Here is a 144179-nt window from a genome sequence, read left to right on the forward strand (position 1 = left end):
GCCGACCTCTATTGGCCGTTCACCGGAGATCAAAAAGTTTCAAATTTCGTCAGAAAGTTGCTCGTTGTTTCTTTTCTCACGTGGTACTAGCAGTTTCTCGCGATAACATCTCTATCTCTAGGAATCAGGATTGGAAAGTTGTGGGCTTAACCTTCTCGGATCTCCACTACTTGGAGGTGTACTGCCTTCTTTGTTCTCTGAGTTCTTCTTTTTGTTTCTGATTTTCTCTCTATTTTTTTCCCTCCAAAAAAAAACCTATAATTGAATTAAAAAAAAACTCAAAAGCACAGCTGCCGAATCTTTATATTTTCCAAAAAAACTTGTTCACCTTCACGCCTTCCATCATTGTCAGCTACTGTGACGTCGTCGTTAGCCATCTATTGATGATCAGAAAACTCCTAAATTTCACCATGAACCCTCTTTCAACCTCCACGTCACAAATTTGGAGCTAGATTCTCAAAAATTGTCCCTTAATGTCCCAAATCTGAAGCCAAAGCTATGACTTTTCGAGCGCCATCTTAGCCTCTTCCACTGTCAAATTGCTTTAAATTTTTAGTATGTTGTTGGAAGTTGCATGAAAATCATCCACTTGGCTATTTCCCACACTATTCGACCTTCTTCTTGAGGCTGGATCATTTGGTTCTGGCTTTTCCTCATTCTTCGAGTTCAAAGAATTAAGATATCTGCGAAGAACAACTACTTCAACTGACAAATCACCAGAAACCCTTGTTTCCAATTTCTAGAAGAATTTCAGATTCAACTCTTTGTTTGTTAATGCAGGAGCTTTCTTCTTTAAAATTACCACTGCTTTGTCAGAAATGCTTCCACCTTTCCCTTTGAAAACAGAATCCGAATTAGGGGACAGATTATTAGATGAATCCTTTGCTGATGGATCTGTATTTTTGTCATCAACATTTCGAATTTTAAAGACATTCTTTTCAGATGATTCAACTGATTGAGCATTTTCACCATCATGAGACGAGGCTTTCTGGTCATCTGCAGTTTCATCTTCCCCTTTTCCTGCAATCTTCTTCCATAATTGCAATGTTTCTGTCATACTATCTCTAACTATTTTCATCCTGTCAGAGCGGTAACCCTCCAATACTATTATCATTGAAGCTGCTCTATCTGCAATCAAGTTGCTTGAATGTAGTACCAAAGCACTCAAAGCATCAACAGCTACCTTCTGCGTCACCCAATCTGTGCTCCCAATTTGGAGTTTCACAACTGGCTCGTAGGTACAAGCTAATACAGCCCAGTAGGAGTGAAGGTCAGGGTTAAGGAAGGGAAGGTTTCCCACCAAAGAGAGGCCTTGAGGGCCTAGTGGCGATGGAGGCTTCCCCTTTTGTTTTTCTTTTGTTTTTTTTTTTTTTTCTGTATATTCAGTGTTGATACATAGATTCATGCTGATAAAGTTTCAATTCAATTCTAATTAGCATCCAAAGCTAAAAATTAGCATCTAATTATGTTTTTTTATCATCATCAAGCCTAATCTCAATCTTTTTTTTTAAATAATCAGATAATGAAAATAAAAAAAAATAAACAATAAATAAACCATAAGATAAAAATAAAAAAATGATAATATATGAAATAAAAATGAATAAAAATTTTTACAATTAAGCTTGGACTGATTTTAATTGACAAAGGATCATGGACAAAATGTGATTCTACAATTTGCTATATAATAACTATTTTTATTTAAATATAATTATTTAAAATATAAATAAAATTAATATAAAAATTAATTTTATTCATCAATAATTAAATCTTTCAATCAAATGTGAGATGCATTATATTTTAAATTATTAACATTGTTAACACTCATAGATTAAATATATATATATATATTAGTTATTAGACATGATTAATGTTGTATATATTATCATTAATATTTGTTTTCTAAAGTGTTTTAAATGTTTTTATAAAATTCAAAATTTAGAATTCATCTAGTATGTAGTAGTGTCGAAGAATGAGGTCTGAAAATTTAGAATTTAAATTGATTAATAGCCTCACTATTACTTAATTTCCAAAGTGCTAATTCTTCAGGTATATTCATGAAGAGGTGTGTCAGATACTTTTTTGTGAATTATAAATACTTCGATAACCATTCCTTTCAAAATACTTTTATATTCAACCTCTCAAGTGTTAAATCATTCTTTCACTCTCTTTTTTTTTATGATTTATTTGTGTTTATAAAATTCTTAAATTACAATTTAATTCTCTTCATTTAAATATTTTATCGCTTATAACGTTTTGAACAATTAATTTGCATAGAGATCTGTTCGTCGATAAATTTGATAATCATTCCGTACGAATTATCGATTATATGGGTTAATCAGGTTGCAGCAGCAAGCAGGTGTGATATCCTGGTTGGCAACTACCACCATTGAAGCCATAATTGAAAGAGTAGTCATGAACCAACTTAAAACCCTAGGCAACCCCCCCCCCAAAAAAAAATGTAAGAGAATAAATAATTTCAGTCAAATCTATCCGATTAGATTAATCAAATTTCAAGCTCTTCGAGCCCATTACCCTTGTATCATAAAAATCTTTACCCGTATTTAATTAATAAAAAAACCCAGTCAAGCGGCAGTCATCACTTTCATACTTTGTCTAGACAAATTGCAAACGAAAAATTAAAATTAAAAAACAAAAGAATAATATTGAGCTCTAGAATGCATTTGTTGGACTCCATTATTTGCACTTGAAAAAAGTAATTATTCTAAATTGGAGGTGAGTGATCATTAGTTGAATGTGAGCTCAAGGAAGGGGAAAACAACTGTCAACATTGAAGAAAAATCGAAAGAACTCAACTTTAGTATTAAATTATTGCATTTATAAACTATGCTTAAAATCGTTTTCTTTGACAGACGGAGTCTTATTCTTAAATTATTAGGATAGAAACCCATGTTATAAATATAATTATGTTAGGAGTTAGAACCGTGACAAACACTTCCAACTCCAATATTTGTCAAAAGATCAGTGAAAAGAGTGTAGATTATTGGGGGTTAATACTTTATTTAATTATTAAGGTGGGATTAAAAATTAATTAATGTAATTAATGAATAACTTATGATGAATAATGAAGTTGTTACTAACTTTGTTTTTTAATTTAAAGATGGAGAGAGATTTGAACCATAACTTTTTAAAAATAAATCATATACCACTTTTTTAATGAATGTTGTAAAAAAAATATTAAAATTTTAATTTTTGTTATGCACATGACATGACAAAGACATGGGACTGTTGATGACGTGTTTGGTTTAAGCTATGAATAAACAAACACGAATTATTGTCTTGTTTGGGGATTAAACAATTCGAAAGAAAACGAAGGAAAACAGAAGGTTGAAAGAAACTAAACATAAGAAAAAGCATGAAGGGATTGGATTATACAACTTACACGCCTTCTTTGCTTTTGAATTTTTATTTTAACCCAAATTTTGCCTATTGATTTTGCAACGCACTTGTGTGTAATCCCAACCGTTGATAGTGGGGTCCAGTAATAGATCATATCATATGGACGGTTTCATCTTTACAAAGGAGCTTCCAATTTTTTTTCTGTTTATTTTTCATATAATATAATAGACTTTTTTTTTTTCTTTCTACATATACTTTATGTTGTGAAAAATAAATTTTTTTATTTTTTTTGTTATAAGGTGAAATACACATTAAATTTAAAATCATTTCCCCCATCTCTTCAATTCTCATAGTGATGGTCATTGAACAAAGAAAAAAAAATGATAAAAAAAAAAAAATTGATTTATTAATGAATTTATGGCTTGAAATTAATAAAAATAATAATAATAATAACATAGAGAAGATGTCAAACATTTTGTTATTAGTTACAACAAGATAATTTATTAGTGACTTTGATGAGTTGCCAAAGGGAGCCATATTCCAATGGGCCGCACTTAGCTTATTATCATAATTTAATTGGGCCGCTTTTAGGAGAACAAAAGGGAAAACCCCAAAAGCAATATGGAAATCAATTATGTTTCTTTCTACAAATTTGCGGACGAAAGTGCAAATATTTGGGAATGTAATTCTTGCGTTTGGGGAGATTCAATTCTTAAATTTCATTACTAATTCTATTTTTTATTTTATTTTATTTTTGGATATAATTGAGGTTTAATGAAAAGTTGGTATAATACAATATTTTATGTTTCCTATCACACCATTTTATGTTGATCTTATTAATTCTAGCAAATAAAACAGAAAGAGTAAAATATTGGCGGTGAAAACATATGGTTTCTTTGCAAATTTGAATACATACATGTGGCAAGGATCGAGAGAGTTGAGTCTTAGAGCTTAACCTTGTAATAGAAGGGTAACAATTATTAAGCCTGGGTCCCTGCAAAATGGTCCTTAATTCAACAACATAAATTTATAAGTGAATGATATGTCTAAGACCATTATTAAAGAAGAAAAATGGATATGCAGATCTCACCTTTATATGTAAATGACATCAGGATGTTAATGAACATTGAATTTTATCAATCAAAATCTATACAAAAAAATTATCTAGTCTTGTGCTTTCCGGGGGGGGTATGTCCTATTAATTTGACCAACCAAAAAAAAAAACAAGGAAATATATAAAAACAAAAGGATTTAGGGTATCCGTTTAGGGTTTATCTAGCAAAGAAAAGAACAAGTTAGGTCTACTTTTCATTCAAGATTTGCATTATTAATTTCAATAGCATTAAAATACTACTAGCTCATCATACATATCATCATAATCCAAATTTTGTTGAACATAAGACTTGCAATGACTGACAATATCTCTTATCTTGTCCAAATGCTTTGCTTAATTGATTTTGTAATAATGAAACATAAGGACTTTACAGCTAGCTCATTTAGGTAGAGGACTTCAAAATGATTTGGCAACAGAAATTTGTCTTGGTATATATCTCGTCAAACCCCTCAAGTCACACTTTTGTACAAGCAAATGTTACTAGTTTCTTCCATTCTCCCCAACAAGGGAATTCTACTCACCAAAAATGTCAATATGCATGGCAAACCTGCAAGTTTAAGTAATTACATGAAGTAATAAGCTTAGAGATTTTCACAGTTCTACCTTCTTTCTTGATCATGCTGCTATATATACATATATATATATATATATATAATAGAAATTAAAGAAGTTTCAAGTAAAATATATCCTTAGTGGAAGAAGAATAAAAAAAAATTGATCATTGCTTAATTTATTCCACATGACAAGTCAAAGAAATCTGCTTTGCACTGAAAAATGCTTATGCAAACAATATTAATATTGCAAATCGTCACTAAAACATTAAGATAGTAAACAACATCACATATAACAAATTAGCCGGTATTATTAACACACAAGAACACTACAACAAGGTAAATTTCAGCATTCATTTTTTGGGGGTAGGGGGTGCAGTGTGTGTTCAGAATATTTTGAATTGTTTCATAAGAATTACCAAACTTTGGGAGAAGCAGGGAAATGAAGAAGTAAAAAGTGAAACAAGTACCTGAGGTGGATCTAGACCAAAGTTAGGTTCCATAAATAATATAAATATCCCTTGGGATCATAATCTTGTGTATTTTAATGAAAATGAGGTACTTTTCCTCATGTTTATTGTCCAAACACAATACATAATTTCAGATCTTTAAATCATTAATAAAAATTGACTGTCTCTGGAGCTATATACTATATATTCTTGAAAAGAAAAAGGGAGTGTAATTTCCTTGTTGGATATATACTATTAGTGCCAAACTGCAAAAATTCAATGTTTCATGACAGAATGCACTATAGTCAAACAAGCCAGTTGCACCGTTTAAATCTAGCTTGAACAAAAGAAATACACATATCTGCACCTCAGATATTTTCTTGCAAATAAACAGAGTAAATAATTAACCTTCAGCTAAATCATAACCATTTTACTGAGTAGGTCTTATGAATTACTTAGATTAATGCTTTATTAATCTTGAATAGAATTCATTATTTAGAGCAATATTTGATAAATTATTTCGAATCAGATAATAACAAGGTTTTTAAAGGGAAAGCGTGTGTAGAAAAGGAACTGGGTAAGTAGTGTATTTTATTAGGTCAAAACGAGGTTAATAGGTCCATAGACAAATTAAGTAAATTTGCTCAACCAAAACCAGATCAATTTCTCCAGTTTTGTCAGAGATGAAATAGACTATTATTCTATCAATAATTCCAAGGTTACACTAGATTATAGAAAACAATAGTAGGGTAGATTTTAGGGTTTCCGATTTTATGAACATTAATTTAATTTCTAGGGTTCCTAACTTTTATTTGTAGCAACAAAAGTGCATATATATATATATATATATATATATATATATATTCAAAAGATGCAGCATTCAATACAAAAATGGGAAGTCGATCGTGTCTTCACCGGTTTTATATAAATCTCTTGTGCTGAAGACCATTGATCCGGCCTCGTCATGAATGTTGAGAATAGCCAAAGGCCATGGATTGGAGGTCATCAGCATCTTGGAAAGTCCATTGTCTGTTGTTCGTTTGCATGTCAAAGGAAGGATGAGGAGCCTCCCCAAAAGTAGTATATGAGACTCGATCTTCTCCTGATGATGAGATGACTGAATTTTCATAATTCCCTAAAGAGGTTGGATCCAAAAACCCATTCTCACAGTATGAACTTGTGCTGGGATGATTGGAGAAGTTTGGATTAAAATTTGGTGCCATGCTTGAATTATCTGGGTGAAACCAACTTGGCACATCCTGGAGCTCAGAAGGAAGCTTTCCAAGGTATTTGTCATTAGGGTTTGCAGTAACAGAGGCATGAAGAACGCTCTGAGCTGCTTGTTCCTTAAGAGAAGAAAGTTGTGCCTGTAGATTCACAACCTGTAGAAATTTGAAACAAGAAATCAATGGTAAAGTGAATAATTAGATCTCTATTTAAAACTCAAATTAGGGTTTCAAATCATCAATTTACATCAAACAAGGTCAAGGGTCGTGAAAAAACCTGCTGTTGGAGAGCAAAGATATGAGAAACACAGCCATAAATGGGGTCCTGCAGCCTAGCTTGAGCTTCATATGAGATTGTGACAGCAGCTTCACAGCGCTCACTGACAGGGAGATGAGTAAGCAGCTTTGAGACATTGCTTGCACCAAAAACCTTGTGGATGGCTGCAAAATGGGTTGCACCTTGTTCATGGCAGAAATAAGGTGCAAAAACACAGCCTCTAACACATTTTCTTCTCAAGAACTTGCAGGCACCACAAGGGGAACTAGAACCTGCCATCTTTATCTTCTCTTTTTTTTTGGGGGTATTTTTAGTGGTTGAGCTAAGCATTATCACCAAAGGGGCTTATAAACACCAGAGAAAGAGGGAGGTGGATCATTTAATAATCAATTCTTAATTACATCTGGTCCCCTTATTGGGCTACATATTTCATTTTTTTTCCTTTTAAAAACCCTCTTGCACCCCTCTCATTCTAATTTTTTATACTCTCAAATGAGATTCCATTTCGCATCCTTACGCGACAAAAGAACTGGCATAAAACCAAAGCCATTTCTATTTTGCTTGATGGTTGGCTTTATTACTACTTCTTTTATATGCTTTTCTTGGTTCTTTTATATATGTGATATATAACTACAGCTACTGTTATTTTCTTAGATTGGATATACCCTGATCTAACTAAGAATGATTAATGAAGATTTGTTCCAGGGTATACCCAGCTAAATATTGCACATTATACAATAATTTTAAGGGGCCTTTGCCACTTTTTCCCTTAGTGATTTCAATTTTACATTTCTAACAACATGAGAATTAGACACAATTGATGTATGGTGCTTTGCGTTTAACTGAGAGATACATGTTGTACGAGAGCAGCAGCTCGGATAAATAATTGTCGTGTATTTAAAGGTAGAGCTAGCAATGGCTCAGATATATGCGATTAAATTCCGCGTTGAAGATAGACATTCCACCCATCACTTGACTAATTGTTATTTCATTGCGTGTACAGTTTCATCTTCTCTTCCCTTTCCCTTGAATTTTTTTATTACTTTAAGCTATCAAATAGGTTGAAAACTGGACAATAAATAATTAGGTTCTGTTTATTTCGTGAAAAATGATTTATACATTTTTAGTTATTTGTTTAATAAAAAATTATTTGGTTAACGAAAAATAACTTATTGATCAATAAAAAATAAGATTGTTTTTTTAAAAATTATCTTATAAATTTGAAAATGGGAAGACATTTTTTGGGAAAAGAACTATATATGAGTATAATTATTTATAAATACTTTTTAATGTAATTTTACTTATAAATAATATTATATTAATAAAGAAATAATACTATATGAATAAATAATATACTATTAATATAATATATTAATAAATAATATTATAATATATTAATAAATAATATAAAGAATAATAAATAGTTTCGTTTTAAGTATTTTTATATTAACATAATATTTTAATATTAAATATTATTATTAAAATATAATTAATTTTGAATATTAATAGTTTTAATAATAAATAATTTCAATATATTTTAATAATAATTTTTTTTTAATATTTTAATAGTTATATTAATATTATTTGAAAAAAATAAATTTTCTAAAAAATAACCAAACAATGAAAAATATTTTTTATTAATTCATCTAAATAATTAAAAAAAATTAATCCAAAAAATATAAATATTTTTAAAAATTATTTTTTACAAAACAAACTGAGTTTAATATTATCCCAAATACAAATAATACTACAACGTAAAAATACTTGGGTTTCGAATTTCAAGAGTCTTTTTTATTTTTCTCTCATTTCATTCATAATTCGTGGGGATAAGATTCTTTTTTAGTTTTTAGGGGCCTTCAGGAGGGTTATCTTCTGAGCCGACAACATAAATTATAGTATATATAGGTGTGAAAATCTAAGTGATTGAGAACAATTCAATTCCAGCAACTTCTGATAGTCAGTCTCTCACAGATATATAGGGTCTTGAATCTGATCTAAGCTTGGGTTGGGATTTAATGAGGATCTAATTATTAGTTAATTGCAACATATGGTGGCTCATTGTTAGTTAAATGTGCAAATCACAGGTAGTTGATCAGGTAGCTGAAGCCTGAAGCTGATGATAGTGGCGCATGCATATCAACAAATTGTCAAATTGATTGGAGATCAAACAGTCACACTCCCTTCATCTACCCCAAAAAACAAAAAGAAATTAATTCTTAGGATGAAATTGTCTCGGTTTGGTGACTTGTAGGACTCTAAAAGAGGTCCCCGCCCTAGTGCTACTCCAGATATGATTGCAATCTATAGGGTTGAAATAGTGGTCCAGCCTCTCTCTTAGCTATAATCTATAGTACTAATAGTATCTGTTCCGTTCAATCTTTGTTGGCAAAAATAAAAAATTAATAATGGTGATTAAGGAAAAATATATTGTAAATGTTAGACATTAAATGGTGAATTACTTGTTAATACCTGGTGAAGTACAGATAGTCAGAGTGCAAAAAGGAACAAATTTAAAGGGATATATGCAGAGAAAAGAAGCATATATTCTAAAAATGAATGAAACAAAAGATAGTGACAGTGTAATAGAACACTTGAGGAAGAGGAAGGAGAGAGGTGTAATTAATTTGATTAGTTTAAGTATAGCAGGACAGAGCTTGTGCAGCAATACACTATTTATAATCATTAACTAATCTTATATATATAGTCATTAATCAAAACTTTCAATCACACTTTCTTCTGTCACACTAGCAGCTAGGCAAGCATCAACATGTAGACCTTGCCCCATTGTGAACCTTGGGCCCCACAATTGCATTCCTAATAATAATGGCATCCACAGCTTGGCATCTTCGATCAATCCCTTCTCTTCCTTGTGTCCTAAACTCGGAGCTAATCCTCCTTTAAAACAAAGTTCAATTATGAAGTTAATCTCTATATTAAAAAAAAAATCAAAATTTAGTTTATGTATAATAATTTAAATAAATTTAATTTCAATATTTTTATGTAAAACATCAATTTAAAATATAACAGAATTATCATTAAATTATTGAAGAATCAATTTATGAAAATATTTTAAAGATCATATCTACTAATTTCCTATTATTTCATTACAACAAATATCGCTTTTATTCCAATTCCAACTAGTAATTAATTATATATATATATTAGCAAAATCACCTATTTTACACATCACTAATTAATAGAGATAGCTTATAAAAGTATTTTATCATTGTCCCACCACACCAACGTCTCAATTGGAGGCAAAATCTCCACTGACCTTCAAAGATCATGTAGATTTGGTTCCCAACTGAAACTTCGGTGTAGTGAAAAGTGTTTTCCATTCTATCGCAGTGGAATGTTTCACCAAACATGGTCTTAATGGTTTAGCTATGAAATAATGAACTTATGCAAAAAATATATATATATATTAAAAAAAAACACACACACACACAATGTTTGACAAATTTTTATTACTACCAGCTGCATCTATAAAATACTGGTAAGTATAATTTTTAAGTTTGAACCAGTCGCCTTATCCCATTCTTCTTTGTACTTTTAGGGTGACAGGCATGCAAGATAAAGATTCCATTAATCTCATAGGTGGTAACAAATAATTGGTTGCAGCAACAGTATTCAAGAAATTAATCGTTTTCTTTTATCTGATTGATGCAGAGCTCTTGTCAGTGAAAGCTGGCTTTTCCGCATCTTTCGATTTTGTTTCTTTCTTTTCATTTTTCACACCGATAATTAATTTATTTTCAGCTTCTTTGACGGTGAAATCTTTGGTTAAAATATAATCAAACTTAAAAAAAAAAAAATGCATTGTCAAATGCCACCATTTTCTGCCAGCCTATTGTGCATAAAAATATTAAGACTAATTAATTGCTCTTTTTTTTTTCTTTTGCTTTTAAAAAAAAGGTGACTGCCCTTTATCAAACCTTTGGTTGAATTCTTTTTTTTTTTTTTTACATTATTGATGAATATAGGTAAATGTTGAATTAAATGTATAAAAAATAATTAATTATGTATCTGATCATGAATTTAAAAATAATTTTGGATGTAAAAAATGGGAGTTTAATGACATCCTACAAGAATCTTGGAACAAGATATATATATATATATATAAGTTTAAAAAGACAAGTTGGTGAAGGTTACGGATTAATGTATGAAACATGGGTCGCACGTTGGAAGTTGCACGATGGGGTATGTATGTGCGTGTACGCCGTGGACATACATTCTCCACGCAGCATCTCTTTAAATCCTCGTGATTTTGTTTAATATTCGCATTCCCTTTTTCCCAAGGAGAATATACATTTTCTTTATGTCATAACTTTTTCTTTTTTACGAAAAAAAGTTTTAGTTTAAGAATAGAAATTATCTACTTCAAAAAAAAAAAATTACTGAGTATTGAAATTTGAATTTTAAATTTATTGAGTGAATATGTTAATTTATACAAAAAAAAATTAATATTTTTTATGAAAAATTAGAGGTTTTGAATGATTTAAGCTGATTATGGTAATGCTAATTAATAATAATTTACATTATTTAAAGGCTTAATGACAGTTTGATCCCAGTTGAGATCATGTGGGTACATGCTGAAAATGATAAAAGAAGAAATGCAGAAAGACACTTCAAAGTCGAGTAGATTATTGGATATTCTTGATCTCATTGTCTTCAAAGAAATAAGATGTCATTTGTGAACTTGTTCAACTTTAATAATGAACTGATTTTGTTAACCTATAAAAATTCACTAAATTAACTTTCAATGTTATTGATTAAAGTGCTACACATGGCATGGCGTGGCCCTTTAAATCATGTGATAGCACATTTAGGATGGAGAAAAGAAGGGAAAACAATTAAGAAACACTTCACTAAATGTATATTGATATATCGTTGAATTTTTTTTTTTTTTGAATAGTCCAGTACATACATCTTTGAATGTGGTAGTTTATATGCTTTCCGACATCCAAACATAGTTTCAATGTTAAATGTCCCCAAATTAAAAACATGATGATCTGCAAAGTGGTAGACAAAAATAAGTTGGTAAGTAACTAACATTTTAATGTTAAAGGAAAATTATTATTATAGGAAATGTTTTTGCATTTAATGTATTATTTTCACTAAATTGAAGAAAAGAAATATATTAATAACATTTTTTCTTTAAATATTATCGTAATCAGTACCATCAAATATTGGTTAATATTCCTTAATTTATATAGGGAAGAAAAGATACGGTATATGACTTAAGGAATAGCCCTTGATTTTATTAGCCAATTAAACAATTCATGGTTTTCCAACAAAGTAAATTAATGTATCTAAGTATTTGATTTAATGATAAGTGTATGTTCAAAGAACAGGTACAAATTTCCCTTCTCAAAATTAACAAAAAATATTTAATAAAATAAAATCATGTTAAAAGTTTTGACATCATTAATTAAATCCAATGTGATATTCAGGTTTACTTGGAAAAATTCCATGATAATTCTCGTGTGTGATACCATTATTCTTCTGATGAAATGAAAGTTAGATAAAGATTTGAAACAATATTCCTTTTTTTTTTTTTTTAAGTAATGAGACATTTTCTTTTCAAGTATTTTATCGAGAGTGATGCCTATAAAAGAGTACAGGCGGCAATGAAAGATGATGTATTTCCGGTAGGCCTAATTTTTCTAGAAAGAATTAAAAAAAAAAAAAAAGTCTGTTTTCTTTGGATCATTTGCTATTTTTAAATACTAAAAAATTTGAAGCCGTAACAATAGTTGAACCTCTCCTACATTGTTGTCTAAAGGTGATTAATATTTTGATAATCCCCATAAAATCAATCAAAACAATGCCTTCATGTCCTTCCTTTTTCATTGGTTAAGTGGCCAACAAGTACACATGACTTAAAAGGCCATTTTCCCAATGACCGCCAATCAGGTCGATGCCATGCACAAACCCCTGTCTATACGCCCACCTGTGTTCTCCAATTTTGCTTATTAGATCAGCATTGTCATCATCCTCTGCCATTTTCATGTCTCGTTTTTTGGTTTGCTGATTAATTGGGAACTTAAATTTGTTTTATTGTAACCTACCTTAATTTTTCAATCATATATATTTTTCTTTGATAATAATTTATAAGTGATAGAGTTTAAGTTTCACATTTGTCCAGATATAACCGTCAAATCAATTATTTTAAGTATTGTTTGATCAAATAAAAGACTATATACATGTTAATAAATATTTCGGGTTAAATATTTAATTATTCAATTTGATGTTGAGTTTATATATTCGTGATTCAAAAATTTAAATTTGAGTACTTAATTCTTTAAATAAAAAACTATAGTTTTTACCACTTTTTGGTTTTGCTTAAATAGAAATTTTAGATGAATTAATCTAGTTGATAAGGTAAGATCATTTTCTTGTCAGTTAATTTTTTATTTTTTGGATCTTGAATGCATCAAACTTCTTAAGAATTTAATATTAAATCAATTAATAAAAGGTGAAATGATCTAATTTAAATATTAAATTATATGAAACACATAATTTAATAAATTTAAAATAACATCACTTTTAAAAACTCAAATCACAAATAGACGGAAACAAAAACATATCACGTGATAACTTTGACGTTGGTACTGTGTAGGAGTATGAAAATAAAAAAAAAAAAAATAGAATAAGGGTTATAATAACTTATTAAGTATCCGAACTAAAACTATTTAGTAACAAGTGAAAAAATTCAATTTTAATATAAGATCACACAAAATCTAAAATTGAAAAAATATAAAGTAATATCACTTTAATAAGACTAATGAGAAAGAGTATTTTTTAAATCATTCAAAAAAATTAAACTAAAATAAAACTTAAAAAATACCTTTATTTCTTTATTAAAAAAAAAGCGGTTCTTTCATGCTTCTTCGCTTATTTTAACCTTTCATTTTCTATTTTAAAAAATCTAATACTAATTAAGTTAAAATATTAAAAAAAAAAACTCTTAAATTGTTTTATTTTCCTTAAATAAACTTTTATATTTTTATTATACTTAAAATTTTTTATTTATAAATAAAAAACCCTTATTTCAAACATGAAATTTAACCTAAATGATTCAAATGAATTATTGCAAAGCTGAGGTTTGATCTCAAGAATTTGCAAATTTTTCTTCCCTAACTCCCTTTAGGCATTGACTTTTTTTTATATGAAAAATCTTTATTTTAAACAAAGATTAATTTATATTAAATTTTTATTTAAATAAAAATTAAAAATTAATTTGAATGTAATAAAATTATAAAATTTATTTAATAAAATGATAAGATTCATTATTTTTTTCTATTTTAGCCTATTGATAAACTAAGAACATTAGTATAGTTAAAAAAAAAAAAATTAAGAAGAAACTCCCTGGCATGAAAATGCTATTATTGTTTAAATCCAAATTGCTTTTATCTATACATTTCCCGTCATCTCAAATCATCCTACTGCAATTAATTGGACTAAGATAAGAATATAAAATTTTCTTTTGATAATTGGTTTATAGATAGAATTTATAAAAACAAACAAATCAACAGCTAGACATAGGTGGCAAGGCCTAGGAGAGACCTATTCCATAAACAAATAAAAAATTATAAAGAATAAACAATTGAAAAGGAATTAATAAAAGCTAACAATTAAAAAAAAGAAAAGAAAGGCAAAGCCGTTACAATTTACAACTCCTCGGGATTGCGGTGCAGGTGCACATTTAACAAAAAGATGTTGACACGCCACACGAGTGAAAGTGGGGCACTGTTTCGTGTGGGTCCTACTCTCCACGTCATCACCAATTACAAACGATAAATAAAATAATGTTGTCAAATAAGCCAATATTAATAATGTTACCAAGGCTATGTTCAAATTAATTCAATAAATTAATCGTGAGTATTATTATTTTTTATGTTATTTTCTATTAATAAGTTTGAATTTAATTTTTTTTCTTTATTCTATAGTTGCAATGAATTGATGCATAGTAAAATCCGTGTTCCACAATTTGATTAAAAATGACTTAGAAGCTACTTCCCTTTCAAAGAATATTAGAATAATAAGAAAAAACGGTGAAAAGATTATAATTTGTAATACTAAATTATATAAGACAAAGTATAAGTCGGTGTAATATCAAAATCACTTTTGCATCGAGTCTTTAAATATATATATATATATATTTGTATAGCCTTTAATTTTAATTTTAATTTGAGAATATTTAAAAAATAATAATTAAAAAGAGAATAGGCAATAAACAAGTGCTCATTATCAATTTATTTAGATCAGGTAGGAAAAGAGATGTAGTGAACGAAATTAACCTAAAATTTTTTACTGATAAAAAAAGTGTTCATTATTATTTGTTAAAATCGTCTACATTTAATTAATCTTTGCAAACAATATAGCCCAACTCTTTGCATTTTAAACTTATTGAATAAAGCTTAAAACTCCAAATAAATGAATATATATTACAAAAAGACATATATATATATATATAGCTAACTTTTTATCCATCCTTTCAGAAACCTCAATTCATAGTTAAAACTGGAAACAAGCTTTTCATACTTTATGAAGCAATCACTAGATATTAGGGCTACTATTTACTATTCACAGCTTTTTAACCTTTTGATGGAAGCAAAAAAGGTGTCTATGTAATCTTTTTAGTTATGGAGTTTCTGGTGCATTAATCATTTTCCTGTGGGAGGCCAAGACTCGAGACTAAACCCTATTTTTGCCTCATCAAACATCAAACATTAACACAAGACTCGTAGAAAACAAAGACCAATTAAGCTACTTTGAAATGTTGTTGGAATGATATTCCAACAACTAGCAAGATCCATGTATTGTTATGTCTCAGCTGTTTCAAGAAATTTTCCATGATTTTCGAGCGGCGCTTTGCTCCTTGAATTTTGTTCTATCTCTCAACTTTTCAAATCAGAATTGAAACGATCCGTCTTTTCTTGTCTTCCTCGAATGGCAAGTAGTTCAAATGACAAATAGGAACATGAACATGAACAAAAAAGAAAAAAAAAACCCTAGAAATTTAAGCTAGCTGACCTTTAGAAAAACTAGTGTGCTTTGTTTTGTGGGGCATGAAGAAGGGCAAGTTTTAGTTGATGGACAAAGACCATGTTGGAGAATGATGCTAACGTTTGTATCCATACAAAGACCAGTCAAGCCGACACCCACGTTACATATGGGGCCATTTTTACGTGTATATCATTGGAATATATCGCAAGAAATCTAGGCTTAACACTTAATTCAAATTATTTAAATGTCTATAATATATACTTAATTCTCTCAAAATTTAAATGAAAACTTTTCTTTCATAATTTAATCACCAAAATACCCTAAATTATATCTAACACATATTTAATGTCTCAGTTTGGCCTATGATCTCTTATTAAAATGGTAAGAATCAGGACAAAAAACCATGGTTAAATATAATTTGATCAAAAGTACTAAACTATATGAATTAATCAAGTACCAAACTACCTATCAAAGCTTCATTTATATATTTTTAATATGGGTTTTTAAGGTGTTAACTTTCATGTGAGTTATGACTTACTCTAGACGTTTAAACATCAATTTCGATCCTAAACATTTCAAGTAGCGACGAAAATGTTGTTACATGATGATTGAGAAACACAAGCGGAAAGCTTAATTTTTAGAAGTATATATAAATTTTTTTTTTAAGTGCAATTATGATAGGTTATGTCATTCAAGTTTTTATAAAAAAATTTTGGGTGCACTTTGAATAGGGAGCAAGATTTCAAAGTTCAAACCATAAAATAGGGGCCAATAATCTCTAAGTTAGCTTAACAGTTAGGGCCATGATCAGTCGTCATTTCAAGAGGGTTAGCAATAAGGAAAATAAAATGAAAAAAGTGAAAGAGATGGTTTTGTTTTTGTCTATTGAAGGAAAGATGCAGAGAGTATGGAGTATAGATTGGTTAAAACTTTATAAACAAGAAAGTTAATCACAGATGGAGACAACCTGGAGAAGCTAATTACTTTTAGTCTAAGACAAACCCTATTTCTTCTTTGACCAAAAAAAAGTAACATGTAAGAATGGGGAAATCTGGCCCTAAAGCTTTGTCTGGTTGTGTATAATAGTAAAGTAATTTTAATTTAGAATTTTTTAATTTCAATATTTAAAGTTTCGGTTTGCTTCAAAGCTGAGAAATTTTTTCTTGGTATTGACTATTGAAGAATGAAATAGCCCCAGTCCCCACCGAAGCTCTTCTCTGCACTGTTTTCTTATATGAAATTTTCCAGCATTAACTTTCTGGGGATCTTCGACTTTTTGAAGTACACAACTTTCGTCCGACCAGAAAACACAATTTTTTTTCATTGCTTTCTTAATGAGCTTAAGATAATACATGCTTTCCTGATGATTCTGAAATGGGTTGGCAATGTGTCCAAAAGTGTAGTCCTTGACAAACCTGTTGCTCAATGTAACATAATAAAATATCGATATTATGTTAATCAAGTCTGATTCCCCCTAATTTTTCCTCCCCGTAACAGTTCTTCACTCTTTCTCTAGCTTTTGATAGAAAAGTTGATCCAGCATTTGCTCTAAAATATAACAGAGAGAAAAGCACTTCCAAACACAACTTATTAAGAAACCCTCGAGAAAAAAATACTTGCAACTTTCCAGCAGTTTCCTAGCAATATTATTATTAATTTTTGGATACAAACAAGTGGTCGAATTTAAACGTTACGTTTAGATGAAATGATAACACCTTTATTTCTTTGATTCACTGTAAGTGTCAGTATGTATAGAACGTAAAATAAATATTTAAATATTTATAAATTTTTAATATATTTAAAAGATCATATTTTTCGAATATGTGTAACACACATATTTTTTTAAAAAATAAATAATCGGAACCACGGATTTATGTTGTCCAAATATACATCAAGCACGGATATTTTAAGAATGGAAACTCTTTTAACTGAAGACTATTCACAAATCCCCAAGTAGAATTATAGTAAAAAATATATATATATATATATATATATATAATTTTCAATGAAAAAAAATGTCTTTTCTTTTGAGAATGAAGGCAAGTGAAAAACGCGGAAGGGTCAGTTTAGAGTTGAACGTTTCTTTTCTGACAATAATATGAACAGATAGGACACTTCCAAAACTGTGGTCAATAGCATTTAAATTCTGAGTTTATTAATTTTGTGAAGTTGCTTTTTAAATTATTGTTTGGTACAAAGTTTATGCCAATGTAGATTGAGGAAAATGTGTCCTTAACGCAACAATTTTTTTTTTTTACACTGCACCAAGGCTTTCTTTATCTGGATATTAATGCGTATCAGGCGTGGCTTTCTACTTGACCTTGGATGCTATGACCACCCTAGGCTTAGCCTATGGGGCAGTAGAGTACCGCCAATTCTTGCTCAGCCATACCTTTTCTAAGGTTGGTAATGGTGGGGAAGCTTGTGATCATTGTTTATGGGATATACCTTATGTTTCCTTATAAAAAGATAAAAAAAATGTAAGAAATTTCCATGCTAAATTGGAAATCTTGTTTTTTTTTTTTTTTTTTTTTTTTAGGCTAGGCAAGCACAGTAGGATATTTCTGGAAGAATTTCTGAGCTTCTCTGCAGCTGAAAGGGCAGGCCTTTTTTTGCTAAAGCAGGGGATAGAATAGGGTTAGACCCTTGGAGGCTGCCCGAACAAATATTGGCGAGGTACATCATGGGTGTATTCAGTGGACTCGTGCGTTTAACAGTGCCTACAAATTGAAGTTGGGGCTTAATATTATAAACCAGCTCTCAAGTATCAAGCACACATTGCAACGTTCTTACTATATCTATAGAACCAGTTGTCGAAGAACCAGCATCAACTGAAGCCTGAAGCCAATAGAGAGAGAGGACCAGGCTTTTGCAAGCAAGGGAAATTTTCATCCGCAGAAGCCATACCTTAACAGATAACATAATAGTATGGCAAGGGCATACCAGTTGAGGAAAATATAAGTACTATGGCAACAGGCCCTCACATAAGCGAATATGACTTGAATAATTTTCGCACAAGACAGGATAGGAAGGAGACTATTGTTCTTTATTTTTCCTCAGAAAAACGTTTTACAATGCTATGCCACTACTAAAGATCAATCAGATAATGATCTCAGTATTTCGGAACGAACACATTAAAAACTGTATAATTGCTCATGAACTATATATATTTTTCTGCAAAAATGCTCAAAACAGCTTCAATATGAACATCTGGATCCGAGCATACATTTATTTGACAGTTTACAGGATGTAAAAGACGTTCAGACTTTTGGGGGTCCTATCTGAAAATGCCTTCATCATGGGACCTAGGAAAACCTTTTAGTACATCTCGTAAAGCATAATAGTGGTTATCGCATCTGTGATCTGATATTATGTTGCTTGAGAGCACTATCCTCTGGAAATGTTCACCTGGATGTCTCCTCCAAAGACTGAAAGATTCCCTGCCCCTGTTGTCGCTGCTTTCAGCTTGATTATCTACGTTCCTCTTCAAATAGTAAACAGTCCCGGGAACAAATAACTCCTCTGGCACGGCGTAGGCATCTTCTTCTTTTTGAAGTAAAGCGTTTGTTTCTAATTTAGAGGCCAAAGGAACCGAAGTTGATTCCTTTTTTGTGGAACTATCTGTTCACAAAGATCGAAACAGCATTTGTTAAAGAAAGACAAATATCGCAAATTAGTAAAGCAAGAACAGGCGTAAATGAATAATAGAAGCAAATGATGCAAACTCAATCCAAACGCCCTTTGGCCTAAAAGTTGCATGGTATGCCATGACACCGTTTAATGCATATTCTAAAAGCAGCAGTTTGGCTTCATTAATGAACATGACCTAACACTAAAATCTGCTCTTAAAAACCATTAGAGCATGTTTTAAAACATGCCTTCTCCAAGATGACAACAGAGGTTACCAGTAGCTATTAAGTATAAATTAGGAAATATGGGCAAAAGAATAGAAGTCAATTACGATAAAGACATCAAAGACATATATAGCAGGTTAGAAAACAAAATCAGATAGACAACAGTCATCAAAAAGAAGGAAGATTTCCAAGTAATGAGATAATCCAATTTATACTTGGGTGCTACAACAACTAGATTATAGGTGCAACACTTACCAGAAGATTCTTTTTTGCTTTTGAACTGTGCATAATCAGCAAGTTTCCGAGCTACATCTTGTACTGAAGACACAACCAGTTTTGCATTTGTGATCAAATCTACTGCACTTTTCCAGTCTGCCTTCTCCACCACACTCATCCTGTTAAGACAGAGGAAAGCAATTAAATTCTCATTGTTACTACATTTCAATCTTCATGTAGATCTCAGCTTGAAAAATCAGAATACCTTTACGTGACAATGAATAGCCACTCCTATACAAGATAGGTAAAAAAAATCAAAATATATAAGAAAAAGTTCATTTACTTGATACAGGTTATTGTACCCATCTCCTCTAGTTACAGTGTTAGATTCATGCACACAAGAAACCAACAATTTCTTAAACAACTGAAAAACACTTCAAAGAACAAACAGGATAAGTTCACCCCAATAACCTAACACTACCCCATGGGTATAAGCGCTTTGAGAAAATGAAAGTTCCGTGGCCTTACAGGCATAGGAAACTCCTCACTCCAAACACTGATGTTAACAGTGTTTTTGGTTGAGGATATTGAAATGGATAAAATTCAAGAATTCCTCTTGTTTATATAACATAGGGAAGAGAGCTTTCCACAACTGGAAATGAAAGAAATGAGAATATCATTCAAATTTTTGCAGAAGTTTACAAATTTAGATTGGATAAATACTTTTATACCATTGAATTACCTCATCGCTCTCCATATCACTTCTCTTAACTCCTAATAGCTAGAAAGAAATTTAATTCACATAAAACTTAGTTCTCTTCATTTCTTCCATACTCTTCACTTCTTTAACAAATTATATTGCCAAACAAGCTGTTCAACAGTCCCACTAATCCATCAAGAAAAGGGACGTAGAGGTTTTATATGTAAAAGAAACTGGTTTAGATATTTGCGATTAAAAGTTCTTTTATGGTTGGTTTGAACAGTTTGTTTAGCAATATAATTTGTTAATGGGACTATTGAACAGTTTGAATTAAAGCCAATATGTAAATGCGAGCACTTTTCTTGTGGAAATTTTCCTTGACACCAATGCTAAATTGGGTTTGTAGCATTTCTGCTACTCAAATCACATTCTTATTTCACATGTTAATTAGACCAGATTTGCATGCTTACCAGTCTGTTTGAAGAATTTCATTCCTCAGCCTTGCTAGAGATGCTGCACTTAGTCTAGGCACAATGTCATCCTGTATGCAAAGAAAAACAAAAAGCATTGGGAAAAAGAAGTCAAAGATATACAACAAGGAAAACTACTAAACTGGGAAACCCCAATTTAATAGAGAGGAAATATTCCAATAAAAGAAGCTTGTACATTGTACAAGTAGATGTGCTTACCTGCATTACAATGCTTGTAACGAAATCAGAGCAAGTTTCAGCAAGTTCTTTGGAAACACAAGGAGGAGTTGCATATCCAACAGCAGAAACAATGTCAGGGTTAAACCCCAGCTCCATTTTTGACTTTTTACGAAGCATTATTGCCAGTAAAGAAGCTGTCGCAGCTCCAAGAGAATGCCCCACCAGCCTTAACCTAAATCCCTGTAAATGAATTAGGCTCACTACAACTATGAAAATAAAACTTCAGGTTTAAAATTAGCAAGTATACAATACAAGAAGGGGAAGCGAAGGGACGGGAGAATATGGGGCAGGGGTGTTAAGAGAAGCCTAAAACAGAATTGAAATATCCAAAAACAGACACAGTAAATTTAACCACCTCATATTTCTCCAAGCACTTTCTTATTGTTCCTATTTCATGGTGAAGAAACCATCGAGCAGCTTGGGCTGTGCCAAAGTGAGTTGAATAGCCTTCAAATGTAACCTCTCCATCACTTGATGAAATAATATCAGTAATAAGATCATAGACAGTGTGAGTTCCACGAATTCCAAATATTAAAAGTTTCTTTCGAGGATCAATTCCTATATAATATCCAGGCCTCATCACACTAGAGTTCTTTACAAATTTCAAAACATTGCTTTCTCTAAGCATGCTGGTCCTAGCAAGGATGGCAGCATTATCCTTATAACATCCTTTTGCTAATTCAATATGGTATATCAGATCTTGGACCTACATCACAAAACCATCTTAATAAGACTCTTTGTCATAGCTATCTAAAAATATTAAAAATTCTTTGCCGAGGCACTTAATACAAGGGTTCAGCAATTACAATTGAATCTGACGTGATCTTCACACCCTTAACATCCTCAAACAGATTCAAAGACGTCTGACGAAGGTAAATAAGATATAGGCCTATGGTAAGATCACTCAAGCTCCAACCTTCAATTCCGGTTTTACTCCTCTGGATGTTAGATATGATTTCTGAGACTGATCGAGTGCTGGGAGGGGGTTTATCCCCTACTTCATTTCCTGCACTATTCAAATTAAATTAAACAGACCTTTTAACTACAAAGCCGAAATTTGGGAAGGAAAAAAACTAGTGTGACTAATTGCAAATCAAAATGCAATGAAACTTCATTACCAGCTAATAAATGTTTATATTCTTGATCTTGAGTTTCAAAACAACAATAATAACGAAGAAATCAATTTAGCTAACAAGATTATGGGGCATGAATTGACATAAAACAGACCTATTGGCAGAGCCCACCTACACAATTGCAGAGCTGGCTCAAGAGCCTTTGTGAGCCAAGCAAGCTCTAATTTCCACTTGGTATCACCAACATAATCTTCATCACCAGAACTATATTTGAATAATCTGGTACTGGTATCATAACCAGCCTTCTTATCAACTTCAGGCTTCAAAGAAACTTGAGCCACATCTTTTGCCTCTTGTTCTTTATTTAGTTCTTTTATTCCGTCTAGTTTTGACCATTGTGACTGACAACGGTTAAGAATACCATTAAAAAATCTACCATAAAGTTTCTGTCTTCTAATCAAAATGTTGGTATAGTCTGAACCTAAGCAACAAAAACAAGAAACCCAATATTAAAAAAAAGAAAGAAACAAAGGTTGGATTTGGCTTTGTAAAGCTTCAAGAAATTTTACTCTGTTGCCATCAAAACTACACAGAAAGTTAAGATTTTTTCTAACAGATTCGCTTTTAATTAAAAACCCAGACAGAAATTGCTCTAAAAATGAAAAAGGCTGAAAAAAGAAGACCAGAAGACCTGAAGCAAAATACTTACAAAGATTGAGTAAGAAGCGTTTGCCAGATTGATTAGCCATTACCAAAGATTCAGATAAGGAAAGAAAATAGTAGTAGTAGTAGCAGCAGCAGCAGTAGACGACTAGAAGTAGTAGATATCAACGGTGGTTCTGAACGAGCTTGACAGGTGGGCGCTGGCGATACTCCGGCTGCGAACAATCTAGCAGATGCAGATGAAGGTTGTTTGGAAGTGGATATTATTTTTAAAAGTTGTGGGTATTACGCTCAAAAGCCCAATAACAAAAAGTGGGTCACACCTAAAAAGGTCAAATAATGCTATTGGGCCAAAAACTAAGTTCAACAGAATTTTCTCACAGTATTAGGGTTTTAAGTTTTAACTCACTTCCTATAAATTCCTCCTTGTTCCAAGGGTTTTTTGACTCGAATATCTAATGAAGTTCCAACAAGCCGTTCGGCTTCGAGCAGAGCTGTTCTTAGTTACACTTTGATTGTCTTGTTTCCTTTAATTTCTGTTTTTAGCTTTGAAAATTGTATTTGGTTTAACACTGTATGATTTTGGTGTGTTTTTATAAGGTGTTTGGAGAATGAAATGATGAACTGAATGTTTCCCTATTGGTTTGATTGCCATGATGATGGCAACTATAATGTATTAGCTCTATCTGATCATTCTCTTTACCTTTGCAAATTGGTAGTATTTGTTCGTGTTTTTGACAAAATTTGAAACTTTACTATTTGACTTTCTGCTTGCAAGATTTTTTAGCTTGCTTTTTGGATCCAAAAAAATACTTCTTTTATCTACTCTGCTACTCATTGCTTTGATTTGCATTTTTTAAAGTATTTTTGGGTGTTGAGGGAGTGAAATGATGATTGTGATATTTTTGCCTATTGGTTTGATTGCCGTGATGATGGCATCTTAGTATTAGCTCTATCTGATCATTAGTATTAGCTCTATCTGATCATTCTCTTGGAAAAGAAAATTGCTCTTTTTGGATAACTGGTGATCAGAAATTCTTTTGTTTACATATGATAATCAGAGATGGTTTCCAAGTATTTATAAGCAGTTTTGCACTGACAGAAGTGAAATGAAAGGATCCAGTTGGATTAGTCGTAGGATTTACAATTAGTTGTACCTTTTTATTTCTCCACAGTTTTGTTCTAAGTATCTTTCTTATTTTCAATTTGTAAAAAATATATATATATATTTATATATATTTGTGGTCCCTGAAACATATGGATAAACACGAACAATAAATTTAAAATATAATATCTTCAATGCCATCACTTCTATCCGTTTAATCAAAATCTTTTCCAAAAATTCTCGATAGTAAGTCAGGCCCGGATTCCGGAGTATTCTATTCTGCTTTTTATTTGTTTATTTATTTATTTATTCTTTTGTTTTTGAGATGCTCATGTACTTAGGCATATATCAAATATTTGTAAACAAAAAAAGAAAAGTTGTATAATCAGGTCCAACAATTATTTCTGGCTGGATTTTGAAGAATATTTCCCTGTCAATATAAAAATATCAATTTCTTTTTCCTTGCAGAATTTATAAAGCTACACCAATGAAGGGGGTAGTGTTTCTGTTTTGAAAAAATGGCGGCTAATCTTAGGAAAAACATTATATTTAATCTGCCTATGAATGAAAGATCTGCGTAATAACGTATCGAGATTGTAATTTCCAAGGAAACGACAAATGCGGGTATCTCGCTTCGTTTGGCCTTTTTCCATTACTCATTTCCTTTTCAACATTTGTATAATACTATTGTTACTACTAATATCAAAGCTTAAAGGTATTTGTTCTTACCGATTTCTTTCATTCATTCATGCATCCAAGATATTTGTACCCTTCTCATGCATGAAGGGTCACTACCCAGTGCTCCGTTTAAAGGCCATTCTTTTCATTCAGTCCAACCATCATTGCCCTCTCCTTTTTTCACCTTAAATGGTCACAATCAACAGCTAAAATTAGCCCCTCCCAATCTCCTTCAGTTAGTTCCAGCTATCATCTGTTGACATGGAAGTCTTTTCTGAAGAGGGTTCAAATTATGAAAGAGCAAAGGAAGTGAAGGACTTCGATGAAACTAAAGCAGGGGTTAGAGGATTTCTTGACCCTGGTGCTGTCAAGATTCCCAAGCTCTTCATCCATCCGCTGGAAAAGCTGCAAAGCTCTAGTGCTAATAGTTCTAGAACAGTTTGTTTCCAAGTTCCAGTAATAGATCTGGAAGGCTTTGAAGCTAGTCGAAGGAAGGAGATATTGAATGGAATCCTTCAAGTAGTTAACCATGAAGTTCCTTTTTGCATCATGGATGGCATGCTAGCAGGCGTACGCTCATTCCATGAACAACCAAAGGATGTGAAGATGAAATGGTACTCGCGGGATTGTTAGCATCCTGCTAGGTATTTCAGCAATGGAGATCTCCTTGTAAGCAGGAGCGGCGAACTGGAGGGGTTCGATAGCATTTGATTTCCATAATAGCCAACTAGACCCCCAAAATTTTCCTCCAATATGCAGGTACTATAAGAAATGCAATTTAAGCATCAAGTGTGTAACAAGAGATACAAACTCAGAAATTTTGAATTACTTTCGCAGGGAAGCTGTAAGGGAATACGTAAAACACATGATCGAGCTAACAAAGGACACTATCTGAACTTCTATCAGAGGCCTTGGGGTTTCATAGTGACTACCTTCCCAGCATGGGATGCACGGAAACCGTCATTAGCGTGCCACTACTACCCTGCTTGCCCCGAGCCAGACTTGACATTGGTTGCAACCAAGCATTAAGACCCATCTTTCCAGACCATTCTGCTTCAAGACAATATCTGAGGCCTCCAAGTTCATCAAAGTAACTGGGTTGATGTTCCTTTTCTTCCAGGCGCTTTTGTGATTAACATTTGGCGACTTCATTCAGGTATAGTCTTATAATTATCACTATATTGTAATTCTTCTACATAAAAGATGCAAAAGCACATATGTACACGTGCAAGCTCTCTTTTTTCCCTAGTCTAGAATGACAAATTAGGGTTATCTTTTCTCCTTTATTAGCTCATCACGAATGACAAATTCAAAAGCGTGCAGCATAGACTGCTAGCAGGATAAGTACCAAGGGCATCGATGGTACTACCTCAGGAAAGATGGGCACATTTAAACCATAGAGTGCTAGCAGGTCAAGTACCAAGCACGTTAAATAATTTAAACCATATGCACCAATAAATGAGCTTCTGACAGAAAGTAATCCACGTCTATACTGGGAAACTCATGTCACCTATATACTGAAACCCATATGTCCTATTTCAGGGCCAAAGGTCTGGATGAAAACTCAAGCCTTCCTCATTTTAAATTGCAATAACCTCATGATGCATGATACCACAAGTTCATCATTTTGAGAAGCACTAATATAAAGTAGTCTGTAATTTAGCTAATGACGTTCTATGATATCAATTTTTCTTTCTCATGTGCAATGGCTCCTTTGATGGTTAATGTTAAAGCTACATGTTCACAATTAAGAGCCAAAGTTTAAAGCAGATGCGGATGGAAAATATCGAGCTAAGCACCCCAGATTGGAGTATCATCGAAACTTGCAAATAACTGATGATGTGTAGTGTAAATTGGGAAAGACGGAAGAAAATGATAGATGGCATTTCCACAAACTATGAAAAGCAGAAGCAAAAATTTCTTCGCAAATTGTTTCTTAGGCATACTTGCTCTCCTTTTCCCCTACTTTAAATATTTTTTAGGGAATGGGAGACCAAGGCATGAGGCAAAAACCATAGAGCCAACCAAAAATCACAAACCACTCACAATATTTTACAGTAGGAGCCAATGTTAGTGCCTCCAAGAGGTGAAAAGCCATTGCAGCTAGCTTGCACCCTTGGATTGCAAAATTTGCACAAGTGACCATAAGATATCCATTCTATGCATAACTCTGTTGTTCTGCCCCTGCAACGTGTTCATAATTGGAAATTAGTTTATAAAATGGAAACAAAGTTAAAAGAGGATTAAAAAAAACTGAATTATTTGGCACTTACAAATGTAGTTCATACATGCATGGAGTTTAGGAGGTATAGCTTATAATAGATTCAATGTATAAATTTCATACATATCAAAAGGAAGTCATTGACATGTTTCATTAGCATCCCATCAGCATGTTTTGTGCAGGCAAATAACCAATGGAACACACAGATCACAGCCACAAATGCAAAGACAAAATGATTCAACACAAGATGTTGAACATGTCCCCTTGATTTCTATTTTTTTCATTAACACAAATTGCTTCCATTAGTGCATGCAATTTATGCATCAATGTTCAGCATCCAGCATGTAGGAGATGGAACTTTGAAAACTTACAAATTTACAAGAAATGCTTGGATGTTGTGGCTGGCAAATACTAAACTATTAAAGGTGGTAATTGAGATGCCCAAATGGTCCCATAGAAGGGCAATCAAATTCATGTGTAAGCCTTAATATGCCAGATAATTAATCCGGGAGAATAAATCCTACCTCAACCACAAAACATATCCAAGTCTCCTCCCCATGTGCTTCTGTAACCCCTTTTAAAATTGTCAGGCCCAAGCTTCTGATGGCCTCCGCTATCTCAAGAAAATGACTACATTCCTTGCACATCATCTGCATGGATCAACTAGAACACTTTAACACTAATAATAAACCAAAAAAAAAGAGTAAAAAGTAAAGTCTCATCTTTTCTTTTTTTAAAAAAAAAATTGGGTACAAATTCTCATCTTTGACTGTATGAAAACTACCATGGTGTCATATTTTCAGATTATCACTCTTTGTTATTCACTTAATTCTTTTAGTTTTCTGACATCTTTCTGAATTATGATACCAGTGAAATAATGAACAAATTCCCTAATTGAACATATACTAAGGGGTGAATCCGCCAATGAAATCATAAACTTAGCAAACAATGACCTTAACCAGTGAAATAATGAACACAATTTCGTAAACTAACATACACTAATAAGTGAACTTACCAATGAAATCATAAACTTAGCAAACAATAACTATAACGATACCAACAGGAACAGTTCTCATGAACCTGCACAGACTCTATACATACCTCTACAAGCATCTGCCCATTTTTGTTTATATTCTCCACTACTATTGAGCAAACTTTTAGATGGCTTCCCACTTCCACTGCCCAGCTTGAACCATGTTCATAATTGGATGATCCTAGCATGCCAGCTCCCTTGTGATGCATCTACAAAATCAGTAATATAATATGTCAACCAATAGAAGAAAAAAAAGTAGGCTCTTTCCAATGGTGAGTGTTTCCACTACATCTAATTTATTATATATCAACAAGTTCAAACAAATTTTGCAGTAAGAGGGGCTTGAAAATTTTACTGTAAAATTTGTGACAACACTTGATTTCAACAAGTGTTCAGTAATTATGTTGCCATTTCATGACAAACGAAAAGAATCTATACAAATATGTCTACAAGCCTCACAGGTGAAAGCCCCTCAAAAAATTCCAATAGAACTCAAATGACATCATTTAGTTCCTATACCCCAAGACTCAAACAGATGATGGAGATCTATTCAGTTTCTAATTTACTAAGCCAAAAGATCATTAACCAGTAAACTGCCTGGGCCTTTACCTTTGGTTCAGCACATTTACCGAGCTTGTCAGCATGCTTAGTGATGCCTTGCAGAAAGACCATGTGCTTGATTGTGCGCTCCAGCAATGAATCAATACTGCACTGCAGATTTTTCATGAAATTTTAGCAGACTGACATTTGTAAGGGTGGAAACAGCAATCATCAGAATCAAACACTCATCTGAATAGCAAGAAAGTTTACCTTTGCTCCATTGGGCACAAGATCCCTTAGCTCCTTAATACGATCTTGAATGAGTTGCCTGTCCCTTGGTCTAGGCCTGGGATTTTCACCAGGTCTAGCCCTCTTTCTGTTGGTCTTAGCTGGCTCTAAAGACCTCTCATGCTGCTCACTGCAATTGCTAGGGCAAGCAGAAGAAAATCCTTTTGAAGGCATTGCACCACATAACTCTGATGAATTCAGGCACTGCTGTGTGTTGTCTTCCGCAAGAGAGGACTCATTAATTGAATAACCAGCTGAATTAATAGTAAGTTTAGTTTGGCTTGAAGGCTCTGGTGTATTTCCAGTTGTCAACAGTGATGCTGCTGATCTGCAAAATGATCTCTCACTTTTGATATCACTGCCACTATTGCAAACATTTGCCACTACAGCTTCTAGGAGATTCTCTGAACCATATTCAAAATTTAACTGGCTGCTTCTCATCCCCTCTACCATTTCGATATTAGCTCCAGCTTCGGTATTCTCTGCCAGCCGATCAGCATAGATACCCTTTCTCAGAAAAGCTGGTCCAAGTGCTTCATAAAGTTCACAGCCAGCAGAAAACTTTAAGGAAGTGTTTATTGAGTCCAAGTCACTTAAATCATTTTGATTCCCCAACTTCTTCATGTCCTTTCGAAATTTCATGTCAGAAAATTTGGGTATCTCCAACACCTTATTTCGATAAGAACTCAAACCATCCGACTTAACCGTATCCCTAAGTGTAGTGTGAAGGAAGTTTGAGTAGCATGAATGATCAACTCCATACTTTTCAGCTTGAAGTGCAGCATTAAATGAATTTAAACTACCAACAAATGGATTGTTCACATAGACATTTTCTGGTCCCAAACTTGAATTTTTCCACCCACTGGTCTCTCCTTTGCATACCCCATTGTTTATAAAGTTCCCCCCCAACTGATTTTGATGCTCCAAATTGGAAACATTTGATCTTCTTGTCAGTAATTTAGCACTCTCATCACTTCCTGCTGAGGGTAGCCCAAGCCCTTCATGCTTATTTTCCACTTCGCCTGCCCCTTTGAGATGATTACTAGACAGTGGAAGAACAAAAGAATTATCACTGTACTTTTGGTGATCTGAAAACTCAGGCAACAAAACATCTGGCACTTCTTTGTCTACAGCTTTATCTAAAGGGATAATTTCTGAATCTAATAGTTTTGAAGGTAAATCTGGCTGCAAAATGAAGATCCATAAATATTATTACCATAAACATATGCACATGTAATTTTGTGCAAGGTTGCTTTCATATACACACACGCTGAAATGCAGAAAGAGGGAGAAAGAGAGAGAGAATTATACCTCAAATAATGAACCCTTCATGCTACATTCTATTGGACTGGCAATATGCCCTACAGAAGAATCTTGAAGAGGAAAAAAAACATCTCTAATGTGATTCACCAGCTTCACATCCTCAAATACCTGCTCCATTCAAATAAATAATACCTAGATATAAACGCAGCCTAGGATTTGGCCATATTAAGACATACTTTAATAACTCTTAATCATGTTAAAAATGCCTTTAACAAATTAAGGCATGAGTGTTTCTTAACCATAATTTTCAGTGTACTCCATCCAAAATAAACATAAAGCATAGAGTTGATAATTCTGAGAAGCAAAAGAATTCAACAACTAATAGAAATGCTGAAGAAATGCATCAAAATTACAAGGACAAAGCCACACAAAATATTACATTTTCAGAAGCCAACTACTTTATTGACACAGCTTCAAAAGTGGATAATATCTTTCATTTGAGCAAGATATATTCGTATAAAACAAAAATCTTAGAAGGTTAAAGATATCCACCCCAGAACCCCTAAAAAAGTTGCACAAACTTCAGCTTAAAGTAAATAAATTGATAACCATTCGTAAAGTACAAATGCACCAAAATAAATGGAACTCATCTTACTTTATTTAAGGAGCCAAGCTGCACAACTCCATGGGGAACAACAGCAACAACAACAATGGTCTACAAGGCAAAATGAAAATTACTTCTATTAACAGGGTAACCAAATATATAGGGAAGGAAAATAAAATTTAGGTAAAAGACAATTCTAGACAACATTATGAAAGTGCATTTACTTCCAAACTCTCCAGAAGACAAATTAAGAGAGTTAAGACTTACATTCACTTTATGCTAAGGCTAAATAAACTAACACAAGAAATTGTAAATGTGAAGTGGAATAAAATGCCTTCATTCAAAATGCAGGCTCTACCAAAAAAGTTTTGACCTTTGACCAAACATAATCAGTTATTGACTTCCATGTGTTGAACCATGGTAATCATCACAACTAAAATACATTGCACTCGAAATATTCTTCAGAGGGGGGAAAATGCATGCATACCCTGATCCCTGCCGCAAACTGACTTTGCCAACCATCATAGAACTGAAATTCAAACCCAATTAAGGAAGAAAAAAGTGTATGAGAGAAATGGAAACAAAATCAACTCTGAAACAGTATGTTTGCTACCATTACTTGGTAAAGTTCCTTACCTCAAACAATGAGCAGGAGCTATTAACATGCTTATCTGCAAATATCCACTGATGTTTTCCAGAAACTGCCACTTTTCCAACAATCCTGTAAAACAAGGGAAGAATACTAATTGGAGTTTGTTGCATAGGCTACATGTACTTGTTAATTACCCACTTCTATTACAATTCAGAAATTTGATTCTTATCATAATCATAACCAAAATCAAAACAGATTTTTGTAAAACTGAGATTGTTTCATCAGTGCATACTTAAGCAAAAAAAAATGCAAGAGGATTGAAGGGGTAACAAGACCCTATCTTCGACCCATTGCATCCTGGTATCATATTTCTTTAACTATTGCATGAAAAATGCCAAAAAATACCAAACACTGAACAACATATTTATCAGTGGATTGAGCCATACCCTTCCCCTAGAGAATGTACATGATAAGACATCTTTGCCACAGCTAAACCAAGGGGGTCATGTGAATAATATCCACTGTGCAAGCGTTCTAATGTGTTAGGGAAACAATTATTCTCCGAAGGATCATGTTGGTCATGATTGTCATAGTATGCATCCTCCCAAGTCAGCACCCTGCAAGAAGTTCAATACTGAGAATGGTACTCAAGCAAACACATCAATGTATTATCACCAAAGGCCAGCTTATTATCCCACAGAATTAAAGGTAAAACAAAGCAACTATTAATTTACTCTCTTACTCTTCTGATAATCTCAGTATGATACTCCAAGAGCTAACAAACATAGAAAAAATAATTGATCCCTGAACTAATCAACTGGTATTGGCCTATTTTTTGTCTTTTTCATTATAAAAAAGGGAATTAAAAGAAAACTAAAAAGTAAGTATGTTCATTTCAGGAACTTCTGCGAAGTTGGCAGCTTGTAATTAAATACTACTCATAAAGGGTAAATGAGAAGGAAAAAAACAGGTGTGAATTATATCCTATGCCAATTCCAGGGGTCAAAGCCATTCCAAACTAACTTAAAACATCTCAATTATACCACAAATTCAAAAATTAACCAAAACCTTAATTCATCTTAGATAATAAACTCCAAATAATTAGATGCAGATGCACACAGACTCGGAAATAGCTGACCTCAAGGAACATAACAATATGTTCATAACCTTTTTTGTAATCTACGCTAAAAACAAGCACACTGCAAATTAATGAATTAAACAAATATAATGATCAAATTAAAAGAAACAAAAAAAAGTTACGAAAGAGGAAGTTTACTGACATTCGAGCTCGATGCTTAAGCTTCCAAAAAACAGCATATTTCCACTCAGTATTGAGACAGAGACTTCTCAGTATCCGGCGCAACCCACTGCTACTTGAACTGCTACCCATCTCAATCCCTCCTCAAAAGGAAACCAACTTTTTATTCTGTTCAAAAAGGTCCCCACTCCACCTACAAACAACAAAATCACCCCCAACCTAAGTTTTTCTTTGTTTGCAGTAAAGCCCCTAGCTTCCTCTGTAAGAGCCTCTTCCAGCCTGTTTTCTCCTCAACCCCGCTCGCGGTTTAATCGGCGGTCCAACCGTTGCCAGTAACAAACTATTCGTTCCCATTCCCTCTCCGGCCAAGGGAAAGAAAAACAGAAAAAGAAGCGATATTTTAAAAGGTTTCGTCGCAGATGCCGATTACAAGATCAAACTCGCGAGATCAATCATGAAACTCTCGTCGCAATAAACACCGCTACAGATGCTGCATTTAGCCATCGTTCTTTTTTTTTTTTTGCTACAAAAAGATGAAAACTTTTTTAAATCGTTGAAGAGACAAAGAGAAACTATATAGCGCGACAAAGATTTTGCAGAAACACCTAGCTTATATCCGACGACATGGATCGTTGAACTCGTTTAAGATCAATTTTTTCTCAACAAATTAGCGACGAAATTTTTTTATTTTCAACAAGAATTGAACTACAAACTAAGTAGAAGAAGAAAAATAGAAGATCAAAGCTTAACGGACTCTTCGAAGGAGTAGCTTTCAACAAAGTCGAATTCAAATCTCGGCTACATTTGTTGCCATTTTTATTTTGCTTTCCACCGCTTTTTCCTCTTTTTTTTTTTTTTTTGTGGTAACCAAAAGAGAAAATAGCGACGGTTTTTTTCGTTTCGATGCTTTTTTTTTTTTTTTGTTAATAAATCAGCAGCGTTTTTGACGAAACTGGACGCGGCGTAACTTTATAACCTGCGCATCGTTGAGGCTTCTTTGTTAATCCACGCACGCGGCGCATTCTAGGGCTCTCCACGAGATTAATGCAATTATTTGAGAGATTTTTTTAAATAACAAAAGTTTTCTCAATTTTATTACTTTATTTATATAAAATTCTATACTTTTATTTTTTATTTATATTCAAATTTTTAAATTTTTAATTTATATATAAATAAATCATTAACAAAAATATTTTTTAAAATAAATATTTTATTTAAATATAAATAAAAAATAATTTTTTAAATATAATAAAATTACAAAAATTATTTAAATAAATAAAATAATTAAAAGCCAAAAAAATAAAGTAGAGTAATTTAAAATTTTTTTAATATTATAATTTTTTTGGCGTGAAAGGAGAAAGGGGAGGAGATTTTGAGGGGGGAAGACGTGCATGTATTTATGAAAATGGGGAAATTGAGTACACTTTCTAACAAGTGTGTGATTTTATGGCCAACAAAATGATTTCCCAAAGAATTGAATATGCATCTTATCTTTCCATAGTCCATCCATGCCAAATTTTTCTTTTTCATCTTTCTTTTCATTTATGCTCCAACCATTAACCCCTGTCTTCAATGCCTCCCTAACTTTTTTTTTCCTTCAATATGTCTAATTAAAAGAGTCTTTTTTTTTAGGGTTCATGTTATATATATGCTTTTTTCAATATGTATGACATGTTCATCAGTTTTTTTAGCTTCTTGCACCGCACCAACTCAACATCAGTTTTCCAATCCCATTACATGTCTTTGCAGTCTGATCATTGCCATTCATTTCTAATCATTTTCTTCCTCTTTTTTAAGCTCATTATTTTTCCCATTTCTGTCATTAAATAAGAGGGAGTCTGGCCAAAATTTACTCACCATCAAAAACAAGAATACAAGTAAACCATTTTTTCTTAAAAAAAAAAAAAAGTTAAAGTGCCTTTTTAATTTTAAAAATTGTTTTCATTTTGCAGTTTTATTCACACTTTAAAATATACTAATAAGTGTAAATAACTAAAATTGCAAATGATTCATTATTTCAGGTTCTAGCTATAACTGAGCTAATAGATAAAAAATATATATGTCTAGATTTCCTCAATTATTTTTGGAACCCTGTTTCCTCAATTATTGGCCATGAATAACTTGTTTTGTATTTGACAGAAGAAAGAGGTGAAAGCAAACTTGCTGTCCATTGTGACTTGTTGCTATCATCCAAAAGTTTTCTTGGTCAAAAGATCAACTTATCAAGATCATCATGCAAAAATTTGACCATTAGTTATCTTTGCTTTTGCTATTTAATGCCAATCAAACCATTGAAAATGCTTTAGCTATTGGTTTTTTAGATGGAAATTGAATTGATTTCCATGATGAATTAATTTCAGCCAAGGATTTTTAATGTTGAACGTATAGAAATAGAATCAACTAGCTTATGCATGAATAATTAGCTGAGAATATACAGTGACTTAAATGATAAAGTCATTTTCTCTTGTAGGCAAGAATAGTGAAAGAAAATGAGTAGGCTCATGAATGCATAGAGACAAAGGAGAATGATGTCTTCTCCATCTTTATTATCCTCATTTTCTCTCAAATACTTGATTATTTCTAATCTCTTATTGAATAAGCCCATTACACCTTTTCTCTCTTTCTCTCTCTCATTCTTTTCTCCCCATATGAGGTGGTAAGCGTCATGTAATGGTGCAAAATGTAAAGAAAAAAAAATTGGTGTGTCAACAAAAGAGTTCATTGGCAAAGAGAAGAGTTTTTTTAATCAAAATTTAATATTTTGAAAAATATTTCAAAAATAAAATTTTAAATGTACTAAATCAACATAATAGAATGTCTTTAGATCATCCAAAAATATATTAAGTTGAGAGAAAATATGGAGATATTTAATTATATTATATTTAAAAAATTAGAGTAACAATTAATTAATTGATTAATATTTTAAATTTTTTTCAATTTGCATGTATGGCTAGATTCCAAGGCTGCCTTTTATCATTTCTATCAGCTCTAATTTATTCTTGCTCTTTGTTTTTAGCTTTCTTGGAAGAGGGTTGGGAAACCATAATCATCTCAAGCAGATCTTGTAGCTTAGCTTTTTACTAACATGTAATCTAGGACGATGACTTGTTAGTCTCCAGAGTCATGAGTGACCTCTCTTCTGTCTCTCAGGTCAATATAGATGGGCGTGAAAATGGAACACCCATTCGAAATCCAATGTTTACAGATGATTTCTGTGTGACCCTAGTGGCCATCACCCTGAATAAAATTATCCTTTCTTAGAGATTTAGAGGATGCTGCCTTTAACCCTTTCTTCAACAAAACTTCAAAGCTTGCTTTAACATGGACAAGAGTCAACTCGGCTGAGCAAGCCACCCCCCCCCCCCCCCCCCCACACACACACACACCAAAAAAAAAGTTTCATTGCTCAGTTGGTGCCAAAATGGCAGCAATCTTTCTCGAGTTCATCAGCTCAGTTACTCAACTCAAACTCAGTTTATGTCTCGTGATGGCCCAATAAATCTATGGATGGGGAATCTAATGATGATTAGCATTTGCGATTAAGATCTGTTTTGGTTTTATTATAATATAGTTTATGCAGAATAGTTCATCTGTCAATTAAAATGCATTTCTTAACGTAAGAGGAACTATAATCAAAGTTAAGAGTAGCAGTAAACTTCCATTATGTTAATTTGGACAAGGTTTTTACTACAATGATTGAAAGATAAAAAGTATAATTACTTTAGGTTAAACTTTCAGGGAAGGAAAAATCGGGCAAAGGGGAAGGAAAGTAGGAAACCCTTTTGATCGGATATCAGTATAGTAAATCATGTGATACAGAATGATAGGATTGGTCTGAAAAAGTATTGATTTCCTACCCACCATGGAAGGTGCAAGATGCTTGGAACCCACTTGTAATTCTGGTAAGATTAGGTGCTTAATCCCATTTGAACGTACACTTGGTGGATAAGGTACTCTTAGTGACATTTGTCATTCATTTTAAATACTTTATCAGTTTAAAAATCTCAGACTTAATATCACGGAAAACCTCTAAAATAATGAAATATTTAATGTGATATTTAAATTTTAAAATTTTTTAATAAGATACTTGAATAATAATTTTATTAATAAATATGATAATTAAAAGATTATTTATTTTTCATATGTGATTATTTAGAGTTAATCAAATTAAAAGTGAGTATCATATTAATTAAAAAATGCATAATTTATATCTCATACTAAAATTTTTTAAAATTTAATAAAATATTAAATATTTTATTATAATTCAACATTACTGGTGACATTAACCTAAGGACGGATAACCTGAATAAAATCTGATAATTTCTCCTATGTAGGTTATTTTTTACACTTCTCTCACATTGTTCTCTGCATTTCTTTATCAGAATGAATTCTGTTCATCCTTTGGTACGAAACTTTCCACATCAACCAAACTGCAAGTTGTTGGGAGCCTCAAGAATTTGTATGCTTGCAGAATCAACAAATGCCATTTCAGAAGAGCCGGCAATTCTCCTTTAATCTTATACCAGTAACCATAATGTCTTTTTCGTTGACTATTAAGACATTCTTTTTTAACCATCTCTTTTCCTCCAAATGACATGACAGCATAATTACTCAGTTATGCTTTATATTTGTGCAAACAGCAAACAGCAATAATAATACAAGGGGAATAATAATAATAATAAAAGAAGTCCGACTGTGATCAGCTTATTCCATGGCAACAATAAAATTAAAGAGATTAATGAGCGAATGTTCCCCCTTGGAGACAAGGACATTTCCAAATTATCCCAAAAAAATTTTTTTTTGACCAAATACATTTACTCAACTGTTTTATCAATACGCATAGCTAAAACACTTGCAGATATGTGCCCAACAGACAGATCATTAGACCAAGCTATTGCACTGTGACTAACCACCAAGCAACTCTTGTCCTTGCCAAGATTGTTTGTCCCAACTCAGTGGTTGGCATTCTCAGCTTTGCCATACCTGATAATCTGCAAGCAATGTGACAATACACGCTTTTGAAATTGCAGCAGTGACATTAAAAAGTTGTTTGGAATTCGAGGCTGCTTTGGCAGGAAAGTCTTACATAAGCAGTGACCTAATAAACTAGTGAGAGGGAAAGCGACCTGTGCCCATTTTAAAAGGTGACATGGTCCAACCAAACACACTATGTACAAGCCGTTTCCAGTTCACATTTGCATCTTTAGCAAACCAGACATCCAAAGTCTAAACTGCAAAAGTTCACTATCAATTCCCTTTAGATAATCTTTCATTACAAATCATTGGCTTCTTTGACTTTTTTCTCATGGAACATAAAAGGGTTAGGCTTTCACATGCAGTTATAAGGCCCTAATGTTTGGTGAAAATGGGATTCGATCTCAAGTTGTTGCATAACTGGCACCTTTCAAATGGAGTATAAACCATCATCATTGATGTTAGGGCTTTAGAGAACCCAAGGGTTACACTGGGCCTGGTCATGGCAGGCAATGGTTTATGTTCATGAATTGAACTGGGCTGAGTTCATCATCAATGAACAGTTTCAAGTCCTAATCCAGAACAGTTGACTTGAGACTGCAGAATTAAAAAAAAAGTATTTATTCTTAAATTTTCAATACTTTGTAGCTAAACGGAAAAACCAATATTGAAGGTCATACTTTTTTCAAGAAAAATAGCATAATTTGTTCAGTTAGAGATTAATTTCATAAAGCTTCAGATTCGACTCCTTCATTGTATTTGGAATCAATATAACCTCCCTCAACACAATGATATATGCATCAGCAGACAGCAACAGATTTGCAGGCTGTCAATTGCATCATATCCTATGAGATTGAAATATTGCTTCTTGATTCAATCAACAATTGTAATACTTTAACATGGGGGAAAAAGCAAATGCGACAAACCAATCAAAATGTGTTTAAGTACTCCAACAGAACAGATATTAACATCTAGTTGAATGCATGTGTGTTTAAGTCCCGCTGATCTATTGTGCCATTGCCAAGGCCATTTTCAACTAGCCTCCACCCGGACCACCCCAATCAAAGCTTATATCAACCCTATATAAAAACAATGGTGTCCATGATAACTGGCTTCTTGTCCTCGTCAAACTGAATTAGCACCAGCCTTGAGGCCACCTATTTTTCGGATCCCATCTCGGGAACCATCTCTTTCTATTTGAATTTTTACCTAAGGTAGTTGTCTCTTTCCGTGGAAACATTAACTTTGATAGGAATCCTCTGCTTCTGCGGCTTGGTCTGGGGGCTTGTTCATTTTTGGCTGCATGAGTTTGATCAGAAATGTAGTTGAAATGATCATCATTTGTGGGAAAGATCTCATCACGAATACGAACTGAATTTAGCCTTGTGTACCTTTGTTCAAGTGACTCCTTTGGTATGTCTCTTGCTAACAATGGAGAAGCACCACCCCAGTTGTTGGTTCCCAAAGAAGGGTGTTGGGGAGTTCTAAATTCCAAAATTTCCCTTTGCCTCATTCCTGATCTTTTTCCTCTTAAAAGTCTGTACATCTTCCAGCCTTTTGTACCAGTATCTTCGATATCTTCTATGTATGGGAGAAAATTTTGAGAACACATTGGATTCTCTCCAATATTTAACAATGATACTATTTATTATCGTCTTAGACTGATAGGGCTAAAATCACTATACTACCCTTTTAAGCACATGTTAGTCAACTTTTATTCTCTTCAACATTAGGATTATTACTAATTTTCAAAGCACTCCTTAAACTTGTGTATGTGCAAGATCCATGCATGATTATGGATTTCGCCCGCATATAGAAAATCCTTGATGATATTTATTAATTGGTGATCATTGGAAGGAGCGCTGGTGCCCTTGCATAGCTAGGAAAATTAAAGCAGTAGCTGTGTATTGGCACCAAAGTTTGGCCGCAGCAGCATTTAGCTAACGGGATGTACAGTCTGCAATGGAAAGTTGACATTTGATGGCTAACATTTTACTTAAATAAACCATTGCACTAATTAATGTCTTAAATCTTCAGTAAGACATTAACAGATTAAAAAGCTTTTATTTTATTTCGGTTTTTTGGTAGATAAAACACATGAAGTATCGATGGAGACAAAAGGAAGGAGATTCTTTCAAGAACTGGAGCATGTAGACATCCAACCAATCTGAAGAAACAAAGTTATGGCCTAGTTGATTGGTCCTTAATTAATGGATTCTATAATCTGAAAGCTTCTGTTTGTCTCATAAACCATGCATATTTTGTTTTATTAAATAGTTTAAAATATTTTTATAATTACAAAAAAAAAAAAAAAATGGTCCTCTTTCTAAAACAGTTGCTAGTTCAGCATGGAAATTTTTACTTTAACAAGAGAACTTACATTGAGGTAGGCTATATATGAATGCCACACTCTTTTTGATTACCTGAAAGGCAAACACTTGGGATGGCGAATGCATCCAAGAGGCTAGAGAGAGCTTTCCTTTGGCCCTTGGTCTGAACCCGGAGGAAACCGACATGGAGATGAGTGATGACTACAAGAGAGGTTTGTGAAGAACATAAGCCTGTAATGAATTGGCAGAAGTCTTAAGTGCTTATCATATGATTACTGCAATGCTAATTCTTCATTTTGATGCATAAAACATGTGAACAACAGGATTATAGGGTTTAGGTTATATTACCCATTTTTCTATCACAAGCTGAATCTGATGCATAATTGCGTAATTTTTTAATGCAGATCTCCCCGTCTGTCTTTAATAAAAAAAAAAAAAAAAAGAGAAACAATTATTCATCTATCGAAAATAAGTATTTTAAATTGCTCTCAGTCCCATTTTTCCGGAGCAGAAAAGGATGCAACAAGAAGAATATAATTTTCAAGTTTCCATTAATTACTTAAGTGGTGCTCCAACTTGGAATTATTCATTTCTTTTTCTTTAAATATCTGAAGAGAATATGTAATCGGAACCCACAAAAGCAATTCCTTAAGAAAACCACATTCCATATTATTTATCAGTCTGAAAAAAGAAAAAGAGTTGCATATGCTCTATCTATATATCTCACAATTGTTTAATTTGCATGAATCATCTAAACTACCCCTAGATTTTACAAATTTTTGTATTATTACAAAGTTCAGTATAATTTTTGCATTTTTACTTTTGTTTGGTATAATTTTGGTTATCAAATTCAAGGAGAAGTCATGTTCTGTCACGGTTGTGATCGGTTTTCCTCTGTACTGTACGAATCGGAAGAAAATAAAAAAAAACAAAAAAAAAAAACTTTCCACTTTGGCCACAGCCCTTTTCTAAAATTAATTAGCGGCGTTTGTTTCGAGAATTTTAGATTTTAAAATAGAAAATGGTTTTGAAAAAAAAATGATAAATGAAGAAAATGAATGATTTCATAAATTTGTTTAACAATGTAAGATTTTTATATTTGATTAAAAAATATATAATTATTTAATAAAATCTTTTATTATATTATTTTTAATTATATTTATATAACAAGTGATCCTCACAAAAATATAAAAATAATATATAATATATAGTCATATTTAAATTACATAGAATTTATTTAATATGTTAATTAATTTATTTATTTATTTATTTGGGATGTAAATGATTTATCTAATATTTTCATAAAATTAATAAAAAATAAAAATTACTAAAATTATTTATATAAATATATCAAATAATACTTTTATAAATAAATATTTTCAAAATATTTATATGTTTATTTTGTTTAATTGCATGGAACCTAATATATTTTCAACAAATATTATGATTTTAATCTTAAAAGCATTATTTTTATTAAAACTTATAACTCTGAAAAAAAAAATTTTTTTGGTAATATAATATCTATTGTCATAACGTCTAAATTCGTGAACCTATCGTCAGATATTGATTTAAAAGTCACCACCAATTTTTTTTATTTATGTGCGATTGATCATCTGACTAAATCTGTCCCTTTTTAAAGAGAAATCTTAAGTTTGACTTAGGTATTTTTACAAGGTAGATTCAATGTTTCCGAAACTAAAACCAGGTCCGAGAGTACAGTTATGTGTGAGGAAGGTTATAGTACCCCCACAACGTCCATTGAAAGATGGTACTAGCTTGATTTCGTGTTATCCATTAGCCTTAAAAATTTTATTAAATAATTAATTATTAGAAATTATTCTTAATTGATTCCGATACTTTTGGCAGAAAATTAAAAAAATTTTCTCACTTCAAGAGTATACAAAAAAATTACTGTTTTTCTCATAGAGGCTCCATCGTTGGATTATTTGACATTTTAAAAAAAAGAAAAGGAAAAAAAAGGAATAATGCTTCAAGTTTTTGATAAAAGTCTCTTTTTATTTTGTTGTTTTATATAAAAAAAACGTATGCTTTTATACAAGAAAAATTGATACTTTCAATTTTTCTTTAAAGCATTTTGACATTCCTATTTATTAGGAAAATTGATACTTTCAATTTTTCATTAAAAATATTTTTCTTGAAAATTTCATTCCCAAGAAAAATTGATATTTTCAACTTTTTCTTAAAATGTTTTTTTCAAAAATTTTATTTTCGAGGAAAATTGATACTTTCAACTTTTCCTTAAAATTTTTTTTTTTAATCTTTCAACTTTTTCTTAAAAGTGCTTTTTGAAAAATTTTATTTTCAAAGGAAATTGATACTTTTAACTTTCTCTCGAAAAATATATATATTTGAAAATTTTATTATTATTTTTTTGAAATTTTTATTTTCAAGGAAAATTGATATTTTCAACTTTTCCTCAAAAATACTTTTTGAAAAATTTTATTTTCAAGAGAATTGATATTTTTAACTTTTTTTCAAAAACATATATTTAATTTTTATGCTCAAAGAAAATTGATACATTTAACTTTCTTTTAAAAATATATTTTTTTAAAATTTTATTTTAAAGAGATCATTGAAAATTAAAGAATGTTTAATTAAATAAATAAATTATTTCAATTTAATCAATAAATAAATAAAATTAAATAATAAAATTAAAAGAATAAACAAACCTTTGGGGCGGCTCAGCTCAACTGAACGGCTCAACAGGGACGTGGCTCTAGAGACGAATGCGACTAGAAAGTCTTGGAAGTAACTCGGCTTGATGGCTTAACAGCGATTGAATAACATGGGTTAACGGGTCAGCATGCTGTGGGTTGGATTGGATTTTGATAAAACAAGCGAATCCTGCCTACGATGTCGTTTAGCTTGTGTATAAAAGGCAAAAATTTCTCATTTCCTCAAATGCTTCCCCACGCTCTCTCTCTTTCTCTTTTCTTTCTTTTCTTTGTGTCTTTCTCTAAGATGCAGAGAACTCCAGGGAAACTTGTCAGTTTTTGGATTTTTATCATCAAAAATTAGGTTTTTGGCTGAAATATCGTTGGAAAACTTGAATTATCGTCGAAAAATTCAATTTGATTCTAGAATTTCCAAAACTTTTCAGAAAAATGACAAAAAAACTCCAAAAAACTAATCTTCCAAACAAAACAATAAAAACACCAGAAACTACTTCAGAAAGCTAATCCTCCTCAAAAAAATTTTATTGCCTTTGATTCCTTCCACTTTTTTCTATTTTTTTTTCTATCTCCCTGTTCTTGTGATTGCTGGGGCTTATATAGGGCTAGGTACCGGGTTAGACGAGGGTTTTGAAAATCAAATTCCCTCTCATCCAATCTGTTTATCCCAATTCAAAAGCCAAATCCTTGATCTTGTTTTTAAAATTTAAAGTTTTAATCCTAGCATTTTACTAGGATTAAATTATGCTTTTATTTATTTATTTATTTATTTATTTTCTTATTAGCTTATCCGTAAAATAACTTGAAAAAAATAATAAAATAAAATAAGATAAATAAAAATAAAAAATAAAAATGGGTGTCTACAGTTGCTCCTCTTTGCATATTTTCTGTGAAATAGAAATTATACAAAGACGTAGAAACCAATCAGGACCCAATACAAAAAAAAACAAGCCGAGCTAATGTGATATGAAGACAAGACCATTCAAATTAAACCAGAACTTGAGATGAACGACTTGGACTAAGTAAAAAAGGACTAAACACAAACCTGTATCGAATCGAAGTCTGAAATAAATAACTTGGACTAAGCTAAAGAAGGTTCTGGCATAAGCGAAAATCCAAAAACAAAATGACTTGATCTGAGTCGAAGTCTGGCATAAGTCAAAATTAAATAAAATGACCTTGGACTAAGCCAGAGAAGGTTCTGGCATAGGTCGAAATTCAAAAATAGAATGACTTAGATTGAACTGAAGTTTGAAATGAATGATTTGGACTGAGCCGAAGAAAGATTTGGCATAGGTCAAAATTTAAAAATAGAATGACCTGAATTGAACCGAAATCTGAAATGAATGACTTGGATTGAGCCGAAGAAGGATTTGACATAGGTCGAAATCTTAAAATAGGATGACTTGGATTGAATCGAAGTCTGAAATGAATGACTTGGACTAAATCGAAGAAAAATCTAGCATATGCCGAAATAAGATGACCTAGATTGAATCGAAGTCTAAAATGAATGACTTGGACTAAGTCGAAGAAAGATTTGGTACATGTCAAAATTCAAAAATAAAATGACTTGGATGAACCGAAGCCTAAAATGTATAATCTAGATCTATTAGTGCAGGTTGTATTCGAAACAACTGTCACTTTATTCTTGACAACTTTAATCATCTGTGGGTTCTGAACACCTTCTTGTAAAAGCAAATAACATGCGTACGTGAAGTGTTATAAAATGCCAATTTTACTGGAATGCCTATATGAAATGTTATGAGACATTAGGCTTATTTAATTATGGTAAAAAGATTCTCAAGCTTTTTGTCATTTCATTTTTGCTTCAGCGATGGATCTTTTAACTTCTAAACATATTTGGTTAAGGAATCAAACTATCATTGTCTTTTAGCTTCGACCAAACCGAGATCACCATTTCACTAAGTTTCCATTGCTTTCATTTCGCTTACCTGTGCCACTCTTGACTTTCCAAAGTAATGAAGAGAATCTTTATTTGTTCATTCATTATCATTTCAATATAATGATAGATGTAAAGCAAATGCACATTTCTTTTGACCTGGGCAAAAGGGTAAAAAAAAAAAAATAAAAGAGATTAATGTTGATGGTAAGAAAGAAATGGATTTTATTGATTGAATGGGACTGAGTTACAAAGATGGGCTAAAATGGGCTATCAAATAATCATGATCAAAGTAACTTGGAGTTCTCTTCCCAAAACCATCCACCTAGAATTCTTGATCTTGTCGAGTTCATCAAACCACACTTGTCTTTTTTGTCATGAAAGTAATATCTTGAACCTTTATGTTATCTTTTCGGGCCTTCAACTTAGATATCCTTAAATTGCTTTTTGTGGGATTTTTAATTTGAGCCTTCCTTTTTTGAAACTCAAACCGTCCTTTATGGGTTTTCAATTTAAGCTCTTTTTTTTTTTTGTAATTGTTGTTTTTTTTTTTTTTGAACTCAAACCGCCCTTTATGGGTTTTCAATTTGAGCCATTTTTTTTTTTTTTGAACTCAAATCGCTCTTTAGGGGTTTTCAATTTGAGCTCTTTTTTTTTTTTTTTTTAAGAAAAGTACTTCATAACATATGAATTTATTGGATTGGACAAATCTTCTCTATCTATTTCTGTCAGGATTAAAGCTCCTCTTGAGAATGCTTTTTTAACAATATTCGTACATTCCTAATTTAGAGTCTATTTTTCTCTATTGTCATGTTGACTTGGGAGAATCCTTTTCAAAACCAACTCCCTTTCATGAAAACATCGAGGTTGAATTTTTTGATCATACGCCTGTATCATTCTCTTTTGGTATAATTGTCCATGACATAGCACTGTCAATTTTTTCTCTTCAATAAAATTAAATTGCTCGTAATGCTCTCGGATCCATTCGGCTTCTTTCAAATCAACTTTTTTTAAGATTCTCAAAGAGGGAATTCTTACTCTACAGGTAGCACTGTTTTCATCCCATAGATAAAAGAAAATGGGGTTACCCCAGTAGAAGTACGTATTGATGTTCGATAAGCATGTAAAGCAAAAAGCTATTTCTCATGCCAATTTTTATAGGTCTCAGTCATTTTTTCAAGAATCTTTTTAATATTCATGTTTACTGCTTCTACTGCTTCATTCATTTTCAGACAATAAGGTACCGAGTTATTATGCTTGATATTAAACTGGGCACATATCTTTTTCATCATCTTGCTATTAAGGTTCTTGGCATTATCTGAGATAATTCTTTTCAGGAGCCCATATTTACATATTATCTCTCTCTTAATGAACTTACATACCACCAATCAGGTCACACTAGCACACGATGTCACTTCAACCCATTTTTTGAAATAGTCAATCATTACAAAAATGAATTTATATCCATTTGAAGCCTTCGGTGCAATGGGTCTGATAACATCTATGCCCCACATTGAAAATGGTCATGGAGGTGCTATGACATATAGAGCATTTAGAAGGGCATGTATTTTATCTACGTAGATTTGACACTTGTGATATTTTTTAGCATAATCTATACAGTCACTTTTCATGGTCGACTAGTAATACCCTGCCCTTATAATTTGTCTTGCCATCATGTGGCCACTTGCATAAGCTCCACAGCTCCCATCATGAACTTTTTCCATGATCTTTTTGTGCCTCTGTTACATTCACACATTTCAAGAAAACTAGATCTTGATTCTTCTTATACAAGATATTTTCATCAAGAAAGAAACCTATGGCTAATCTCCTAATAATCTACTTATCATTTTTAGTAGCATGTTCTAGGTATTGTTGATTCTTCAGATACTGTAAAATATAACGATACCAAGGTTTTCGATCAACCTTATATTCGATATTTGAACAATATGATAAAAATTCTCTCACATCATGCTTTATGGGCTAAATTTCAATATCTATCTTCATTTTGATCATAGCTGCCAATGTGGCTAGGGCATCAGTAATTTAATTATCTTCTCTAGGTAGATGTTCAAATTGAATCTTCTCAAATTGTTTAACCAAGACAGTGACATACTTGTGATATTTTATTAGTTTTGCATCACTTGTCTCCCATTCTCCTCTTAATTGGTAAATGACCAAGGCTGAGTCTATATAGACTTTTGATACTTTGATTTTTCTTTTAATTGCAACTTGTAAGCTCATAACACAAGCTTCATATTCAGCTACATTATTAGTACAATTAAAGTTCAGCCTTGTTGTGATAAGGATATAATTCCCTTCTGAAGATATCAAGATTGCCTCAATTCTATGTCTTAAAATGTTTATAGCTCCATCAAAGTACATCTTCCAAGACTGATTAGTAGACTCTTTCTCATCAACTTGGAAAATGACCATCAGGTCTTCATCCAAAAACTCAAGCTTTATTGGCTCATAATCATTAGCTACCCATTCTGTAAAAAATTTAGCTATGACATTTCCTTTAATTACTTTTGAGTTACGTAGATGATGTTGTATTCGGAACGTATTACTTGTCATCGAGCAATTCTTCCAAATAGTGAAGATTTTTTGAAAACATATTTGAAAGGATCTAGTTTTACTATGAGACATGTGGTATGGTATAGCATATATTGCCTAAGCCTATGAGTCATCCAAGCTAAGATGCGACACATCTTTTCCAATGAGAAATACTTTGACTTATAAGCAGTAAATTTTTTACTTAAATAGTAGATGGCTCGCTCTTTCCTACTTGTTTCATCATGTTGTCCCAATACGCATCCCATTGAGCCTTTGTTCACAGTCAAATATAAAATAAATGATTTTTCTGGAATAGGTGGTACTAGTACATGTGGATTTGACAGATACTCTTTGATTTTATTGAAAGCTTTTTTACATTCATCATCTCATTTTTTGGAGCTATGTTTACGAAAGAGTTTAAAAATAGGATCACATTTAAGAGTGAGCTGAGAAATGAATCAAGATATATAATTTAATCTCCCCAAAAAACCTCGTACCTCTTTTGGTGTGCATGGAGGTGACAAGTCTTGGATGGCCCATATCTTATAATGATCTACCTCAATTCCTTTTTTATTGACTATAAAACCCAACAGTTTTTTTGACTTAGCCCCGAATGTGCATTTTGATGGGTTCAATTTCAGCTAAAATTTTTTTAACCTCTCAAATAATTTTTTGAAGTTAGCAATATGGTCTTCTCATTCTCTAGATTTTATGATCATGTCATCCACGTACATTTCTATTTCTTTATGCATCATGTCGTAGAAGAGAGTTACCATGGCTCTTTGGCAAGTGGCCCCAGCATTTTCAACCCAAAAGGCATTACTTTGTAACAAAAAGTTCCTCACATAGTGATGAATATAGTTTTCTTCATGTCATCCTTAAGCATCTTAATTTGATTATACCCTAAAAATCCATCAATAAAAGAAAATATAGAATGTTTGGTTGTATTATCTACTAGGGTATCAATGTAAGGTAAAGGAAAGTTATCTTTTGGGCTTGCCCTATTCAAATCCTAATAGTTGACACATATCCAGACTTTTTCATCTTTCTTCAATACTAGGACTATGTTCGCTGCCCGATCTGGATACTTAGCCATTTCTAAGAAACCTGTATCAAACTGTTTTTTCATTTTTTTTTAATCTTCAATAATATTTCAAGCTTCATTTGTCTCAATTTCTACTACACCGGTTTACACTTTGGCTTTAAAGGTAGCTTATGATCCACTATTTTAGTACTAAGTCCAAGCATGTCTTGGTAGGATTATGTAAAGACGTCCATATATTCACAAAGTAATTCTTTTAATCTTTACCTATCATTTAGGGGTAATGATGTGCCCATTTTAACTTCTTTTTTATTATTATCATCTCTCAAATTTATTAATTCAGTACTTTCCTGGTGAGGCTCAATTGGTTTCTTCTTTTGTTCTACCAATTTCATTAGGTCATGAGGTAAAGTGTCATCATCTGAGTTCTCTTCATGATCAAGTTCACCAGTGTAGATTGTATTTTTAAAATCAAACCCTATGTTACTATTATGATTATCTTTATATTTATTATTTGGGTACCTGAGAGTAAGTAAGAAATGAGAAATATCGACTAGATGTATGAAATGAAAATTAAAGAATAGACAGAAGAAATACAAATGCATCACATCGATATTTTATTGAAATGAGTGAATGGCCCATACAAAAGAAAATAATCCTAGTACTTTTGGGTAAAAGTATATTCGCTACATTATTTTTTGAAAGACTTAAGAACAATAGGTAGCTCAATGATCTCTCAATTCTTCAATTTTGAACTTTGTGAGGTTGGATACACCGATAACTTTTTATCTTAACTTTTAATTACCTCATCTTTCACTATTTGAATGGTAAGTTTAGAAAAGGGTTCTTCCAACCCTATATCTTGGCTATCATCTCTAGGATAAATACATCATTCTGATCGAAAGGTATCATAAAGATAGGAAATAATCATCTTTTTTGACTCTAGCTTCTGTTCTTTAAATTTGGCCATCCTCTTCTCTTTTCTAATTTCATTCAGCCTCTCTTTATCCACCTTAGTTGGTTTATATCCTATGCCAAATCTCTCATGGTTGTTAATCACAGCTAGTAATTTTTGAATCCCCTATTGTTTCTTTCTTAGTCTTTTTTTAGGATGTCATCCTTTTCCAATCGTCTGCTTAACAACCATCTTGGTAGTGGTTGACAATTATGGTGTATACAGCCTAGATCCTTCACCGACATAAGTTGTATCAACTAGTTCAAAAGATCTATAAGAACACTCTACAACCTTATTTGCAGCTTCCACATATGGGGTATTTATTGGTTGGGTCACTAGTAGATCTTTTTCTTTTGATACACTCACTAGTTTTTCCTTGATAATGAACTTTATCTTTTGATACAACGAGGATAAAATGGCGTCTGTAATATGGATTCATGGCCTCTCTAACGAACAACTATACGATAGTGAAATATCCATCACTTGAAATTTGATGTTGAAATTACATGGCCCGATCTGTAGTTGTAGTTCAATGTCACCTACCATTTCTCGTCTAGTTCTATCAAAAGCTCTGATGACTATATGGCTAGCTCTCATGTACGATATGTCAATGGGCAACCTAGTCAGGGTGGACATAGGCATCGTAGAGCTATTGTCAATAAGAACTTTCGTCATATGTGGCTTTTACATCTAACTGTAATATGCAGAGCTTTAGTACTCTCTCTCTTCTAAAAAAATCTCATTATCATTAAAAGTTATATAGTTTGAGGCCACCAGATTCCCTATAAGGTTGTCTACGTATTCCATAGATACATTATGAGATATATATGCTTGATTTAAAACCTTCAATAAGCCATTACGGTGAGGTTCTAAATTCAACAACAATGATAAAAGTGAGATCTTAGTTTGTATTTTGTTTAGTTATTTTACCATACTATACTCGTTATGTTTGATTAACCTCAAGAACTCATAAGCCTCATTTTTAAAAGTACGCTTTTGGTACTCTTGACTTGGTACTACCATAAGATCATTCTTATTTTTTTATTTCTCTCTAACTTTTATTTTTTTTCTTTTTAGCATTCTCTAACGTTTCTGGAGAGTAACACCTTTCACTTCTAGTCATGTCACCCACCCTAGTTATATTTGTCGTATCAGAATTGCTTGACATATCTCTTTCATTAGATCTTGTCGCCATAACATCATAGTTGTATTTTTATGGTACCGTCTTATTAGTCTGGTATAAAAAAAGACTGGGAATTTTAAAAGTTAATATCGACTTAGAGGTGGGTTGATTCTCTACTGGCTTTGATTTCTTGTAATATATTGTCACTGGTTTCAGGGTAGGCTTTAAAGCCTACTCAGTGGTGGATATCTCTATATTTCTTGAGCTTCTTTCATCTTCGTAAAACTCAATTTTGAATGAATCCATTAATTGTTACAGAATTTGGTAAAACTGATCATAATTTTCAATCGAATGCCCTACAGTCCCCTTATGGTATTTACACTTTTGGATCAAATTGTACTCTCCACAGTAAGTATATGGGTCTACTGGATACAATATCTTTACTCCCAACAAGGCATCGAACACCTTATATAAAGGGTCTCTAATCTCATCTACCCTTTTTTTGATCCTGCCGGTTTGATCCTTATGTATGACATTAATTGTTGCCCCAGTATGGGTTGGCAAAGGATTACCATTGACATTAGGTGCCCTTTTTTCTTCAAAGCTTATCAAACCCTTTTTTATCAAGTTTTGCACCTTATGCTTCAAAGAGATGCAGTTTTTTATGAAATGGCCTACAACCTCATAGTGATAATCACAATAAGCATTTGGGTTATACCATTTGGGAAAAGATGATTTCACAAGATTTATAGGGACATGAGCTATTAAATTTTTCTCTACGAGCTGTAGGAGTGGGTCTACATAAGGCATAGGAATTGGGTTAAATGTAACCTTCTCTTGGTTGTTTTGCATCCCTCTTGAATTATTTGGTTGGGTATTCTGTTTAGGCGTAAATCTTACTTAAGGTATGGTGAATGAATTGTATATATATATATATTTATATATATATATATGAGTGGTTGTGGTTGAAGGGTTGGTCGGTAGACTTACTGATATGATGGTTGATATGGATAATAGGTGGTGGCTGGTTGGGCTGGATACATATGCGGGTTATAAAAAAGAATATAACCTCTAAACTGTTGGCTCTTATGACTCACAACATGAGTCTCTTTTTTTTTTCTTAAATGGGCCACTCTTCTTTGCACTGGTTGTCTCTCTTTAATCTAATTTGTCATTCTTAATGGTATTTTTAATCATCTCACCTGATATAACCATGTCGGTAAAATTTTTTGTAGCATTCTTATTAATATTTCATAATAGGGAAACTTAAGAGAACTAACAAAAGCACCATTACCTCTTTTAATGTGAGAAGTGGTTGGATTTGAGAAATAACATCTCTTCATCTTTGAGCATATTGCTTGAAACTTTTTGTGGTTTTTTTCTTCATACTTTGTAAGGGGAGCCGATCAGGTGTTAAGTTCATAATGTGTCTATATTGGGTTACAAATGCTTTTGCCAAGTCATTCTAAAATCGAATACGGGCTCGATCCAATTGCACGTACTACCTTGCCATGAAGCCTGTAAGGCTATCTTGAAAGACACACATAAATAATTTTTCGTTATGAGCATGGGCGACCATTTTATGGTAATACATGGCAACCTGGGTTAACAGACATTTAGTCCCATCAAACTTTTTAAATTTAGGGACTTTAAACTTCGGTAGGATGAGCACATCTGGGACTAAACATAATTGGGCTGCATTCATAAAGCCAAAATAATCTATACCTTCAATGGCTCAAACTCTTTCCTCTAAAATATTTATTTTTTATTAGGAGCTTGACTCTTTTATTACCTTAAAGGTTTTTACTTTCAACCTCTCTTTCTCTTTAAGGTCATCAAAATCAGGGACTTCAACTGGGTCTGCTATTTTTACCCTAAATATGGGGTTAGTGTAATTACGATATGGTATTTCAGGATATGTGTAAGCATAAACCCCAGAATATGGTATGTGTGGGGCCTGTGTCTCTTGAGAAGATTGACCTTGGTTTGGATCGAACCCATGAGGGTATAAAAGATTCACAATATCTTATCTCTCATTTGGATTAGGGGTTTCTTCTATTGTTTTACCCTTATCCAGTTTTTTTAACATTTTCATCAACTTCATCAACTCTTCCTTTATCTCCTCTTAAGCCTTTTTTATCTTATCTATATAGGTATTTTGTTCTTGTTCCATTTGCCTTGCTCGTGAACGAGTATTATATGGGTGACATACAGGTTGGCTTAAATTTATCGACGGTCAAGCTATTCTTAAACCTTTAATACCATATCTTAGAATTAGCAAGTTTATATGACTATTTCATGAAAACTTAAGATGATGAGAATGCAATGAATGAAAATGCATGTATGCAAAGAATATTTACCTTAAGACAGTGTTCAATTAAAAATTTCATTTATTCCAAAGAACTTTGTTTACATAAAAGTTATTATCTTAGAGTTATAACCATAGAATTGTTTGATCTGCTCATATCGGTCTCTTACTTCCTCAATGAAATTTGGTAAACGCTATCCATGTTTTCCTACTAGGGCTACCATTTGCTTTAATACTACTGCCTCTTCAATCATTTTTCTTGCCTTACATACACCTTTGTAAATTTGGGTTGTTAAGTGCTCAATATACCTTTGTCTCTTCAAGTTTTCTCTTTTACCACACCATAGTTGGTATGATAATTCTCTATGTTCTCTGGCTAATACAGCGATGTACTCTTCTTGTTCATTCAACTTTTGTCGTAACCTGCTTATGTAACTGTTCAGCATATTATTTTTTGTTTGCACTTGGGTACTTTCTTTCTCTAATTCAGCATATTTTTACTTCAATCGCTCATTCTCATTAGTCAGCTCAACGATAGTTATCTCCTTGGCTTTGACCTTTACATATAACCTTTTATGTTTTTGGTGTAGCTCTGTTAGGTCTTTAACAGCTATATCACTCTCCCTAGCAATCTTGTAAACTTTGACCTCATGTTTTTTAGCTTTATCTTTCCATTGATCATTTTTCTCTTGAAGCTTCTGGATTTCTTGCTTTAGCCTATCTTTTTTAGTCTCGAATACTTTCTTCGTGAGCCCCACTTCTGATGGCATTTTTTCAAGCTTTTCTCTTGTTTGTTGTTGAAAACCTTCATGAGTGAATACCACTTCCTATCTTTGTCTTACTCTCTAGCCCAAGTACCCATATGTGACCTTATCAGTGAATAGTCCAAGACTCATCCTGTGGGGGTTTTTTCATGCTTTAATCATATCGTTATCCTTTGAAATGCTTTTGGCTCATTGTAAGAAAAATCTGACTGGTAAGCTTATGTGTCATAGGAATGAACTGTTTTGCCACAAACTGTCTTCTCACTAAAAGTAGTGCATAACTTGTTGCTCCCAATAGACCCAAAAGTGAGACCACAGTGTTATCTCTATACTGATATAGCATAGGTTCACGATTCATCCATAAGATCAACCATCTCACCTCGGTACTTGTTAGTTTTTGTAAAAAAGCTATCCATTTTTTTTAGACTTTTGTTTTGACCACTCACTTTCACAGAATTCTTTGATTAGAGCTTGATTACGAAAATAAAGCTTTGAGAATGCACTTCTTTTACACTCAAAATGGCTTTTCATCCATAAATACAATAGTTGTATACAGCTCATGAAACATCCTTCATTATGACGACGGTAACTCAAAGATCTAATAGTCTCTGCCAATATCACCGTTGAAGAGTTGCAACCATTGATCATGCTTTCAAAGAAGTCAACTACTGCTATTTCAATATACCCCAAAACCTTTGGAAAGATCACCATTCCATATATAGCCAATGGCAAACGCATCTAATCCCTGCTCTTCGTCGATATGCTATACTAAAAAATTATGAAAAAAATTTCAAGGTAAGTAAACCTATTCTTGTTTCTTCTTTGTATAAGAATCTACAATCTTCTTGTTTATCCCCATTAAATAGGCCAGATTCTTACGAAATCCTGATTTGTGTTTCTTGACATATATCTTGTCAGGGGCCTTAAGGTGTAGACCTAACCGAGTTAAATATTCTTCGATGGTTGGTGCTATATCAACTTTATTAAAGATGAAACACTTGTATGAATGATGCCAAAATTGCACTGTAGCTTTAATTAGTTGATTCTCGACATTTATTATAAGAAGGTGTGCTATATGTCCATGTCTCTGGCAAAACTCCTCTTATCTTGATGGACTTATCTTCTTTCATATATCAACTAAATACTCTAAACTGTTTTGTTTGAGGAGGATAGATGTTTTTTGAGACAAAGTAGAAGCATAGTTGATTAGTAGACAATCCCTTTCCTTTTGTTGGATCTTTTTTAACTAAACTTTTACTTCATTGGGTAACTCACACGGAGCTAATACGGATGAAAAGTAAACTAGTCGTTTTGTGGAATCTATGAAAAACTCATTGTTGAAGAATGTCTTTCAAGTAAATATTCTTTATGTGATTTTATGATATGAGTATGAATCATGCCAACATGAATAAGAAAGGAGGTTAGTACATCGAATAAAGAAAAATAAATAAATAAATAACTATTTAAATTAAAGCATCACACAAAAGAAGAGGAATGAATTATATGTTTTTGGTCAATTCTAAAGGGAATGAGATGGCTCTAGTTATAGGTTAGGCACTTCTAAGGTCCACTATATATGATTCAAGGTTAAAGTCTAAAGGTTTCCAAATTGCTCCTTAAATCATTATCCATCACAAACTAGTAAGGTATCCCAATCCTCAGCCATTATAGGCTGCAAGCAAAAAATGTTCAATTTGAGTAAGAGTATTTTGCTAGCCACTACGGAGGCATTAAAACCTCACGAAAGCATATGTATTTTACTCCCTCCTAGAGGGACAAAGCTCGGGTATAGAGCTCATGTTATGAACATGCATATGAATGATAGAGTTAACAAAGTAAATAAATAGAATGAATGAATAAAAATCTATACAACAAGTTCAATTTTATTAGGCTTTTAGATAACACGAATTTATTTGCTGGTCTGACTCTCGGCTTATCCCCAGCAGAGTCATCAAATTATCATAACATCTAGATCCGTGGACTTATCGTCAAACATTGATTTAGGAGTTACCATAAATCTTTTTATTTAGGTGCGATTGGCCACCTAATTAAATCTGTCCCTTTTTAAAGAGAAATCTTAAGTTTGACTTAGGTATCTTTACAAGGTAGTTCAATGTCTGTGAAACCAAAACTAGGTCCGAAAATGCGGTTGTGTGTGAAGAAGGTTATAGTACCCTCACAACGCCTATCAAAAGATGGTACTAGCTTGATTTCGTGTTATCCATTAGCCTTAAAAACTTTATCAAGTAATTAATTATTAAAAATTATTTTTAATTGACATCAATACTTTTGGTAGAAAATTAAAAAAATCTCTTCACCTCAAGAGTATGCAAGAAAACTACTATTTCTCTCATAGATACTCCGTCGTTGGATTATTTGACATTTAAAAAAAAGAAAAAAAAAAGAATAATGCTTCAAGCTTTTGATAGAAATCTCTTTTTATTTTGTTGTTTTATATAAAAAAAACTCATGCTTTTATACAAGGAAAATTGAAACTTTCAACTTTTTCTCAAAAATATTTTTCTTGAAAACTTTATTTCTAAGAAAAATTGATACATTCAACTTTTCCTTAAAATGTTTTTTTGGAGGTTTTATTTTCAAGAAAAATTGATACTTTCAATTTTTCCTCAAAAAAATATTTTTTGAATTTTTGTTTCAAGGAAAATTGATACTTTCAATTTTTTCTTAAAAATGTTTTTCTTGAAAATTTCATTCCTAATGAAAATTGATATTTTCAACTTTTTCTTAAAATGTTTTTCTGAAAAATTTTATTTTCGAAAAAAATTGATACTTTCAACTTTTTCTTAAAATGTTTTTTTTTTAATCTTTCAACTTTTCCTCAAAAATGCTTTTTGAAAAATTTTATTTTTAAGAGAAATTGATACTTTCAACTTTCCCTCGAAAAATATATATTTTTGAAAATTTTATTGTTATTATTTTTAAAATTTTTATTTTCAAAGAAAATTGATACTTTTAACTTTTTCTCAAAAATATTTTTTGAAAAATTTTATTTTCAAGAAAAATTGATACTTTTAACTTTCCTTTAAAAATATATATATTTAAAATTTTATTTTAAAAGAGATCATTGAAAATTAAAGAATGTTTAATTAAATAAATAAATTATTTCAATTTAATAAATAAATAAATAACTAATAAAATTAAAGGAATAAACAAACCTTTGGTGCGGCTCGGCTGAACGGCTCAACAAGGATGGGGCTCTAGAGATGAACACGACTGGAATAGCTTAGAAGTGGCTAGGCTTGATGGCTCAACAGTGGCTGAATAACACAAGTTGATGGGTCAATGCGCTGTGGGTTGGGTCGGATTGGATCTTGAAAAACAAGCGGATCCTACCTAATTGCTGACTTAAAACAACGTCGTTTAGCTTGCGTATAAAAGGCAAAAATTTCTCCTTTCCTCAAATGCTTCCCCGCGCTCTCTCTCTCTCTCTTCTCTTTCTTTTCTCTACATCTCTTTCTAAGACGCAAAGAACTCCGGTGAAACTTGTTGGTTTCTGACTTTTTATTGTCGAAAAATTGGGTTTTTGATCAGAATATCACTGAAAAACTTGAATTATCGTCGAAAAATTCAATCTAATTCTGAAATTTCCAGAAAATTTTTTGAAAATGACAAAAAAATCTCCAAAAAAACTAATCTTCCAACCAAAACAATAAAAACACTAGAAACTACTTCAGAAAGCTAATCCTCATCCAAAAAATTTTATTACCTCTGATTCTTGCCACTTCTCTCCATTTTCTTTTTTGTCTCCCTGTTCTTGTGATTGCTGGGGCTTATATAAGGCTAGGTACGAGGTTAGACAAGTGTTTTGAAACTTAAATTCCCTCTCATCCAATCTGTTTATCCCCATTCAAAAGCCAAATCCTTGATCTTGTTTTTAAAATTTAAAGTTTTAATCCTATCATTTTTATCGAGATTCAAATTCTGCTTTTATCTATTTATTTATTTATTTATTTTCTTATTAGCTTATTCATAAAATAGCTTGAAAATAAAATAAAATAAAATAAAATAAGATAAATAAAAATAAAAAATAAAAACAGGTGTCTATATCTACAACAATACCAACGTTTTTATTAAAAATATACAACAAAAATAATGTTTTTCATCTTAAAACATTGTCTATCTTGAAACTATAAATGTTTGAAAAGATTATATATACATTTGTCTTTAACCATTAACCGTAGTCTTTGCCTCCCCTCTTTTAGTCTTTCACCAATTTTTTCTCATATTAATTTTCTTTTCTTTGAATTTGTCACTGCTTTGCTTCTTAGAGAAAATCTATATAAAAAAAAAAACCCCAAAAACAAATAAAATAATCCCTTACCAATTGAGATTTGCTCTATCCAAATGCAATGACCATTCAAATCCATATAAATGCCATTCTAGCCATATCCCTTTGCTCATAATACTTACAAGCTTCCACTTTTTTCCATAACAACTAAACAATAGAACACACTTTTAATCTTGTCTTTTTTTTTATTTAACCAAAATCGTGTTTTTTTTGTTGAATTCTAAAGGATAATTTTTTATATTTTCAATAAAAATCACATTTTTATCTTAAAATTATCATTTTTATTTATAAAAAATAATTTTTTTTTATATTTTCAACATAAATTACGTTTTTATTTTAATAACATTGTTTTTTGTTGAATTCTTAAGATTAAATTAAAAAAAGCAACATATAAATTATTACATTTTAAAAGTAAATAACATTGTTTATATATTCTGAAAATGCAATTCAATGAAGACAAATAGTACAAAATTTTTACTTTTTTTCCTTAATCTAAAAAAATGTTGATTTCTCTACTTTTCCTTTTTTATATTAGTAAAAATCTTAAAAAAGCTCAGCAACAACATTCTATGAAACAAATTATGTAAATCAAATTAAAGAATTAAATTTTAGTCAAACTAAAAGTTCAAATTAAAAAAAAAAAGATTTTGATAAAAAATCTTACTTTTTCCCCCTAGTCATTTTCTGCATAGAATCTCTGGGTGAACAGGATGCTTAAAGGATGAAGCATTTTTTTTTTTTTTGGGTACAGAACACTTATAACTCCATTATTATAGATGCATTTCCTGCTCCATCCACAAGCAAACAGAAAGAGGAAAAAGTACTGTCATTGCACAAAGCAAAGGAATGGCATGTGCGTTCAAGGCAACCTTCGCAAGATACAAGCCCCATCTAAGCATGCTTCTATCACAAATTTGTTATTCAATTGTGTATTTCTTTACTGAGGCTTCCTTCAGTCAAGGGCTGAATCCACATATCTATGTCGCTTATCGATATAGCCTAGCTGGGTGGCTGATGTTTCCTTTTGCCTATTTTCTTGAAAGGTCGATTACACAAACACTTGTCAATTTCCACCTTGTTGAACCTTTAAGTACAAAGAACACACTATTTAAACTGTGGTTGAAGACTGTATACTGTAAAATCAGAAACTCACCCTTTTTATTATTATTAGAAGTGTTTCTGTCTACTTGATATAGTTTCTTTCCATGCAGAAAATCAAGGCCAAAGCTTACATTACCACTGTTACTGGAGTTATTTTTGCTTTCTCTCATAGGGTAGAGTAAATATTATAAATACTCCTCTACTTCTATTTTACGCCAATTATATTCAATGATTTTGAATCATAACCGTAAAAGTACTCATAATTTTTCTCCTTATTTTACCCCCTTGATGAAAAAACAGAATGTTAACCCTGAACATGTACTTCGCAAGTTTGAAAATCACTTCTCCAACATTCGTAGCATCTCTTTTAAACGCTGTTCCTTCATGGACTTTTGTACTTGCCATCATACTCAGGTGGATATCAAGACTCTGTACATGCACTGTTTCTTTTCTTTACATCTTATCATCAGTTAAAGGAGATTTCCTAAAGAATCTTCTCCATGTTCTTGGTGCAGGATGGAGGCTGTTGACGTAAAGAACCCTCGTGGGATTGCTAAAATCCTTGGAACCGTAATATCCTTGGCAGGGGTGATGACCATCACTTTGTATAAAGGACCTGCATTGCAAAGCTTGTGGGGTGCTCCAATTCACATAAAAAGACTATAAAAAGACTTTCTGTTCATGAGAACTGGGTGAAAGGATCGATTCTTGCTGTTGCTAGTTGCATAACATGGGTTATATGGTACATTATGCAGGTAATCTGTTAACTTGCTTTTATTTGTTGTAATTTTTTAGTGCTTAGCAAAAAGAATGGATCACTAGGGACATACTCTCTAAGAACTAAGCGATGAATGTGAAAGTTTCCTCTGAGAAGTTTAAGGCATTACTTTAAAAGCTTTAAACCTTTTAGGCAAGTACTTTGAAGAAATATCCTGCACAAGTGTCACTAGCAGCACGGATAAACTGTATTGGGGGAGCACAAACGGCTGTCTTTGCAGTTTTCTTACAGCACAAGCCATCGGCATGGTCAATCAAAATGTTCACTGTTAATTTCTGGTCCATCACGTATTCTGTAAGTAATTTCATGGCTCTTAAAACAGTTTAGAAATATTTGTTCAGACAAATGTCATAAGCTTGGTAGGATGAAATTGAATGTCAGGGAATATGCTCTGCTATTTTTGTCTTCCTTCAATTTTGGTGCATGAAAGAGAAAGGACCAGTCTTTGTGACGATGTTTAATTCTCTTCAAACAGTTATGGTGGTGGTTCTAGCATACTTTGTTCTTGGTGAAAGACTATACACAGGCAGGTAAAATGTAAAACTCTAGGTTCATTTTAAAGTTCCAAACGAACTATAGTCTGTAAACACTCTGCTATGGATCCTCTTTAACTTTTACTTGACCATTCAGCATATTAGGTGGAGTGTCCTCGTTGTCATTGGTCTACACTTGCTACTGTGGGGCAAGGAAAGGGATCAGTCTTACATCAAGAGCCAAGAGCAATCTTCTTCACATTGTGATGAGATAAGGGTAGCCAACAAGGAGGTCGCTTCAGCCGAAAAAGAGGAACCATGAAGGAAATAAAAGAACTTGGGATAAAAGAGGAAGAGATGCCACAGCAAACAATCTTGATTTACTTTCAACAGTTTCCAAGAGCAGCCAAGGGGAAGTAAATAAGCTCAGACATCAATATCAAGAAGTCAAAAGATAATAGCTATGTTTGTCTATACTTGTTAATGTGGAAGTTGCATGCTATAATCAAACATCTGAAGTAATCTGCACAAATGACGAATTCACATGTCTAACTGTAAACACAACTAGTGAAGAATGAGCAAGTCAGGGAAAGTTCTACTGACATGATGGCTCAAACACTTCAACCACACATCGACTCATCGAAAGCCAGTCTTTTATTTTATTTTATTTTATTTTTTTGGACCCATAACTAAATAAAGAGTCTATTAACGATTGCATCCAAATGGCCAAAGCTGTCCTTTGTGCTTTGCTGAATCCTTAAGAAACCAACATGTAAACGGCTTCAAGGGAGGTTTCTGCAGAACCAAGGCCTGTACTAGATTGGCATTAAGACATAAGAGAATATCCTATTATTTGGAACTTGCTTTTCCTAGACTATCTCACTTCTAATTATGCAAATTACAATCTCTGGTGTGGTGTATGAAACATGTGAAACCGTAAGATTATACTACCACAGAAGTTGAATTTGCTGCATCATAGCATAAGTTTTACACGCAGATTTCCTTGTCTTTCTCTAATAAAAAAATGGCAAACTTAGCTTTTCAAAAGATCATCCTTCAAATTGCTAATACAGTAAAAAGCAATAATTGAGATTCGAGAGCACCAAGATGTTCTCAATCACATATTCCACTCCAAAAAGATGGTGGGGAAGAAAAGAATAAGCAATTCAAGAAGAATATTAATAGTGAAATTATCATTATCTAAGTAGTGCTCCAACTTGCAAAATCATTTCATTCAATTCTGTAAATATTTGACGATAATAGGTTGTCAAAAACCCACAAAAGGGTTGCTGTAGGAAACAACAAACTCGGTACTATTCTTTACATTACAGAATTCACTTTGCAAGATGACATTTTGTGCCTTTAACTATGAATGATGGTAACATGTTCTGTGTCCCTCTTATTTGAGACTAATCCAGATGTAACAGTTTTTTATTTTGTTGGGTATAATAGATTAATTCAGGTGCGCAGCAATTCAACGATATGCCATATTCTCTGATGTTTATGATAGGCTTTTCACTGTACTGTTATAGGAAAGAAAAAGAATATTATGGTGATATTTATTCCTTGAGACCAGATTCCACACCCTGGAAAGTAGAATGAAAAAGGTTTGACAATACTCAGAAAGCTACTTCTACAGGACAAAGAGTCATAAGAAGGGTAGCTAAAATAATATAAAATCTCAGTTGTTTTAACAAGGATACTCTATTAATTTTCACTGTTGTACATTTGTGCAACCATTAACCAAAATCTGCTTATGATATTCTGTACCACAATTTTCATAGAGAAAATGATACTTACAGCGTGAAGGCATATTTATCACTACTGTAACAGAATCTAATATCATTTCAACAATAGTATATAGACGCTTGCGGATTTTTTTTCCTGCAATTGTGTATTTCATTACAGAAGGTGACTTCAATCAAGGGCTAATTCCATATTTCTACGTCACTTATCTTTATAGCCTAGCTGGCTGCTGATGTTTCCTTTTGCCTATTTTCTTAAAGGGTAGGTTATACAAACACTTATCTACTTCCACCTAGTTGTACCCTTTAAGTACAAGAACACAGCTTCTTTTAAACTATTCGGTTAATGACTAACATAGCATGAAATCGGGAACTCTTAGCTTAGTCTTTTTAATTTGCATGGAAAGGTTCACTGTCTAATGGATTTTACCTTTTTTGTGCAGAAAATCGAGACCAAAACTGACCTTAGCACTGTTTTTGGGGTAGACAATAGCTACTCTTTGCAACAGGGAAAGAACTTGATTTGTTTTTATGTTTGTCTAATATGATGATCTCGAGCTTATTAAATCATCTCAAATAGTTTGCAGATTGTGAAGTTATATGTTGGCGCATAATTCTTTTTTTTTTTTTTGGCAACTTTAAGCAACTCAAAAAGCATGAGATAGTCAAGAAAAGCACTTGTATTGACATGGTGGATCAAACTCAATAGTAGCTATCATCTTACATTCCTACATCTTCTATCTAAATATGGTTATACATGCATCATACTTCAAACTCAATAGTAGCTATCATCTTACATTCCTACATCTTCTACCTAAATATGGTTATACATGCATCAAACTTGTACAAAAACTTTACAAAAGCTGAATGTGGTCAGAAACTTGAACTCCATCTGTCAATATAACTTCATATATAATTTAATGAAACTGGGCACTGATTCTCCACTCATTTTGCTTCTTGAAGCCGCATTCGAATTGACTCAGGGCTTGACACTTTATTGATGCTGAAAATAATTGGATAAGGAAGTCCATCACTTAAAAGCATTTTCTTAAAAAGTACCAACATATTTTGTCATGATTAGTTCTAATAAACTTTTTACATGCTAAATGTCTTAGAAAATATAAACATTTTTTAGATTTTGCAATGAAATATGTGAACAATCATCCACAACCATTACCATAGCAAATGAGCTGAAAAAAGTACCAATATTAAGTATAAAATTAATTACTCACCAAACAAGTAAATCCCCAGCAGAGGCCATCTTTTCAGATATCCATTCTGGAGCTAGCTCTTGCAACAGTTTTAGCTGCTCCTCAACTTCTCCTATGAAAGCAAAGCAAGACATGTTCAGCTAATGTTTTCATAAACCAAACAAATACCATGAGCTGCTAACATTTTAGCATAAAGGCTTACCTCTATCAGCAATATCACAATGGCCAGCAATTATTTTGTGCATAAGCTCTTCTTTGGTAATAACAGAGCGCTTTATGGACTGGAATAGATAGTGAATGATGTTGAAGAGCTTAGGTAGGCAGGCAATCATCCTTTGTCGCCTCTTTGCTTGTGAGATTGCTGGGTCTTGCTCCTCCATTGCTTTCCTCTCTTTCTCCCTTATCTGCAAAGATAATAAATGGTTACTTATGCACTGCACTATGCAATCAAAGCCCAACCTTTACTGTTCCATGTACTATTCAATGTTCACTTTCAACTAGATATTATGCTAAATGATGCCAAGATATCTTAAAGTAAGACTGCTGGATCACATTAGTTGCCAAGCTCATTAAGTACTATGTAGAAGTGTATTTGTTCATTCTCCTTATGATAGGATAAGAATAGGATAAGAATAGTGGATGTCTCATCTACAGATTGATTTACTATCCCTAATCTCATATCTAGTAGAAACTGGAAAAGAGCCCAATGATATTTTTGTGGGTAAGTCATCGGTAGGTGGCTAATTATTTGGAGTTGTTAGTAGAGTATGCAGATGGAATTCATGCTGTAAAAAGGATGATAGCCAAGAGAATTCATAGTGGCTCACTGAATGCAGAAGGCTCGCGGGCAGAATGGAGAGAACATCGTCATTGTCATTATTGGCTGGATTGCATGCCATCTCATGCACTTCATCAACATCCTTCTCTTCCTTCACAGGACTGTCAAATTTCAAGGACCTGGTACGTGGTGGCCTCCGAACTAACTTGTTTGATAAACTGGAAGAAACTTCATTTGGGCTCATATAACATCTCTTTTCCGGCTGTAAAGTAGGTGTGGCAGTCATCAGCCTAGCGGGAGTTGAAGCTAGTTTTGCAGGAGTGGACTGAATACTGCCAGCTTTTGTAGGAGAGTCATCTTCAGTTTTCAAATGATTTATTTCTTTGACAGGAGTTGCAAGGTGGCAACTTCTGGAACTCGTCTCACAGATAGTTGGTTTAGATAAAAGTTTAGTTGGGGATCGAGTTGGAGCAGAGCTAGTTTTGTCACTGTAGGCAGATCTGTCAGCACATGGCTCTGGAACATGAAAATTTGTAGATTGAAGGGAAACCTTTGAACATTTTTGGACAACCTCCTGAGCTCTGCTTGTGGCTTTTTGGGAAAAGCGCTTTCGAAATGAACAAGATACATGAGATGCTACAACAGGTTGCTGGTCATTAACTGCATCAACTAATGTCTCCACAGCCAGTCTTGAAATGGAATTTGAATGATTGGATGGTTGCGGTCGTGTTTCCTCTTGAATTACTTCATCTTGTGCTGTCAAGGATTGCTGCTCTGACGGTGTATCAGTTGATGACTCATCAGATGACAATGAAATAGGTCCTTTGATCATGTTCAATCGCTTATTCTGCTTTGAACGATTGAATGGCTCTGGGAGATCTTCTTCTGGAATTTCACCACCCTGAAAGCACAATAATCGGAGTCAACACAACATGATGCATGAAAATAGTTAGAATGACATTAGGTTAGTTTTAGCTTCCAAAGTACTGAAATATTTAGCAATGTTTTTCGGTTCCTAACCAACCATTAGACTTTATTGGTTAAGGGAATTTAGATTTTCAATTTAATTTTTTAAAATTATTTTAATAAAAAATTTTACAAACCAACTATAATTTGAATCAATTGACATATTATTAAAATTGACATTTAAAGATTACAAATTCAAAAGAATTTATGCACATATTAATAAGATAAAAAAAAAAAAAAAACTTAAAAAAATACTTTACAAACTTACCTAAAAATTTTATATAAAATTTTCTCACGAGCTTTTGCGGAGACAATAAAGTTCCAGAAATGCTTTCACATAGAGGAAACTAAAGTTCATAACTTGATTTTATGTCTATCAAACTTCAAGCTTAAAGGTTAAAACTTAAAACACGATTACAAAATTCAAAACTAAAACCAAATCTAATGCTCCAAATGTTTCAACATAGCTAATTGGTATGTAAACATGCATAAAGGAAAAAAAAAAATTGATAGCAAGAAATGCACAAACAAAGATTACTAAACTGAAAAGAATACCTCAGGATGAGCCTTGACATAATCTGCAAGCCGAGCTCGAAAAACCCTCCTCAAGCTCAGATTCTTGGTCTCAGATTCTGAATCATGCCCACAGTCAATTGCATCGGCAATGATGCTAATGCGGAGATCTGGTTTCATACAACTAGTCCCCTCATCAAAGATCAGAATCCTCTTTATCTCAATCGCCGCGGGTAGAATATGCTTCAATTGGGCCAAGTGGCCGTATGAAAACCTCCTATAAATCAGCATCAAACTCCAAAAGATAAATAATCAAATAAAGCAAATCAGCCATTGTAATAGTAATTATAGAAAATTCACTTAACCTATCAGTTAAGCACTCTATTTTGGGACTGATATTAGTAAAAGTTGGCATCGCGCCCTTCAGTTTTAGCAGCCGGATTGCAGAATCCAAACTATCGAAGAACCCACACAATATCTCGTACCTGTTCACAAATATTCAATCAATAACTATTTAAAAAAAAACTTGGGTTAGAAGAGGTGGGACTTACTTTTCAGGAAGCTTATCGGGACCGTCACCGGAGGTTTTGGGTGGAGGAGATTCGGTGGCCCAGGATAAGATCTGTTTTCGGGCCGATTTATTATGGTCATTCGGAGGTTTGGGCTGGGTCTGGGCAACTGAACGGATCTCCTTGATGGAGAGAGCAACGCCACGGTTACGAGCCCGGTTGGGGAGCTGGGAGGCGTGCTTTTCTGGGGTTTTGGAAACGGGCGATTTAGAGGTTAGGTTCAGAGATTTTTTGGATTTGAGAGGGGTGGATTTTAGAGAATGTGAGGAGCTCATGGTTGGAAAATTACAGAGAAAATACGAGGGAAGAGATAATTGGCGGCTGAGAGGAACTGGGGTGGGTCGAGTGGGGCTTTATGGCAGAGGATGTAAAGGGTGGGAGTATAAAAGACGGTTTTCTGGCGGGAAATATTAGCTGGGACTACCACGGATGTTTGACACGTGTATTCCCGCCAAATTGATCCGTTACGTCCCGCGGATTCCTCTAAGATTTGTTTGGAGAGTAGACTAAACGGTTATTATTAAGTGGGGATATCCCACACCGGTTTTCTATGTACATGGACTTGTTAAAATTGGGCCCAAAAAAGACATTACCCTAGCCCAAGAAATAGTTAGGAACTAAAGCCCAATAAATGAAGAGAGTTCCGAATTTCTTGGAATGGGCCCGTTAGGCTTGTGAATCATCTCACGTCCAGGTCTTTACTGGTCGGTTAAATGACAACTCAATAATCAAAATAATATTATAATAATTAAAATAAAAATATTTTAGGTGATGATTTTCATTAGAAAAAATGGGTTTTGCCATTGCCAAAACCAAAGACCTTCGTTCTGCAGCTCAAGCAAAGGCTTTGGCACTTAATCTAGAAACCCAAAAAAAAAAAAAAAAAAGAAGAGGTATTACTCACCTTCACGTTTCCTTCATTCAATTTTTTTTCTTGCAGAGAACAAGAATAACCCCGAAGGCCCTCTTTCTTTATGTTCTTGAATTGATTAACTTCTTCATAGTAATTTTAAAACGATTCACTCATAAATAAATTTTTTTTTATTTTCTTCAACGCAACCGACCCTCTCCTCTCTCCCTTCCCTGTCTTTCTTTCTTTCTTTGAATTCTCCAAGTAACGGTCAATCTTTGGTCTTTGTTGATTTTTTTGGAATAATCCTTAGTATGTATAGGCCAAATTCGCCATTTTGATTATTTCTTTATTCTTTCGGGGTATTATTGGAGCTGCTCGTTTGTGGATCGGAGGTAAATTCGAAAACTTTTTTTATTTATTGTAATAAATTGATAATCTTGGCATGTTATTTTATTTCAGCTACTTTTCTTTTGAAGAATTTATGTGGATACAATTTGGGTTAATTTTTGGTTTTTAAATAGTTTATTTTAAATTTAATGGATATTGGAGTCTTTGGTGACTTAAATTCGCCAAGAATTACCTTCCCTCGTAGCATGTTTTGCTGCTAAGCTTTTGATAGAGTAAAGCTTTTTTTTTTTTTTTTTGGATATTCAAGAGTACTTTAGTTGAACTGAGAATGGACAGCAATATAAGTGCTGAAATTTTTATCTCGGTTTGATTTTTTCTTCCTTATATTATTCGCTTACTTATTTTTTATGGTTTATGTATTATGGTTTTGCATACAGTTGTTACTATCTGTGTTCAAGAATCTGCAAATTAAGTTTCTAGGTTCCAATTGTTGCATCTTTTAGCTTCTTATCCGCGGAAAAGATTGTGGCTTTGTTCCAACTTATGATTTGCAGGTATTTGAACTTAATTAATTAGTGTAAGGATTTAGGGCAACTATTTTGTAATGATGTGTTCATTCATGTCTTGTTTTATTGGCTGTTTCAGTGTTTGGATTTTATATTAAAATGATACCAATGTTAGGTTTTGTGCAGTCCATAATTTTGCTTAGTCTCTTTGTTGTTCAGATGCACATTATGATGGAATAGTTTTCTGTTTTGCTTGTATTCACCCTCTTTCTATGAATGTGAGCATGTGCATACATACATCATAAAAAGGAAATTTGTCTGATTTTCTTTTTATTGGCAGAACCTTGCCATAAACATTTTCGTATTTTGGGGAATGGACTGGCTGTTTTTCCCTGCCATCAAGATTTATGAATGATGTTCAGGGCTCAAAAGGCTGCAAATGCTCTTGGCATATTTAAGTGGAGATGGGGTGGTGAATCCTCTTTGACAACAGGTTTACTAGGTGATGTGCCTCCTGAGATTGAGTTGTCTGACTATGGAAGAGTACCACCAAGTCCTGGTAGTGAGAGCCCTTCAGGGCTTCTTAATGGTGAGACTCCGAATGTGGAACCAATAGCTGACTTAGACTTGTTCTTTGAACAGCTCTATAGCTACTATTGTGAGAAGGGGCTTTGGTGCATAATTACAAAATGGATAGTTGAACTTCTGAGCCTGGGCTTTACCATATGTTTCTCAGGGTTTTTCTTATTGTTTGTTGATTGGAATGGTCTCCGCAACGCAAAGTGTGGGATGGATGCATTTGAATCTGGAATTAAGCCCTGTGATCTTGCTAAGGAAGCTCTACACCAGCACCCTTTAACCCCTTTAACACTTTCAAAAGCTATTATTGTTGGATATTTGGGGCTATTTTCCAGCTATTGGATATTCTGTTTTTTAAGGTTTTTTGCGCAATTAAAGGATACTCTTGGAATACGTCATTTCTATCATAACAGGTAAGTTTATATTTGATAGGTTAGAAGATGCGGATTTGGATAGAGCATTTACAGTTGCAGTACCATATAAATGTTTAATGATTTTATTTTATTTTATTTTTAAATTTTATTTTGCAGTCTCCATGTTTCTGACAATGAAATTCAGACCATGCCATGGGCAACAATACTTGAAAGGGTTGTCCAGTTACAAAGTTCAGAACAACTCTGTGTGGTCAAGGATCTTTCTGCTCATGATGTGGTTATGCGATTGATGCGGAAGGAGAACTACTTGATTGGAATGCTTAATAAAGGAGTGCTTGCTTTTCCTATCTCACCCTGGGTGCCAGGTGCTGGTCCAACTGTCAAATTTGGCCCTGATGGAATGAGACATCGTCTGATGCTAACAAAGACACTTGAATGGACCTTAAATTGGTGTATACTGCAGAGCATGTTTGATCAGTATGTTTAACTTTATATGAACATTTGCCTTTCTGCTTTGTGTATGTTGTGTCCTCTGTTAATTACTGTTATGGATATGGTTCCAACATGTATACTTAGCTAAACAATCTATAGAAGCAAATGCTGTGACTTTCTACTTTCAGACTATTGATACAATTACTTATTTCTTCAATTTTTAATGCATAATATTTCGATTTCAAGAATATTATATACTCCTTCTTGTGTGAAGAGTTATAACAAGATGCATTTTGGTGTTCAAATCTGCCATTTAATTGTTTTTGTGTTTTTCTAAATATGTTGAGAGGGGCTTTTGTAGATAACACTGGGAAAAATGGTTGGGCTCTTTGAGACTCTACAGTTTTGTAGTAAAGAGACTATGCATTTTTTCTTTGCATGATCCCTTCCACGGTTTTGGTACCAAACCACTGACTTTGCAGCTGCAGCTTTAGGAAATTCTTAATTTTTTCAATTTTCTTACAGAGTCTTAACTTTTGGTAATCCTGCTTAGGTTGGTCTTTAATGGTTGATTTTATGAAGTAGCTAGAGATAATTTGGTTAAAATAATGTTTCATTGCTTTTTTTTTTTTTTCTACTGCTGCTTTTTTTGCCTTCTTGACTTGCACCTATTTGAAATATGTCAAAATTCTGAAAAGGTTTTACTGACCCATTTTCTTTCTATGTTTAGTGAGGAAATATTTTATGAAGTACTTCAAGTTTCAAATGTAACCCTGAAATAGACCTTGACAATTTTTATGAGGTTTTGTTGATTTTAGTAGCCAAAAGCACTTGCTATTAGTTTTTCTATTTCTTTTCTTAAGAAAACAAGAAAACCAACTAAATTCTAGGGGTTTATGACCAAATTCTTTTTGGAATGCATGTTTTTGCAGAAACTTTTATGTTAGAAGGGACTTCATAACTAATCCTAGAACATTGAAGAAGAGGCTCATGGTTGTCGGGCTTGCTATGCTTCTTCTATCTCCATTTCTTGTTATATTCATGCTAGTTTATCTCTTCTTAAGGCATGCTGAACAATTCTATAATCATCCAAGCACGGCTTCATCCCGAAGATGGTCCAATTTGTCAAAGTGGATGTTCAGGGAATTCGACGAGGTATCGTCATCTTCCCTTTTCTATGCTTCATTTGTAAGCTAAATCATTTGTGCTGGTGAAATCAAGAAGGATTTATCCACTGCCTATCCTCACAAGGTTGTGTTATTACTTTTATTTAGTAATTTTGAGTGTTAGTCATTTGTTTGAAGTTACATACTTGTGTTGTTTGTGAAAATTTAATTTTTTTAAATAAAAAAAGAAAATTTAAATTATCATAAAGAAGAAAAGTTGTTTAGAACCTACTGTGAAAATAAGATGGCAACAATTGTTTCTTGAGATGGATATTTTACACTTCCAGATTCTCTTCATTTTTACATACTGTAATGCTGTATTTTTACGTATAATGTTATCTGTCTTACAGGTTGACCATTTATTCAAGCATCGGATAAATAGCAGCGTAATGCATGCTTCTGAGTACATAAAGCAATTTCCCTCACCTATTATTTCTATCACCGCAAAGTTTATCTCATTTGTATCCGGTGGCTTTGCTGCTATCTTGATTATCATTGCCTTTTTGGAGGAATCTTTACTAGAGGGCCATGTAACTTTTTTGAACTTTCACCGTTTCAGATTCTTCTATTTTCTGTTCAACTTATCTATATTTCATTTTAGTTATTTACATATTTATTTCAAATTTGTAGATATTTGGTCGGAACTTGTTTTGGTATGCAGCTGTTTTTGGAACCATAACAGCTATAAGTCGGGCTGCTGTTAGGGATGAACTTCTGGTCCTTGATCCAGAAGGAGCAATGTCTATGGTGGTCCAACATACACATTATATGCCAAAGGGATGGCGTGGTAAAGAAAACACTGAAATAGTCCGGATAGAGTTTGAAACTCTATTTCAGGTAATCCCTTCTAATTCTATTTTTGTTTTACCTGTAATCTCAGACATGCATGCTTGTTGAATTGTAAAAATCTGGGAAGATAAGATGTTTAAACTGCTATATAAGCCATATGAGTAGTTTGCATTTGCCAGTAGTTTTCTTAGTTGTCTTGAAACTCATTTGGAATAACAGGACAGATACTTCTCAGTTTAATTACGCAACTCCAGAAGTCTGAATTTTCAAGTAGCAACATATCATTTCTTCTGACTAGTTTGCTACATCAAGTGCTAGCAATTAAAATTTCTAGGCCAGCCATGTTTTCTCTGGGCGTTGTTACTTTTTATTGGGATATAGTTAAAATTAAAATTCATTTGAGAAATGTTTTGATTCTTTTCTCTTTAGTTTAGACTTTTTGAATCCTTTTTTTTCTTTTAAATTTTGTGATGCAGTACACTGGAATGATGTTGCTAGAGGAGATGGCCTCAATTTTCCTCACTCCATTTTTGCTTCTATTTGTTGTTCCAAAGGTCTTTTTTTTTTCCTTTGGAAATTATTTCTATTGTCATTTCTTATACTATACATCTTTTTTTTTTTTTTTAACTCTAAAATGCTGTGTGTTTATTTTGCAGCGTGTGGATGACATTTTACAGTTCATTGATGATTTTACTATGGATGTTAAAGGTGTCGGTCATGTTTGCAGGTAGACTGTTCTTTTTTTTTTATTTTTTGGGACCAGTTTATTACTAGCTATATGCCCATTAAATGAGGTGACCTGTATAATTGTTCCCTACTTCATTTTACAGTTTTGTTCCCTACTTCATTTTACAGTTTTAGTGCGTTTGATTTCCTAAACCATGGCAATGGTAATTATGGCTCTCCACACAATGCACCTCATTCACAGAGGAGTTCCCAAGGGAAAATGGAGAAAGCATTCTTGAGGTATGATTTTAGCAAAGTTAATTGAATTTGTGTGCTTGCTTTGTCCTACACCTGCTCTTATTGCTATTTGCTTGGTGAACATAGTTTGGGAAATCCGAAATCACCTCAAAATCTTATTCACATTCTCTATGATAGAAGCTGATAGCAAGTTTCGAATTTAATTTCAAAATACAATCTGGTGAGATATAATATGGTATTGTTTTGTACGAAATGCCATTTTTCTACAACTTGCGATTATTTCTTGGCTGATTGCTTCAAACGCCTTACTCTCCTTCTAGAGTCATTATTTCCCCCAACTCTTTTAATAATTTTTTTTTTTCATTTTTCATTTTAAAGTTCTGTTTTGTGATTATTCTTTGGTTATGGTGCTTTTTCTCCCATTTTGTAATGTTGAACCTCCTTTCTACCTTTTCCTCTCATGCGTAATTTCATCTTGAATTATTTTATTCTGATTGCAGTTTCCAGAGTAGCTACCCTTCATGGGAACCCGATGCTCAGGGTAAGCAGTTCCTGTTAAATATTAGAACTTTCAGGGAGCAAAAGTTGCAAGGCCAGAGAGCCAGACATGCATATTCTCCAGGTAGATTGTTGCGAGGTAGCCCACTGGGAGCTTATGGAGTTAGAAACGGCCTTTTATCAAGGGAAATGCAGCAGAATATTCCATGCACTGGCTATAATTTAGGTTCTTTATGGCTAATTGATGATGATCAAAAGAATCACCCTTATCTTCTAGATTGGTATTATACCTCTCAATGTCACCATGTGACCGGTTATAGGAGAGACACTGCAACGAGGTCATTTGAAGCAGCTGAACAACAGCGTGGAGATTATCAGGTGCTAACCAACATGACACATAATGAAGCAAGAGATGAAGAATACTGGCCACACCGTTATGATGATCGATCACAGTCACATCTTGAAGCTTCAACATCAACTCCTTTCTTCCATGAAAGTGTACTTCAGCATCATGATACAAATAACTTGGCAAACCATCCAAGGAGCCGTTGGTGGGATAGAAGCGGTTCACATGCTGCACAGCCCGAAACAAGTTTCCTTGAGCCTCCTGATTTCAACCGCTATTCATCAGACCATCATTATGTTAACTTATCTGAGACAAGTGTAGAAAAGCAAGATCAATTCCTTGATTGGAGGGATTCTCAGAGATTATCCTGGCCGACTTACATGGATGATCTTGAAGCCAGAGGGGATGTAAATCTTCATTTTGATGATATTTATAGCAGACCTCCTGAAACTCCCGCTGTAAATTTAAAGCCCCTGAGCTTCGATTGATCAATAAGCTCTTAGTTTGTGGTGTTGTACTTCCCTTCAGATGAATGGAATGCAAGTGGGTTTCCATTGCTGGACTGAGGTTTTGTCCTATTATGCAAGGAAACTCTGTATTCTTTGTTGTATATACATTCATTGTGAGGTTAGCTTCTAGAAGACCTCAACTCAGATTTAGAAGTTTCATACTCCAACGAGTCACTGTTAGCCTTCTGATAGTGTATAAACAAACAATTGAAAGCCATTGATCATTTTAAAATTTCATTTAATTCCAAGTATTACTTTATACATTTTTGTCTTGATTAAGCTTTTTTTTTTTTTTTTTTTTTTTTCCAAAAGCACTATTAAATAGTGCTGAGAGGCCAAACCAGTTTTTATGTTCTTGGCAGCCTGCATTAGTAAAGCAAGGAGAACGACAACGTTTCAATACTGTTCCTCCTGCTTTTGGTATCCTACCACATTGGCCCTGTTACCGTTGCTTGGAAAACAAAACAGAGAAAGTCACTGTTAAGGGGTTGAGAAAAAGCCATTGTTAAGGGTTTTTGCAAGGGTTAAACAAAACCAAATAAATAAAACCTAATTCCAAAACTTGCCAAAATCCCTTCAGAGCTTCACTTTCACTTCTTTCAAACTTCAACCGCCAAAGATTCAAGACATTTCTGATAATTCTCCACTGCTTGCTGCTCAACATAATAGCATAATTAATGTTGTAAGAGCAAAAACTATGATTAATTAAACTTTGAACAAAACCATTCCTTCTGCTGTTCAGCAGCAGCAAAATAATTACTACAAGACAAAAGAAGTCGGTGGTCATTGCTAAAGGATTTCCATTGCTCTAACTCGTAGAGTTTTAGTTACTCATTGTTGGGTCCCTTCTCTCTGGCTTCCATTAAATGCCCCTCTTGTCTTTTCTCTTCCTCTATATATCTCTTAATAACTCTAAACAGAGGCGCATGGAAGCAATCATTGTCATTCATGAAGAGACAGAACTGAAAATAGAATGAAATCAATCTTATCCGCACATTGCGCCTTAAGCAATGATTCTCACTCCCATGCCCGCCTGCATTTTCAGTAAGAACCCATTTGTTTTTCTCACTATGTACAATATCAGTGAAAAGTCACTCTACACTCATCTGGATTCTCTTTTTTCTTACTCATTTGCCTCACAACAGTTTCCAACTTAAAACAAAAAAATAACCAAAATTAAAGTCAAGCAATCTCGAATTAGAAATCAAATTCAACAGGCAGTACTGGATTTCTGGGTCTTTGGCCGTGTCTGAATGGAAATAAAGATCTCCGAGCTCTATTACTGCTCTCTTCAGTCGTATTAATCTCTCCAGGATGCCTGTTTTGTTGGACAATGGCTTGAACAGATAAGTAAAGCTGTCGATCCACAGCAGAATCCAATGAGAAAGATCTCCTGATAGGTTGGACCGAGAACTGATCATCTTTCTGTCTAACATCAATGCACTCATCTCCCATAATTGAGAGATGGTGGCGCTTTCTTGATTTTAAGTTACCGGTCTTCTGCTCGGGTTTTTTTGGTGATTGACATATAGGCTGCAACTGCATCAATGCTTCTCTTGAATTGTCTCTTTCTTGTTGCCTATGAGGTAATAGAGCACCTCCATCTTCTCCTCCAAGTTCTATCACTACAAAGTCCTCGTCTCCACTCATCAGGCTATCAGTGTATGGCTGTGAGTCTTGAGGCGAAGAGCTAGGTGCAATGATTTGATTGATTGGATAACGCGTATTGCCTGAAATGCTTGTTCTGCAAAGAGGACAATTGGTGTTGCTTTGGAGCCATATATCAATGCAATCTAAGTGGAACTCATGGCTGCAGTTGGGAAGAACTCTAAGCATGTCATGCTCTTGAAACTCATTCAGACAAACCACACAACCATAGATACTTCTCTCATCACCTTCTCTTTGGAACTGAAAAGTTGGGATTTCTCGAATGACAGATTCATCAAGCCCGCGATTCCACATTGTTGGAGAGAAGGCAATGAACGTATCTTCCTCTTGTCCTGCTCGAAACAAAGATATTCGCCTTAGCGGATTAAGTTCGTGCCAGTTAGAGCTGCAGCATTTGCTCACAAAGATATAATAGCTAACTAGCAAGAAAGCTGTACCGATGATGCTTAACACAGCAATGGTTAATATAGGAAATGCAGGGTCTGAACTAGGCAAGGGAGGCTGATAAGTTGGATTTTGCTGATCCTTGATGGGGGAAAGAGCTTGAAACCCAAGGTTGTAGAAGTATCTGTAGTTTGGTGCCATAAGCCAAATATGAGCCAAGTCACTGACCTATTTGAAAGATGCAGGAAAATAGATCCTGAACTGAATGACTGACTCATAAAAAGTGAATATCACATACAGAATATCTTGATAAAGAATTAAAGAGTGATTGAATGGGAAAGAGAGACGGAATTTTGAAGCAAATACCAAGTAAGATACTGGAAAAAAAGGGGTGGGGTAAAGCTAAAGCCAAAGATTTTGATTACTTAAAAAAAGAACCCAATTCAGCGCAGGCCAGGACAGGCACACATGTGTTTCTATCAATGTGCATTTGGCTGAAAGCCAAGGCTTGGAGAGATAATGATGGCAATTTTAGTTGTCTTAATAACATTAGAGCACAAAAGGAGAAATAAGAGTGCTTAATATATATTTCAGTGATCATCAGGTCACCCTTTGAGGGGGAATTCTGTAGGTCCCAAGATTTCATACTGCCTCGTTTCATCTGGTCACCATTCATCGTTTATTCGATGCAATTTCTTTATATTAAAACTACAACAGAAATGAGATTGGTGCACCTCTTCCATCTGGCGTGTTAGTACCTCATCTAAATTTGGTGATACCCCGATTGGATCATTGTGGATATAGCCAACTTTCATTTATTCTCAAAAGTTTGCAACCTTTAATTTATGAACGTGACGTGACCTTTCACTTCACAATACTTTTCCTAGTAACTATTAAATTATCCAAAAATGAAACAACCTCGGTCAATTTGCTAAAAACAAGTATTGCCTTTGAAGTCTTGAGATCTAAAATCAAATAATTCCTCTGTGCCAGCAACTCTTTTGTAAAAAAAGGAGGGTGGGTGTTTGATAACGTCAGGGACATATAGCTAATTAATTCTGAGGTAACCAAATGTCAAAGAGTCTAAAAATTATTTGCTAGAAGTCAAAGTATTTGAGTATTTTGAAGTGTTGAGGCCTAAATGAAATTCGCATGCCAACAACTCTGTTCCGAACAAATAAAGGTTGTGTGCAATAAGAGAGAATGTTTCAACAACGTAGTCTTGATGAATTCCCCAATTCAATTGTTTCTTTGTATCTTACTTCTGATTTTGGTTACAGAAGTCAAAATCCAGTTCCCAGCTATTACCGGCATTAGAGTCCTTCATCTAAGTACGCATATATGTTATCCTTGAAAGTTTTTGAAATGGAAATACATGGAATATTTGTTAATAGATAGTGTTATTTTCTTTGCACTGTTTCTGAAGTGAATTGAATTGCGTTTCCTTTGGTTATTACGTATGTCATTATCTGCATTTTTCATATTCTAGTCGATGGTTTTTGTCATGTTGTTGTTCATCATATAGTGGTTAGCAATACGTGATTGTCGGAAATTCTATAATTAACTATATCTATAAGACAAATGTTTCCTTTAACATCAGTAGGATTTAGCCTAAAACCAATCCTTTTTTGATTCCGTGAAGTAAGCAAAACTTAGAAGTTTTCTAATCTTTTAAGACCAAAAACAAACCATTCTTGGAATTGCATCTGGGACTTCCCTTTGCAATTTGAGGGAAAGCTAGCAACAGAAAAGGTCACTTCGACAATTTCTTTTCAGTACTTTTATGTTTGTTTTGCATCTCGAGGTACAATTAAACATGGATTCCAGCAAGTATTGATGGTAAATGGTACATTTGATGTGGCAGCTTAGATGACAGTTTGTTGAAAACCAATTGCAGAAGTGACAGTAGCAAGCATTTTCTCTTACAATTTTTTTCAACTAAGGGGGCTCAAATTTTGGTTTAATTCTCTATAATCCAATCTTTAATTATTAGACCATTTTCACAATTTATTTTCTAACTTTTTTACTATCATTTTAGAATAACTGATCTGTTTCCTTAGTCCCCCTGTAAGGAAAAATGATGTCTTAACAATGCATCATATGCAATCAATAAACAATCTTTCAAAGTTTCTTTTATCAAATCTACAAATGTTTTTATCATTAAAACTTTCATGATTTAGAGAAAATATTGGATGCTGCCGTGAAAAGACTCCAAGATGCCAATCCCCGTAACTCCAAAATTTTGTATTTTTACAGAATTTTACATTTCCGACCAAGAATTAAACAACAATTCCATACATCATCACCTTGGAATAAAGAAAGGTGGAAAAACAATGTGAACTACTTAAATTAATTTAATCTCTCAGAAAAATAATGTCAACTTGCAAATTCAATATCATCATCGTTATCATTGCTGTATAATTAGAAATTTTTTAATGATGCAGTGTATATGGCTGATTATAAAAGGCTAGGTTGCGAAAGATTCTAATTTGTTTATTTATTGGTCAACTTTCTAGTAAGGATTTTAATGCCCTTTCCTTCCTGTAGCTTGGCTTCAAAGGCTTACAGAATATTGAATAAAAACTATCTTCTAGTTTCAAAGATTGGCGTTGAATTGAATCGATCATGGAACTGCTTTCAAGCTGGTGTTATGATGGATCCTTACCAGAAAGTTATGTGATGCCACCAGAGAGAAGACCCGGAAAGCTCATTGTTCCATTTGGAAAATCCATTCCAGTGATTGATCTTGAGTGTCATGATCGAAACGAGACAATTCAGCAAATTATGAAAGCTGGTGAAGAGTATGGATTTTTTCAGGTTCACCTATGCCATTAATTTCTCTTTTAGTATTGATTTCTTAAAATTTCAAGAATCGAATTTTCCCAACTAATCATAGCTATGCTTATATTAATAACCCCTTCCCCCCCGCGCCCACCCTTTCTTTTTGTCTGCTAATAATGGACCATATATGTTCCTGGCAGGTAATCAACCATGGAGTTTCTGTGGATTTAATGGATGAAACCATGAATGTTGCAGAGGAATTCCATGCAATGCCAGGCTTGGACAAGGAAAGGGAATGCTCCAAGGACCCAAACGGAAGCTGCAAGCTGTACACAAGCAGCTATGCTTATCCCACGGAGGATTTTCACTATTGGAGGGATGTCGTGACACATCCTTGCCATCCTTTAGAGGAATGCATTCAATTTTGGCCTGAAAAGCCAACTAGATACAGGTAACCTATCAACTCATATAAACTTGATATGACATATGTAAAAACTTTAATTTCCAGCTTTTTGCATGAAATTCCTCGGTTTATTATGTGTTGACTTTGACAGTTTGACCTTTTTTTTTCTTCTTTTTGTTCATTTATTCAGAAAAGTAGTTGCAGCGTATTTGGTTGAATTAAGGAAGTTGAGTTGTAAGATTTTGGAGTTGATCTGTGAAGGATTAGGACTTAGCACCGGATATTTAAGCAGCCACCTCATTGAACTTCCAAAAATTATGATCAATCACTACCCTCCGTGCCCTGAACCAAGTTTGACACTGGGATTATCCAAACACCGGGACCCTTCTATCATCACCATTCTTCTTCAAGGCCGCATACAAGGGCTTCAAGTCTTCAAGGATGGCCAATGGATTGGCGTTGAACCTCTTCCTCATGCCTTTGTCGTCAATATAGGCTACCTGTTACAGGTACATATCTCTCAAATAATTTGTCAATTTTTTTCTCATATCTTTTTTTTTTTCTTTTTTGGTGTGGGTTTAATTAATTACTTGTTTAATTTATGGTAAATTTTAGATTATCAGCAATGGGAAACTCGAAGGAGCAGAACATCGTGTCGTGACGAATTCAAGAGACGCCAGGACAACTATTTCCTACTTCGTTTATCCTAGTGATCAAAGCCTCATAGAACCAGCAAAAGCTTTGGTCAATGCATGCAATCCTGCAATTCACAAAGCCTTCAAATTTGTTGACTTCTTTACTGCCTTCGTCCTCAAGCCTCACAATACTGCGCGCCCCCACACCCTTAATTGCTAGTCAAGTATATTATTATAGTTCTACTTCTGGTTCTAGTTCATATTGTGAATATATATGTTTTGCTTTGTTTTCTGATCATTCCAATCATCATCTTTGTCTGAAGTCAAATGGAGCGTATGTAGCAACAAAATCAAATTGTAACAAGGCTGCTGTAAACTACTACTGAGCTGGTTTGATTGACAAATATTTTAGTAGTTATATATGGGCAGTTTGATTTCATTTGGAAGGTTATTAAATTTGATGGACAACCATTTATATGCTAAGGTCAACTAGTTGTAGAATTGTATCATATATATGGATTAGATCTATACAATTTGATGAATTATGCAATAGGATTTTTCCTATTTCGATGAATTAGAATATATAAATTATTTAATGAATTTAATTACCATGAACAAAGCCAAAGTTAATATTTTTAAGAAAAATGCTACTTGTCTCTAGTGTATGCTTACTTATGTGGCATTAATTAATTGGTCTAATTCCAATATTTTACCATGAATTTGTATATGACCAATAATAATATATTTTTTTATACTTAAAATTGTCAAATCTTGAATTTGGATTACTAAAATTAAAAATTTAGTACTCTACCAATAAATCACATAAACCAATAACAATATCACTTGACCCTATTAATGATCACTAGTTATATGTTAATTGTTACAAAAGTGGATTAAACATCAGTACAAATTAATAGTAATTGAGATAAAAGAAGTAAGGCATGCAAGCACAAAGCTATGTAGTTATGCCAATAAATTCTGTCACATAATTACTACTTCATCATTTAACCTAATATGGCAAATTGGCTACTGAGACTGATTAAAGAAAAAAAAAAAGTTTATCGGCAATTAACTTTTGATTTATTTTTCTTTAAATTGAAGAATCCAAAATACTGCTAACATATTAATTAGTATTTTTCAGAACCGGTGATCAGCTCAACTCCCCTATCATAAAATTGATTTGTCCTTTTGTTGTTGTGCAGAATATTTTGGTGAATTACTGTTGTGATTTGTTTTTTTTTTCATCAGAGAGTTGACCATGAAAGATAACCCACTGTCCTTGGGAAGAATTTGATTAAATTTTTTTTTTACATTTTTTTTGGCCAATCTCAGAATTAAGAGATTAGAAAAAGAAAAAAAATTACAATCATTGGAAATCCAACCTCAATCTCATAAGAATTCATCTCTTAAAATAGTGGATAAATTATTTGAGTTAATAACCAAGTTCGAGATGACGGCAATTTAATATATTGCCTTGCCCAGATAAATACTTTATTTAAAATATATAGATAAATTAAAATATGCACACAAATTTATTATTACATCAATTATTATTTTTTTTGAGAAATAAATTGGTTTTGATGTTTAAAAAGAAAAATAAAAGAATTCAGCTTATGCCATAATGGCACTACTATTTTCTTTTTTTATCGGTTGAGTACTTTTCTTTTATTGCTTTAAGGCAGCTATCCATCCATAAAATTTACTCCGTTGCTAATATAGAAACAGTCAACATCAGCACGTCTCCATCTTGTAGAATTTATTTGTATCTCAAATTTTGTCTGCTTGGAGGTCGGTTTTCATTAAAAAGTCATAGAAAATCCCCATAAATTTATTGGAAACTATCTTTTTTTTCTTCCTATCTCAACCAATAATTTATAATTCCTTGTTAGAGGAAATTTCTCTCCTCTTAACTTCCATATCCACTAAGGATATCGAAATGTTGAGTGGTTAATCACGCAAATATACGGATTGGGTCTGGCTAACTTGGCCCAACATGGTTGCCCAACCTGGAAATAATTTCTTTTTTTGTCTAATTAGTTTGTTCAACCATCAATATCAAGTGTCAATCATGATCAAGATTTCAATTAATAAAACATTAACTATATTATCATGATTACTTCATCAAAAAAATTATTATGATTGTTGTACAGTAATTGCAGTGTTAGATACCATTTTTTGGGGATTAATTTATGCGGATTCGCAATGATTTTGTGTAGAATAATTATTTGAAATTGTTTTCTGATATGTATATCTTGAATTTTATAGTTGTCTGAGCATCAAGGATGAGCTAGCAAGAAATTCCAAAGCAGAGCTCTATTGTTGTTAATAGTTTCTTAATAATACTATTTATCTTGTATAAATTACATCACAATTATCAAAATTAATCACAGTTCCACAGAACTTCACATTCAAGAGATGGAGAAGCTTGTTTCGAGCTGGTACAATGATAAAGCCTTGCCCCCAGTCTTACATATTCCCACCAGAAACAAGGCCCGGGAAGCATATCATTCCTAGATGGAATACTATTCAGGTAGTTGACCTCAGTAAGGCACTCTGTCGTGATCGAACCAACATAGTTCAACAGATTTCGAACGCTAGCCGAGAGTTTGTGTTTTTCTAGGTCAATAGCATTTGCTTTAGAAATCATAAGCTTTGCAGAGAACTGTATATCTTTTTTCTTACGTTTAATTTGTCCTGTGAAATTTTGAGTCAATATACTCCGTCAATCATCATCATTCTTCTTAAATAGGTAGTTAACCATGGAGTTTCGGAAAACCTGATAAATGACACCATGAATGTCTTCAAGGAGTTCTTTGGGATGCCAGCAGAGGACAAGGCCCGCGTCTACTCAGAGGATCCCAAAAAACCTTGCAAGCTTTACACTAACAGTTCAAACTATGATTGTGAAAAGGCTCACCTTTGGCGTGACAATCTGAGAACCCCCCTGTCATCCTTTAAAAGAATGTATCAAAATTTGGCCTGAAAAGCCATAGATACAGTAAAACCCTGCACTTGTATATAGGGTTGTTGTTTGTCATTTCTCTTTCCTTCATTCCTTTTCTCAATACATTATTGTCATTACCGTTACAGGGAAATTATCGCTACATATTCAATTGAAGCAAAGAAATTGGGTTTAAGGATCCTGGAATTTGTTGCTGAAGGCTTGGGGCTTGAATCAGGGCACTTTGAGGATAAATTAAGTGAATCACTGTTACTATCAGCGAACCATTACCCACCATTCCCGGATCCAAGCTTTAACCCTTGAAGTACCTAAACATTGTGACCCCAACCTCATAACTATTTTACATCAGGGAGATGTACATGGGCTTCAAGTCTTCAAGGATGGGGAATGGAATGGTGTTAAGCCTTTGCATAACGCATTAGTGGTTAACATAGGCCACCAGTTGCAGGTATATCTCCATTCCTTAATTAATTATGTTGAAGGCTGTTAATGTCTCTGTTGATCCCTTCCAAATAAGATGCAGTTATCCTGTAAGATCAACTAAGTTGGTAACTAAATAGATATAAATTTGCAAATTTCTAATTTTCAATTTTCAAACTCACCACATGATTGGATTAGGCCAGCACCAATATCAGGAGTTTCTATAAATATAAGATTCATCACATTTGTTGGAAAAAAAAGGAAAGGAACAATTCGTGCCCATTGTTGCAAGAAATATATATGTTACAATTAGCTAAAATGTAATGTAGCTATGGTAGATTAAGGATGGTCATTTGGGATTGAACTACTATGTGACTGACGAATATTTGTTGGTTTGTACTTTGCACAGATTATCGGCAACAACAAGGTGAAGAGTGCTGAACATCGGCCAGTAACAAACTAGACAGTTGCTCGAACAACAGCTGCCTTCTTTATCGCCCCCTCTGATGATTGCATTATAGAGCCTGTTAAATCTCTTATCAATGCATACGATTCTCCACTTTACAGGGCTTTCCTATTCAAAGAGTTTCAACTTAACTACGCATCAGTGACGGAGACCCCTAAATTGAAACGTTTTAAATTACATGCTTGATAAATATATAGTGTATCTCAGGATCACCCCACATCTCCATAACTTACCTCTTGTAGTTGAATCAAAGTGTGATTTGATGATTATGGCAAAGACACTTTGCTATGTACTTTGAATGTGTTGGGTGGACTGATTGCAGTTTGATAATTGAAAACATGATTGGGCCTACGCAATATTAAATTTAACAAATATATAAATATATATATATATGTATATTTATATATTGCTATAACCTTTCATTGGCTCTTGGCCTTGCATCATCCTTCCATTACTTATACCTTAACCTACTCATTTTGATTCTTGTGAATCGGTTTTCTTTTTTAATTTCTAAAACTGTTTTTACCTAAACCATCGACCAATCAATACTAGCCGACTTTGTTAAAAATGAAAATCATCCACTGACATGTTCAAATACCAAGTGTCAGTCATAATCATGGTTTTATATATAATTAATATCCACGGGGAAACGTGTTTAGGATTGTCATCCAGCTATTGCAGAATCAGATTCCAACTTCCTCTTTTGTTTAACTTTATGAGATTGGAAGACTTGCATAATAATGTTTGAAAATACCATTTATGTATCTTGGAAACTTGGTAATTGTGATCTGACTATGATGGATAGCAAATAATTCAACTAAGAGCCCTATTATTTTGATGAAATCTTAGTACACCATTATAAATATATCTCAATTTGTTTGGATCATCACTTGCATCATTAACCAGATTAATTATTTCATAGCATAAATTCATATGCCTCTGTAGAAGGTAAAGCATTAATGGAGAAGCTTGTTTCAAACTGGTGCAAGGATCAATCTTTGCCCCACTCTTATATTTGCCCACCAGAAACAAGACCTGGCAAGCTTAGCATTTCTAGCGGTGATACCATTCCAGTTGTTGACCTTGGGGAAGCATCATTTCATCGAAGTAATACAATTCAGAAAGTTTTGAAGGCTAGCCAAGAGTTTGGTTTTTTCCAGGTTCAGACTCTACTTTTGGTCTAACCTACCTGCATGTACAACTTTTATTCCAATTTTATGTTGGAATTTTTCCCATGTATATGATCTTAATCCATTGATTTATTTTGTTTGATTTGTTTTACTTCATTTAATATCGATATAATTTTTCTATGTTTGTAAAATCGCTTAAATTTTACTAATTTTTTATTTTGTCCTATGAAATGTTAATACATGATCATCTTCATTCTCGCTTCTTCTTTTTTTTTTCTCCTATTCGTTTTCTTTAAAATAGGTTGTTAACCATGGAGTTTCTGAAAACGTATTGAATGACGCCATGAACGTCGTCAAGGAATTCTTTGAGATGCCTATGGAGGACAAGGCAAGCTTCTACTCCGAGGATCCAAATAACGTCTGCAGGCTTTACACAAGCAATATAAATTACGGTTGTGAAAAGTTTCACTTTTGGCGTGACGCTTTGAAACACCCTTGTCATCCTTTAGAGGAATGCATTAAACTTTGGCCTGAAAAGCCAACTAGATACAGGTAATTAGGCCTGATCATATCACAACCACGGCTTCACCAGTTCTTTTCTTTTGTTTTTTTAATTATCAATCTTACTCTTCTCAATCCTGTATAGAGAGGTTATCGGAACATTTTCAGTTGAAGCAAAGAATTTGGGTTTAAAAATCCTGGAGTTGCTTTCTGGGGGCTTAGGGCTTGAATCTGGGCACTTGGAGGGGGATCTGAGTGAAGCTCTGCTACTAGTGGCTAACCATTACCCACCATGTCCGGATCCAAGCTTAACCCTTGGATTACCTAAGCATTGTGATCCAAACCTCATTACCATTCTACTTCAAGGAGATGCCTATGGACTTCAAGTCTTCAAGGATGGAGAATGGATTGGTGTTGAGCCTCTGCCTAATGCATTTGTAGTTAACTTAGGCCACCAGTTACGGGTATAATATTTTAACTTCCATTCCTTGAATATGTCGAATTGGAAAAAATGGGTATTTTTTCCACATTGCTGACTCCAATTATTTATATTAGTTTTCCAAAACTATCACATGATTAAATTAATCAAGGCAGTTGCATTACATATATATGATTAAAATAAAAAATATATAGATAATTTCAATTAATAATATTTTTTGCATGAAATTTGTTACATTTAAAGTGTACTGTAACTTATAGTTAGATCTGTTTAAAGGTTAGATTGTTTGTTCAAATTTAAAAGTTTATTCAAATTTTAAGAGGATTTGAATAATAAAATAAAATTCATTAAACGAATTTAAATATAATTTTTAAATTCATTTAAATTTTGAATGAACTCATTTATAAAGATTTTTAAAGCTATATTAATATAAAGAATTTAAAACTATATTAATTATATAAAATATAATATTTTAATTAAATTTAGACTTGATCCAATTCGAATAAATTATATTAATTAAAATATTATTATTATATAAGTATATATATGTGAATTTTTATTTTTTAATTTTTTTTAAAAAAATTTTATTATATAAATTAAATATAAATAGTAGATTTGAAATTTATTTTTTAATTTCAATCAGATTTTAAAAAGTTTTGAAATCAAAATATCAAATCAAATCTAACTTAAATAAATATATAAATTATTAATATTAAATATGAATTCCACGGAACCCGACATAATCTGACTCATAAATACTTCTACTTATGGTTATAAACTTGTGAATGTAGATAGACTAATTTTTCTTGTTGATTTGGCATAGATTGTCAGCAACAACAAACTGAAAAGTGCTGAACATCGCGTTGTGACCAACTCGGAGGTTGCTCGAACAACCGTTGGCTTGTTTATCAGTTCTTCTGATGATAGCATTATAGAACCAGCAAAATCTCTGACTAATGCAGGCAACCCTCCACTATATAGAGCTTTTCAATACAAAGAGTTTCTAAGTAGCTACTTCTCCACGGTGGGAGACACTGAGTTAGCCCTACGGCCTTTTAAGTTGCAATTTAATCAAAGCGTGATTTAATATGGTACCATATATAACTCCTTGTAATTAATTTAATTTCACTTTACAATATTGCATCTTCATTTCCCCAAAATATTGAAGCAAAAAAAAAAAAGTAGAAGGAATTGTACTCTTCATTCTTTTCTCCCTTCATTTGATGATATTTTTATCTTAACTTTGTTAAAAGTTTTCTTTTAGTATATCTTAGTTTTAGAAAAGGAACTATCATACATACATATGCATTCATTTGCATAGTTGTTCATCATATTACTATTGAAACAAAAACCTCAGTGGTGGAGGCTAATATTTAAAATTAAAAAATGATCAATGAAATATAAATAAATTAATATTTCTTTATGTTTATTATAGATTTTACAAAATTATTCTGCCTATAAACTATTTCAGGATATAATTGATATTTGACTAATTCAGGATTAAGGTTAAATCACTAGTCAACAATTTGCTCTTGAATGGAGAAAATTAAAGGAAAAAGATTTTTAAGAAAAGAATTGCTCTTGATTTGGGCAAAATCAAAGATTTTATGAGTTGTCATCAGTACTTTTGTGTTCGATTCAATAGCGGAATTTTTTTGGATGGTTAAGGAAAATAATGGATCGACTCGGACTAACTAAGGCACCAACTTTAATTTAAGTCTTGTTGGTTAGAGAAGGATTTATGGTTTAAGATAAAATATTTAAGAATATTTTCAAAGAATAAAAAATTAAAAAAAAAAAATTCAAAACACTCCTACAAAAATCCTGATTACATCGTTATTGTTAGTCTAATTAGTTTATTCAGCTGTCAACTTTCGATCATGATCATGGCCATAATTATGATACTATTAATGTTATGATCGAGTTTTGGTAATTGCAGAGTCAGACTGCAATTTCTTTGTAATTTATAGTATATTAGTTTGCCAGACTTTGTAAAGATTAATGCTTTGAAAATGACCATGCCATAATGTGTGCGTGGAAATCTTGGATTTTCTCTCTTTCTTATATCATGGATGAGCTAAGCTATCGATCAATTCCAAAGCTGAGCCCGATTATTACAACATAAAATTTATGTCTTGCAATCAGTCACATTTTAACCCAAATTATTAATTTCGTAATCTGTATTTTATATTGTCACTACAAATAGAAGTGAACTAAAAAATTTTTTAAAATAAAATCATATAGCAAAATCAGAAATATAAAAAAATAAAATAAAATAATAATTTTATTTAAAAATTTAATAATATTTTTGGTAAAATAAATTATTTTATTACAATGATGTAAAAATAATTTTGAGGGACTATGATTCCTGCCAGCCCCCCTAGCTACGCCCCTTGCTACAGGATTGATCACAATTCACAAAAACTTCACATTCAAGAGACGGAGAAGCTTGTTTTCAAGCTGGTGCAATAGTAAATTGTTGCCCGAGTCTTACATATTCTCACCACAAACAAGACTCGGCAAGCTTATTGTTCCTAGTGCAAATTACAATACCGTTCCAGTAATTGATCTCAGTCAAGTTGAAGCTCAAAATCAAACGGATATAGCTCAGCATAATTTTGAAGGCTAGCGACGAGTTCGGATTTTTCCAGGCTAACACAATGAACTCGCTCTGGAGCCTTTCAAATTGCAAGCTTAATCAACAGTACCATGAAAGAAATTATGTAAGAAATATGATGCGACAAAAAAAAAAAAAAAAACCTTACAATTTGCACACCCTTTCCCCTTTGTTAGTGAATCATAATGTGACGATAGATAATGAATCTTGAATGAGGATGAAAATTTATCAAGTAAAAGTTTTTTTATCAATTAGTCATAACCTTCATTTCCACTTATAAAACTCATGCTTTAGTCAAGGACGACACGTCATCTCAATTTTTTTTTTTTTTAGAGAAGATGAATTATAGCTTTTCCTTCAAATATAAAAATGCTAAATATACCTATAGCAAAGATTTAAATATTTTATCACTCTTGACTTTAATCAAAGGTGGAGGAGAGTTTTTAGTATCAATTTAAGATTTAACTCATATAGCACGCTCAATTTAAAAGAAAAGGAAAAAGGAAATCCTTCAAATATATAATGTAATGCGTGCAGACCCAAAAGTTTCATCTATTAATGGTCGATGCATTAATATATGCATTCCTTTAGGCTTCAGTACTTTCATTTCGGGTATATATGAGTTTGGGATTATAACATTTACTACCAACCTATAGTCAACTAATCACTTTTCACTTCCATACATTCAAATTAGATCATCATTTTAATTAGTAAAATATATAAAAGCTAAAATACTAAAAAAAACTTGTAAACTATTTCACGTTTCTTAAATATGCTCATATATTTTTATTCTACTCAAACAAATCCTTATTTTTTATTTATATTCAAATAAATTTTTATTTCAAATGAAAGATTAATTTATATTAAATGCTTATTTAGATACTAATTAAAGGTTACAAAACTATTTGGATATAAATTAAAAGTTAAAATTTTTTTTATTATAAATTAAAGATTAAAGGTTTATTTTGGTATAATAAAAATATGAGAATTTATCTAAGTAAAGTGATAAAATTCAAAATTTTTATTGTTATTTTAACCTAAAATAAATATATAAACAAAGACATTATTCTAAATCACAAAAAAAAAAATGTCTTTAAAGTTGATAGTATTTTTTTTTTTGGATCAAATTGAAATTTAAAATGAAGATATACTTGATTTTATGTTTTCAATTTTGGTTCATTTTTACCTTTCACGTTTGTATCTTTTGAATTTGAGTTAGTTCAAGTTTGGGCTCTTTCAAGTTTTATAATTGTTTCAAGTGTTAGGTTTAGATTGTTATAGTTTTAACTTAAACCTCTTTGGATTTCATATTATTCAAGTTCATTATTCAAATCGTTTTTTTTTTTTTATGCATTCAAATGAATACCCACAATTAATGATTTAAATTATACAAGAATTGCTCAAATGAAAGATGGTTTAGCTTGCTAGTTTTGCGAACCGTAGGTTCTTATTATCCTTATTGGATTGATAAAGTAAAATCTTATTTATCGTATTCTTGTGCCCTTTTGCTTGTTTTGTTCACCAATCAAGCGTCAGTCATAATCAGGTTTTGTCTAAATTATTGTCGGGCAAAGTTTTCTGATTGTTTCTTTTATACCGGTCGACTGCAGGGTCATTATCTTTTTAATAAAAAATGGAGGAGAATACAAAGGAACACCTTGTTATATCTGGCAATAATACATATCTTGGAACTTATAATTGGCTGATCATCCAGGGCAAGCTTGCACAAGGCAAATCTCATAGAAGATCACGGAAAATTTTTTTTTAATTCCTCAATACCATTATAAATTTATCTCATTATGTCTCGATCAATGGCATCATACCAGCTTATTTCCTTACAATAAAATTTATATTTCCTTTGGAAGATTGATCATTCATTTTACAAAAATCAAGTTATGGAGAAGCTAGTTTCAAGCTGGTATAAGGATCAACCTTTGCCTGAGTCATATATATTCCCACCAGATAAAAGGCCTGGCAAGCTTCTTGTTCCAAAATCCAATACCGTTCCAGTAATTGATCTCGCTGATAATCGAACTGATATAATTCAGCAAATGTTGAAGGCTAGCCTAGAGTTTGGATTGTTTCAGGTTTCCACGAAAAATACATTTATGGATTCCTTACAACCAGTTGCTTCTAGTTTACAATGATATCTCTATATTCAATTAATTCAGTTACTCTGTTTATTTTCCTTGTTCTTAAACAGGTTGTTAACCATGGAGTTCCAGAAAAAATTATTAGTGAAACCAGGAGTGTTTTCAAGGAGGTTTTTGAGATGCCAGCAGAGGACAAGGCAAGCCTGTACTCGGGAGATCCAAGTAGATGCAAGCTCATCACTAGCACTTTAAATTATGATAGTGAAAAAATCCACCTTTGGCGTGACAATCTAAAACACCCTTGTCATCCTTTAGAGGAGTGCATCAAATTTTGGCCTGAAAAGCCAACCAGATACCGGTAATTAAGGCCTACAGTCAGTTATGGCCCAGTGACTTTGATCTTCTAATCAAACTTTCACTTCTTAATAACTTTGCAGAGAGGTCGTTGCAGCATATTCAATTGAAGCAAAGAAATTGGGATCAACAATCCTGGAGTTGCTTTGTGAAGGCTTGGGCATTGAATCTGGGTACTTTGAGGACAAACTAAGTGAAAAACAGATGCTATCAATTAACCATTACCCACCGTGCCCTGATCCAAGTTTGACTCTAGGAATTCCTGCACATTGTGACCCCGGCATCTTAGCCATTCTACATCAAGGAGATGTATGTGGGCTTCAGGTATTCAAAGATGGGGAATGGATTGGTGTTGAGCCTCTTCCTAATGCATTTGTAGTTAACATAGCCTACCAATTACAGGTATATATATATATATATCCATATTTCCATTTCCTTAATTTAGATGGTATTGTCTTATAATAAGATAAAGATCAGTTGAGTGCAATTGGGGGAAATGCTAGCTCTTAATAATTTTAACAAGATCCAAGGTGTTGGAGCCAATATTTGCATGAAACTTGTATAACATTCAAACTACTAAATAAAACTACCAGTACAAAGTTAAATATTAAGTTTGTTGGGATAATAGGTGCAGTGTCATGACTAATTTCCTTCATTGATTCACATAGGTAATCAGCAACAACAAGCTGAAGAGTGCTGAACATCGGGCTGTGACAAATTCGAGTGATGCTCGAACATCAGTTGTCCTCTTTATCAGTCCTTCTGGTGACAGTATTATAGAGCCTGCAAAATCTCTAATTACTGCAACCAATCCCCCACTGTGTAGACCTTTTCAATCCAACGAGTTTCTGGTTAACTTCTTACCCACGGGGAAAGCTGATTTAGCTCTACAGCCTTTTAAGCTCAAAACTTAATTATTATCAACTTGAAAATTAATTCAGTTGATTTACGAAACCAAAGTTGATATTCAATAATTTAGAGATTCAAATCCCAATTTGTGCAATCCTTTCTTCTGTGTTCAACTGCATCTTCCTGTAATGAAAATTAGTATTATATATTGGGATATCATGTTTCATTGGAATCTAGCTCTTTTTGCTGCTGAGTACACCTTGCTAAATTGAACTTTCTTTTTTTGGAATATTTCCAAACTAAATCATCTTTCCGTTTTCAATTACCTATTTTTTCCATAAAAAATCATACCGTTTTTTTATAATTTTTAGGATTTTGGCATAATTATGAAATTTTTATTAAACTGTATGCCAAATCAAAGTAATAATGCTTGATTAAGAAACAACTTCCCAAAATATTAAAAAAAAAAATATACTACAATTAACATGAATTTTTACTAAAATAATTATCTAATACATCATCGGTGAAAATTTTGAACTTCATAAATGAAATTAAAACTATATCACTTTAGTTTATTCATCATTTAAAATATGTGGCAATTCGCTAATTTTTAATAAAATTTCTAAAATAAACCCTTTAAAATTAAAAAACAAAAGCTGATTTGTATAGCTGGGCCCAAGCCCGCAACCCAATATTCCACATTGGGAACCAACTTCGTACGCTAAAAGATCTCTCCATCTCCCACAAAAAACAAATAAGTAAAAAATTTGACTTTCCAGTGTTTTGGTCCTTCTCGTTTCGTCTCGCTCTACTCGTACATACCAAAACCTTCGAGAAAGTCAAAGAAACAGGGAGAGGCAAATTTGGGTTTCTTGAAAACGACCCAGCATCCGAAGGTAATCAATTAACTTACTGGTTTGGTCGCTTTATTAATTGATCAAGAATGAGAAAGAAATTCGGAATCTGTTTTGCTTGTTTTTTAGTCTTGACTTCAACTATGCCGGTGCTACTTATTTTGATCTGATTTAATTGAAAAAAAAAAATAACTTTTTCTTTAACACCAATGATGGATTTTCAAGTTTGAGATTTGAGGTGATCATAATTGGCAAGTAATTAAATTGATTCTTTCAAGTAGTGGTTGCTTAGTTACCAAAAAAGAAAAGTCTGGATTTGGATGCTTAATGAGGCATTAGGTACTTGTTATTGTGCTATTTTTCAGTTATTTTTTCAAGTTTGACACTTTTCTTTCTTGTTCAAATTACTGAATGTGCATGTAGTTCTTTGCATTCTTTTTGTGTGTTTTGAGCCTTTCTGCTATAGTTTTTTTTTTTTTTTTTTTATGCACAATGTCCTTTGCAACTTAGTAAAAAAAAAAAATTTCCATGCTAATTCTTCTTCCTGCATTGCAGTCAATGCAATTCTATACAAGCTTGATACTTTCTTTCAATGCCAAAAGTTTTCTTCTCTACGAGGCAATGTAACACGTAAACTATTAAGTCAGATTGCTTCAGTGTGTCTAAACAAAATTTTATGTCTTTGTAGCTTCATGATTGTACTGTCTTAAAACCAGGTAGTGGTTGATGCACTATGCTTTGCTGTTTCAAGATACACGTCTACAATATTATCTTTCAGGCGCACTGTTGGTTGTTATTCAATCTCCTAGTATTTTGCCTTTTCTGGTTCTGTAGTTGTAATGAACTGAGTAACACTACTTAAGGACTTTATCATGGCCCTCTAGGTTTAGTTCAATGAGTTCAAATATTATTTTGAAAATTGGCAACTGTCCTTAGAACATTGTGTGACATTTTTAATGTATAAACTCTTGAACCATGTTTTAAAATGTTCAATGAGCTAATACATTTCTTAAGGTCCACATCATATTCGGTTGATTAGATTTTCAAATTTTCCATAATTATATTATGTTATTTTATGTTATGAACTGAATTTCAATTTTTTTTTCCTCCATTTTGACAGGTCTTACAGATTTCAAATCTTTATAAGGTTTGATATGAAGAAAATTAGTGGGAGGGTGATCCAGATATATGGCAACTTAGTTAGCTTCTTGCGGAAATGCATTTTTTTCATTCTTTCTGTTGGTGCCATCCCTAATCATATTGCATTCATCATGGATGGGAATCGGAGATACACAAAGAGGTGGAATTTGATGGAAGGAACTGGCCATAAAGTTGGGTTTTTGGCTCTCATGTCTATGCTCAAGTACTGTTACGAATTTGGTGTGAGATATGTAACAATATATGCCTTCAGCATTGACAATTTCAGGCGAAGTCCTGAAGAAGTTCAATCTTTGATGGACCTGATGCTAGAAAAGATTGAAGAGTTAATCAAGGAAGAGAGCATTGTCAATCATTATGGTGTTAGAGTTTACTTTTCTGGGAACCTGAAACTCTTGAGTGAACCAGTTAGGTTGGCAGCTGAGAGAGCTATGCTTGCCACCGCTAAGAATTCCAAAGCAGTTTTGTCTATTTGCATTGCTTACACTTCCACCAATGAGATAGTGCATGCCATTCAAGAATCATGCGAAGAAAAATGGGATGAAATTACTTTACTGAATTCAAGTGGAGCAGGTTATGGTTTAATCAGACTCGGAGGGAATGAACATGATGAAAGGGATTACCTTATAAAACTTACTGATATCGAAAGCCATATGTATATGGCAGTTGCTCCTGATCCTGATATCATAATACGTACATCTGGTGAGACACGTCTGAGCAATTTTCTTTTATGGCAGAGTGCAAACTGTTATTTGTATTCTCCTTCAGTGCTTTGGCCAGAGATTGGTCTTCGTCAATTTCTATGGGCCATATTGAATTTTCAGCGGATTCACTTTTACTTTGACAACAAAAGGAAGCAGTTGTAAAATCCTTCCATATGATGATTTGCTTTGTTTATGGGAAGTTTTTTATCATCTTTGGTAATGGTAACAGATTCCACCATAAGCTTGGACTTGCTTTTGGTACCCTTACTGTTGTTATATACCTTAGTATACAAAAATCAATTGATTACATTTGCAGGAACTTCTTACATGCTTGGATGTCTATGAACAAGCAAAGTGCTTCTGAGTTGTATACTGACAGACAGTAATACGCAATAGGCTAAGAGGATGGAGCAAAGAATTTTATTACACTTTGTTGGGGGTTTATGATTGGGTCTGTAACCCATGCAATGATCTGTTTTCATCTAGAACTGATGATTGTGCTATTTCTTTCATTTTTCTTTTTCTCTTTCATTTTTTGTCCTTTATTATTAAAGCTGAGATATGCATGTGCTTGGTAGGCTTAACATGTGTTCAGCTTTTATGTAAAACTGCATTGATACCTGATCGAACTTGCATTGCATAAGTTATACTCTTACTTGGACAGTTTCTTTGATTTTATATTTAACCATCTACAAGAAACCCAAGGCTGAATAGGTATACCTTTCAACTTCATATTTTGTTGGAAATAAGTATGTTGCTTTCAAAGTTACTGAAATTAGTAGTATGTCTTAATGTGGCTTGATATTATCTTGGTTGAAATTTTCCTATTATAAGTTAGTTTAACAGCAATAGTGTATTACTAAAATTGGCATTCTTGTTTTAAGAATATACCATTCAAGTTGTTCACCGCCATCAAAGTTTTCCGTTATGTTGATGGCTTAAGATGCATCTGCAGAGGGCCTTCTGATGTCTCATGCAGAGCAGGTTGGTTCTCCCTATTTTTTACTATTCAGAAATCTTCTCATCTTGAGATCTTAAGAACTTTTTTTAAAATTTTATCCTCAAATTTTCAGTTTTGTAAGTCTTTACACCTTACAGGTTTGTTTTTTGTATTGAGTAGCTGCAAATAATGTGAGAGGGGCAGCCAGGTGCATTGTACTTGGAACATGGAATTGCCTTCATGGTAAAAGGATAGTATTTAAAATATCTGGTGCATGCATATTAATGGTAACATTCTCTTTCTTGAAATTCCTTGCCTTTTCCTTTCTGCTAGAAATTATCAGGACCTATCGCCAATCAATTACAAAAATTCATTTTTTTTATTTCCATATTCTCAATAGAAGAAACGTTTTTCCCGCTGTTCATAATGATCCTTTCAGCCCTGTCCCAGCAGCCCAACTTTTTCTTGTTTTGATTTTGTGGCATTTTGCATTTGGTTTGTTCTGCTTCGGCTTTCTGTTATTCTAATGGTACTTTAAAATTATCACTAACATAGTGAACAAACGCCAAGTTTTCATTCGTTTTATCTATTTACTGTTGTTCAGCTTTTGGCCAAGTTTCTCTTTGATAATTTGAGGAAGATGGCTGTGCCAATTTTCTATGGAAGGTTTATCTTGATGTGGTCCATGAAGAAACAAAACTATAGAGGGATTCGGGTTAGTAATTTCTTAGCCCCCTAGGTGAATTATTACTGTGGGGCAACCCATTAGTGTATTCTAATGCAGTACCTGGCATTATCTTATGCGAATCAAAGACATTGTTACATAATTTAAGTGCTAGGTAGAATAAAAAAGACCATCATTATCATGTCAATATCCAACTACTGTATAAGCATAAAATTATGGTAATGGATTCCAGCTAAGAATAGCAACACCTCGTGTTTTTCAAGTAGAGAGCTTTTACAAAGCAAAAGTAGTTCAAGCACATGCGTTTCTTTCTCGAAGAAGAGATCAAATCTCGCCAAATTTATAGCTCTACGCTCCCTTGTAGCGGCTGTCATTGACCATTGTGTCCGTTGATAACGTTGAAAGAAACCCAATTAAACTTCAGAGAAAACTTCGATAAAGGATGGGAATTGATCGAATATCCGTTATTTACCTAAATTTTTTACTTATTCGTACTGGAAATCATTTAATATTTATAATAATTAAACTTATTTAAATATTTATATAAGTTTAATATTATTATTCATATTTGATTCTATTAAAATAAATATATTTGAATTTATTAAAATATTTTGTAAAATTATAAAATTAATAAAAATTTAATTTAAAATTAATGTTCATTTTTTATTATTAACAAATAAAGATTATTTGTTCTTTATTTGTTAAAGTTTGAACTTTTTTACAAATATAAAATTTTTTATATTTTACATATATAAATAGATAATAAATTTAGATATGAATTTGAATATTCATTATTTTTTTTATTAAAATTTACATAAATTCGAATATTGAATATTTATTGGATATTATTTATATTTTATTGAAATTCATTACGAATAATAAATTTTTTATTTAAATCTATTAATTACTTATTTATAATTATATAATTTCAATATAAATAAATCAAATAAAAATAAATATTTATTTATTTACTATCCATTATCATTTTTAAGTTCTATTCCCTTCATCTTAGCCAGGCAGGCTTCCTTCGATGTCTCGTCAGCTTTGGAACGCGTTTTGTAGAGAATCAATTTGGTCAAGGTAGAATTCAAGAAACCCAAAGGATAACTAAATAAATAAATTTTTAATTTTTATTATATGAAATTAAGATTAAAAATTTTTATTTTATTATAATTAAAATTTTAATGTTATAGAATATTTATTTTTTGTTTAAAATTTTTTAATTAGATGATTTAATTTATAGAAAATATTTATTTAAATTTATTTAAACGTGTTAAATAATAAATATTTTTAAAATATTATTTTAAAATTTTTATTAATTAAACATTATTTATTTAATTTTAAATTTTAATAAAAATTTATAATAAAATAAAATTTTATAATTTTAATTTCATATAATAAAAAATTAAAAATGTATTTACATTTTGAAATAAAATTTAAAATTTTATTTAGATATTAAGCCAAACCCAAATAAAAGATTATCATACTCCCTTCCAATGAAAAAGTACACTACATAATATCGCGTGGAAATGTTGATGTGTCCCTCATAACAGAAATCATTGACTTATAGCCTTTTATTCACAAGTCGGGTGGCCCCACTTCCCAAATTTCTCTCTTTTTTTTTCCAATGAATTTTTCTCATCGTCTCCTCTTCCATCCTCTAAAGATGACGACCATAGCTGGTGGGCTAACGGCTTCTAAAAAAACGAAAAAATCTGAAAGCCGAAACCAGAATAAGCGAAGTCCGCAAAAGTTTTGTTTCAATGGGTCGACTACCTGAGTGGCTCTTCTCCTTCCATGAATCTTTTGAAACCAAGTGGAACGATTTACCAGGACCAATGTTGATTACGAGCCTCCATTCCCCCTATACACTTCAACTAAAATTTCATTTTCTGAATGACCGAAAGCAGGATGGACAATACTTGCCTGAACATGAGAATATTATTTGTTGGACTCGTTCATTCACTTTTTTAGTGTCTACAATTACTATCTCACGAATTCAAACTAACAAAAACTTTCTTGTTTATTGCAAATTAAACTCTAATCAACCGATTATACGATCCTTTGCTTCCATTGTCCTATAAGCGCCATTAAACATATAATTGTCTGCTTCTTTCTGAATCCTACTACCTTCATCTGTTGTCTCCATTACAGCTTGTTTAAGAACTTTGATTCCATTTTTATGATTCAATTATTTTCCATCATCATCATCAAGTGACACAAGGGGTCAATGGCATAAGCATAGTGATCAGACATGTTGACGCAATCAAATTACCTCATCCCCAATAGAAAACATGACAATTACATACAGCATAACATCATACGAATCAAATTCTGAGGTAAGCCATCCGATCTCACCCCGGAAATGGACTTGAAGAGACGTTGAATTAAGAAATTAGTTTTCCGGAGGACCAGATCCAACCTCATTATTTCTATGTCTATATCCTACTATTATTTCCTGATTTAATTAATCAAACCATAACTAAATATTATGCAGATGACACTGCATATAGCAGACGTCATGGACTGACATCATCAATAACATCATTTATGCCACGCAAAGGGAAAATATCCTATGAATATTCCAAAAGAAATAGTTCTTGTTTTATCCTAAACATTGTTGTTTTGAATCTATTAAGGAATAATTAATTGAAATTATTAGCGTATCCCTTGTGATATCACCACCATCTTCAACCTGTTTGAATTGACAGGGAAAAAAAATAATGAATTGAAAAAGAACAATAAGATTAAACATTTGCAAACAATTTGTGAAACTAATGCTCTGTCATTGCCTGAATCATCAATATTCGTTGCACCAAAATCTATCCGTGTCTGAAAGGTCTTTAGCACGTTGAATGCTTGTTGGCGTTCGTTGATTGGACGGTTTAAATCAACCTTTCCATTTTTTATACATGGCCCAATTGTGTGCGTTTGCCACCTAGTATAAATGCCAAAGTGAAGCCACTGATCTCTTTCAAGCTCAAACAACACCATGAAAGAAGACAACAAGAAGAAAGTGAGCGAGGGAGAGCCCAGCGTTCGATATAGAGGTGTTAGAAGGCGGCCTTGGGGAAAATACGCTTCTGAGATTCGGGACTCGAAGAGGCAAGGAGCTCGGCTGTGGCTGGGAACTTTTGAGACAGCAGAGGAGGCTGCGCGAGCTTATGACAGAGCTGCTTTTTCAATGAGGGGTCCCTTGGCTATTCTCAACTTCCCAGGCGAACGTCTGATTTCACCCACAACTGTTAATTCTCTTCCTCCCCCATCTTCCTCTTCTTCTTCTGCTTCTTCTTCTTCTTCTTCTTCATTCTCTGAAAATGCGGAAAGTAGGACGGACCATGAAAAGGAAGTTCTGGAATTGGAGTATTTGGATGATAAATTGTTGGAGGAACTGCTTGATTTTGAGAATTATGAAACCAAGAAAGGATGAAACAGTTTTAGACTTTTAGTATTGCAGAAGGGGCTTCAGAATTCCTACTTTTCAAACAGGATTAGTTACATTTTCTCTGCAAAACAGCATTACAGTTCCATTTCTATCTCTTCTTCTTTGTAGATATGACTTGCTTTAATAATAAAAAAAACTGGTTCACTTCTTACTTGAATATGAACCTGTAAATATTCAGATTTCTTTGTCAATTTCGGCCTCTATCTTTCCTCGGAAAAAGTAGTTGGAAGCACTGCAATAGGGCCCCATATGGCGACTCTGAGTTGACTTTTGCTTAGATTTGGCTGGGTTTTAGTTTTAATCTATCTATACTTTAATATTGGTTTTCTTTTGTCAAACAAGAATACCCTTCAATTGAATTATGTTGAATCGGTTGATGCGGCACACTCATGTCACGGATATAAGAGTCTTGAATTTTATATCGAACATAAAAAAAAGATCAATAAGGTATAAAAAGATTCATATCATTTTTTATTTGTGAAATATTTTCTGTAAAATAAAATCATGAAGTCAGAGAAAGTCAGAATAGATAATATTTCATAAAAGTGTAAATTGTGACAGGTAGATTAATCTAAAACATCGGATGAGTGAATGTCTAGATCCCAGAGTAACGCGGGTTCAAAGCTTAAGTCTCAATCCATGACAAGTGGTATCAAAATCAGGCCTAAACCATTCGATCCACGTCAAACATCTCGATGGAGGTAGACAGAGTTGCCAACCTCGGTGACGAGAGCGTCACGAGATTGAGTGAAAAAAAATATCACGAATCTAAATATCTCATAAAAGTATGAACCGTAATAAGTAAGTTAATTTAAGATACTGAATGAGTGGATGCTCAAATCTCAAAATCGCTTAAATTTAAAACTTAAGTCTCGACCCATTACACTTACACTATTATCCATAAGTCTAACCTTTTTTGCTCGAATTCATTTTATCCACAGCATGTGATTTTGTCCTTGAGAGCTGTCACGCGCTACTCTTGGACTTTCCATCACCCCGAGTCTCTGTTTTATGTTAAAGAAGATAAAACTATTTTCCAATGCAATTGCAGTTTCAATAATAAAGATTAGAAAAGAATGAGAAATCATAAACGAGTTAATGAAATTTTCCTTCTTACAATGGAAAACAGCGATAAATTATTTCCATGGTTGATTAATCCAACATTAAAGAAACTCTGTCAAAAGTTTCATTCGATCTATCGGCGTTGCCTATCATCTTGCGTTTCAAGAAGATCCTCTAAAAATTTGTTATCCAGGTACTCAAATTCTATAACCTCACTTCCTAGTCCTCTAGGGGGATTCCCTCTGCCAATCGAGTAAGTAGATGAAGAAGCTAAAAAAGGTGGAAAGGTTAGACTCTGATACTGGAACTCGTTTGGGAAGTTGAGAATAGCTGATTGACCCCGAAAAGTAAAAGTTGCCCTGTCATATGCCCTTGCAGCCTCTTCAGTCGTCTCGAAAGTGTTACGCCTAAAGCAGTAATCACAACAATACAGAAACAATAGACAACAATCAATAATCAAAGACGCAGAAAAAATAACGCACACCAAGATTTACGTGAAAAACCCTCCAGTGTAGAGGAAAAAAATCACGGACCACTAAAAAAATCTTCACTATCAAATAATAGGTATACAAAGTTCTTCTCTAGCTAAAACTAGAGCTAAACAACAACTAGAGAAAATAATTAAAGAAATCTCACCAAATAAATGACTCAACAAATACACCCTGAATTTGTTCCTAGAGAGCTTCAAACCCGATCTTCACCGTTCAAAATGTAGAACTCTGAATCATAAACCTCCTGACAAGGTTTCAACTCAATCAGACTACAGATCGGTTTTTGATTAACCAACTCTCTCTTTTCTTTTTTCTCTCTACTTTTTTTGGTTTTTTTTCTTTTCTCTACTTGATTTTCGACACACACTTAAAACAATCCCACCTCTTTTTTATTAAGTGGCTAGGGTTCTGTGTAAAATAAAAGATCAAGGCCCATGACCTTTACTTGATCCAAAACCACTTACATAAGGCTAGACTTCATTTTTCTAACAATCTCTCCCTCCAGTCTCATTATGAGGAGATTCATTACCATAGCAGTTTCATTTAGAACTTATCTTGGCCAGAGAACTCATTCCGATCAAGTTACTACAAAGCTCAAGCTTTTCTCTAAGAAGTATCTTAGTTAACATATCTGCTACATTCTTATCAGTATGGACTTTTTTCAATAACATCTGCTGTTCTTCAATCACTAAACGTAACCAATGATATCTAACATCAATGTGCTTTATTTTAGCATGGTACATGATATTCTTACTCAAATCTAAAGTATTTTAGCTATCACAAAATATCACATACTCTTTCTGATTCAATTTCAATTCAAGAAGAAAACGTTTCATCTAAAGCATTTTTTTACATGCTTCAGTTGCTGCAATATACTCAACCTCTGTAGTTAACAAAGTAACACACTTCTGTAACTTAAATTGCCAAGATACAGCTCTTCTTGCAAAAGTGAATAAATATCTTGAAGTAGATTTCCTACCATCAAGATCACCTGTCATGTCAGCATCAGTAAACCCTTCTAGAACTGGTTGTGAAACACCATAAGTCAAGCACATTTTTGAGGTACCCCTCAAATATCTAAAAATTTATTTCACTACTTCTCAGTGAACCTTCTCTGGACTAGAAAGAAATCTGCTCACTGCACCAATTGCATGAGCAATGTTAGGCCTTGTACAAATCATAAGATACTTTAAAGAATCGACTACAGAAGAATAAGGAATACTAGACATAGTTAGTTACTCTTCTTTAGACACTGGACAAGATTTCTTACTTAGATGAAAATGGTTGGCAAGTGGACTGCTAATTGATTTAGCATGTTGCATGTTGAATCTACCAAGCACTCGTTCAACATACTTTTTTTGTGACAACCACAGCTTTCCAGCTCTTTTATCTCGGATAATGTCCATACCAAAAATCTGCTTAGCTACCCCTAAATCTTTCATATCAAAAGACTTAGACAATTGTTCTTTCAACCTGTAAACTATACTAGCATCTTGTCCTATAATCAACATATCATCAACATATAATAATAGGATAATGAAGTTATCATTAGGAAATTGTTTAACATACACATAAAAATTCGATACTATTTTTTTATAGCTAAGACTCACCATAAAAGAATCAAACTTCTTGTACCATTATCGTGGAGCTTGTTTCAAGCCATACAAGCTTTTTTTTAATTTGTAAATTAAGTGCTCTTTCTCTTTCACTTTAAAACCCTCTGGCTGATTCATATAAATGTCCTTCTGTAAATCACCATGCAAAAATACAGTTTTAACATCAAGTTACTTAAGCTCAATATTCAAACTAGCTGTTAATCCCAGTACCACTCGAATAGAACTCATCTTTATAATTGGAGCAAAGATCTCATCAAAATCGATGCTTGGTTTCTGAAAAAAAAATTTTACTATCAATCGAGCTTTGTACCTCACTAGTTTGTCACCATCTTTTTTCAATTTGAACACCCATTTATTCTTTAATGACCTCTTCTCTGTTAGAAGTTTAATAAGATCGTAAGTACCATTCTTTCGTAATAACTCCATCTTTTCTTTCATTACTTTTAACCAGTACTCTCTATCCGAAGTAGCCTGCACATCTTGAAAGCTTTCTAGCTCCCCTTCACTGGTAACTAAAATAAAATCTAAACTTGGATACCTGGTAGATGGCCTACACTCTCTAGTAGATCTCTTGGGTTGAGACTCTACATCACTTGATGTCGAAGGTAGCTCTTCTTGTTCAATACTTTTAGGTAGAGAGGATTGCTCCCCCTGCTCAAAACTAATTGCATCTGGCTCATCACCTACTGTGGTTGGCTCATTCATATCTTCAAGTTCTGTTTCTTGCTCATTTCCACCATCTGTGGCTCTTTCCTGTGGAATCCCTGTAGGTGTTAAAACATCACACTCAACAGTAACCCCTGTAGTCTTCTCATTTTTCTCAAAGTCTGTTATGTTTTTTTTTCATGAAAGACCACATCCCTGCTTTTGACTGTCTTTCTCTTTACTAGATCTCATACTTTGTAGCTAAATTTCTCATCACCATATCCTACAAACACACACTGTGTAGCTTTACTGTCAAGCTTTGATCTCTGTTCTTTTGGCACATGCATGAATGCTTTACACCCAAAAATTTTCAAGTGAGAGTATGAAGTATCTTTTTCTGTCCACACTTTTTTTGAAATGTCAAAGCCCAAAAGAACTGATGGTGACCTGTTAAGTAAATAACAAGTTGTGTTGACTGCTTCACCCTAGAATGGCTTTGGTAATTTTGTCATCCTCAACATACATTTGACTTTTTTCATAATGGTGCGATTCATTCTTTCAGCTATACTATTATGCTACGGTGTTCTAGGTTCTATCCTCTCATGTCTGATCTCATGCTTTGAGCAATACTCTTCAAAGCCTTTAGATGTGTATTCTCCACCATTATTAGTTCGAATACACTTCAAAGGTAACATTGTCATCCTTTCAACCATGGCATGAAATTTTTAAAAATATTGTAGTATCTGACTTTTGTATTTCAACATATATACCCAAGTCTTACGTGAAGCATCATCAATAAAAGTAACAAAATATCTGCTACCATCTAATGACTCAACCTCAATGGGATCACATACGTCAGAATAAATTAATTCCAATCTATTTTTTTTTCTTTGAGAATTTTTATGAAAAAAACTCTATGATGCTTACCAAACAAATAATAATCACATGAATCGAGAGACATACCTTTGGTCAAAGAAAGCCAAAACCTGTAACCCTTTTTCACTCATGTGTGCCAGCCTCCTATGCCACAAGTTTGTTGAAGCATCATTTTCAACGGTATTTACCTGGTTACCGTTCAATTGCATCCATGTCTTATACATTATGCAGCATAATTTTCTCCTTGCAACTACCATAGATCCTTTGAGGAGCTTTCACTGTCTATTCTTTTGTCGGCTTTCATATCCCTCCTTATAAAAGACATTAATAGCAAGCAAGTTCATTCTCATATCTAGAATGTGTCTGACATCCCTCAAAATCAACATGCAGTATGTACTAGTTTGTATAACAATATCACCAATCCCAACAATGTACGACACATTCTTGTTTCCCATTTTGGTACAACCAAAGTCTCTTGCTTTGTAAGTTGTAAACAACTCTCTCTTAAGAACACAATGATATGCCACTTCTGTGTCAACTATCCACTCAATGCCGGGATCACTAACATGATTACAATCACCATGTGTACAAATCAAAGTAACTGAATCACTATCTGAATTCACTGCTACAACATTGCCATCATCTGAACTCTTATCTTTCTCATCTTTTCGCTCTTGCTTCAAGATTTTACAGTTTCGTTTTATATGACCCGCCTTACCATAATAGAAACACTTTACTTTACCTCTAGACTTGGATTTATGTTTAGACTTACCACGGCCTTTTGAGTCCTGACCTCTGTCGATGTTTCTACCCATGTTCTCTGTGACCAGAACTTGATTCTCAGGGTCTACATCTTTTCGCTTTGCTTCTTCATTAAGCATACTGTCTTTTACCATCTCCAATGTCACCTTATAATAAGGAGCTGAATTAAGAACAGTAATAACTAGAGTATTTCAACTGTCTGACAATGAATCCAAAAGAAATAACGTCTTCATTTCATCATCCATCTTAAGCTCCATAGTAGTCATCCGATTAAATATATCTTAAAAATCACTCAAGTGCTCTGTAATAGATCGTCTATCCATGTACTGTAAAGTTACAAGCTTTTTAACAAATATAACTTTATTCATACCTATTTTTCTCTCATACAATGCTACCAAATTTCTCAAACAATGTGAGCATCTGACTCATGTGCTACATGATGGAACACACTGATATCAACCCATTTTTTTTATTGTAGCCAGTGTCTTTCTACCTAGCTTCTTTCAGCTTTCATCTTTCATATCTATTGGTTTAGCCGAATCACCCAATACTGGCTCATACAAATCTTTGCAGTATAGATGATCCTCCATCATAGGCTTCCAAATTGAATAATTCGATACTGTCAATTTTATCATGGAACCTGTATCACTCTCCATGATTTCAAACAGAATTTACTTCAATCCTGAGTTGCTTCTGTATCGATGTCTCAAAATAACCCTCGCTCTGATACCACTTGTTGCGCCTGAAGCAATAATCACAACAATACAAAAGCAATAGATAACAATCAATAATCAAAGACGTAGGAAAAATAACGCACACCAAGATTTACGTGGAAAACCCTCAAGTGTAGAGGAAAAAAATCACGGACCACCAAAAAAATCTTCACTATCAAATAATAGGTATACAAAGTTCTTCTCTAGCTAAAACTAAAGCTAAACAACAACTAGAGAAAACAATTAGAGAAATCTCACCAAATAAGTGACTCAACAAATACACCCTGGATTTGTTCCTAGAGAGCTTCAAACCCAATCTTCACCGTTCAGAATGTAGAATTCTGAATCATAAATCTCTTGACAAGGTTTCAACTCAATCGGACCACAGATCAACTCCGTTCAACCAATTCTCCCTTCTCTTTTTTTTCTCTGCTTTTTCTGGCTTTTCTTCTTTTTTCTACTTGGTTTTCGACACACACTTAAAACAACCCCATTTTTTTTTTTATTAAGTAGCTAGGGCTCTGTGTAAAATGAAAAATCAAGGCCCATGACCTTTACTTAATCCAAAACCACTTACATTAAGTTGGATCCCATTTTCTTAACAGAAAGTTCCTAGCCACAGCCTTGCTCCATTCCTGGTTGGATCACGTATCTTCGCCGCGAACTTTCCCCATGGCCTCCGGCGAATTCCCTTGTATCGAACCTCCCCATTTCCCTTCCCATTATTCCCTGTGTTCTTCCCTCCTTGAGATGCTTCCATTTCGTTGGTGTTTCAAGTTTATAAATGAAGAATTGTGACTTTCCAAATTTGTAACTTTGTTGGCAAAAAAAGATGTATGGAATGTTTGGAAAATGGAAATGGATAGCATTTATATATAACATGGATTATTATGATTCAAAAAGGGGTGAATGACCGTAAATGCGCCATGACCACAAGCTAGGTCATAGCTGACGGTTGGAACTAATTAATGTGTTCATGCCAGGAAACTTCCTTGAATATGACGAACAAAGTTCGATTTGTTCCACCAAAACTACATCTGAAAATTCTGGTATTATTGTTATTAATAAAGTACTAGTAATGTTAGCCAATGTTTCTCTCCAAAAGTTGGCAGGGTTCATGCATGACGAGTTTCTTTCGCTTGGCGGCTCAAAATTGAGCGGATTTCATTGTTCATTTGCAAATTGCAAATATATAGCCTCCTTTCCATAATGCTGTTAAACTGTTACAAATTATAAAATCATACCACCGTCCAAGTGAATGGTGTTTTATATCCACCAGAAACCTTTGATTTAACAATTACATGTCATTTTAACTTCGGATTTAAAAAAGTGGATTTTGAAATTTTATCTCTCAATTACATTTCTATAGCCTAAGGTTAGGGTCTAGGGTATCATCAACCCAAAAACATACCTAGGATGAAATGATAAAATTAGACAGAAAAAAATATGTAAAAACTGAGTAAACCACCTGAGATTTAAAAGGGTAAGGCTCAACAAAAATATATGTTTTGAGCCCAATCCTTGCTCCTCCATCTCACAAGTGCCATTAAGAAAAAAAAAAATTTTAATTTGAAATTGTTAGGGTTTCAGGGTTTGATGCTTAATCATTATAACTAAGAGTTTAACATTTTATCAATAAATTACATGATTATTGATAGTGATTTTAAAAATTTGGGATCATTAAAGAACTTTTTTTATTTTAGAAAAATAAGCTTTGTATCTAAATATTTTGTGTTCATAAGGACATCTCAGTAATATCCTAATTTGAATTTGGAGTGGAATGCCCAAAAAACGAAGCCTCTTGACCAATAATTTGGGTTCAAAATAGACCACTTTTGTCTGGGCTCTCACCTTATCGGCTTAGAGATCCAAATACAATACAAGGCCCAATTAAAAAAATAAAGACCCAAAAGGGATCAAAGATAAGAAGCCCAAGAAATACTTAAAAGAGATGGCCGGGTCTCGTGATATTATCATAAGGATTTCAGTTTTGAAATTTACTACTATTATTTTATGAAAAATTATCACTTACATTGTTAGTTCCAATTTAAGATCTCCATCTATGAAACTAAGGATATGTTTAATATACAAAATTATAATAAAATAAGATAAGATGATATTATAAAAAAATAGATTAAATAAGATAATCATATCTTATATTTAATATGCATAAAACTTAAGATAAGATAATTTATTTATTAATCAAAATTATTTTTTTTCAAAATTTATACAATTTAAATTATTAATATAATTTTTAAAAATATAATAAAAAAATATAAATTTAATCTCATTGATTAAAAATAATATTTTCTACTTTGAGAGAATTGAATTATTTTATACTAAAAAAATAATAATCTTCTTTGACATCTTATCATTTTATTTAAATACAAATCAAATATAACATAAAAAATTATCATTTTATCTTATCCATTATCTTATATGCCAAACATAAAGAGTTACCACAAACCCTATTAAAGTATAAAATAAATAAATAAATAATTAATATAATAAATAAAAAAATTCAATAATATTTTACTAGAAATTTAAAATTAATATTGTCGGTATACAAAATAATAATTTTTATTTTATTTGTAAAATACTTTTAATATTTTAATGCAAATTGTAATAACTTTTTATTCCATATCAATAAAATTCTCAATGAGAGCGTTTAATGTTATGTAGTTATGGTAGACTTACCGACATCAAGCAGTGGAAGACAGCTATTATACTTACGAACAAGATGTGAAATTCAAAAGGTTGAATCTGAATAAAAAGCCAAGTCAAATTGGAAAGATCCATAATGCAAATCAAAGTTTCAATACAAAAACAACGAAAAGTATTAACCATAATTTTTATATCTCAATGAGCCTCAATGAGACTATGATATTGAGTACAATAGTGCTCATACAAGTCAAGTTTCTCTCCTATCTTTTTTTTTTTTTTTTTTAACCTTTGAGCTTTGATCTTGTTCGAACATTCTTCTCCATTAAATTTACTTTGTTGATGTTAGCCGAGGGAAAACCGATCAAATAGAGAAAGGGCTAGAATGTTGAAACCGGTTGTTTCAGCTCCTGCCTGGGGGATTAATTAATTTGATAATTTGATCAAAGGCTCAGGGTGCGGTTTAGTTTAGAAACTTAATTTTGCCTTTTTTGTTCAATAAAAAGCTCAAGCCCAACCAATTTGAAAGGAAAACCTCAATCGAGGGCTTGGGGATTCTCAGGTTTCAACAAGCATATGGTATAGGCCAAAATTTTTTATTTTTTTGGAATAAAAACAGAGTCAAATGGTTCATCGGATGTGTAAACATGTTTCTATGCTCATGTGTCTACTTTGTCCATTCCAAACAAAGCTATAAAAATGAAAAAGATAGTCTCTTTCTCTGTCTATCTCATCAAATGTTTTGATTTCAAACATGGTGCCATTTTCATTTCTCTGCATCTATCTTTCATTTGCTTCTATCCTACAACTTCCTAGAATCTGATATTTTATTTTTGGTACATAAAAAGTTATAATTTCAGAATAAAATAAAGAGTTGTATAAATATTCAAATTCGAATTCTAAACTTATTAAATATCATTCCTTAAAAATAATTATATAAATTAATAAAATTAAAATTTGAATTAAATACATTATACTTTTGCCTTCCTTACACTCCAAAAAAATATAGAGCATAGAACAGGACAAAGTGGAGATGTCTAGTCGGTAATGCTCCATTTTTGGTTCATTCCAAAATGACCAAATAATTAGTTCTTTCCTTCATCAATAAATTAATAATTAATTCATTTATATGGAGTATATGTATGGTTTAATTAGGCCCTCAAAGCAGTTGTGCAATGTATTTAGCCCCATATTCCCTTGTGGTGTGACATAGCCTGTGACCAATCTAGATTCTGTTGTCCCCACAACCAATGCTATAAAATATTATTACCATATTAAAACGGTCAAAACTTGAATAATGAAACTTTATTTATTAATCCATACTTTTGCATTTTGGACCTTCGACGAAAAAGTCAAGGCTTTCAAACGTCTGGCGAGTTTTTTGCTGGGAATGGGATCCATGATATATAAAGGGGAAAATAATTAAAAACGAGTGTTGTATATAATTTGATTAGTTAATATAATTATTTTTAAAAATATAATATTCAATAAATTTAAGATTTAAATTTTAATATTTATATATATTTTTTTGTTTTCAAGTTTCGATTTCTTTTCTAAAAAAAATCTTGCATACCACTTCATATTTTGATGGATTATTCAATATTGTGGTGTTTAATCAATTTTAAGTAAATATGTTTGTAGTTCATTATTTCCATACATTTAGTGAATGATTAATAATTAGGCTTAAGAAATTATTAATTTAGAATATTAAATAAGAGGAAGTTACAGCGCAGAAGAAAAGAAGAATGACAAATATAGTGGAGCTTACTATTATATAAAGCTAATCATAGACTTAACTAAAAGTAGAGGAAGACAATGAGGAAGATGGTTCATGGTTGATCCCAAAAATTAGTGGACCTTGAGAATGTTATAACTTATATGTGTGTTTGCAGGGAATGAGACTCCAATGCATTGAGAATGCACCCCACATGTGCTTGTTACGGAACAAAGGCATAATAATCCAATTAAAAACCATTTAATATATTACTTTGAAATCTTCATTATTTACAAATCATTATTGTTGTCTCTTTACTTTAATATTCGGAGTAGAAATTTGGTGTTTAAGTTTGGTTTGATTAATCGCATTGTCTATGTTTTTGGCCAAAAAAATTTCACATTGTCTGTGTATATGAATATAGTAATAAGGGATCATATGGAATGCGTACAAGGTATATGAAATTAGTTAATATCATCTAGTTCTATTTTTGAATTTAACTAAAGTTATCTGAAATGATTGACGCATTGATTAAGCTCCGACTTGGTTTACTGTTTTTTGTTTTGCTACTGCAGATGCTTTGTTTTTTTTACTGCAAATGCTTTGTTTTTTATTTGGTCGAGATGAGATTGGGAGCTGCAGATGCTTGTTAACTTGGTCGAGATTGGCTACTGTTTTGATTTTATGTTTATCTCTTACATGATGAACATATTTAGTTTTATTTTTCTCGAGGGCATATATGTTATAACAAGCAGGTAGCAAGGCTCTTTATGGTTTCATATAGTGCAAGAACGTACGACAGCCTACCCACCTTGTGAAAAATCTAAAATCCTCGATGCCTAATTAAAGCTACCCTAAGTACATAACCAAAGAAAAAGTTGCAAAAAGTTGTAACACTATTATTATGTGTTGAATTATGAAGCAACAAGCATGATGAACACCTACGACCTCTCTCTCACTCTTCTTAGTTTTATAGTACTTCTCTAGAAAGTGGTTAAAGCGAAAGGAAGGATGATGCATAGATTCATGCACTTGCTCACCTGTGTTTTAATTCACGTGGGAAGCAGTGAAGTATAATTGTTAGGCCAAACGGAATATGCTACCAACTAGCTAGGAAAATATGTGAATTAATCCAAGAAACCCAGCAAAACAAAAAAAGCAGGCACCTGAAATTTAAGCCCACCAACCTGATCAACGCCACGACCAAATAATTAGATTCTTCTTCAAAGCATGCATTGGATTGATCATATATCTTTTTGGTGTTTGAAAAGTTCAACGTTTTGGAAAAAACGAATAGTTTCAAACTCTCACATGATGAATTTTGCACATTTTGATGATCAATTAGTTATACTTTAATCCCAGGCTCTCAGCATTTGAATGAACTTCAGGCTTACTCATGAATTGAAAATATTCACTTTTTTTATTTATCATGATTACTAATTGCTTTAAATATATAAATCAGAGTATTATTAGGATTAAAAATTGAAAAAAAAAAATGAGACCACTAATTCTTCAAGATAAACTTGACCATGAGGGGGATGAAGCATTTAATGTGGTCATGAAAGCTCAATAGAATACACAATTGTCTTGAACATAAAAAAAAAATATTAAATAATTACTGTCACAATCTAGCACGTTTAAGTATACGTCTGCAAAATCTTTTTTTTTTTAATGAATTCATTGGCTAATTAGATCCCAGACCCAATGTTCAACTGAGCTACGTCCTGTGGTTCATGCACCTTACCCTAAAAGAGTCGAAACAAAATTTTCCCCAGCCGACCCCATGCTCCAATTACTTAGATATTAAATCACCAACCACTTGCCTGCTTCTGCTTGCACCACTGAAGTTTTATTGGCCCATGAAACCGAAAGTGCATTAGCCTCAGCACTCCTGTCACTACTGTCTTCCCCTTATTAGGTATAATTTTCAGCCCAAGATTAAGATTTCAATCTCAATTAAGTTGACTGCTTCGGTCTTTGGGCATTTGGAAATATTGATAATTAAATTTAATCAATAAGCATCATACTCTATTTTTATTTGTTGGACAGCAAAGCGATGAAGTCACGAATTAGGAAAGCTGGCCTCTTTCTCTTATTATATAGGTTGGAAATTAAAAAATAATAACAAACAGATTGCTCCGATGGATCCCATCCTATCTAATTTAAAATATTTAAACACAAGCTTTCATTAAAAAAAAAAAAAGTTGAACTCAAGCTGATTGTATACTAATCAAAATTATGACAAATTATTAGTGGCGAATGCAAGTGTTGATATGGATGTTCATAAACAACTTTTAAAATTAAAAAATAAAAAAATTTAAAGATTTATTTTTGTTAGGCAAAAAACTTTTAATTAATTAAACTAACGAAAGCAAAATCGAACAATCAATCAAGTATACAAGAGGTAATAATTTAATGTGATTTGATTCAACTGATCTATATTTACGAATAAGAAACAAGATCTACTAATTATAAAGAATTATATCAAAGCATGAAATCAAACATTCATAATTAATGCCCATAAATCATCTTAATCTTTTTTAATTCTATGAAGTATTTTTAATCCAAATAAACATATACCCATATACATTCTTTTAAAACAAATAAACATATACCCATATTCACCTATATATTATACCTATGTAAACTCTCTTAATTTCCTCTAGTCCATTCATAAATATAATATTTATATACATACATAAGATATAAATCTCCAGTAGTTTTATTAAATGTCTATTTCATAAAACCTTATAACTCTCTTACATTTTTTTCTCATACCTAATCTTATAGAGATTTCATCTATTTATAAATATGCAAACTTATCTATTAAAAATTTATTTTTTATTAAAATTTTTCTTCTGCAATTCTTTTTATTTATCAAGCAATATTTAACTAATCTCAAACAAATCACTTATGGGATTTGAATCACTATTCATAATAATATCCATTTTGACTCAAATTTTATCAAATGATCTGTTTATGTGGATCTTTTCACTCTCCTCTAATCCATTTATAAACATAATACTCATATACACTCATAAGATATAAATATCTAATAGTCTTATGAGGTATCTATCCTATAAAATTTTATAATTCTCTTAAATTTTTTTCATATATAATCCTATCAAGACTTCACATATTTATAAACATATAAATTTGTTTATTACGAATCTCTTTCTTTTTAAAACTATTCTTCTACTAGTTAAACTTATATATTAAAAAAAAAATTTTCTTAGAGTTTTTTTTTATAAATTTTTTTATACATCAAACAATATTAAGACAATCTCAAACAAATATTTATGGGATTCAAATCACTATTTTCAATAATTTTAATACTTTAAATTTTTTATTTTTATTAAATGATTGATTAGTTATATATTTTAATAAAAACATATTTAATAATATTAATAATAATGTAATTTTTTTTTTAAGATATGAAAACTCGACAATTATAATATAATAATATATTATTTAAAACTTTTATTTATAATTTTTTATATATTATAAATTGACACCATCAAATAAAAATTTTACATTCTTCACTGTTAATTATTATCTAAATAAAATAAGTGATGATAAATGTTTGTGGGTCACTGGAGACTCCCTGGCGGCGCTGGACGGTGAAATAATGGGATAATGTCAGGAGTTTTAAGGGTATACAAGGCGGTCATGATCGAGGGCTTAATAAAGAAATGATAATGATTAAAAAAATTATACTGTGTAACCTAAGAAGTGACCATGTACGATGGATCCAGGAATTTTTCAAAAATAATTAAAAAACTTTGGTCAAATTACAAATGACTAAGTCCAGATATGGTGGGCCCCACTGTTCATCCTGCTCCTCTGACCACTCTCTTGTCACATTACAGAAGTTTCCTAAGGAGTAGTAATCAAGCCAAAAGTAGTTTTCTTCATAATTTTTCTGATAATTTCATTTTTTTAATAATTTACACAAAAGTTACATGTAATTATTTACTTTGGTATATTTTTAATATAATTACTTGCGTCGTCGTTTTACTTGGAAAAATCTTATCATATTTTTTAATAGATTTATAAAGTTTAATAAGGTATACAAGTGTCAAAATAAAATAACTTCAAAAATTTTTTTAAAATTATTATTTTAAATATATTTAGCAGTGTAAAGAGAATTTAAGACTCTGAGTCTCTGATGTTGTTTTTATGATTAAATTCTTAAAATGATATACTTAGCTACACTTTCGGTACTATCACCATTTTAACGGTGTGTCTTGGGGGGCCATTCTGTCCCCACTTAGAATAATTAATAAAAAAATTTTGAAGTGTAAAAACAACTACAAGTTGAATTATTAAAGTAAATTTATAAAGTGAAGTTTTTCAATATGTTTGTACTCGGGAATTTTTTTTTAAATTAAAAAAATTATCAACCCAAATTTTACTACTACCTAACTACCTATAATATGATAATTATTTTCTTCCTTTAATTAATTAATTACAATTTTACGAAATTATTACATGTTTTACAGTGACTCAATTGAAGGAAAATATAAGGAGTAGAGAGCCGTCCCAATCAAATTAACTACGTCATCTAAGTATCTAGCAATCTTTCCCCTTTGAGAGGACTTCCAAAATTTTAACCAATTTTATCCGAAAGTTCTTGAACGCTTAAAGAAGCTTTCAATAGATAGATGGAAGCCTGAATCTAGACAATTTCTTCGATTGAACAGGATGTCCCATGTCGCTTTAACTCTCTTGCATTGCATGCATACTGATAGTACTTGATAAATGACATTTTTTTTTTGCACATTAATAATTTCTTAGATGAAGAAAACTATGACCTAAATTCATAACGCAAACAAATTAACATGAACATGAACACGAGCACATCATTTTCAAATGTCGCTATTTTAGATCATTTTCGATGTTGTTGACGACAGATATTAGAGGTGAGGTGGAAAATTAATTGCCTAAGCTTGATCATTTGGTTTAAACGCTTTGATGAGGGTCCCTCTTTGACATGAATGCTTAGCCAGATTGTACTTGTATATTTATTGACCTCATTATAATAATCTTTTATGAAAAAAAAAAAAAAAACCAGGTTAATTGGTCGTAATTTGGACTAAAGTCGAGATCTGATGCTTTAGCTAGGTAAGATCAATTTTTTTTTTAAAGAAAATCCTACTTAAGAGATAGGTAATTTCTTTGATTAAATACATTAAATCATTTTGTTTGGTATGATAATTGATAAATGATTTTCACTGTACATGCATGTGACAAAAAATATATATTGATTTAGAGCTAGATATGAGAGGCTAATTACTAATTTAATGGTAAGTTGATCCTTTGATTTGCCAAGAAACAGCCTTATCTGCTTAAATAATGAACATACAAAAAAGTTGATTGAAAAAAAAAAGTGAAATCAAAATTAAACAATGAATAAGTGGTAGGTTTCAATATGTTCCTTGCCATTAGACACAATCGACGATCACGTTTGGAACTTTTATGTATTTTCAACATTTTAATGTGCCTTAGAGACTTTTCTTTTTTTTTTTTGTGTGATCAAGGTCTTATCCTGCTTTCAAGTTAATAATTTCTCCTTAATTTTTTAAACAAGTTCTTCTTTGGCTTAATTCATTAATAACGAACAATTGGGCATAAATGATCTCCAGTGGCAGACTCCAACTCTATATTCTATTTTCAGAGGTCCTTTCTAACGTAGAGACAAATGGCTGCCACGTAGGTAAAAATGCCCTAAAATGCTGACAAGGCAGTTACATCACATCTTATGCAATTTTGGGTCCAACCCCGCCGCCGTACGTCATTTTGACTCACGTGCCAATTCCTCTTTGTTTTTTGTTTTTTAATCTTTCTCATTATTTTAATATTCAAATCTGCCCTTTAATTATGGTATAAAATGTTGTGAAACCAAAACATTGTTTGTCAGCAGTTGCCACCGAGACAACAAACAGAACAACCTCGGCAAAATCTAAAGCGTAGAGCTAAGCGAATAATCTAGCAAGAGTTTCACCCAGATATGGAGGACTCTTCTTTCTTTCAATACTCAACTACTCCAGAATTCTCCCCTGAATCATCGTTTGGCTCACCAGAGCCTTTTTCTAGTTGCTGGGATAAGCTTCTTCTCGACCACAATTCTCTTCCTTTGAACTTCAATGACTCTGAAGAAATGCTTTGGATGGATTTGTTGGCTGATGGACCTAAAGAGTCCTCAGAGTCCAACTCCACTGATGGTGTAAAGGAGGAGGAGGTTACTTCAGATGCTAAACATGAAGAGCCCGATAAGGAAAAAAATTACAGAGGAGTCAGGAAGAGGCCATGGGGAAAATATGCAGCTGAGATTAGAGATTCAACAAGAAATGGTGTCAGGGTCTGGCTAGGAACATTTGACAGCGCTGAAGCAGCTGCTTTAGCTTACGATCAAGCAGCATTTTCAATGAGAGGGTCATTGGCTACCCTCAATTTCCCAATAGAAGTTGTCAGGGAATCGCTTCAGGACATCGAGTATCGATCTGAGGAGGGTTGCTCCCCTGTTGTGGCTCTGAAGAATAGGCACTCCTTAAGGAAAAGGTCAAAGAAAAAGAAAAGCAAACAAAACCAGACAACAAGGCAACAACAAAACTTGGTGGTGCTGGAGGATTTAGGAGCTGATTACTTGGAACAACTTCTAAGTTCATGTGAAACTTCTGCTCCTTGTTAAAAATTCTTGCCAAGAGGTCGTGGTTTTTTTTTCCTCCAATTTTTTTGTTCCATTTCCTATTTTTGTTCTTTTCTCGGTTTCATTGAATCTTGGAGTTGTCCGACATTTTCTCGGTGGGGTTTGATTTGAGGGCTGTTAAATCTTGTTCCATGGTTCATCTTACTGATTTTGTTTTTTAGTTTTTTCTTTTCTTGTAAAGTTTAAACTAGAGCATGATGCAAATGTAAAAAAAAAAAATGTCACTTTTGTGGTTTCTGTCTCAATTATTGCGTTCTAAGCTATATATCTTTGGGGATTGTGGACAAGGTTTTACAAAAACCCAAAACAATTTTGGGGATTTAGATAAAACAAGATCATTTTGATGGGATAAAATAATCTAAAACAATATTCAAACTGAATATGTTATGCAACAAAAAAAATCAAGTTATACCTCTTTTGTATGAATAAATAAAACTATTAAATAAATCTTTAAACTATAAGCACAATGACACAAGCAATTTATGTAGAAAACATATCCAAAACGAGGAATAAAAATCATAGGCAGTAACAAATAATCTTCACTATCACAAAATAGGAATAAAAAGTTCTGTCTAGCTAAAATTAAAGGTATACAACCATAATATCTTAAGATTAAACAATCTTACGAGATAAAATTGAAAAGTTCTCAATAAATTTAAGGATTAACAAGCACCCATAAAATCAGTAGGTAAAAAACTCAAAACTCGATATCCACTGTTCAGATTGAAGAACAATGAATCATAGACACACTAATAAAATTACAACTCAATTGGATAACGGATTAATCTTGATCAAACTACTTGATTGGGATTATACAAAACCCTTTTTTTCTCCTTTTTTTCTTTATTGTAGTCACACCACTCTTGTTTCTTTTTTAGCCATATAAGGGTTTAAAACCCTATAACCAAGCATGAAAGGACTAAGAAGTCCTTGGTGAATAGGCTTTGGTTTAGGCCACATCCACATGGAATAAACCAAGCCTAACAAATCTCCTTCTTTCCAACTATAAAGAGAAAATTGCCATTTCGATGATCAAATGACAAACTTTAAGCTTCTCCCTTGGTAGTGTCTTTATTAACATATCAAAACCATTATAACTGATATGAATCTTCTCAAGTTCAAATAAGTTATTATTAAAAGCATCTCTTAACCAATGGTATCTCACATCAATGTGTTTTGATCTTAAATGAAAAGTAGAATTCTTACCAAAGTGAATTACACTTTGATTGTCACAAAATATCATATAACATCATTGCTTGAAACCGAGTTCCTATATGAACTTTTTCATCCATGACAACTCTTTACATGCTTTAATGGCTACAATATACACTACCTCTATTGTAGAAAGTGCAACACATTTTTATAGTCTCGATTGCCAAGATATAGCCCCACTTGAAAATGTAATTAATTAACCTGAAGTAGACTTTTGAAAATCAACATCTCCTACCATATTTAAAATAGTATAGCCAACTAGTACTGGTTTTTCACTTCCAAAAGTGAATCTCAAGTCAGAAGTGTGTAAACACTCCAATCTATCCGGTGGTCTATATTTAATTTTTGTAAATAAAAAAATAAAAAATAATAACTGAAAAAATTGAAAAAAAAATAAGAAGTTGAGTTTGATTGGGATTATGTGTTTGAATTTGAGCTGAGTTAGAATTTTTGTTTGGATTAGAGCTCTGATCCTATCAATACCCATACAAAACATAGAAACATAATTCAAAAAAAAGAAGAAAAGAGAAAAACAGATTACACGCAATAGAGCATCTATCATAGCTGCGGTAATGTTGATTCCAAGACTAGTGTAGGCTTGCTTCGCCTAAGCTACACAAGCTAGATTCAAGTTTTCAAGTAGAAAGGTAGACAGGATGATCATTATAATACGATGCTAGCACCTGATTGGCAAGAAAAGCTTTCCCTAGCACATTGGTTTGGTGAATCCTAGAGGTTACGTCAACTTTGGTACTTTTACTTACTTTTCATTTAGTTTTTTTTTTTTTATAAATTCTTTATTGTTTGGTACTTGTTCTTTTTTTTTATTTTTTATTCTTTAATTGATTGTTTATTCATTTGTTTTGTTTTATGCATAATTGTTTATTTATTCACTTTGTTTTATCGTTTTCATTATTTGATATTAAATAAAATAATAATAAAAAACATAAAATAAAAAAAAATATTTTTTTAGAATAAGTATTAATTATCCAATGATAAAATTTATAAAAATTTCAAATGGTAAATTTTTATAAAATTTTTAGATGAGAAATTTTATCTAAATTTATCTCAAATGGTGAAATAATTTAGATAAAGTTGCAATAACAATAATTAATATTTATTTTCATTCAAAAAAATAAAAAATAAAAAAAATTTTGTTGAAAATATTTGACAATTATCCAAAGATGAAAATCTTAGAAATTTTAAATGGTAAATTTCTAAGAAATCTCTAAATGAGAAATTTTTTAAAATTTGTCCCAAATTGTGAAAAAATTTAAATGAAATTTCAACAAAAAATAATTGTCATATTATTTTCCTTCCAAAACCAAAAAAAAGAAGAAAAAAAAAAGGTTTCTAAATAAACCCAAATGGTGAAAATTTTAAAAATTTCAAAAAAAAGATATTTCTAAATTGACCTAAATGGTGAAAAATTTAGAATTCAAAAGAAAAAATATTTCTAATTTGACCCAAATAGTGGAATAATTAGATATATTTTTTATAAATAAAAATCAGAATAAAAATAATTAATTTTTTTCGATAATAGAGCTTTTTTATGGAAACAAATGGGATCCTTGAATACTTTTGAGGTGAAAAAATATTTTTTAAGAATTATACCAGATTGATGGAATAATCTTATAAATTATTTTCAATATTTAACATAAAAATTTGAAACCATTAGACTCAAGACCCTAGGATAAATTTAAAATAAAATGGTACTATCCTTCGGATGGGCATGTGGGGGTGCTATAACATTTTTCATATGTAACCGAACTTTCAAACCCTGTTCTGGTTAGTAGACCTGAACCTATTCTCTTAGAGATCCTTAGTCAAGCTTATGAGCTCTTTAAAAAGGATAGATTTCTTAGGTGACCAATCACACATAGTAAAAAAGATTGGTGACGACTCCATTTGTTAAGTCTAGCTATAGATTTACGGATCTATATGTTATGATAGTTTGGCGACTTCGTTGGAGACAGCAATAGAGAGTCAAGTCGTAAAATTTTAAATTTATCCTATTCTTTGGTCTAATTGTTTTAAATTGTAATGATTTGTGTTATCTGTTTACTAACATTTTTGTCTTATAATTTATTTTTGGGGTATGAAACCTATATGTTCCTTCACATACACTATTACATGCATTTACATTACATGAGCTCTATACCCAGGCTCTATCTCTCTTAGAGGAAATTAAGTACCTATGCTCTCGTGAGATGATAATCTCTACAATGGCTAGTGAAATACTCCCACTCAAATTGAATTATTTCCATTGGTAGCTTGTGATGGATGATGATTGGAATGCTTTACTAGTATGTGATGGACAAGGATGTACGGAACAATTTGGCAATTGTTAGTAGTCAAAATCACCTAACCCTGCATGTAATCAACACCTAAGAGGGCAGTCTTATAATAGAGCATTTCCTACCCGATGATAGATGTAACCCAAATATAGGACACAAGAAAGAATAATTTGTGTGATGTTTTGCTTATCTAACCATTTTGTTTGACTTTGTGCATTTGCATTATCATGTCATGCATCATTGTCATATGTAACATTGTGCATTTGTATCATTCATTTCATCCATGAAAATGTACATTTCATTTATGCATCAATATATCAAAAGCATAGCATAACATTTATGATCATAATTATGGTGTTTAAGATTCAAGGATAGCTCCACCAAGCAAGAACCTTACTCACCAATACAATACAAGAGCTCGAACCAGACAAATGAAACAAAAAAATTTTAATCACCTCGAAAAGATAGAGAAAGCTTAAGAAAAGCTAGAAGGGGAGTTGAATAAGATTTTAGAGGCTTTGAACAAGTTAAATAAAGGAAAAGGTATAAAAAAAGTACTAGCCAACAAGACCATCCATCATAAGAGATGGATGACCTACTGTATCCTTTTGGTTTTGGGGCCACATCAAGCCCAACCCGCACAAGTCCATTACTACAACAATTCACCTATCTTGTAAGGTACATATACCCTAAAATACCATCAACTTCAAATCTTAGACAATACTAGAATTATGTAAATCTTATTTTTACTAAGAAGGTAGTAGAACCAGTTTAGATCCCTGATTTGGACTATCCAAAGGAGAACAAAACGTTAAAACCAAAAAGGGGTAAATCACTGAAGGATTCAAAAGCTGAATAAAAAATAAACTTATTAGAGGAAATGTTGTGAGCTATAAAGGGCATCGATTTTTATGGTTCAGTGGATACTACTAGGCTCTGTTTAGTCCTAGATGTAGGTATTTCTCTAAAGTTCAATATGTCAGAGTTTGAAAAATATGATGGTACAAAGTGTCCAAAGACTCACATTATCATGTACTATCGAAAGATGACAGCCTATGCCAATAATAAGAAATTATTAATGCATGTGTTTCAAAAGAGCCTCACTGGCTCTACTACTAGATGGTATGTTCAGCTGGACAATAATATATTCGTTCATAAAGTAATATGGCTCATGACTTCATTAATCAATATCGACATATCATAGATTTAGTTAATGATCGTCTTTCTTTGTAAAATATGGAAAAGAAGGTGATTAAGTCATTTAAAGAATATGCCAAGAGGTGAAAAGACATAGCTACTCAGGTGTAGCCTCTTTTGACTAAAAAAAAGATCATAATGTTGTTTGTCAGTACTTTAAAATCTCTCTATTATGAAAAGATGATAGAAAATGTAATAAAAAATTTTATGGACACAGTGATCTCAGGCGAAATCATTGAGAATGTCATTAAAAATGGTAAGTTAGAAAAAAAAAAACTAAGAAAATGTGAAAGAAAAAAGAGACTGAAACTCAAGCTGTGAGCTTTGACAAATAGTTTAAGGGTTATCAACCTATCCACCATAGGGTTATTCCCCATACTATCCTACTGTGAACAATACTTCATCTTACCTATATCAGCCTTATCCACAACCATCTTACTCATCAACATACCAACCTATTTTCATCTTCCAAACCCCCATATATAGCCTTAACATTCAACATCTCATAAACCTCAGATTCGTCCTGCTAACCTAATAAGTGGTTCACGAGAGTAATGAACTATTAAAGAAAAACTCATATTTGATCCAATCCCTATGACTTATATAAAACTATACCGATAGTACTACAACAACCATTTGATTGCCTACAGCTATGTGGAGTAGCTCAAGCTATCCAATTCCAAATGGTATGCTCTTACAGTCCACTATGACTATCACTATGGAATTATCGATCATTTCATAAAGAATTGCATTCCCTAAAGCATAAGGTGTAACGATTGATCAATGATGAAATGATAAACTTTGATCAAGGAAGGGCAATAACACCCAATGTTAGTAGCAATCAATTACCTAATCACAATGTTAATGCTCTAAGTGAGAATCAAGAACACGTTAATCCAAAAAGATTTGGAGAGCTGTAATGAATTAAGGAGCTAGATGTTAAGAAAGATCCTTCGCTTGATCGTATGGAGGCATAAATTTAAAAAAAAAAAAAGACGTTAAGGCTGGTTGGAAGCTGCTTGTCATTTTAAGATTTCTTTCATAGTAATGTTAGGATTTTATTTGTTATCATTTTAATAAAAGACAAGTTGATGCATTTCATTACATTCTCTTTTTTATTAAACCATTGTTTTATGCTTTGTCACCTTTCATAACTTTTCATTTTCATTCTCAAATTTCATATGGTGAATATTTAGGTAATGATAACAATAATTTTAGAATTTAATTTTGAGAACTTATTCATATTGATCTGAGGAGACTATTTGAGTAAAATAAGCCAGCTACTAGTAGAGGTAGAATAGATATGTCTTAAAGATATGTAATCATTTATAAAGATCTATGAGTTTGTAGATGATCTTTAAACAAAACATTCACATTTGAGATAAAAAATGGTGATATTTATTTTACCATTCGAAAAATCATTCATTGCTATCCTTTTGAGCCTATTATGATTTTTTTTCTAAAGAACCCTAACCAAGGATCATCATCCACATTGAGAGATAATTTTTTTAAAAAAAAGATAAAAGAACGTAAAAGGTCTCAAAAATAGAAAGTAGAAAAAAATAAAAGAAAAATGAATGCCACACATGATTTGGGGTAAAGTAATAAGAGTCCTTTCTGAAAAATGAGATGAAAAAAGAAAAAAAATAGTGAAATGAAGTGGAATGGGACAAAATGCCAAGTTGTGTCAAATGATGAGAAATGATCCTTTGGTTTTGAACCCTTTAAACACATATTTTGAGCCTATTTTATCCATTTCTTTCATGATCCCTCACAATGGCTTACATTATAACTTTTAAAAGTTCATTTAGATCAAATATGAGTACTCGAATTGAATAATCATATGTTAGGTTAAGGTATGCTTATAATGAAATAACAAAATTCTCTTATATTGCTTTAGAGATTGATTGGTGAGAGATATCACTAATGGATGAAAAAATCAAAAAGGAAAAAAATAATAAAATAAAAAATAAAAAATAAAAAAAATAAAAAATAAAAAAAATAAAAAATGAAAGAATGAAAAAGAAAAAATGAAAAAGGGATAAAATGAATACTCAAATTGAAAACCCAAAAGGACGATTTGGGTAAACAAATCTCAAAGCTGAAAGTTGGATGAACAGTTTAAATATATAAAAGATCAAAGATATCTGAAGATCCTCTAAAACTGAAGCAAAGCTTGATAAGCTTAAAATGATTTTAATGGTCAATAAAATGAGTTTTTGAAAAAAAATTTAGATTAATGTTCAGAATTGTCTAAATATTCATTGTTTGGATATACCATTCATCTCAATGACATGCATCCAACTTATTTCTTTCCTCATTTATTTTTGTACCAAACTCACTCCTCATTGATTGTCTTTCTCATAATTCACCTTATGCTTTTTTATTCTCACATCTCTAAAATGAATCGAGAAAATGTATGATTGCATTGTGTTTGTCAAGAATTGAAATGATAATGAATGAATGATGATGCGTATAAAAGATTCTTGCATTATTTGAAATGAAATCCAAGATGATAAAAAAAAAATAAAAAGAGTGTATACCAATGGCTTTAGCTGAGCCATCATTACTCATTCTAACATTCCTAAAATCACCAGGTATATAAGATTCAAAGTAGTCTTTTCGAGATATAGTATGAATTGTGGTACCAATATCAATCACCCAACTAGTCTCATGATGTGCAAGATTAATAACATCATTATCATATAAAATAAAAAAGTCATCTATAACAGAAGCAACTTTATTAGCATCATTATCGTCACCATTTTTTTTCCTTATCTTTGTCACCATTATTGTCTCTTTTCAACTTTCGATAATATTTTCTTATATGTCCTTTCAAACCACAATAATGACACTCAACATTGGCAAACCTAGTAGACTTACTCTTGTTTCTGTCTTTGTTTTTTGAACTTTTGCTTTTACTCCTCCCTTCATTTTTTATGACTAAGACCTCAAACTGTGGAGAAAAACTCTATGACTTTCTTCTCATTTCTTCATTCAAAACATCATTCTTAGCTAAATCCATACTAATAATACCATTTGGAGCTGAGTCAAATAATGTTGTTCTAAACGCCTCCCACGAGTCTAACAATGTACTAAGAAGCTATAAGCCTTATATCTCATCTTCAAATTTGAGATTTCTGCCAGCCAACTGATTAATAATATCTTGATATACATTTAAGTGATCTATCATAGAAGTTCCATCTTAATATTTTAAACTCATCAACTACTTAATTAAAACAGTTTATTATTCATAGTTTTTCCAGTATACTACTCTTCAAGTTTCTCCAAAGAGTGCGTGCATGTGTCTTTCCACTAATATAATTTGAAATATTATCATTTATCCACTGTTTAATATAACCACATACTTGTCGATGAAACAAATTTTATTCTACATTTGTTTTATTTTCAAGCTTTTTCAATGACAAGCACAAGCAAATAATAATCTTTCATATAAAGTAAGTCTTTTATCTTTCTTTTCTACACATGGTAATTTGAACTATTCAAATTAATTATTCTACTTGTATTGGCTTCAATTATTCAACATAAGGCACAAATCAAATAAGCTAAGCTCTGATATCACTTTGATAGGATAAAATAACCTCAACCAATATTCAAACCAAATATGTCACACAGTGAAAGAAATCAAATTATCTCCCTCTTGTGTGAATTTAGTAGGAATTAAACAAATAGAGTTAACAAATAAATTTTTAAACCATAAGTATAAGGACACAAGTAATTTACGTGAAAAATCTCCTTAAAATAAGGAGTAAAAACCACGGACAGCAACAAATAATCTCCACTATCAAAATAATAGAAATACAAAGTTCTCTTTAACTAAAACTAAAAGTATACAACCACAATATCTAAAGATTAAACAATCTTAGTAAAGAAACAATCTTACAAGAAAAAATTTAAAAAGTTTTAACAAATTTAATGATTAAAAAATGCTTACAAAATCAATAGAAAAAAAAAACTTGAAATCTAATTTTCATCATTCATATTGAAAAACAATAAGTCATAAACATATTGATAAAATTTTAACTCAATCGGATAATAGATTAACTTTGATCAAATTACTTAATTGAAACTACACAAAATCTTTTTTTTCTCTATTGCTACAACACTACTCTTATTTCTTTTTTAGCCGTATAAAAATTTAAAACCCTAAACCAGTATTAAAAAATTAAAACATCCTTGATGAATAAACCTTGATTTAACTCAACTTGACAAGGAAACCAAGCCTAACACATTTAGCCATATTATGTGAATTAGAAAGGTTGAATGAGCTATAGATGCGTTGAAATCTAAACTTTGACATTGGGTTTTACAGTATTTAAGTAAACAACGGTTAAACTATGCTAATGCTATATTAAATGTTTGTTGTATAAACTAATAGATCAGTGGGATTAATGTCACATTGACGTTGGATTTCCACAATTTTGAGTGACCAATGTTAAAATATTGTCCTAAAAAAGAGTTAAATTAATTCTAAAAAAAAGATAATATTATATAGAAAAACAAAAACCATACGACTACACGTCACATCATGGGTTCCATGAGAGGTTGTCGTTTATGTTTCTATCAAACCAATATACACACAGCTGAGCTAAAAACTAAAGAAACTTAATTATAAAGCGAGCATAAAAAAACTTCAGCTTATCCATCGAAAATATGGTTCTTCCTTCCTTCAAATTCCATATTCAGACCACTTGCTAGAATCTTGCTCACCCAATAACGAGCTTTTGCTTGACCAAAATTTCCTTTCATTTGAAGTTAATAGATTCGGAATGGTTGCGTGCTCAAGATAGCTGTTCTCTTTCTCATCATGGGTCAACAGAATCATCAGACTGTGCTTCCTTAGAATTCCTTGATGCAGTACATGTAGTAATTCGCACTGCAGTGCCAAGAAACGAGAAGAACAAAAACCCAAGAAGGAAAAATCATAGTGAGGGGTAAGGAAGCGACCTTCGGTTTTCAATAAAATTTTCTCCCTTTGTTGATCCCCCACAATCGTCAAAGCTCAACGGGATGGCATTTCATATGTCCCTTCAATTGTCAATAAAAAATGTCTCTCACTTAATCAGTCACCATAATCCCTTGTGCCTTTCGTGTGCAATTAAGACTGGGAATTTGAAATGCAATTTTGATACAATGACTTGTTCAACGGTATAATAGTTGTGAAAGATACTCGTGCCGTTTGAACTCGGACAGTTTTATACCCAAGTGAAATTTTTATAGGCTTGAGATAAAACAATCTAAGTCGACCCAAATACTTAGGAATTGAAAATGAAAACAGTATTTTTTCGAACGTTGGACATGAGAATTGGATGAGCACCAAAGCCACGTTTGGTTGGGGCCCTTCTTCAATGAGTAACAGAAAGTTCAATTATCTAAATGCTATTAGTTTGGTTGCAGATACTCGTACTTCTATCTAAAAGGCAAATTGTTTCTCAGCCCATTTAAAGTTCATGTTTGACCCAAAATAAACAACTGGGGCGGCTCCCAAATCCCAGGCCCCTATCTCTAACTCTGTGGAAGTCCAAAACCTCCTAATAGCCCATATTGCTCCATTACCAATCGCTTTCTTTTTCAACCAGTGTTCTTCGTTTTGTCATTTTTTTTTTTTTTTTTATTTAGTTTAAATTCTGCTATAAGTTAAAATAGGTATAAAAAATAATAGCAAAATGTTGAGGATGAATTGAAAAATATAAAGTAGATGGAGGTCTTTATCGAGGAGGGAGTCTTTCCTTTTCATAGACGATCCATAATCCACATGGGAACAAAATATGGATAGATTGTTATCTTCAAAACTCTCACTGTCAATAACCAAAGCAAAAGTTACCACAGTTTTAAAACTTGGAGCTTGTTACATTGGAAAATTTAAAATTCAATTTACAGAATTTATTATCTTGTTCTTTTAAAATTTTGGTTTGCTGATATTGTAGAGATTATGTGGCTGGTTTCATCAGCTACTTCTCATCCTGTACGTGTGGACTAATCGAGCTTGATGAACCTGTCAACCTTCTATCGTCGGTTCAGAAAAGTGGCCCTCCATCCAAAACAACAACGATACATATAAGAGAGGGATTAATTTATATAAAAAAATTATACCTTTTTACGTCATTTTTTAATATTTAATTTAACAGATTTAAAAGATGAAATTAAAATTTTTATTATTATTTTGATTTATTTATCTTATTTTTTGAATTTATTAAAATCAATAATTATAAATATAAAAAATTATAAATTTTGTTATAAATATTATCCCTCTCTCTCTCTCTCTCTCTTTATATATATATATATATATATATATATATAAAAATTAACTTGTTACTCATGTGATGCAAGAATTATTTTTATTTTATTTAAATTTAAATAAAAATATATATTAATATTATTAAATTATTTACACGTTCAAAATATATGTAAAATATAAATAATACAATTAAAATATCAAATCATAATAAAAATAAAAATTTTAATTAAAAAATTAACAAACTTTAAACTATATGATAAATAATATTGGAGGAATAAAAAACATCTAGAAGATATTGTAAACAATATTATTAAGTATACCAACAAAATATTAACATAGAGACTCAAAGTCTTATCACTTCAAATGAACTTAATTTAATTTGCATCATCATCAATTTCTTTTATCATTTTTATATACCTGTTGATTTATATAATTTTAAAATAAATTTTATTTATTTAAGAGAAATAATGATTTAAACTATTTAAATAATATATATGATAACTTACTCACATGTACACATTTTTTCTTAAGAGTTTTAGTAGTATCATAATCTTTAACATCTAGATGACTTTCCAACTATTTATACCTTTCAATTGTTTTAAGATTGATATTTAATACAAAATTATATTCATGTAAAAAATAAAATGAAATAGTTTTAAATTTTGAGTAAGTAATAGTATTAAATTATAAACAATTATTTAAGAAAATTATTGGCAAAAGGTTTTAATGAAATGTATTAAATTACTTGCCTTTTATATTTTTTCAAGTAAATTCTGACTCTCCTTTGCACAAATATCTAATGAATATGTGTAATAAAAAAAAATTGTAGTCATTAAGTTCTATTTCAAAAATATATAAATGGCCTATCAACTTTGCCAATATTTTTTTCACTTTAGCATCTCCATCTTCTGTATAAATAAATGAAACAAATTTATTAAGTTTATTTTCTTATTTATTTTTAAATCATAATAAAAAATATATTAGCTTAAATGGATTCTAATTAAATTTATTATGGATTGAGAAATAAAAAAAAATGTTACAATTGATTTGAAAAAAAAATCTTATCTAATGGAGTGAATAGTATGTTTAGTGAAATAGTACCTATCATCAGAAAAAACATGTTAGTTTTTATAATAATAATAGACTAATAAAAAAGAGATTTTAAATTAATAGTAGAGAAAACACATTTAACTTATATGGTTTGTGAGATATTGAAAAAGCTATATAACTAAGAACTACTTGAAGTTATTATGGTATTTATATCTTTTTTTTTCACATTTTCTTAAAAAAATTAATATTACAAGTCCATGACAAATATTGATTTAAATTTAAATTTTATTTTAATTTAGATATATCTAAATTTATTTTTTAAAGTTGGTGGATTATTTATTAAAATTATCTTTATTTATAACTAATATATTTAAAAATTAAATAATGTAAGGATTATTTATAAGAAATATTAAAGATATTAAATAATGTTTTTAAAAACTATGATAAATTTAAATAATCATGTTAAGTGTAGATAAATTGAAAAAAATAAATTATTTTAAAATTGATTTTAAATTTAGATGAGATAATGTATAGGAGAAAGGAATTTCATTAGAATTTAAATTAGGTTTTGATTAAATTTTAAAATTTTAGATAATTTAATAATTTTTAAAATATATTTTTTATAAATAATTTAAAATTAATAAACATTTTATGTGTTATCATAATGAGAAGTTTTAAAAATTATCTTACATGTTAAAAAAAATATTTACTTAAGCATTTATATCAACAAATACTATCTGATAATTATATATGATGTAATATACATACATACACACATATATACATACATATATATATATATATATATAATATCAAGTGATTCTTGGGCCATCATCATGACCTTTAATTTCTTGTAATGACCAAGAAACAAGAGCAAGCAAATGGGTCCATTAACCATTTTGTTCGAGAATTTTGCTACGCCAAACATGATTTTTGAGTAGGAAAATCGCATAAGACACTCGGACAACTTTTTTTTTCCTGTTCAAAATCCTCCGTATTCATTTATCATCAGTTTTTTTTTTTTATTTTAAAACTTAAGGATTGTGAGGAAGCATCCTAGAGATTGATCCAATTTAATGAAAATAAGAATACTTATCCTTCTTCATCCAATTTAAAAAGGAAACAGTATAATGACATGATGTAATTTTTTTTTTTACCTATAATTCAAATGAACATTAGATGGTAAAAAACAGATATGAATAAAAACAAATGCTATCAAATGAAAGAGTTGTTATTTACATACTAATAATTCAATTCACAGCATGCGACCGACTTTGTAATTTTTTAATTTCTATGTAATTTAAAAGGTAAACTAAATAAAGAGATCTGAGAAATTTCATATTCTTTTAAATAAACAAATATATATAATCTATTTATCTATTTATCTCTACATAAAAGTGTGAATTTTAAAAATATTAATAATAATTGACTTAAATACCCCATAAAATTTTAAATTAGCAAATTTATCCTTAAATATATAATTTTTATCAATTTATTTAAGTTTAATTTAAATCAACTAAAATTTAAAATGGAGTTTATGTGAAATTAAACTATTTAAAATTCTAAAATTTTAATTTCAAAAGTGTTAAAAGTGATTGGCAAAAATAATTTTAGTAAATTTTTTATAAATTTTAATTTAAATATCTTTTTTATTATTAATTTCTTTTTTATAATTAGACTAAAAATTTGTTAGAAGTGATCAACTAAAATACTCTTAATGAAACTTTAATTTGAAAAATGTTACAAGTTATTGATTAAAATACCATTGGTAATTTTTTATAAATTTTAATTTAAATGATTTTTATATTATTTAATTCTTTTTTTTATAAGTAGAATGTTTTTTTCACATTAAATGAAAATAAGAATAGAACGAGATCAAAACTTAGTTTGTATAGGAATAAAATAATTATATGAAGTTTGTTTATTTAGTTGTTGTAAAAGCAATTGTATATGTAGTTTATGTTAATAAATAAATTTATTAAAGATGATCATAATTAAGTCATTAAAGCATTTTTTTCTATTTTTTGCCTTTCAATTTTTTGTTTTAATATATTAATTATATATGTATGTTAATGATTTTATTATTTATATGTTTTATGAGTTAATCATTTGATCATTAATAACATAATTAAATCTTTTTAGTCCCTTGAAATAATTTTTAACATATTATTCTTACAATTTAGTGTAACCTCTATAACTATTTTTATATATATTTTTTCCTCTAGAATTTTATGGTTGTTATTTCCACGAACAAAAAATCAAATGCAAATCAATTGCATCTCTCTACTAACAATTAGCACTATGTGATTCATTAAGCACTTTAATTTGACTTTTCGCCCATAGAATTAAATGATTTATGAGGTGGTAAAGTTATCAGTAGCTTAAGATTGGGTCTCGTCAAATTGTCATAATAATTATTCATCTTGATTGAAACAATTGATTTTATTTTCTCTCAACTTTTATCTTAATATGCATATATATGATTAATATGTATCTTAAGATTATTTAATTTTTCTCAATTGTATTAAATTTATTCGCTTTTTTTTGTCATCCAAGTGGTTGAACAACCTAACATGAATTATATAAGTAAAAAAATTTAAGTGAAGTAAAATTAATTGTTTTTTTTTTTTTAATTCTTTCAAGGTGTGACAATTCATTGGATCTATCTTTTGAATGTGTTTACATTCATTCTTAAAAATTATGTTGTTAATACTAAAAATGAAATTATTATAAATAGTATAGGTATTACATAATAAGTTTGTTATTCTCAGAATTGAAATTTTATTAAAAAAATGACAAGTAAAAAGGTTAGGAATTTATTTTATTTCATTTTATTTTTTAAAATTATGTAATATAATATTTTTATTTAATAAAAATTTATGTATAATAAAAAATTTCAAATAAAAGAAAAATTAAGCTTTCAATTGATAGAACGTACAATTATATTCAATTGATGGGAGTACCAATAAAAGATTATTCTAAGCAAATGAAAGATGGATTAGTTATATATAATTCTATTTTCTTCATATAATAAAGAAGATTAGTGCTTTATAATTTTTCAATGAAAAATATAAAAATGTATCGATTTCAAATTTCTTTAGGATTAATATGAAACTTTTTTATTTGGAAAAACATTGTATACTTATTCATTTCTCTTTTATATCAGTTGAAAAATATTCACTGTTGTATCCAAATTTTTAAGGTTATCATATTAAGTAATATTTATTCAAAAAAATTGAAATTCATCAAGTTAATTATTGTTTTACATCTAAAATAAAAATATTATAAACTATAATTTAAAAGTATTAATTAACAAAATTTATTTGATAAATCTTTTATTTAATTGTGTATTTAGTATTTCAGTCATTTTAAATTTTGACTTTTTATAATTTTGACTTGAATTTTAGACTTAGGATTAGCGACCAATTATATTAAATCAAGTTTTATTATTTACTTCTATTCATGGTGTATTCAATTATTCATTTATGTACTTAAGTAAATTTGATTTAATAATTGGTGCATGTTTCTCTTTGTTTAAGAAGTTTAGTTCAAATCGTTTAAAATTCAAATAAAAAATAAATATGCTTAATTACTTATAATTATAATTTCACTTTAGAAATACTCTTAAAATTAATTATTAATTCAATCACAAAGACAATAAAATAAAATATTGAAGATTAAAGGAAAAAGTTTAAATAAAAAAACTTTTAAATTGTTATGGAAGATGAATAACTAATGCTAGATTTTGATTAGGTTACTATTACAATTCAGATTTTGATTATGTTCACTCATTTCAAATTTTAAATAACTGCTAAGTTTTTAATTTTATAAAATTAATTGAAATTAAATCAAGTTAGTTCTTTTTTATAATCATGTGTATTATATTATGTTTCGTTAAGTTAAAATTTAAAATACGTAAAAATCTTATTTATACTCAATTTGAGTTTTGAATTATTTCAAATTTGAATTGGATTAATCTATGTTATTTTAACTATATTTTTATGACATTGAAAATAAATTAATACAATGAAAATTTAAGTGCAAAAGTGATAAGATAGTAATAATAATTTTAGAAAAAAATCCTTGTGCCTAAGTTTTGTACATATTAAAGGACATTTTCAATGATGGGAATAATAATGAAGCAACAATTTAAAATATATTATTTTTTATTTAGTAGAATAAATTTTTTATGGAGAATACAAAGTATTATTTACTTTTTTCAAATGGAGAAATTGATTGGTATCAAAATATTAAAAAGGTTATTTTTAATAATGGTAATAAGAATAAAGCAACAATTAAAAATACTAAACTTTTTGTGTAATAGAAGAAATTTTTTTATGGAGACTACAAAGGTGATTATTGTGAATTTAATATTTTTTAAAATTATTTTTTGTTTAATTTTTATAAAATTTATTTAGTAAATTTGTTCTCATTACTTTTATTATACATATATAACAAAAAATTTACCCAAAATTGTATACTTAAAAATAGAAACATAAAACAAAGTTTATTACTTTCATTAGTGACAAAACATTTTAAAATTTTTAATCTTTTATATACAATTGTACTTTACTAATAGTTATGAAATTACATACATTAATAATTCAATTAAATCATAAATAAAATTTATCTTAATATGTACTATTTTACCATGAACTAAAAATTTTGAAAAATATCTTTAAAATATTGACATAATATATTATATATTTATTAAATTTAATTTTAGTACTTGCATTAGTATAAAAAATTATGATTTTAACTTATTATCAAGTTTGAAATTATGAATAGTAAATTTAGAATATTTACTCATGTTTTTCAAGTCATTTAAGCTTGAAATTTTTATTCTTTCTTTTTTTACCTTACAAATTACATCATCTAACAAACAATGTGATTATTTTTTTTTTGGATATACACAAATCAATAATAATAAATAGTAGATAATTAATAACTTAGCAATTAATTATTAAAAACTTAAATGTAATCAGTATAACTTAGTAATGATCATTGATAACTTAGTAATAAATTAGTGATAATTTAATAATAAATTAATGATAATTTACTAATAAATAGTTGATAACTTTTTAGTAAATCAGTAATAATATAATAATATATACATAATATGTTAACAATAAATCAATTATAATATAGTTGTAAATACATAATAATGTATAATAAATTAATGATAACTTAACAAAAAATAAGTGATAATTTAGTAGTTAATTATTGATAATTTAGTAATAAATTAACAATAACCTAATAGTAAATTAATAATAATTTAATAGTAAATCAATTTTAGTTTAATAGTAATTAAATGACAGTAGTAAATCATAAGTAATTTAATAGTAAATCAATAATAAATTGTAATAATTAATTAATAATTTAGTAGTAAATAATTAAAAACTAAAAAGTAAATCCATATAACTTAGCAATAAATCATTAATAACATAATCGTTAATCAGTAATAACTTAATAATAAATCATATATAATTTAATATAAATCGATAATAACTTGGTAGTAAATCATAAATAATTTAATGGTAAATCGGTAATAATTTTGTAGTAAATAATCAAAAATTAAATAGTTAATCACTGATAGTTATAGACATCAATTTTTGTCCGGGTTAATAATTATGTGTTCTAAACTAATTCAATTTTCATATTTATTTTCAATTTTTATCAGATCAATTTAATATTATTATAAAAATTTAATAATTAATAATAATAATAATAACAAAAACAAAAACAAAAAAAAAAAGAAAGGCTGAGATGGCAGTGGTACCTTGTACAGCATCATTGGGCACTTACCTCACCAGCCATCCACTACCCTGTAGCCTTGACCATACCCTACAAACCCTATTTACCCCTGAACCATTATTGTTAACACCCCATTTCACTCCAAAAGCCTTATGCCCTATCAATCCCACATCTCTACAAAACTAGACCCATCTAGCCACTATTATACGATCCTCTTCACTAAGAAAAACCCCAGGCACCAGTTGCCCAAGCCTTAGAATCTTTGCCTATGTCAAAACCCCTAAAAAAACCCCAGTTTCCACACCCTGACACCCAAGCTCTTCAAGACCTAAAATCCTAAGCACCATATACAAAACCTTTACCCATTAGAAAGTAAAAAAAAAAACCAAAAAAAAAAAAAAGAAAACACAAACATAATCCTCCCTGTAAGGAGGAATCATCAGCACTAAAGCTTCTGCAAAAAGCAAAATATATATATATATATATCAATTTTAGTTTTTTTAAAAAAAGAGACAAAAAACTACAAGCCCCGATCTGTTTTTGGTGAAACAAACACTGGATTTGGAAAAAGCGCATTGAGGAGAATTTTTTAAAAAAGTTTGGCAATTTTGATCATCGACGACTACCGACAGTGACACTGGCCGACGATTGACGCGATGGCTCAAAGGGCTGAATGCCAGATGCCAACAAAACCTATGGAGCTCTAAATTATTTTTTTTTTTGGGCAGAAAGGATAAAATGAGCTAAAAAATTTTTGATTTTATATAGAAGAGCAAAGCCCAAAATGATGTCATTTTGGACCAAGGGGGATCCGCGAGTGGACCCGGATCCAACTTGGGATCTGCACAACCTGACCTAGTGACCCATTTCAACCAATATTCAACTGGTCCAAACGAATCGCCAGTGAACCGGTTCGAAATGGTCTAAACTGTTGAACTGCCAAGCTAACCAGACTAGCTTATTGATTGGATCGTTGACTGGTCTAATTCAGGTACAAATTTTTTGAAATTTTTTAATATATATATATTATTTTTATTATTTTAAATTTACTATTAATGTTTATACATGATAAAATATTTAAATGTGTTAGAATAAATTTTGTTGTTTTTATAATAGTAATAATAAAAGTGATAACAAATAAAAATAAACAATGAATTCAAATTTTTGAATAATAAATAAATAAATAAATAAAAGAGAATAATAATAAAAAATGCTAAAAAACTTTTTAAAAAATAATAAATGATTGATAATAGTAATAATTTTTTCTTTTCCCTACCTTGTTGGAGGGAATCAAAACATTCTTTTAAAAATAATTTTGCCTAGATGTTAGGGAATTATAAAAAATATATATAAAAAAATATATAAAATAATAATAATAATAACAAATTTTCATAAAAAAAGAAATATATGAAATTTTTTAATTAATTTTTAGAAATTATAAAAACTAAATTTACTTCAAAAATTCGCCTAGATGTTGAGAATTTTTAGAGATGTTTGCGTTTTCTTTAAACCCTAAATTTCAAAACCCTAAAACTTAAACCCTAAATTTCTAAACCCAAAATCCTTAAAACCCCAAATTAAAACCCCAAACCTTTCAAACCCTAAAATCGAGACTTCAAACCCTAAAATCGAGACTTCAAACCTTTAAACTAAAACCTTAAACCTCAAACCCTAAAATTAAAACCCTAAATCTAAAACCCTAAACCCTTTGAACCCCAAAACTAAAAGCCTAATCCTCCAAACCTTAAGAGTAAAACCGTAAACCTCAAATCCTAAAATCAAAACCCTAAACTTTTCAAACCCTAAAACCAAACCCTCAAACCCTTAAAACTCAAACTAAAACTCTAAAATACAAAACCCTTAAAACTTTTTTTATTCAAAAATTAAAACCCTAAATTTGGTACACAATCCCGAATCATCACTCAAAAATCACCAAACCTTAAAACTTCGGCCCATACCTAGGTTCAATATTATTTCAAAACTCTAAGGATACTTGTGAAAATCTAACATGAAATGATTTGTTCTCGAATGTCGTCTAGACGATGGGGTATTTAGGAAACTTTATTTCATTAAGTTTTTCATAGAATCCTTAATTAACATTAATAATGAAATCAATAAATAATAAAATATAATAATAAATGGGATCTTAAATATAAATAGTTACACCTAAGCTTTGCCTGGATGTTGGAGAGTTAAGGTGATCTTATTATATTTAAGAATCCAATTTCAAAATGGTATTTCATCATTATGCACAACATTTATTAATGCATCTATTTATTATTGATTGCACTCAATTTGCATGTTTATGCTTTTACTTATTGTTTGTTGTCTAATAATAGCATCATTGGCATTTTCGCATAAAAAATGTGTTTAATTTAAAAATGTGAAATAAACAAACATAATATCCTGATGGGAATAATTCTTGATACTTTGCCTAGATGTTAGAGAGTTATCAACAATTATCTTTCCTAAAAAAATGTTGTTTTCATTTTTAAGGGATATCATGATAAATATCAATTAAAAGTGTTATCTTTGAAGTTTTACCTAGATGTTAGAGAATTTTAAGATAATTCTTTAACTTAAAGATTTTCTTGATATTCCTAAATAAAGAATTTTGATAAAATTATTTTCTTTCTTTTAAAATAATAAAAAAGGGATTATTATTAAATTTCAAATCAAAATCATTTCGTCCAACACCGAAAATAGCGTATGATTAAATGGTACCAATTTATGGGCATTGTGGAGGTGCTAATCATTCCCCACATGTAACTGACTTTTGAACCCAATTTGATTTTCATAGATCAAAATTTATTTTTTGATAAACTTTAAAACCATTTTTATAGTTTTGTTAAAAAGATAAACTTTTGGGTGGCCAATCACATCCTAAAAAAGATTGGTGGTGACTCTTCTCATTTTTTTCAATTTTAAAACTCTTTATGTCTGGCGGTTCTAAAACCATTACGACAACTTGGTGACTCCATTGGGGATTTTGAGAGTCAGGTCAAAAATTTTAATTATGCGCTATTAATAATTGTTGGATTTAATGGGTTTTATTTAATATTTGTCATAACAGTTTTGGGACTGCCAGACATAAAAAGTTTTAAAATTGAGAGAAATAAAAAGGTAGTCGCCATCAATCTTTTTTAGGGTGTGATTGACCATCCAAAAGTTTATCTTTTTAACAAAACTATAAAAACGAATTTAAAGTTTATCAAAAAGATAAATTTCGGTCTACGAAAAATTAGGTTAGGCTCGGGAGTCGGTTACGTGTGGGGAAGGATTAGCACCCCCACAATGCCCATAAATTGGTACCATTTAATTATGCACTATTTTCAGTGTTGGCTAAAAATGGTTTTGACTTGAAATTTAATAGTAATTTCCTTCGTTTAAAAAAATATTTTTGCTAAAGTTTTTATTTAAAAATATTGATAAAATCTTTAAGTTAAAGAATTATCTTAAAATTCTTCAACATCTAGACAGAATTTAAAATAACTCTTTTCGTTTAAGATTTAACACAATAATCTTTAAAATGAAATAACAATCTTTATAGAAGATAATTATTAGTGACTCTCCAACATCTAGGCAGAGCACTAAGAATTATTTTTTTTGGAATGTTATTTTTTATTTTATAATATCAAAATTTTAAAATATGTATTTTTTTGGTAAAAAAGTTCTATATGAGAAAATAAATAATGGTATTGTCAGGTAGCAAATAAATGTTAAGGACAGAGAGATACAACACGAATAACATGATGACGTATATATGTCAATGAATATTATGTAAGATGAAATGCAATTTTAAAGTTGGGTTCTTAAGTATAATGGACCATCTCGACTCTCCAACATCTAGACAGAGCTTAGGTGCGACTGTTTATATTTAAGATCCTAATTTACTAGTATACTTTTTATTTATTAACCCTATTATTAAAGCGAATTAACGACTCGTTTTAAAAACTCAATGGAATAAAATTTCCTAAATACCCTATCATCTAGGCAGCATTCGGGAATAAATTACTCAACTTGAGATTTTCACATGTATCCTTAGAATTTCAGAATGGGTTTAAGTAAGAGCTTGGGTGGAGGTTTTAAAGGTTAGGATTTTAAGATTTTAGGGAGTTTGAATTTAAGGGATTTTGGATTTTAGGGGTTTTAATTTTGGGGTTTAAAGGTTTTAGAATTTAGTTTTAGGATATGAAAGGTTTAGGATTTTGGATTTTAGAGGTTTGGATTTAAGGGTTTGGATTTTAGAGTTTTGGATTTTAAGGTTTGGTTTTAATTTTAGGATTTTAAAACATGAATATCTCTAAAAATTCCCAACATCTACGCAGACTTTCGAAGCAAATTCAATTTTTTATGATTTTAAAAAAAAAAAATTTAAAAAACATATATTTTCTTTTTATAAAAAAATTATTAAAAAAATTCTTTTTTATGAAAACTTATTATCAAAAATATTATTAACTTATTTAGTATTTTTTTATAATAATAATTCCTCAACATCTAGTGAAATTATTATTTTTTTGAAACATGTTCCCTCCAACATCTAGACAGGGAACATAGAAATATCATTCTATTATTATTTTAAGCGTTTTTAGTATTTTTTCTTTTAGTTATTATTATTATTAAAAATATTCAAATATTTATTTTAACAAATTTTAAAAAAATTATCATGTATGAATATATATAAAAAATACTCAAAATAATCAAAATAATAATATATAAAAAATAATTTTTTTTTAAAAAAATACCTGAACCGGATCGATCAGCGCCAGTTCGGCTGGGTCAAAAACAGGGGTGGCTCGATAAGCGGTTCGATTTGACGGCCTACGGTTTGGTCCAACTCAAAATTGGTTCAATTGGATCGGTCAGTAGTTATTGAAAGAATGGGTCAACGGGTTGGGTTGCGCAGATCTCAGGTCGGATCCGGGTCAACGCACGGATCCTCTTTAGCTTAAACGATGTCGTTTTGGGCGATAACTTTCTATATAAAACCAATTTTTTCAGCTCATTTTTTTTTGTTCTAGAAAAATAAAATTTCAGAGCTTTTGGGAGAGCTCTTAGGTTTCACAAGCATTTGGCGTTGGACCGTTGCTCGGCCGTCGTCTGGGTCACCGCAGGCGATCATCGTCGGTGGTTGAAAACACCAAAAAACTTTCAGAGGCTCCTTTCAAGGAGATCTTTTCAGATCCGACATTCGTTTTATCAGTAACGGCCCCGATCGACGTAGATCGGGGCTTAAAGCTTTCAGTTTTTTTTTTTTTTGGAAACTGACTTTTTATTTTTGATTTATTTTGTAGGGCTTGCTCGGCATTGATGGTTCTTCGTCATAGGCGAGGATTGTGTTGTTTTTTTCTCTTGTTTTTTGTTTTTGTTTTTGTTTTTTTGGTTTTGGGTATGGATTTGTGGTTTCTAAGAGAGCTGTGGTTTCTGGGTGGAGGGCTTTGATGGGTCTGGGAACTCTTTTTTTTTCAGCGACTGAAAGGAAAGAGATATGGTGTTTTATAGGGTTGGGATGGTGGTAGTAGGTTGAGTCGATGAGGTGTAGGGTATGGTGATGTGGTTTTGGGCAGTCAGGGTATGGTAGGGATAAGGGTATGATGCTGGCAGTGGGGTGGGTGGCCAGTGGTGCTGTGCAAGGCACCACTACCAACCCAAACCTTTTTTTTATATTTTTTCTTCTTTTTTTTAAATTTTTAATTAATTACTTTTTATTTTTAATTAAACCAATATTATTATTATTAATAAACAAGAACTGAAAATAGTAGACCTGGATAAAATCAGTGTCTATAGCTGTCCCTTTTTGCACATTACTAAGAATCAAGAATAGGGTAAAGATAAAGATAACAATTTTATCCGGAAGAAAATCATGAAATTTTTTTTTAAAAATTTTTTTTAACTACAAGTCAAGTGATAAAGAAAACGATCAGGACGACGTCGTAAGTCGAGAAGTAAGAAAATGACCGGGACAACACCACAAGTCAAGAAGTAAATAATCGATTGGGACAACATCGTAAGTCGAGAAATTATGCCTCGAAGTCTTAGAAATCATGTTCGAAGGTCTTACAGAAATCATGTCCAGAGGTTTTACAGATTCGATTGGGACAACACCGCAAGTCAAAAAATATGAAATCGATCGAGACAACACCGTGAATCAAAATTATACCTAGAAGTATGAGAAATCATGCCCGGAGGTCTTACAAAATTGATTGAGATAACACCGTAAGACAAGAATAATGAATCAATCAGGATAATATCGTAAATTAAAATTATGCCGAAAGGTCTTAAAAATTATGCCTGGAGGTCTTACAGAATTGACTGAGATAACACCACAAGTTGAAATTAAAGAATTGATTGGGATAACACCATGAATCAAAATCATGCCCGGAGGTCTTCATACCCGGAGGTCTTATAAAAATCATACCCGTAGGTCTTACAGAATCGACTAGGATAACATCATAAGTCGAGAATAATGAATCGATTGGGATAACATCACGAATTAAAATTATGCCCGGAGTTCTTAAAAATCATGTTCGGAGGTCTTACAGAATCGACTGAGACAACACTACAAGTTAAAATTAAAAAATCGATCGAGATAACACCGTGAATCTAAATCATGCTCGGAGGTCTTAAAAAATCTACTAGGACAACACCACAAGTCAAAATTAAAAAATCGATTGAAATAACATCGCGAATCAAAATTATGCCCGTAGGTCTTAGAAATCATGTCTGAAGGTCTTACAAAATCGACTGGGACAACAATGCAAGTCAAAATTAAAGAATCGATCAGGATAACGCTGTGAATCGAAATCATGCCCGGAGGTCTTACAAAAATCATGCCCAGAGGTCTTACAGAATTAACTGAGACAATACCGTAAGTTGAAATTAAAAAAAATCGATCGAGATAACATCGTGAATCGAAATTATTTTTGGAGGTTTTAGAAATCATGCCCGGAGGTCTTACAGAATCGACTAGGATAATATTGTAAGTCAAAATTAAAGATCAATCGGGATAATACCGTGAATCAAAATTATACTCGACAGTTTTAGAAATCATACCCGAAGATCTTACAGAATTGACTGGGATGACACCACAAGTCGAAATTAAAGAATCGATCGGGATAACATCGTGAATTGAAATTATATCCAGAGGTCTTACATAATTGACTAGAATAATACCATAAGTCAAAATTAAAGAATCGATTGAGATAACACCACGAATTGAAATTATGCCCGGAGGTTTTAGAAATCATGCCTAGAGGTCTTACAGAATCGATTGAGACAACACCACAAGTCAAAATTAAAAAATCGATTGAGATAACACCGTGAATCGAAATCATGCCTGAAGGTCTTACAGAATCGACTGGGACAACACCGTAAGTCGAGAATAATGAATTGATCGAGATAACATCGCGAATCAAAATTATGCCTAGAGATCTTAGAAATCATGCTCGGAGGTCTTACAAAATCGACTAGGACAACACCGCAAGTCAAAATTAAAGAATCGATCGGGATAACACCGTGAATTGAAATCATGCCCGGAGGTCTTATAGAAATCAAAATCTTTGAATGCTCTTCTTAATCAAAGGCAATGAAACTTTGAAAACTTGAAAATATTTTTAAACATGGCTTTCGCCTAATCAGATATTTTTGAGACTCTAAAGGTCTTATCTAAAGAAGGTTCCTTCTAAATAGAAGCTTTGAAATCTTAATTGAAATTAGTTCCTCTTAAATAAAGGCTTTGAAATCTTGATTAAAAACGATTTCTCTTATACAGAGACTTTAAACTTTAAAAATATGCTCTCTTTTTTTGTCTTTAATACTTACAAGGTTGATAAATACAAATGTTTATTCTCATCAAATGATGCTAATGGAAATGTCGATGCAAATGTAAATGTTAATGCAAGAATACGAATACTTGATGCAAATACATTTGACTTTTTCATAATGCAAATGATAATATTTTTTTCATGTAGATGCCTCTACAAATACCTTTTCTTAGGATGTAGATGCCATAATGCAAATGTAAATTCTTTTTATGGTGTGAATGTACATGTCTTATACAAGTGCAAATGTGAATGTTTTTCTTGTAATGCAGATGTAAGTGATACAAATGCAAATATCCCTTTTATGATGCACAAACAAATGATGCAACTATGAATGTCTCTTTTTATTTTTTTTTATTTGTAAGTCAAATGTCTTTTTCATGGTGCAAGCAAAGCAAATACAAAGACTCTTTTCGCCTCTTTTTTTTTTTTTGAAAAATCTCTATTCAAATTTTTAATGTTTCGTTTTCACGAAAAAAAATAATCTCAGTATTATATACAAAATGCTTAAATAACCTCTAAAATTTTCAAAAATGATAAAAAAATTACACCACATAAAGTATTTTTACAATCGAATGAAAAATTTAAGACTTCTGAATCTCTTGAAAATTGATGATTACTATTTGAAAGGCTTGTGGGTGGGGTAATTGACAATTTAATTTTTTTTCACTGGTGGTATATCTCATGGAAAGCTCGACGAGGGTTGCAAGGATTTCTCTTGGGCTCACAAAAGAGATAAATTTTTAAAATACTTTTCTTAAAAATGTGATATTTCAATGTGAGTCAAAATTAGCCATTACTTTTCAAACAAGATTTAATAAGAGGACAAGGTTGGTTTTTTTAAAAATAAAAAAATAAAAAAAGTACTAGTATTTCAAAAGGCTTTGTATCGAGATCTTTTATTTTGGATAGAATTTTGAAACTATGAAATTCATTTTTAGGGCCTCAAAAATGACTTTAGCTCTAAACTGCCCTTTTAGGATTTTCACCTTAGAGCTAAATTTCTTACTAATGAAGAATTCAACAAGTATATGCAAATTCAAGGATATTGCTCTTCAATCTAAGTGTTCACATTTGATCAAAATGGGTTTTTCAGGGTGCGTAATGTAGGTCGAGGTTAAAGGTTCTAAAAGAATGGATGAATAAGCTCAAAATATATTATTCAGGGTAATTAGGCCAAGGATCCTGAAAAGTATTCTCTGACTTTCTTCTTTTGTTTTTTTTTTTTGAAACATTTGGCTTTCATTTTAGCAACTTTATTCACCCCCTTTTTCTGCTCTGAATTCTCATTTTTAAGGTACATTTTTTTCTTATTTTTTTTGAATTCTAATTGAAGCTTTAGATTCTTATCTCTATAGTTTCTTTGCTTTGCCTTAGAAAGGCCTAACTTTATCTTTGGCTGTTCACTTTCCTGAATCTTAAAATTCTAATTGAAGTCTTGTTCACTTTTTATCTCAGACTTTCACCTTCGAGGGGCAGATTAGACACTTTTAATATCGGATACTTTTCTTGAAGTTAATCTTGAATGTATCCTAATTTTACCTCATAATATAGAAAATGATCATTGGCTAGGATTTATTTTAGAACAAAAAAATTAATAGGCTCAAATGGGTAGTAAATGAATAATTTTTATGTACGAAAAAGATAGAAAATGATGGCCATTCATCATTTCAAACATGATCACTTGGCTGGAAGAGCAAATCATTGAAGATGTCTCTTTTATTTGTTTTTTTTTTAATTTTTTTTTGTTTATTTTTTTTATTTTTGTTGTGATGCCTCATCTTTTTTTTTTTTTTTACTTAAGGTTCTAATGACGATCGAGTCATATATGATTGATCGTATAGTTCAAAAGGCTCTTTGGGCTCTAAAATTTTTTTGGTATTTTTTGGTGAAAGAAAGAGAAAAGGTATGAAGGTATAAATCGCTTTAGGCAGAAATGGATTCTTTTTCTTTTTCTCAATATGCCTTAAGACATGGAATAAAGGTTATTTAAGAGAGAAAAAAATTTAGGTATTTTTGTGTCTATGATCATGGTAAAGTTTTAACACACATTAAATTACTAATTAAAAATTTGAAAGAGTATCTGATTTTTAAAATTCAAAATAAAATTTTAAAATTAATCTCTTTTGTTCTTTGCCTAAGAAGAGATTATCGGCTCTTTAAGGGATGAACTCAAACTCACATTCTTTGAAAGGTTATGGTTGGTGAGTCCAATCATTTGAGTGATTAGGGTTATGAAAGTATTTAAAAAAGTATGGAGGTATTTGATAAGCTTTTTCCTAATAGTAATCACCATTTTTCTTGAGAATCCTTCCATCTTTATTGCAAAAAAAAACTTCTTTTTCTTTTTTTTTATTTATTTTTTTTAAAGTTACTTACGTGAGACTTTTATTCAAACAAATGCATAAAGAGAAAATTTCATGAAAAAGATCCAAAGTATTCAATTCTTCCAAAATAAGTTAGATAACTTCTAGAGACATAATGCACATGTCATACAGTAAAAAAAAAAAAAAAAATCATCTTATCCTTATTTTCAAAACTCGAAACCTTTCTTTTCATCTCAACTTCTCACATTTGACAATTGAATGGAGTCAACAACTTTCATTGTTCTATTACCTCTGGAGTCAGAATACCATTCTTGATAAGATCTTTAACATTTT

General features: G+C 31.6%; 11 protein-coding genes, 2 non-coding genes and 7 pseudogenes across 26 annotated transcripts; 12 read left to right on the forward strand and 8 right to left on the reverse strand.

Annotated features, from left to right (window-relative positions):
• Positions 1-6381: 6381 nt before the first annotated feature.
• Positions 6382-7427, reverse strand: LOC111313442 (LOB domain-containing protein 14-like). The gene is made up of 2 exons (XM_022914119.2): positions 6975-7427; positions 6382-6853 (listed from the first exon to the last, which is right to left on the reverse strand). The coding sequence occupies exons 1-2, from the start codon at positions 7302-7304 to the stop codon at positions 6434-6436; spliced, it is 750 nt and encodes a 249-aa protein (XP_022769854.2). The 5' UTR covers positions 7305-7427; the 3' UTR covers positions 6382-6433.
• An 11584-nt stretch (positions 7428-19011) lies between these two features.
• Positions 19012-23447, reverse strand: LOC111314302 (alpha/beta-Hydrolases superfamily protein). 3 transcript variants are annotated; one of them, XM_022915507.2, is made up of 8 exons: positions 23249-23447; positions 22694-23014; positions 22273-22472; positions 21822-22172; positions 21446-21646; positions 21227-21297; positions 20096-20235; positions 19012-19607 (listed from the first exon to the last, which is right to left on the reverse strand). In XM_022915507.2, exons 1-8 carry the CDS (start codon positions 23286-23288, stop codon positions 19264-19266), a joined length of 1668 nt encoding a protein of 555 aa, XP_022771242.2. In that variant the 5' UTR covers positions 23289-23447; the 3' UTR covers positions 19012-19263. The 3 variants fall into 3 exon arrangements, with proteins under 3 accessions (XP_022771242.2, XP_022771243.2, XP_022771241.2); XM_022915508.2 differs by having other exon boundaries at positions 22273-22477; positions 22711-23020; XM_022915506.2 differs by having other exon boundaries at positions 22694-23020.
• A 364-nt stretch (positions 23448-23811) lies between these two features.
• Positions 23812-23898, forward strand: LOC149512144 (small nucleolar RNA Z102/R77). The gene has a single exon (XR_016332982.1). It is a non-coding gene; the product is annotated as a small nucleolar RNA Z102/R77 (small nucleolar RNA).
• Positions 23899-24082: 184 nt separating this feature from the next.
• Positions 24083-24168, forward strand: LOC149512145 (small nucleolar RNA Z102/R77). The gene has a single exon (XR_016332983.1). It is a non-coding gene; the product is annotated as a small nucleolar RNA Z102/R77 (small nucleolar RNA).
• Positions 24169-25238: 1070 nt separating this feature from the next.
• Positions 25239-26682, forward strand: LOC111314304 (deacetoxyvindoline 4-hydroxylase-like; annotated as a pseudogene). The gene is made up of 3 exons (XR_016332284.1): positions 25239-25744; positions 25823-26141; positions 26276-26682. The product of XR_016332284.1 is annotated as a deacetoxyvindoline 4-hydroxylase-like (transcript).
• A 168-nt stretch (positions 26683-26850) lies between these two features.
• LOC111314303 (transcription factor bHLH155-like) lies at positions 26851-33723 on the reverse strand. Of its 2 annotated transcripts, none has more exons than XR_016332283.1 (11): positions 32807-33723; positions 31973-32143; positions 31571-31655; positions 31422-31463; positions 30986-31045; positions 30379-30498; positions 29050-30252; positions 28849-28945; positions 28308-28448; positions 27731-27856; positions 26851-27169 (listed from the first exon to the last, which is right to left on the reverse strand). XR_016332283.1 is itself a non-coding variant. In XM_089752077.1 (11 exons), exons 1-11 carry the CDS (start codon positions 32914-32916, stop codon positions 27089-27091), a joined length of 2241 nt encoding a protein of 746 aa, XP_089608203.1. In that variant the 5' UTR covers positions 32917-33723; the 3' UTR covers positions 26851-27088. The 2 variants fall into 2 exon arrangements, 1 of the variants encoding a protein (XP_089608203.1); XM_089752077.1 differs by having other exon boundaries at positions 28849-28950.
• Positions 33724-38381: 4658 nt separating this feature from the next.
• LOC149512146 (uncharacterized) lies at positions 38382-39847 on the reverse strand. The gene has a single exon (XM_089752944.1). The coding sequence runs from the start codon at positions 39368-39370 to the stop codon at positions 38894-38896; it is 477 nt and encodes a 158-aa protein (XP_089609070.1). The 5' UTR covers positions 39371-39847; the 3' UTR covers positions 38382-38893.
• A 6877-nt stretch (positions 39848-46724) lies between these two features.
• LOC149512147 (uncharacterized) lies at positions 46725-47255 on the reverse strand. The gene has a single exon (XM_089752198.1). The coding sequence runs from the start codon at positions 47253-47255 to the stop codon at positions 46725-46727; it is 531 nt and encodes a 176-aa protein (XP_089608324.1).
• Positions 47256-58503: 11248 nt separating this feature from the next.
• LOC111313443 (WAT1-related protein At5g07050-like) lies at positions 58504-60946 on the forward strand (annotated as a pseudogene). The gene is made up of 7 exons (XR_016332289.1): positions 58504-58778; positions 58947-59009; positions 59137-59250; positions 59352-59591; positions 59747-59908; positions 59996-60144; positions 60245-60946. The product of XR_016332289.1 is annotated as a WAT1-related protein At5g07050-like (transcript).
• Positions 60947-62494: 1548 nt separating this feature from the next.
• Positions 62495-66230, reverse strand: LOC111314306 (CDT1-like protein a, chloroplastic). 2 transcript variants are annotated; one of them, XM_089752092.1, is made up of 7 exons: positions 65852-66230; positions 65666-65755; positions 65343-65577; positions 63871-64722; positions 63246-63447; positions 63065-63155; positions 62495-62835 (listed from the first exon to the last, which is right to left on the reverse strand). In XM_089752092.1, the coding sequence occupies exons 1-7, from the start codon at positions 66142-66144 to the stop codon at positions 62778-62780; spliced, it is 1821 nt and encodes a 606-aa protein (XP_089608218.1). In that variant the 5' UTR covers positions 66145-66230; the 3' UTR covers positions 62495-62777. The 2 variants fall into 2 exon arrangements, with proteins under 2 accessions (XP_089608218.1, XP_022771251.2); XM_022915516.2 differs by having other exon boundaries at positions 65666-65785; positions 65852-66229.
• A 422-nt stretch (positions 66231-66652) lies between these two features.
• LOC111314305 (autophagy-related protein 9-like) lies at positions 66653-73454 on the forward strand. 4 transcript variants are annotated; one of them, XM_022915512.2, is made up of 11 exons: positions 66653-67114; positions 67508-67624; positions 67917-68568; positions 68686-69006; positions 69894-70116; positions 70478-70657; positions 70758-70964; positions 71393-71470; positions 71573-71643; positions 71772-71882; positions 72341-73454. In XM_022915512.2, exons 3-11 carry the CDS (start codon positions 67988-67990, stop codon positions 73170-73172), a joined length of 2604 nt encoding a protein of 867 aa, XP_022771247.2. In that variant the 5' UTR covers positions 66653-67114; positions 67508-67624; positions 67917-67987; the 3' UTR covers positions 73173-73454. The 4 variants fall into 4 exon arrangements, with proteins under 4 accessions (XP_022771247.2, XP_022771246.2, XP_022771249.2 ...); XM_022915511.2 differs by lacking the exon at positions 67508-67624; XM_022915514.2 differs by lacking the exon at positions 67508-67624 and having other exon boundaries at positions 70026-70116.
• A 378-nt stretch (positions 73455-73832) lies between these two features.
• On the reverse strand, positions 73833-76186 carry LOC111314307 (RING-H2 finger protein ATL16 pseudogene; annotated as a pseudogene).
• A 666-nt stretch (positions 76187-76852) lies between these two features.
• On the forward strand, positions 76853-79504 carry LOC111313444 (hyoscyamine 6-beta-hydroxylase-like). The gene is made up of 4 exons (XM_089752867.1): positions 76853-78062; positions 78227-78477; positions 78620-78938; positions 79045-79504. The coding sequence occupies exons 1-4, from the start codon at positions 77871-77873 to the stop codon at positions 79282-79284; spliced, it is 1002 nt and encodes a 333-aa protein (XP_089608993.1). The 5' UTR covers positions 76853-77870; the 3' UTR covers positions 79285-79504.
• A 1715-nt stretch (positions 79505-81219) lies between these two features.
• Positions 81220-83257, forward strand: LOC111313086 (hyoscyamine 6-beta-hydroxylase-like; annotated as a pseudogene). The gene is made up of 4 exons (XR_016332717.1): positions 81220-81684; positions 81814-82057; positions 82147-82474; positions 82856-83257. The product of XR_016332717.1 is annotated as a hyoscyamine 6-beta-hydroxylase-like (transcript).
• Positions 83258-83698: 441 nt separating this feature from the next.
• Positions 83699-86273, forward strand: LOC111314309 (hyoscyamine 6-beta-hydroxylase-like). The gene is made up of 4 exons (XM_022915519.2): positions 83699-84072; positions 84344-84594; positions 84689-85007; positions 85806-86273. The coding sequence occupies exons 1-4, from the start codon at positions 83872-83874 to the stop codon at positions 86067-86069; spliced, it is 1035 nt and encodes a 344-aa protein (XP_022771254.2). The 5' UTR covers positions 83699-83871; the 3' UTR covers positions 86070-86273.
• A 2743-nt stretch (positions 86274-89016) lies between these two features.
• Positions 89017-91111, forward strand: LOC111314310 (hyoscyamine 6-beta-hydroxylase-like). The gene is made up of 4 exons (XM_022915520.2): positions 89017-89686; positions 89803-90050; positions 90130-90448; positions 90715-91111. The coding sequence occupies exons 1-4, from the start codon at positions 89495-89497 to the stop codon at positions 90958-90960; spliced, it is 1005 nt and encodes a 334-aa protein (XP_022771255.2). The 5' UTR covers positions 89017-89494; the 3' UTR covers positions 90961-91111.
• Positions 91112-91517: 406 nt separating this feature from the next.
• Positions 91518-95363, forward strand: LOC111314311 (dehydrodolichyl diphosphate synthase CPT3 pseudogene; annotated as a pseudogene). Of its 3 annotated transcripts, none has more exons than XR_016332771.1 (3): positions 91518-91791; positions 92870-94595; positions 94710-95363. The product of XR_016332771.1 is annotated as a dehydrodolichyl diphosphate synthase CPT3 pseudogene, transcript variant X1 (transcript). The 3 variants fall into 3 exon arrangements; XR_002693148.2 differs by lacking the exon at positions 91518-91791 and adding an exon at positions 91812-92088; XR_016332772.1 differs by having other exon boundaries at positions 92870-95363.
• Positions 95364-98063: 2700 nt separating this feature from the next.
• On the forward strand, positions 98064-99711 carry LOC111313445 (ethylene-responsive transcription factor ERF098 pseudogene; annotated as a pseudogene).
• A 165-nt stretch (positions 99712-99876) lies between these two features.
• On the reverse strand, positions 99877-105636 carry LOC111313446 (ethylene-responsive transcription factor ERF098-like). Its single transcript, XM_022914127.2, has 2 exons — positions 105464-105636; positions 99877-100150 (listed from the first exon to the last, which is right to left on the reverse strand). Exons 1-2 carry the CDS (start codon positions 105604-105606, stop codon positions 99877-99879), a joined length of 417 nt encoding a protein of 138 aa, XP_022769862.1. The 5' UTR covers positions 105607-105636.
• A 9493-nt stretch (positions 105637-115129) lies between these two features.
• Positions 115130-116154, forward strand: LOC111313447 (ethylene-response factor C3 pseudogene; annotated as a pseudogene).
• Positions 116155-144179: the final 28025 nt, after the last annotated feature.

The sequence above is a fragment of the Durio zibethinus genome, chromosome 23 (assembly GCF_047325235.1).
Source record: "Durio zibethinus cultivar Kanyao isolate XHJ-2024 chromosome 23, ASM4732523v1, whole genome shotgun sequence".
Taxonomy (NCBI): Eukaryota; Viridiplantae; Streptophyta; class Magnoliopsida; order Malvales; family Malvaceae; genus Durio; species Durio zibethinus.

Bases quoted from the DNA above. Each gene is read 5' to 3' on its own strand.
- LOC111314309 (XM_022915519.2), top strand. From the start codon at position 83,872: ATGGAGAAGCTTGTTTCAAACTGGTGCAAGGATCAATCTTTGCCCCAC. The intron at 84,073-84,343 runs GTTCAGACTCTA...TCTTTAAAATAG, and splicing joins AAGAGTTTGGTTTTTTCCAG to GTTGTTAACCATGGAGTTTC. The intron at 84,595-84,688 runs GTAATTAGGCCT...AATCCTGTATAG, and splicing joins GAAAAGCCAACTAGATACAG to AGAGGTTATCGGAACATTTT.
- LOC111314305 (XM_022915512.2), top strand. From the start codon at position 67,988: ATGATGTTCAGGGCTCAAAAGGCTGCAAATGCTCTTGGCATATTTAAG. The intron at 69,007-69,893 runs GTATGTTTAACT...ATGTTTTTGCAG, and splicing joins CTGCAGAGCATGTTTGATCA to AAACTTTTATGTTAGAAGGG. The intron at 71,471-71,572 runs GTCTTTTTTTTT...TTTATTTTGCAG, and splicing joins TTCTATTTGTTGTTCCAAAG to CGTGTGGATGACATTTTACA.
- LOC111313442 (XM_022914119.2), bottom strand. From the start codon at position 7,304: ATGCTTAGCTCAACCACTAAAAATACCCCCAAAAAAAAAGAGAAGATA. The intron at 6,854-6,974 runs GTTTTTTCACGA...AAATTTCTACAG, and splicing joins TCTTTGCTCTCCAACAGCAG to GTTGTGAATCTACAGGCACA.
- LOC149512147 (XM_089752198.1), bottom strand. From the start codon at position 47,255: ATGACAAGTAATACGTTCCGAATACAACATCATCTACGTAACTCAAAA.
- LOC111313446 (XM_022914127.2), bottom strand. From the start codon at position 105,606: ATGGAAGCATCTCAAGGAGGGAAGAACACAGGGAATAATGGGAAGGGA. The intron at 100,151-105,463 runs GCTAGGAACTTT...TTACTGCTTTAG, and splicing joins AGGAATGGAGCAAGGCTGTG to GCGTAACACTTTCGAGACGA.
- LOC111313444 (XM_089752867.1), top strand. From the start codon at position 77,871: ATGGAACTGCTTTCAAGCTGGTGTTATGATGGATCCTTACCAGAAAGT. The intron at 78,478-78,619 runs GTAACCTATCAA...TCATTTATTCAG, and splicing joins GAAAAGCCAACTAGATACAG to AAAAGTAGTTGCAGCGTATT. The intron at 78,939-79,044 runs GTACATATCTCT...GGTAAATTTTAG, and splicing joins ATATAGGCTACCTGTTACAG to ATTATCAGCAATGGGAAACT.
- LOC111314303 (XM_089752077.1), bottom strand. From the start codon at position 32,916: ATGGGTAGCAGTTCAAGTAGCAGTGGGTTGCGCCGGATACTGAGAAGT. The intron at 31,656-31,972 runs GTATGGCTCAAT...CTTGTTTTACAG, and splicing joins GTACATTCTCTAGGGGAAGG to GATTGTTGGAAAAGTGGCAG. The intron at 27,170-27,730 runs GTAGGATTTATT...AACACGTTGCAG, and splicing joins GGATATGTTTTGTGGTTGAG to GGGCAGAACAACAGAGTTAT.
- LOC149512146 (XM_089752944.1), bottom strand. From the start codon at position 39,370: ATGTGTTCTCAAAATTTTCTCCCATACATAGAAGATATCGAAGATACT.
- LOC111314302 (XM_022915506.2), bottom strand. From the start codon at position 23,288: ATGGCTAATCAATCTGGCAAACGCTTCTTACTCAATCTTT. The intron at 23,021-23,248 runs GTAAGTATTTTG...TTTGTTGCTTAG, and splicing joins ACGCTTCTTACTCAATCTTT to GTTCAGACTATACCAACATT. The intron at 21,647-21,821 runs GTGGTTAAATTT...ATTCATTTACAG, and splicing joins AGTGCTTGGAGAAATATGAG to GGATTTAGGTTAAGGCTGGT.
- LOC111314310 (XM_022915520.2), top strand. From the start codon at position 89,495: ATGGAGAAGCTAGTTTCAAGCTGGTATAAGGATCAACCTTTGCCTGAG. The intron at 90,051-90,129 runs GTAATTAAGGCC...ATAACTTTGCAG, and splicing joins GAAAAGCCAACCAGATACCG to AGAGGTCGTTGCAGCATATT. The intron at 90,449-90,714 runs GTATATATATAT...TGATTCACATAG, and splicing joins ACATAGCCTACCAATTACAG to GTAATCAGCAACAACAAGCT.
- LOC111314306 (XM_022915516.2), bottom strand. From the start codon at position 66,144: ATGAGCTCCTCACATTCTCTAAAATCCACCCCTCTCAAATCCAAAAAA. The intron at 63,448-63,870 runs GTGAGCCACTAT...TTATCTTTGCAG, and splicing joins CCGCGAGCCTTCTGCATTCA to ATAAGGGAGAAAGAGAGGAA. The intron at 62,836-63,064 runs GTGAGTAATTAA...AATTATTTTCAG, and splicing joins GCTGGGGATTTACTTGTTTG to CATCAATAAAGTGTCAAGCC.